Here is a 144,179-nt window from a genome sequence, read left to right on the forward strand (position 1 = left end):
TTTTTACCTACGTGACTTTACTGAAAAAACCTAAGAGTATGAATCGTTGCAGTCACGAAAGCTTCCAATCTAGATTCTGTAATGGCCTGTTTTTTTTACGTTGAGCTCGTTGGGGGGAAATCTGAAACCAGAGCGACAGCCACATCTTGACACGGTTGGTTCGGCAGACAGAGCGCGAGGTTGCAGAAGTTCACTTCAATCGCAAATTGGCAATTTCCACTGAGACCCTGGTCACGCCATGCAAGGGTAATTAGTAATTACGGCTAAGGGGGGAAAAAAGCTCGTTCTGTAAAAAAAAGAAAACCCAGTGCAATTTGGGTTAATGCGTTATAAATTGTGTCTGGTAAGTCTAGCAGACGTTGGAACCGATCTAAACTCTGGTTTTGAAAATAATTTGTTAATTGTGAGAGTTTAATGTCTGTGCTTCAAAATTTGCATTCTAATAATTGTACACTGTATAACTGTATTTCAAAATAAAATAAAACTCCGGAATTTAAATCGACTATTTTGACGATTTATTGCAATCTCCCAGAAATATGAAGCCTGTCTTTCAATCCATCCAGGGACACTTTAATTTTTTGTTATAATTGCAAATACCCTTTAACCAATTGCTACAAAAAGTATCACAAGACTTATCAATACCAGTGCTAACATCTGTATTTCTGTGATCAAGATTGGCAAACGAAATGCTTATTTTTTATAATAATTTTGTCCTGCGCAACAATGAATTAATTCGTGGCTTAATATCGACCCCTTTGCTCTGGACACATGCATCAAACCATGTGTTTAAGAAGCAATATATTGCTTTTTGTAGTCATACACATGTACCGTGGCCCATCAGCCATTAGAGGCGTTACCATTCAATGCAACATTAAACATTGATTAATTATTGAACAGAATCGTGACCTTCAGTTGCAACACCGTTTTCTATCGTTGGGGATGGAGTTGTACCGCTACTATTAACTCTTGTGCATTTCAGCCAGGGGTTGGAAAACCTTTTCTTTACTCAGGGCTGAATAGGGCTGTCAAATATATTTGGCAAGCAATCGCACATCAACGCACACACTTCACTTACTCGTGCCACCGCAAGGAAGCACACCTTCAGGTTAAAAAATATTCCACTCTCGTGCCAGATTAGTGCGTGACGGATAAAATCTCGTGTCGAAGTGGTAAGCTACACGTGGAAATTAAGTTGTGGCCCGTTTTTGGCCCACGTGGCTCTGTGGAGTAACTTCGCAGCTTACATAGTTTTTTTGCTCTTTGTTTTAACCAGTTGAAAAACAGCACGGTTGTCCCAATACCGGCTGGTAAATGCAACACACTACACGATACATGTCAACCCGCACGGACAAAAAAAAACTGTTCTGCACAATAACAGAGATGCTAATATTTGTCTGGCTGCTGTAAACAATGCCATTTGTGAGCGAGGTGCTTCATAATACGCGAGTAAACGACGCGATCGCTGCCACATCAACGCTCGCCAAACATGGTCACTCCGCGCAGTTTCGTGGCTCCAAACACTTGAAACAATAACAAGTTGTACATTTAAAAAAAAAATCTGCCACGTGGGACCATACGTGGTGACTGATTGGGTAGTCCTTCATCCAGCAGCGGAATGATCATGACTCATGACAATTATGACACGCACAAGTGTCGTGACCTAGTCAGAAAATTGGGCAGTTTGAATTGGAACCACAAACATGCCAGTGGGGGTTACGTGATGACCCGGGTTGTATGTTGTGCTGCCATCTGCTGCAACTGCCATGGTACTTGACAGCCGCAATCGAGCACGAAAAAAGTATGTTTTACAATATTGTAGAGTGCAATTGCCTTACGTAGTTGAATTGTGCACATCTTACATTTAAGAATAACTTTTTGAAATCCTCAACAATGGTTTTGTGCTGGAAATCTCAGAAGTTATTCTTAGCCCGTTGAGGTTGCCTATGAATGAGACCCGTGCAGGATTTGACACGACTCTAATTTTTTCAGCGGGCTCCTGCCACGTTTTCGCAGTTGGAGTGATGATTGCTGCGCAGGTTCCAATCGGATAATTTGTGGATAATTTTTCAAATTTAGATCTTGACGCCAGCACACAATGGCTTACTCTTGTGAATGACGCCACGGGATCTTGAACGTCCACTTTGCAGCAGACTGCGAGTAGTATTAAGGTTAATTCACCAGTAGTATTAACCAGGGTTGCCGCTAGGTTCGAACCGTCAACCTCTAGCAATAAGCGGCGAATGCGCTACCGCTGGGCCACGTCACCGGCTTGACGAGGTGTGTGCTCGTTACCTGTTGAGAAATAACCAAACTTGGCGTCTGCATCACCAGCAACCCTGCATAATGCGTGTAAGCACGAATTCATCATCATCAGCGCCACTCAACACAAAGTTTTCCGGACTGTTTGACATTAATAACGGTGACCACCGGGTAGACATGCAATATTGAACGAACGTTGGCATGTGGTTATAATGGTTGCTCCAACGTTCCAAGTGTACTGGGCAGTGGCTTTCACCTTTCCCCACTCTACATCACTAGCCGTGATCTATCAACTGCTGCATGAAGGTCTTTTCAAGCCGTAGCCATCTTTCGTGGTCTCTCGCACCTCCGAATAGCACGGTTGGATGTGTACAGTGCGAAAGAAGTTCAACATAGCTACCATATAATAATCGATTGCTCCATCTCTGTAGCGAAAGACAGAGAGAGAGGCAAAGGGTGGCACATCTGCAGCAATGGAGTGAAAGCTTTGGAAGAAGCTCACATCGGCAACATGCAAGGGAAGAGGCGTCGACACGAAGGCTGTAGCCATGGAGTCAACATTGGGGGGGACGAAATCTTCCAGGGGGTCTGGGGGTCCCCCCCCATAAAAAAATCTAAATTTGAAAACGAATTTCCCGCCTAAAATATACAAAAAATTCACTAACACAAAGGATGGACTTTTTATGTATGTTTTACAATAATGTCTAATAATGTATTACATTGCTGCTTTTTTCTTTTTTGTTCTTTTCTTGTTTCATTGTATGTAATGGCAGAGATTAGGGATTAATAAAGTACAACCATAACCACAATCATATTAACAGAAATCTATTTTATAGCAATATATTGGGGGTGGGGGGGGGGGGGACATTTTGAGCATATTTGAATATTACAACTACGGCCTTGGTCGACACAAAGTAGCAGAGGCTACACAACCCCGTGGCAGTGAGTTCACTGGCAGTACCCGTGGATGTACCTGCGCGTCCAGCGATTCTCCCACTCGCGCATCCATCGCTCACCGACCCTTCGACCCTTCGTTGGTGACTGTTGCCGAACGTTTTCGTCGCGTTGGCGCAAGACTCCTTATTCCCTCTGTGACACAATGCCTGAAAAAGGCTTTTGCTCGAAACTTCCTCTTTAGTTTTCCTTTCTGGGCAGTGCGATTGACGAGTTTGTAGAGTTTGTTATTTGTGCACCACTGCCAATGGAGTCTCACAAGTTATGTTTCTACAAAGAATGCGTACGATTACATTTAATGCAGATGTAACTCTGCACCTGGTAATGTGACGGACGTGTGAGGACAGTCACAGTGGACACACAAGTATACGGAAGGTTTTGATGTTCAGTGCAACTGTGCGCAGCTAACAGGACCCTGCGGGGTGGGCTGGTAGGAATAATACTAATACCGGTACAGGGATATCGACCGGGTATAGAGGAGTTAAAAAGAAAATGATTTGTGCATGGGGGGTGAGCGATGACGTCCACACCCCCCTCCCCACTGACTCGCGCGCCCACAGAGCAAGGATTGCAACAGGCGATGTCATTGGCTGCGCCGGATGTGACGGCCATCTTGTTTAGTTAATTTAGTTCACGGATCGCAGGGGGAGCGGGCGGCCATCTTGTCGGACAGACGGACAGTTGGACGGACACATTAATCTATTGGTGGTCTGGTCCACTTCGTTCCTACCAGTATTATCATCTTCTTGGTTTTTTCGGTAAAGTTTTTACTTCCCTTCTACGTGACTTTACCGAAAAAACCAAGAAGATGAATCCCTGCAGTCACGAAAGCTTTAAATCAGTATTATCATATCTATGAAATGACGATCTATGTTTTCGCGGTAACCAACGTAGCGTGTGTGCAATCGCCCTGACTTCCGTATTGGAAAAAAAACATGAACGTGAATATAAATTGTATCAACAATACAACATTGAAAATGAAGAGATGAAGATATACCGTCACGCTTAATTTGGGGTTACATTTTTTTATTTCACAAAAATAGAAGCAAAATTTGGATAGAGCCATAACACATTTTAAAACAAAAAAAGACTTCCAGTTATCATAATGGTGGAGCCCGAATTTGTTTGCAAAATAAGTCTATACTATGTACAGTAGACCTTTATCAAGTTGTTAACATTTCCAGCAAATTTCCAGAAAATCCCTCATAGCACACCTGGCTTAAAATCGCTATAAATCAATGTTTGCAAAAGCATTATAGGAACATACACCTCTTCCTGATATTCGCTGCACACTTTTCAGCCTCTGTTCCCAAAACCTTTATGAATTTCCACGTTTCTGACCCCATTTCATGGCAGGTAATAATGTACATGAATTATAAACCATCCTCTTCAGACACTAAAATATAGTATTTTAATTTCCTCCCCCACCACCCCTCCCACCAATGATTTATTGCCTCTAATTTGACCTCTTTTTCACTGGCACGTGAGAGCCGATCCAGTGTGGTGGGGGGGGGGGGTACAGGTGGTTTTCCATCGGCTATTTACCGTACCTAGCTGTAACCAAAATCGAAATACCTCACATCTGGATCTGGATTGCAGCCAGATCCAGATGTGATGTCAGTCAACACACCGTGAAGGCAGCACACCGGTGCCACGGTGGTGACATGTTTACTGCCTCGCCAGGCGGTCGTGGGTTCAATCCCGACCCTGACGCCTGTATATTTGGAGCTTGCGTGTCTCTCTCCCCGTGCTCGTGTAGATTTTTCTCCGGATCCTCCGGTTTTTCCCTCCACATTTAGAACACATGCGTTCTAGAGTATTTGGCTGCTATAAATGTCCACGTGATAAGCCACGTTGTTGGGCTATCATTTGTTGCCAGGTCGCTTCTGAAAAAAAAAGAGCTACATAGCTCAGTGGGCCTTACCTGGTGAAATAATAAGAGTTTCGTTTAGTTTTAGTTTAGCGTCACGGCGTCATCTAGATGGCTCGGGCTCTGAACCGTGCCAGGCTGGCTCAGGTGTGGCGAGTGGAAAAGAGGATGACATCGCCCCCCGGGAATCACTGCCGCAGCTCAACGTAGTTCGCCGGGAAGATCCCGACTTGACCGTTGCACTCGCCACGCCACCAGCCCTCATCCAGACACTCGATGTTGGTGATGATGTCGTCCGGTTCGAAGGAGAGCTCATCGTCGCCGGCTTTGTACGAAAGACAGAATTGGTAGGGTATTAAAAGCATATTCATTAATGATGATGATGATACTTGCTAATACAGGAGAGCCTCGCTGAGGTTCAAAACTTATTTTCAGGAGGGATCTTACACATTGGTACGATGGGGCCAATTCTTTCTAAGCTGTATTTTGCATGTGGGAGCAAAACGGAGTAGATGGAAAAAAACTCAAGCAAGCAAGGAGATAGCACTAAATGGTGTGCATAAAATGGGTTCGTGAGCCAATTTGCTGCATTGGCATCTCTTAACCACTTTTCACGAGCAAACACTTCAAGACGCGGCAGAGAAAACATGATGTGGGAAAAAGCCGGCCAGCTGACGTTTTTCTAGTGCAGGGGCATCTTGCAGTGCTACTTTCATCGACCACTCTGCATCACAGCAGGCTTTAAGAGTTTTACACAATCGCGCGATCGATCCACCAACGCTCGCTTCTATTGTGCTGGATGACATGCCCATCTCGTTGGCAAGCGAGGTTAATAATAATAATAAATAAAATTTCTTCACCGCACATTTGCATATAATTTATTCTCCAATAAAATTCTGAATTTGAACAGAAAAAAAAACTGGAAAAGTATAGCAGAAGCGTAGTTCTTGCGTGTCGCGTCCGTCTCACCTGCTTGGTAGTCGTAGATGGCAACAGCTGTCGCACCTGCGGAGGACGAGGGGAAAGTCTCATTTTGTAGTCTGGCAAAACAACCATAAGAGGCTCCCGCATAATTGGTGTGAACAGGCAATGTGCAGCATCCCGCACGGACACGGAACACAGATTCCAAGTGCAACTTTCACGTGACAACAACAACAACAAAAATCAACACGTTCGTAAATAAAACACCGTGGCCTTAAGAAGGAAAAATATATAATAGGCGACATCTCGGGCAATGGCCACTTCATCGTAGCACACGAGGGGGAGTTATACACTTCTACAATGTGCTATGAATTGTACCATGGTACCATTTTTTTACCATGTGCTCAGAAGTTGGAACCACTGTCCAAAACGTTGCCTCATATCATTTTTTTTCCACTTAAAGTCACAGTGTTGACGAGACGTGTGTAGACGTGTTTGTGTGTGTGTGTTATTTGTGCTTGCGCACTGACATTGGAGTGCCACCAAATAAACGGTTCGTGCGGCTGTGGTTATCCACGGACTGGAGCGGTGGATCAGTGGTTAGTGCCCCTCACTCCGAAAACGGAGACCTGAATTTGATTCCCTGCCACGGCTAGCCATCAAGCAGCGTGCGACATCTGAACTGGTCCTAAACCAGCGCCCACCTTCACCAACACGCACTGAACAATGTGGTCAAGTATTACCAAACAACCCTCATGATCAACGTGGGTGGCCTGGGCAAGCCTTCCTTCATCCATCAGCGCTGGTATGGTGAAGGTGTTGTGGGCAGCAGGGCCCACGATCAGCAGACATCCCTCGCTACTTGGTGTTAGCCACTGCCAGAATAATCGAGCTGAGGTGAGTGGGTTTGTAGAACAGTGGCCTAACTGCTGCGCCACCGCTCCCCCTTCATGAGGTGTTAGGCCCAATGGTGCATCTGCACGTACCTTCCTCCTGCTGCTGCAGCTGGATCTCCCCCACGGTGTTGTAGGCAGGATCCTGCTCGTATGCAGGATCTGTCTTGTACTCAGATACAATCTCGTAAGCTGGATCTAGCTCGTAAGCCGCTTCTGGCTCATAAGCAGGATCTGGCTCGTAAGCCGGTTCTGGCTCGTAAGCAGGATCTGGCTCGTAAGCCGCTTCTGGCTCATAAGTAGGTTCTATCTCATAAGTAGGTTCTGGCTCGTAAGCCGGTTCTGGCTCGTAAGCAGGATCTGGCTCGTAAGCCGCTTCTGGCTCGTAAGCAGGATCTGGCTGGTCGCTGGATTCCGACCCGGGTTCTATCTCGTACAAGGTTTCCGTTTGCTGAGGAGGTTCCGGATCGTAGCTGTCACGCATCTCGTTCACGATGCCGTGAGGCGCACGGAAACGCGCAGCCTCGCTCGCCTCCGCAGGAACCGCCGGCTCTTCGTCCGTTTTAGCAGCCTGTCGGGCATCAACAACAACGGTGCTCATGATAATGTTTACTAGGGTACCAAATCACTTTCGTTGTCAAAAAAGTGCAGTTTGTTTGATTACAGTTGATTGGAAATCTTCTTCTTTCGTATGGCTGGTCAAGCCAGATAACCGCGTCTGGGTCAGCAGAGTGTATCGCTGTGATTGGCAATAACAATAGGATAGATACATGATAAATGTGTCTTTCCTAAAACACCTTCGCCCCCACCCACCGTCCCCGTTTGCAGCCATGGCGCTAAGGCCCCTGCGGCCCGTGGGGCCCCGGGGCAGTTTCACCGCCTGCGCACTCGACAGCTGCTACCACTCTTGTCCTACGTACGGCGAGCGAAACAAGTTCAACGTAGGTACATACACGCATACTGCTCTGACCTGCTGCTGCCGGGTGGCTTGCTCCCTCTCCTCGCGATCCCGGGCCCGGCGTCTCTCCCGTTCCTCCTGCGCTCGCTTCTGCTCCTCCTCCTCCTTGGCCTTGCCGAGGTTCTCAAACTTGGCACGGATGTTCCGGGCACCGGAGCTCGCTTGGAGGTGACACGTCAAAGGATGCACATTTAAGAACCGAACGACAAGCCGCCAAGTTGTATTCCCGAGGTATTTGAGCGGTAGAGGGCAGCGCGTCAAAACCCAAGGCTGTACTTTGTTTCTGTGCTCCCACATCCATTATCACCGACCTTCACTCATTTTTTGAGAACTGATTTTCGTGTTTAATTTGTTTGACCTTCCCCTGCACCTCCGATTAGCACGACTGGCTACGTACTGTGCGCAAAAAAAGTTCAAAATACATGCCAGTGTCGTGAGGTATCGCCAGATAACTCCTATGACCCACACAATGTGGGAAAGTCCTCATCCAGCAGTGGGCTGACAAAAGGGCGGTGCATGCACATGTAACGATTCACCCCCCTGCAGATTTGATTAATTCTCATGATTTGGAGTCATAATTGGGTTCAAGATAGGGTTATTTTGACCATCTCATTTGCATTGCGTGTTGCGATTGTTTTTTGTCTCCTTAATGTAGTTATGTTTTCTCCACGAGGCTAAACGTAAGATTGTGTCAAAAGTTGCATATAATTAGCATACGTTGTAAGAGCTGCTTCTTGCACACACCATTTTTATACTCATATTTACATGAGAATCAAGTTTAATCGATGGTGGAATTGAAGCCAAAGGAGGGATTATGCCCAAGTTATGAATCACCTAGGAGATTGAGCATTGAGTTCGATCATGTGCAGAAGCAAGATTGATTGTGGCATTGTGGGACCATGAGATACGGTGATGACTTGGGGAGGTCTTCATCCAGCAGTAGATCAATCATGGCTGAAGATGATGGTGATACATTGATCCGTTACAGGCCTTAAATCCACGGTCGTTGATTAAATACAACAATTGGAGAATATTTCAGTTCTTGAAACTTATATTTGGTCAAATAGGGACTCTGTTGGCTAAGAGCTGACTCACATGTAGCAGAAGTTCGCAGCTGGTTGTTCAGTGGTACAGTAAGAGCAGGCATTGTGCATGTCTTAATGCACAATGGCAAGCGCTCATACAACGACCAGGGCTCATTTAGATGTGGCATGCAGAAGCAGATACAAAACTTGAATCAATAACAATTAAAACGAGGAGAATGCACTCCCTAACAGCTAATGAACCGTGTGAGATAAGATGGGAAGTTAATCAGCAGCGAGCAGCACTCCAAGCCAAGCATACGACTTGTGCAGTACAAAGCATACGAAACACCCAAACTACATGATAAGGCTGCCGATGAGGCACTAAGTCGAAGCCGGTTCAGCGTTTGCTTGCAATGAACCAGTGCTGCTGAAATTATTCACTCACAAGTGTGGTTGACGGCAAGTGGCAAAAATACTTTTAGTTTTTACGTGGAGGCAGAGATCAATGGAGGAGCCAAATTGCTCTGCTTATTAAATTTGTTACTCACATTCTCCACAACGACGCCAATGATTACGTTGATCATAAATTGATAATAAGATGTTCAGCATCGGCGAGTAGCGGGTGCTAACGCTCAGTTTGCTCATGGGGCCGAATTATAAACACCACTGAACGGCAAACGCCGACGTGAAAACGTGGCCAACAATCGGCTTTACAGAAGACGGCTTGCAATGGTCCCGCACACACGTTACCTGCTTCCACGGGCCTGGTCTTCTGGTAGTTGGTCTTTGGTCCCTCCATGTCCTGGAAAGAGGCCGCTGACTGAAATGAGAAAGATGCCACCAGTTCTTCGGCGTGGAACGATTCACCGATTGATGCCGATTCGTCAGCTTAAGTGATGCGTTCACCCAATCCCATGTGCAAAAAGATCATTTGACAAAATGCTGCATGCGTTGCATGAGATTAGTTCATGTGACAGCTGCTATCACTGGAGGCGCTACCATTCACCGCAAAAAAAAAAAATTGAACAAATTGCAACGCTGGATTGTGACAATTCGCACCTCTGATTAGCACGGCTGACTACGTATGGTGCGAAAGAAGTTAAACATAAATACAATTCACCTGATTTCTGGGGGGTAAATTGTGCCACCCCTAGCCATTATTGAATGATTGATTTAATGAAAGCCCCTTGAACTTCACAAACTTACAGAAGCCACAAAAATTGCCCAGTTGAAAGTAAGATTAAAGTTGCACAAAAGTGCGCTCACTTCTACAGCTTACTTAACCATATGTGTTGTCGATTTGTACCGACGTGCAACATAGAACACTTCTGCGGTTGAACATCTACAATGTTCTGCTTGGAAAAAATAACATCGAGCTCGGGTCCGATCTGTACGGTGCACAATGCTGCTTACCGTATCCACCCTGTCAGTCTGGACTCCAAACTTTCCTCCAAATCCCTTGGCATGGTCTGCACACGACAATTCATCACAATATCAAAATCAGGTTTGAGATAGTCAAACCTATGCAATAAAGTTCTTACCGTTAACATTCTCATATAACCAATGGTCCAGTGCTCATTTCCACTGGAGGTCATGAAACAGTGATGGTAATTCCACATTCTTTAGTCGATGGTCAATTCACCCTGAATGTACCCAATCTTGTCATATCTTGGAAGATAATCTGGATTTGAGCCTGGTTAGTGCTAAGATGGGGGCTAACTGGAAATACCAGATTTTTTATACAGGCTAAGAGGTGGCCATGATATGGCAGTACAGCAATGGACTGAATTCATCTGTGAAGATCTGTGAGTGTCATCACCTCTTATGCACAGTTGCCTTTTCTCCAGGTATTCCACTTTTCTTCCACATGAAGCCAAACACCCATTAAAGGAATTGGCCAAACATCCCAACTTAGGACCATCCTGAAAAAAGGAGTCTGGAGACCCATCGGAGCCTTCCAGGATGAAGGGCGTTGTTATTATTTCTGGCAAGGACGAGACTCTCCACAGGGCACCCACGCGTGACTTCCCACCAGGTGGTTACCGGTCTGGGACTCGTGCGTGGACGCAGCCTCCTTGTGGTCCCAGCCCAGGGCCGCGGTGTCCATGCGGTCTCGCTGCACACCGAACTTGCCACCGAAACCATGGGCGCAGTCTGTGTGTATAGGGGCACGACAGCACACGGTGCACATTACGCACCATGCGAGTGCATTCAGCGTTTGTCTCACAGCCAAACATCGGACGGGATGGAAGCTATCTTAGTTGAAGGATGCAGCGATAGAAAGAAATGGAAAGATCACTGCAAAGAGGTATTTGTGAAGGAAGTGGTCATGCCTTAATGGCCCAAAAATGCCAAGGCACTAGAAAAAGAAACAGCAGCCAGCTGCTTAAATATACGCTGCCAAGCTTGGTGGTGTTCATTCAGACGCTGTCTTTCCGACAGACCTGTTCTTCACCTGAGGACGGCTGCTTGCGCTGTGGCCGAAACGTCTTGAGAATTGTATTTTATTATGTTTTATTTTTATTATTTTATTACTTCCCTTCTACGTGACTTTACCGAAAGAACCAAGAAGATGAATCCCTGCAGTCACGAAAGCTTTAAATCGAAATTTAGCAGCCAGCTGGTCAAATCCGTAACGACGTACGGCTATGATACTAGGACATTAGCCACACAGGACAAATGGATCATGGCATTCGAGATGAAAGCTTTTAGAAGGGATTTTCAGCATTTTGTACAAAGACGCTGTTACAAACAAGGAAGTTCTGGCCAGTGTGCCTGTAAACATGAAAGTAGAACCTTAGAAATAATCAAGGGTCAAAAACCGTGATATCATAAACATGAAAAATGCTGTGACCGGTGGAAGGCTCACTGCAAGGTGCTGGAAGGATGAGAAGAAGACTAAGAACTGCGCATCAGCTGGGCAAACGACATCGAAGAGGAGTGGGGGGACAGATTGGAGACGCAAAAGAGGTGCAGTAATAGAGCTCGCGAGCAGCTACGGAATGAGGAAGCAAGGGCAGCGGAAGTCGTGCCCCGATAGTCACGAACACCGCGGAATTGAAGAAAAGAAGAACTGATGCAAAGATACAACGCGCCCACCATTTCCCGTCACGCCGCACCTGCTTTGTGTTTAAAACACATTTGCATTGTGAACTCTTGCGGCAAGAAGTGTAACCACCTGGTGTCAGGGAACAGCTCCTAGACACGACTTCGATTGTTTGTTATCCTAGCAGCGAATTGGCTTTAGTGCAGTGTGTCTCATGGCGTATGGTTTGTATGCAGTTTCGTCGGATTTGAATGGAATGTATTTGACTTAAGGCGTTAGTCTGGTTACAAAGCCCAAATTTTTCGCCGCTTTCTCGATGCAGCTGCTTTCTTGAGGCAGCTCATCACACATGTGAGATGCAGTACAGTCTTTTGCCGAAATCCCACAATAACCAGCCCTCAGATGTGTTTCATGTAGGCATTAAAAATAACGATTTCAAGTTATATTGCGTCAAAATGCGATCGCACCTCAAGATGCTCTACAGAAATTTGAAACCACATTTGGGTTCAAGGGTGGTGGTGGGTGGGGGTGTTGCTCAGGACAGGGGAAATGTGAGAGAGGAGAGACAGAGCAACACCGCGGCACGGCGCTGGACAAAGCAACCATGGCCCAGCAACGACCACAACAAGCCCCAGAGACAGCCAAGACAGCTACAGCAGACACCCTTTGACGAGTTCCAGAACACAAGCTTTATCGAGCAATATTAACCTTTTTGCGAAGAGTGCGCCGCTGCTGCTGCTTTATAATCAAACCGCTCGGCGGACTGCAAAACAAACCATCATTATTCACGTCGGTCAGAGAGTGTTTCTCATTTCACGGTGCACTTCAGTGCAACTGAGATAATCAAGTCACAGTGTCTATATGCTATAACGAGCAGTGGATGGTTGCTATCTCTGTTCTGGGGGTCCTCACCGATGGAACGAAATTCCATGTTCCTATGACCGGCAGCAAGAGATCTTGAGGACAACTATTATTGACGTTTAGCTGGGATGGTGCTAGTGGTGATGGTCATGACAGATGATGGTGATGATGATGGCTTCAGTTCAAGCAGTAGATACATGTGCGCACATTTTTTACATTCACAAATGTTTTTTTGTGAACAGCCAGAGAGCGTAGTGGTTAGCGTGCTTGCAAAAAGGTGGTATAGTGGCCATGATACATAAACGCAATTTTGGGGAGTTTGTTGCTGACAAGTCACCGATAAATGGTTGCCGCACCGCTTGCTCATACAAAAACTGTCGTCCAAATATGGACAAATCTCATTACTCAAGGTCTAACTGGGATGGCAACTTCCAAACAGTTTACAGAGGTCACATAACTAATCAAGGTTGTGTGCTCCGTAAGGCAAAATCACTCTTCACCGAACAGGCGCGACGTAATCCCATAGCGCTAACCGGCCCCTGTAGTTGTGTGAGTGGCCTCACCTTGTCGATACGATCCGTCTGGACGCCGAACTTGCCTCCGAACCCCTTGGCGCCGTCGGTCTGGGAGGTATGCTTCGTGGTTTCAGCCACGTAGGTGTGGTCCACGGCCGACTGTGGGTTACACAGGTACACACACTACCTCGAACCAAAGTTGAACACCCTCTGTAAATGATGATACGCTCATCAGACAGTGAGGCAGTGGCGGCTCCTGCAAAATCTCTCAGGGGGGGCAAATGTCTGGATGATTGATAAGGATAAGGTCCACCCATGCAATGGATAAATTAACAGCTTAAGCATGTAAAGGCAACTTCACTTCTTTAATATTAATGAAAAATAAAGTGACTCTTACAATACATCTTGTTTGTTTCTATACTCACTATTAATATACAATCCACTCAAGTTTATTTTATTAAAGATTCCACTAGGTGGCGACAAATTATATTGTTGGATGAAACGTGCTTACGTATGATGATGTAAGCACGTTAGGGCGAGCCCTCCCGGAAGCCATAGAGAATGCATTGCAGCGCCCCCGTTCGAAAAAAAACATCTTTGAATGTAAGTCTATGGGGCCACTCGGAGCGATTCTCAGCCGGAGTGAAATCGCCCAAAAAGAGGCAGTACTCCACAGAACGTGACATGACGCTGATTGGACTATATCCAGAGGCACAGTGACGGCTAGCGTGACTCTGTGGTTGAATGCCATTGGTGGTGCGTCGCCCAATCGCCCTAATGAAGAAACCGCCCCTGCAGTGAGGGGACTACTTCTGCCTGCCATTAATACCCAATTTCCACTGGCATGTCCAAACTGAGCAAACGCAAGGCCCTCATAGTACGAATGGTCTTCAACTGGCTATTTATGCTAGAACCAACCTTTTAGAATCAACCTTTGCCACACTGTTTCTCACAAGGCATCTGAATTTGGCTCAGGATTAGACAAGTCAGTCTGGTAGACTGAGTCCAACACGGGTATTGAAATCAATCAATGAAATGTATGGGAATAGTAACCATGGTAGTAGCTTGATTATACCTATGTGACTTTACCGAAAGAACCAAAGAGTATGGATTCCTGCAGTCACGAAAGCTTCAAATCAAGATTTAACGAGTGGTGGATCATCAATCAACCTGGCGGCTTAACAATCAATTCTTTCCAGTGCAGCGGGGTATGAACTGCATGACAACAGGACTCCAAATTTGACCGAATTTGTATAAGTAGGAACAACTGTTTTGGGTCAAAGAAGGCTTTGGGAACAGAAAAGAAAGCCAAGCTTCATGCGACGATTCCATAGCCAGATTAGTAATACAGTCACCACATCCGTGGCAGGTGAGATGAGACTGTTGTGAGATTTGCAGCATGGACCGCTCATTTACTGTGGTGGACCGTCACCGTACCTTGTCCATGCGGTCACGCTCCACACCGAACTTTCCACCGTAGCCGTGCGACGCCTTGGGTCCGGACTTCAGCTCGCTCACTTTGATGGCCTGGTGATCCTTGGACACATTCTCACGGAGCTTGTCCAAGCTGCGGCAATGAAGATTGCAGCAACAGTTCATGCACATGTACATCACCCTTTTGCCAAACCACTGAAGGAATGAGGGCCTGCCCATGCTGCGCAATTCATAGGCAGGGTTGCTACCTGTCTTCTAAGTTTTCCAGGATCATCCTCTTTTTGAGGCAAAAATCTGTAGGTTTTCACTGAACACTAAAAGTTCAGTTTTTTGTCAGTCTACACCACCCAATACAATGCATTTACGTGTAGTTCTCCTATTTTCCAGTATTGGGATATTCTTCTTCCAATGATATGTCCTGGTATTATGTGCCTCAGAGGTGGCAACCCTAGTCGTAAGGTTAGTTTTTGTGGGTTTTGTGTCGTGTATGACGTTTCAATGTCTCATATATATACACACAATTTCTATTTTGGATGCCTCAGGTTGGTTCTTTGGGCCTGAGGCACTTCTACTGGATCCTGATAATCCTGAGAAAAACATAATTTGGGTTGGCGAAAGCAGACAGCTAGAAATGGGAATTAAGTAGTATGGTACAGCATACAGTACAAGCCCTCTGCTGATTACCATGAAGCAGAGCCACCGATGACAACCTGGTCAATAATCCAAGTACAATCCAGGCTCTTTCCTGCTTGGCTCTGACAAGACTGGGTGGATTCCGGGTTATTTTGTCAAAGGCTGCCAATTCCTCTGTCACCTCACATCCCTCATAAAATACGAATGCGTTACAAATCCTTCTGGCTCACAGCCACAATGCACATCCTTGACTTCTATCCTCTGGGCGATACCAATTACTCCCGCAAGGAAATCGTATTTGTCGTGAGTGGTACACAAATTTGCACATGGAGCAAACCTTTCACAACAGGAAGAGACTGACCGTCACATGGTGCCGGCATCCTGTCACAGGAAACAGTTGGCAGAGACCTCATGTGCAAGCTTCCTCGAAGTGGTTCCATGTTTCGCCGTTTTATAAAAAAAAATAACTTTTTCATAACTTGAAGAACCACATGTAATGTACGTAGACTTCTGTATGGGGTGTTGTGATCAGCATACTCTATTGATACTTATGGGATTTGTATTACTTGTTAAGAGCTGTTATCCATCATAGAGTTAACAGGTCAAGTTTACACACATAACAGAACACAATTGAAGATGATAATATTTTGAACTGCATATCTCTGCAGTATGTTTTTTGGGTTATACCATGAAAACACCGTGGAGAGCAAGACAAACAACTACAGAAGCTTATGCAATAGTAATTTTACCTTTTGTCTGTGCTTTGTCTCATGTACGATGTTATGATGTTATAGGTTTCATTGAGATGCTTTTGGGCCTCAGAAACTTCCACTGGAGTCTAATAATCAAGAGAAAACAATATTTATGTGTGCATTTTAAACAATAATAAGCTAATTTTTTTCAACTAAATATGGAACGGGATTAATCCACTCCTGGGGTCTTTTCAAACTTCTGGATACATTTGGGGTTATACAAGCAGCTATCTCATGACGTGGGAAACACAAGGTGTTGTAATGTTTGGTCTTCAATCACCTGATGTGTCCTTGACGTCCAGATCCTTCCACGGTCTTAGCTCCCCAGCGCTGTTCCTTTTCTGTAACATCGTTCTACGCCCCCATCGTCACATTCATCAGCATCATCATCATCATCCTCCTCTCCATAGTACTCCCATAACGTAAAAAATAATACGTCGACGCACGGATCATGTCACATTTTCCAGCACGGATTTGTCTTTGGAAGTATTTTATGAGCGATAATAGCTTCACGTTCCAAGTGGCAAAACAAATTGGTGTCATACGTAATTATGTAATTTCGCCAAAGTTTTGGGCAACCCCTTTGAATAATTTGGCTGTTTTCCTATTAAGTCCCAAATCGCAACACAGCTGAATACAAAAACTCATCTATACAGGGTTATTGTGAGTCCCCTATTACAGAACGAGCTAATTCACACTTTTGACGTTAGTTGTGCAAGGAATAAAACGACACAATGATACTTAAATATGAACTTGAAAGTCTCTTGCAAAAAAGAACAATGATGCGTGCAAGGAGCTGTCATTTGAACAATATTTTTTAAATAGAATAGATTGGGAAAGCTGGAAGTATTAATTTATAAGGTTGGAAGTGGTTCTATACGTTTAAAATCAACAATGGGTTGTTATCATTATCGACTAGGTACAGCAGGCTCCGTGCATACATGTTAACAGTGGGAGGTTATGATTCATCATGAAAGGCCATGTTATTAAATTAGTGGTAAGTATGCATGTATGTATAGGACCACAAGTTGCTTTGCTGTAGAGTGTAGACTACTGTATATATTTGCATATACAGTATGGGAACTACGTTCAACTTCTCGTTTTTCGCATTGTGAAGGCTGCTATCCATAAATATAACTCATTCATGCAGTCGCCTGTGAAAACACATGAAAAAGGCTCAATTTGCACTTTGAATGGAAGAGTTGTGGATCAGGTAGATGCGTGAAACTCCCAAGTTGGTCAGATGCCAGAAGAGCAAATTCGTGCGGAGCTTGAAGTGTGAAGTCCACAAATGTGTGGTGGGTACTCTGCGTTTCTTTCCACATGTGAAATGCAGAAACCTGAAAATTAGTAATGAGGCTAGGTCTCGGCAAGGTAAGGTAAAAGGTGAAAACAACGAGCCTACCTTTACCCTACCTTTTACCTTACCACAATACAATCACTCTACCCTACCTTTTACCCTTTAGCAGGTAAGGTAAAAGGTAAAAAGCAACGAGCCTATCTTTACCCTATCTTTTACCCTTACAACATACAAATTTCCCGATTACAGGGTAATTACTGGGGTACTACACATGAAAAAGGTTTATAACGGAAAATGCTAGGTAGAGCGCTTTACTCATATAGAATACTCTCGATGATTCCAATTTTACACGATTGTCGTTGTTGTCATTGTTGTCGTTGTTGTATCCTCAAATCTTGTAACTCAATTTTAACCCACTTCCCAACGTGGTATCGACTGCAAACTTGGTATACTTATGTCATACTGATGACATTCTTTTTTATTTGTTATGTTTCGGCTTGGGTCTAATTGTCCACGGTCAACTGACGTTGGCTGTAATTGGCCACGGTCCTTTATGTTATGGCAAGCTTCGAGGACACTTCCTGGTGTCGTGGAGTTCTGCCATTACTCGTACATTTCATAAAAGCGTGTTTAAATTTTTTTTTTTAATATTACTTATTAAATGGAGGCCACGGACTGCGCCACGGAGCTTTTAGCGGTAAATAAGGTACCGTATTTACCGGGTAATACTTCGCGCTACCTTTACCCTACCGGGTAATTCTTCCGAGCTACCTTTACCCTACCCTTTACCTTACCCCTTGGCATGTCGACACATTTACCATTTACCTTTACTCTTTTACCCGGTAAAAAGGGTAAATTACCTTACCTTGCCAATGCTAAATGAGGCTCAGCGAGGTTAAATAAAGTGCATCATTATTTTATGTAATTCATTTAGGTAATGGGCAAATGAGAGATTGGGTGCAGAGGGTAATTTTGTCCAAGGCAGGGCATCAAATCTCAGACACTACTACGCAGGTTTGAGCCTGGATCGTGCTTAGATAGGTGAGCTCCACACATAAAACAAGTGTTATAGGCTGCTGCAGGGAGGGTTACATTGTCAACAAAATTGCTGGGAAGCAAAGAAAAACCACGATTGTAATGCAGTTTATGCTCCGTCTACACTACCCATTTTCACATCCGATTAGCCCAGCTGGCTACGTACGGCGCGAAAGCAGTTCAACATACACACACCAATCCGCAATGACCAGCGTGGTGAAGTATGCTCAAATAACCCCCCACGGGACCCTTCGTACAGCAGCGAATTGACGGACAAAGGGGCTTGATGTACATGCACACAATGAGATGTCAGAGGCCGATCTAACCTCAAAGTCAGGGTCAGTCTCCCAGTCATCCGCCCCTGCCTCTTCCACCTTGGCTGTGGACACCTTGTGTCCTGTGGCCGATTTCCACATGCTTGCTCCTCCTGCTGATGCGTGTCACATGTCCACCATAAGCATAGAGACACACACATTGCCTCTGCGTAATAAACCATTTCGGATCTTAACTGATTGCAGTTCACGTTTACGGTGACTTTCAGACCACAGTCCACTCACTGGCATTGACTGTGTATCTTGTGTTCTCCACAGGGAATGCATTATTTGCTCCGCTGCGGGTCTCCTGCTTCTAGATACTATTAACATTCCCTCCCTTTGTTAATGCTACCCCCTACCCCCTCCCTTTGATGCTGCTAATCCTGCATAATGCATGGGTATAATATAACTTTGAAACCCCCCAGCCCACCTCCTACGCATTTCCCATAAATATGCTAAATTCCTCTTGATATGCAAATTATTTTGTCAAGGCGCTCTTTCCCCCTCCAACCCAGCTTAAAAAGACGCTCCAAGCCTGGGGTTGTCATTCAGACTCTGTCTTCTCGACAGACCTGTTCTTCACCTGAGGACGGCTGCTTGCGTTGTGGCCGAAACGTCGTGAGAATTATTTTATTATGTTTTATTTTTATTACTTTATTACTTCCCTTCTACGTGACTTTACCGAAAGAACCAAGAAGATGAATCCCTGCAGTCACGAAAGCTCTGCTGTGAGAGTCCAAATACATCTCAAACCCCCAACGTGGGCATAGATATTCAGCGCCCGTTATATTTCATCACATGTTGTACACGAATAATAGAATTCGTTAATATTGTAACGTGAGCTCCCAAGGCACACGTCATTACTGGCTTTAGAAGATAGATACACTATCAGAGATAACCACATGCCTGTCCCCACTCACACTGACCAGCACATGGTGAGGAATGGTCAATCATGACCAACACATGGTGGGGATGCCTTCATCCAGCAGTGGATCGATAAAGGGGTTCCATCATCCATCAATTTTGAGTAATGTATCCGTGTATAAATATGCGTGTGTGCTGTATGAATGTACAAGTATCGACATTATTATAATACACGGGTATCCCTTGATCAATCCACTGCTGGATGAAGGCCTCTCCCGTGCCTTTTGGTCACACGAGTCGTTTAACCATACTTCACCACCACGGTGAGGGCTGGTTGGAGAAGGGCGAGGGGGCCTTGAGAACCGGTTTAGAGACACAGGTTAGCCGTGGCAGGGAATCGAACTCGGGTCGCAAGACTGACACCCAACCAATGCAATGCAGTGGACAATATCAGAATATTCGCCACTGAAATAATTGCCGCTATATATTTCAATTATTTTTTTTTACAAGTGTTAGGCAGTGGCTGCCAACAAGTTCCAACTTATCTCATTCGAACGTACAGTAATAAGGAAGTGTAATGTTAATCTAAAGTATGCTCTGGAACTCGTTAACATTCTACAATGTATCAGTCAGTTTAGGATTATCATTATCAGCTTACTGCAAATTAGCACACACGCACACACACACGCTCGCACTCACATTGCAACTTACCTTAAAGGTTACTTTGCCTCGACTATCTTAGCCCTGGCTTTATTTCCTCCCCCTCTATGTGTGTGTGTGTTTATTTAAATATTTTGTGCCGAATTCTTTGTGCGAATACCGGCACGGGCTGCCCACGCCCTCTGCCCGCAGCGCCCCCCAGCAGATGAGCAGTTCGGATAATATCACCCTTTAGATTACGTACAACGCTTAAACACGCCCGCCCAACCTGTATTAGATTTCATAGAGCGCTTGAGTAAAGTCACTTAGGTAAAATAATAAAAAATAACAATACTTTTATTATTTTACTTTATTATTATTATTTTTAAAATAAAAATACTAATATTATTATTTTATTATTATTTTACCTACGTGACTTTACCGAAAAAACCTAAGAGTATGAATCCTTGCAGTCACGAAAGCTTCAAATCTAGAATTAACAGCACAAAGTTCCCTTTAGATTACGTACATCGCTTAAGCACGCCCGACAAACCGTTATTATATTTCCTAAAGCGCTTGAGTCATAACTCGTGGTTCCCTTTAGATTACGTGCAACGCTTAAGCACGCCCGCCCAACCCTTATTAGATTTCCTAAAGCGCTTGAGTCATAACTCGGAGTTCCCTTTAGATTACGTGCAACGCTTAAGCGCGCCTGCCCAACCTGTATCAGATTTCCTAGAGCGCTTGGGCGACACCTCCAAGTGCTCTTGAAGCTTTAAGCGCGACAACGCAGCCGTGATTAGATTTCACAGAGCATTTCAGCTGAACGCCCACGTTCCTCATAGAATTCGTAGAGCGTATTAGCAAAGCAATGCAGTTGCTTTTGGGTGTCATACATCACTTGAGGTGGACCTGTCAGTTCCTTTAAAATGTAATAGCTTCAGCGTGGGTGTATGCAGCTCATCAGATGTAGTATCGCGGTTAATAAGTCCTTGCAACACCATCTATGGGGCCGTCCATAAATGACGTCACGCGATTTTGGACGATTTTTGACCCCCCCCCTCCCCCTTCGTCACACGGCGTCACAAAAATTCAGACCCCCCTCAGATATGACGTCACAAAGCTCTGCCCCCCCCCAAAAAATAAAACATGCTTCAAATCGCTTTAAACTATTGTCATTGTAGTGCGTATTTAATGTGGCGCTGCACTCGGATGTTGTAGGAGAAAACGTTTTTTTTTAAAGTCTATTTAATTAAGTAGAACGTGTTGTCTATATTTATTTAAAGTTGCGCATTTTGATGTTACGTCACATTTCTCACCCCCCCCCCTCGTCACACATCGTCACAAATGTCTGACCCCCCCACCCCCTATGTGCGTGACGTCATTTATGGACGGCCCCTATGCTTTCGTGAAAAAGTAAGTTCTCTATTTGGCGTTTAAAAAATCCATACCTGTCAACCCCTGATCAGTGCCTACCTTATTGGTCAACTCCGTGCCCTTATAAATCTCAACGTTCATCCTACAAAGTTCTATCACAAGGGAGAAACACAAGCAGACAATACGAAACAATGTTGCTGCCCGTGTTGAAACGGCTGTACGCCGTATGGACCTGAAAACTCAGTTTCCCTGCACAAGACCACGGGGTATGAACCGTGTGGGTTGACACGGTATGACAATCTTAACTGTTTTATTGCCAGCAAAAGTTAAAATAGCCAATTAAAATATCATTGAATTGCGGGGGAGGTGGGGGTGGTAGGGATTGTGGGTGCGGGTGGGGGTTGTAGGGGTGGTGAGGTGGGGGTTGTAGGGGTGGTGAGGTAGGGGTGGTGAGGTGGGGGTGGGAGGGGTGGTGGGGTGCGGGTGGGGGTAGTAGGGGTGGTGAGGTGGGGGTTGTAGGGGTGGTGAGGTGGGGGTGGTAGGGGTGGTGAGGTGGGGGTGGTAGGGGTGGTGGGGTGCGGGTGGGGGTTGTGGGGGTGGTGAGGTGGGGGTGGTAGGGGTGGTGAGGTGGGGGTGGTAGGGGTGGTGAGGTGGGGGTGGTAGGGGTGGTGAGGTGGGGGTGGTAGGGGTGGTGAGGTGGGGGTGGTAGGGGTGGTGAGGTGGGGGTGGTAGGGGTGGTGAGGTGGGGGTGGTAGGGGTGGTGAGGTGGGGGTGGTAGGGGTGGTGAGGTGGGGGTGGTAGGGGTGGTAGGGGTGGTGGTGGTAGGGGTGGTGAGGTGGGGGTGGTAGGGGTGGTGGGGTGCGGGTGGGGGTTTTGGGGGTGGTGAGGTGGGGGTGGGGGTTGTGGGTGCGGTTGGGGGTTGTGGGTGGGGGTTGTGGGGTGGGGGGTGATTAGAGCCGCGCATGCGCAGTGAGTCGCGGGCCGTGACATCTTGAGCCGCGGCACGAGGGTGAGGGGAGACGCGGTGAGAATATCGATCGCGATTATCAACATTATTATTATGATCAGTTATGTTATTATCGTATATTATTCACATTATCAACACGCTGTTACCGTTGTAGACGGATTAGTGCGATCTCCTGCGTGCGCCGTCAGTGTTGTCATGCACTGTACAGCACTGTATTGGTATTCCAAAAACGCCGCCTTGTTTACAACTGCAGGGTCCCGTGCAATGTGCAGATTGTTTGTGAATTCACTGCTGGATAGGGTGGGGGGGGGATGTGTGTGGAGGGTTCGCATGCCGGTGTGGGTCGTTGGGGAGGGGTGGAGCCGTTTTGACCATACTTCACCGCGCTGGTCAATGCTGGTTTGTGAAGATGGGGAGACGTATCGATACGGTATTTCTGTTACCCATGTGTGGAGCACTGTGTGTGTTATCGTGTACACCTTATTAGATGTACACGTGTATCCAGTGCATGTATGTAGACAGACTTCTATACGGTCAGCGGCGCTGCGCTACGAACCCGGCCACCCGAGTTCGATTCACGGTGGTGATTATCTGAAACGGTCCTGGGCCTCCTCCCCTAGGTCGACTCAGCCTCAAATGAGTACCTGGTGCGGTGTGTAAACATCGCCACTGGGGAGACAAAGGCGGCCGAGCGTGGTGCTGGCCATCCACCCCCTCGTGTTGCCCGTGCCCACGTTCATAGATGATCGCTAACAGCATGTCACAGTCTGTTAAGGCTATACGGGGGATCTTTGTCTTTGTTATATTGTCATCATCAGCCATGGTCAATCCACTGCTGGATGAAGCCCCCCCCCCAAGTCGTCTCCATCTCGCACGTCTCCATCCAGTTATTACATCCTGCGACGTAAAATTACTTCTCCAAATGACCCCAATTCGGTTCCAACGTAAAACGTCAGCTGACTGCTGGAGGAAGGCCTCGCCACGGTGTTTGACCATACTTCACCACGCTGGTCGACCATACTTCACCACGCTGGTCAATGCCGGGTGGTGAAGTATGAGCCGGTCCTGGGACTCCCAGGACCGGGTCAGATTGTTAATTTTATAAATCACCCTTAGCCCACCATTGGCCCACACGTGCAAAAGATGTGGATTCTCACATTATTGTACACTGGCATTATACACTGCGCCAATGCTTCTACCACTGTTGGGCGAAGGTCCCTCCACACCTTTGGGCGATGTGGGTTGTTTAACCACGCTTCACGCTGGCAAGCAAGTTGATGAGATTACTCAGGCTCGGTTTAGATGTCACTTTCCACTGGTGTTGACTGCGGCTGGAGATGGAACTCAGGTCGCCAAATTGGTAGGGCAAGGCGCCTCCGCTACACTCCCACGAACGCATCGGCACTTATCTATACATTTGAAAAACTACCACAACGATCCCCTATATACTGTACCCTTGTCGACTCCGGGGCAGGGGTAAAGGAACCCCACAGCCCTTGGTCCGAATACGACTTTATTTCACACTGTGGCCTAGAAATGCAAAACAGGCCAAGAAACGATATTTCTCACTGGAAGGATCTGAGCCGTACTAATCGGGAACTGGAGAGGAATATTTTACACCTGGCAATACTGTTTATAATCTTAGCCACGTCCGTCCTTCAGCGGATCTCATCCAATGACATAAGTGACTGAGGCGTGTGTTTGATGTGTTTTAGTATAGTATTTCCAGGTCCTATTCAGCCCTCGATAAGGACAAGGTTCTCCACTCTTGCTCTAGGGGAGGAAAGTGATGTGAGAGCACCTAACAAGGCTAACACGGCACCATCGGAGTTGGTGTGGCTGTACGCCCCTGCATTGTTGTGTTAACACTGCAATGTTTGCTGTGTTTAGTTGTATACATTTAAGTCCAGTTCCCGCATGAAAAATAAACGGCTGATTTTAATGGACTCTTCATCTTAATCGTGCCCAGCCGCTTCTGTCTCCCCTGGTGCCAATGTTCACCCACCAGAGGTGGGACAAAGTCATTGTTATGCAAGTCCAAGTCGAGTCGCAAGTCATCAAATTCATGACTCGAGTCTGACTCGAGTCCAAGTCACATGACTCGAGTCCACACCTCTGTCACCCACCACACCAGGTACTACTCACTGCACCTGAACCACTCACCCATGCTAATGCTGCACACCCCTGCTCTTGTCTTAGCAGGAAAGAAGTCGGACAAGACTGCGGCTGTGCATCAGCGATGGAGGGAGACGACTGGGAGACAGAGTGCAAGGACATGCGCGCAGAGGCCGACGCCATCATCAACGATGTGGTGTTCGCTGTGCGCGCCATGGCGCTGTCACGAACGCTGCCCAGTTCCGAGTACCTCGCCTACATCAACGTAGAGACCAAGGAGGGGCAACGCTACTGTGTGGAGCTGTCGGACATGGGCCTCAAGGTCTGCCTGCACTCCCCTAATACTTTAATTCATGTTTCTTTCCACCGTACAACCAAGAGTTATGCCCGGGCAGTGCTGAGTCAGCCTGGTGCAGGTCAGGCGGAGTCAAGTTGTTATTCCACTGCAGAAGCCAGGCTTCTTCACGGGAATAAAAAAAGTGCTATAACCCTAACCCTGCGTGTCAGACTGATTGGCCGAGAGCCAGATTAAGATGTCTTCTTAGGTCAGTGTATCATACCAGCTCGGTATGAAAAATAGGCAGTGAGGGCCTGGCGCTGGTTTGGATATGTGAGTGGATATGTGGTATACATATCCTTAATTATGACCAGATGAGAGTCTATATTGCCTTTTGAACAAATCCCCATTAACACGGCTGATACTGTCATATCTTAGAAGCTAAGCAGGTTTGAGCCGAGATAATGCATCAATGGGAGCCACCATGCAGGACATGCTGCGAGGTAGTGGTACGAGGTTATAGGACAGTGCTGCTAATTCTTTTGTACTGAACTTCTATACTCCTACATCTCCTCTGCACCAATTCTAGACTGACCAGAGTGGAGAACAGTGGTCCGTTAATCTCTATGATCCGCATGGCAGAGGTAGGCCTTCATCCACCAGTGGCTTGACAAAGAGTTCTAAATAAGTGCAGGTGGGTCACAGCACGAGTAAAACACAACAGGGTGTGTGCTGTTTTTCGAGTTCTCTTGCTGCCCACGAATGTACAGGTAGTCCCCGACTTACAATGGAGATGCGTTACGACGACCCCATCGTAAGTCTAAAATATCGTAAGTCGAAAATGGCCTAGCCTACCCAGGAGTCTTAAAGAATGATGATAATTTAGCAAAACAGAGCAATTTACAGTACCGTACTGTATAAACTATATGCGTACAGTACATCCCGGCAGCGTCCCAACGTACAGTATCGTACCTCGTACGCTGCTGCGTTTGCCTGCCGCGCGAAATGTGAAATATTTTACAATTTTGTCATATCGCTATCGCCATCGTAAGATCGAAATATCGTAAGTCGGACCATCGTAAGTCGGGGACTACCTGTACTGACATTCCCCATTTCTCCCCGGGTTACCCCTCGGTGCCACCAGATCGTGTCTCACGCCTTTGACCTGGTGGACGACAGCTTTGATGGGCAGCCCCACGAGACAATCTACTCCCTGCTCGACACGGTGAGCCCAGCGTACCGGCAGGCGTTCAGCGCCGCCCTGTTTCACCGCCTCGAAGCCCTGCAGCAGGAGCAGCAGGCACAGCAGGCGGACCTATAAGGGTGTACATGCATGTGTCGAATGCGTAGATTTGTGGGGGATGATCTTTAGAAAATGCACGGGGTGCTGAGCCAAGTTGACACTGAGAGAGATGTTTAACCAAACACACAGAAGGCTAGAGCCGCCGTAGTGTTTTTACGACGGAGATCCATTTGTAAACTCGTATTACTTAAGGCCGATGCTGTAATAAAAAATGCTAGTGTAGTGTTTAAACAAATCCGAAATGTTTACCATCGTGAAAGTAAACACGGTTATTTAATGCAGAATCACACAGTGCAGTTTACTTATGGGTTATTTAATGAAAAGCACACTTACAAATGCAGTATAAGCACATGAAAACCATCAGTACACATTCAACATTCTGTCATACAGTATAAGTTTGAAGTATACTTTTAACATGTAATGTTTTATACCGCTATAAACGTTTTGCATAAGCCGTACATAACTTTGCAGTGAAGATTTCTTCTGTGGCTTCGCATATTAAAAAGAATGTGGAAAAATGTGTATGCAATCAGGTTTGGAATAATGCAGTATATGTATCAATTGAACCATGGCATGAGTACATTTTCATGATTCTGCTTTGGAAATGCCCAAAGAGCCTTCATTGATTGCCATTTAGCCACCCTTTGCATGCTAACAGTAGTTTCTTAAGAGTTAATCCACACACCTTGTAAGCGTGCATGCATTCGTCACGCCCACATACCTTTCGGTGAGGGTCAGCTTTGCAAATGTGCATCGGACTTGCTCAGCCTGTTTGTGTACTACAGACGAAGCATGGCTTTGCACTTCACACTGACATGAATGAAATGACACTGTGCTGGACATGCACTTGCAATTGCATTTGCATGGTTTACATATGCGAGGGTACGTACGTGTGTCGCTACTCGCCTTAACCGAGTAAAATTGTTTGCACGATCCGTTTGGCTGCAGGGTTCTGTGGTCTACTCATGCGTACAAGCAGTGAAATAATACTTATTATAAGTTACAGCTATTTGCCAAGCCACTACGTGTCATGTAAGTCATGACGGTTGTTGGATAGTACTTCCCCACACTGGTCACTGCGGATTGGAGGATGGCCAGGAACCAGTTCGGATATCATTCACCAAGGATGTTAACCGTGGCCAGGAATTGACATCGGGTTGTTCGATTCTTAGCACGACGTGCTAACTACTGCACCACCACTATCTCCCACCTCCGCTCCTGAATATGTATCTTAATGTTAATAACCGAAGTCTTTTCACACCACTTCTGGTGTGCAACATAATTGATGTGGCCTCAATCACAGCAGCCAACTGGTAAGGAACGCAGGAACTCGTTGTTCAAGGGATCCGTTGTCATTATTTACAGCGGCAATATCCCACTTTCTCAAACTCATCAGCTAATCTAACAAAATTACTCGTGATGATTAAAACTACCTCGAGTATTGCTTCGAGAGTGCTTTTAAGGTCGGGATTTTTTTCGAAACGTCGGTCTTCCCAACCAACCACGGCCACCTTTGCACGTTTACCAATCCTCTTCGTTCAATAACAAAAATAATTACACGTTGCATGCGCATGATGGTAAAGAAACATGTTCCACCACATTGTTGAGAATGCTGATTAAACCAAGACCATGCTTGTCCCATACTATTCAAATTAAGCGAGAGGTCTTGTGTGTGCACCCCATGTAATGTAGAGGGTAAGTGAAAGAGATCTGATGATTGACATTCACCTGATGGTTGGTGTTATCAACGATTGGTACCACCAATTATCAACCACGTGGAGTTCATATCGACTTGTTCTTGAATGGAGACGACTGGCAAGCATGTGAAGGTGGATTGTGGTGGGGTTGCAAGTACCGGAATCGGAAACACCCCAATAGATCATGCAATTTGACCCCAGTGCTATGAAGGAAAACTATTGAATGTGCTTGCTCAGTAAACTTTAGGATTTAAATACTGACCTACGTTTTGGACGTGGGGCATACCTTGTGGAGCATTGCTTCAAGGACATAGACGTTAACATAGCATGGAGGCCTTGCTTGCAATGTCAGAGCACTCCACTGGGAGTGAAACGTACGCCTTGCATCATCACTGTCGTGTTTCGAAAGATGTCCAGCTTTTTTAAGGTGCTGTATTTTCATATGGTTGTTATTTTGAATGTACTGTATTTTTGTAAACATAACAATCTTCATCTTTATTAAAGCAGTTATCGAAATTTTATTTAACGGGATGGGGATGGGAGATAAAACATGTAACATCCAAATTTGTGACAAGTTTAATGTAAAAAATTTAAGGATTATGCTGGACAGTAATTACAAAGGGTACTGAATTTTTCATGATTCGTTTATGTAAAATAAATATTTCCAGTACACTTCTGAGTTCGCGAATGTAATTGCTTTGATTAAAATCAGAAATAAGGATGTGTACTTGTTAATTTAGTTCTGAGGGAATAACTGAAAAAATAAAAAAACTGAACTTGCTGGTGGTACGTACTTCATTTATGTATGTTTTCAAGTGCCTCAATTACTGCAGATTACCACATTTGAACAAAATTGTGCTGCTGTAAGTTAAACAAATTCGTCTGGGTGGCTCATTTTACAAATTCAAACCTCAATGGGCAGCCAATTTTTCGTAATATCCTTTTCGCTTTTAATTCCCAGAGATTTGGAGAATGCATGGCGAGGTTGAAATGCATCTAAGGTAGTTATACAGCCACTTCATTTGGCTCATACAGTAAAATAGCTAACATGCTTCATATTGAAGTATTTGCATGTCACTATAAATGTGTCCGTTTGTAATTTTTTCCACACGCATACAAAGATTCCACATTTTAGCGAGTCAATGAATTATCATTTGTACAGTTTCGTTTGTCCAATTCTGAAATGTGAGCAAATAGTTTGCATATCATAATCAGCCATGATTTATTTATCCAATGCAGGCTAAATGCCTTCCCCCAATCATTGCCATCTCTCAGCCTTTCAATGGCAACAATCCATCTCGGGTCTGTACAAGATCCGATTTCAACGTTTCGTCTCCATGGTGAAGGTCCTCGGGAATGTTTTCCCACTCCATCGTCAGCCTCGACTACTGGGTCATAACCCATGTCTTCTAGCGACATCTTGTAAATTGCACACATTTTGCATTGCAAATAATCGATTCTTATAGGACAATGTATTGCGACGGCTAATTTATTTGAATTGATGCAAAGGTACACGCCTGCCACGCGCTATTAAGAGTATGGTTGCAGTAATGAAAAACACGGCCATTGTCCCATTATAAAGCAGCTTTATTGTGTTTGAAAGGGCATAAGGAGAAAAAAATAACCCACACTGTAACAGCTATATAATTGTAGTGAGATAACAGGGCATTTTAAATCCACCTGCACCAAAAGATAATCAGTGTCAAATCTGATAGCATTTTAAATAATAAACTAAAGATATAAACAAATACTCCAAGAGAATTGCACTTCAGGTTTTCAATTGTTTCAACCTCCTTTATACAGCGACGTTAAGACTTGCCCCATTTAAAACCGCACTTTTTTTTACACACCATTTGATAAACTCTAGCAGGGTAAAGCCTTGCAATTCGCTGGGAGGACTGTACATCTACTCTATCACATGATGCAACTCCCACAAAGGTCCACAAATATCTACACCTGTCATAAACCGGGAAAAACATTTTACAACTGGACTTGTGGTGGTGCATACCTGTCAACCCCTTATCAGCGCCCCACCTTATTACAGACCATTTCAGACCTTATTAGGCACCCCGTGCCCTTATAAATCTCAACGTTCATCCTACAAAGTCCCATCACAAGGGAGAAACACAGACGTTTTTTTTTGCCCGGATTGATACGGCTGTACGCCGTATGGACCTGAAAACTCGGTTTCCCTGTACAAGAATACAGGTAAAGCGTATGGGTTGACAGCTATGGGTGTCAGCACAAACAACCAAAGTTTTTTTTTAACAGAGCACACTCATTCGTCCTGTTTGTCAAAACTAAGTGTTTTACTTTCCCCACCCACAATGATCTTTCAAAACTGGTTGCAAGAGTATAAAATAAAAATACTAACAAGATGTAACTGCCCGTAACATTACCATATGATGTACAGTACTCATATCTTATTTGTGATCTAAGTGTCCTCTGGGTTTCAGAGTGGACTTATTTTTTATCTTAAGAGGACTGCTATTAACATAGACAATTCAGACTTGATTCACCAAAATGTTACATGGATGCATCTCTTGATAGGGCAGAAGCAAATACCACAATTTTAGTATTAATTGTTGCCATAGCATATAATATAATTATATTATGGAAATGTTCGGTAATATTAAATTAATACTACCTCATGCATTTGCCAGTCAGGATGAAACAGATACCTTTCCAATGAATGCAGAATATTAGTCTGACAATGACATGCTCTGCTGTAGCTCATTTTGGTACATTCTTATTTCACTTTGCATTGAGAGCTTTATTCAGGTCTCTGACAAAACATGACGGCAGTGTTTGTGGCCTCTCACTTTCGTTATGTCAAGGTGAAGAGGTCATCATGGCCAAAGCCGTTGATGCCACCACACTCGCCAATGCTTCCTTTGGCAGGATCCTGTTGCAAAGTCGACACCTGACCTTTGAGGTCTGTTCCTACCGCACCTCACCCTGTGGCTTTACGTTTTCCCCTTGGTGTACCGCAAACACCTGTCTCAGTAACATGCTCTCCTACGAAAGTGTCCCACCTATCCTAACTTCCTTTTCGTGATTAAATCTACAACACTTTAGTGCTATTATCCATTATACACAGCAATACAAAAAGATTGGCCAATCTTCCCAACCAAAACCAAAGCAACTCTTGGGTGAGTCAAGGGACTCAATGTTATAAATACAGTTTTCATCGACTGAATCGTACCCTGCCTAATTCACGCCCATTGTGAAACGACTGCCTGTAATCCAAACCCGGGCTGTCGCGTTCTGGTAGGCAGTCATTGCAGGCTGGCAGCGGGGCCTGCGGGGAAAACGGCCCACTGCTCACAGGAGGCCGAAGTAACACATGAGCACGGCGGCGTGCAGCACGAGCAGGTAGCAGAGGAGCGCGACACGCGCCAGGGGCCGTGAGCGGAGCAGCCGCGAGCAATATGCGGCACGGCCTCCCAGCCAACGACGGCACCACCATCCTCCGCCGCGCATCTGCGGAGACGAAACACGCGATCGTATGTTACGTGGCACAAAGCCACGGTGCACAAGCCGTTGCCACGCATCTGCCAAGATGAAACACGGCGTGGTGCGTGATGCGACACAAAGTCACAGTACACAAGTCATTGCTGTGCATCTGCTGAGACGGGGGGGGGGGGGGGAAATGCACGCTTAATGTTTCAAGTGCCACTCTGCCAGCTATCTCACATCTGCCAAGACGAAAGACGAAACAGGCTTCCGTTACGTGCCAAGGGCATGACTGTGCCCCAACACAATGTATTTCTCCAGGATAAATAAAGATAAATATAGATTTTGATTCTGATGTATCTTGAACATGAAATGGGGGAAAAAAACTAGTCACTTTTGAAATAGATGATACATATGAGGTCGAAAATTATTTGATAAAAAAAGAGAACAAACACTTGAAATACATCGTGAAAATGGTTCGTGACAGATCATGGAAACGCGTGGGAGGCGAGTCATAACCATTTGCTGTTTTTTTGCCTGGGAAACGAAAAGTCTTGGGAAAATAATCCACAAAATGGTAATCTTGAGTTTCTTTCATGGGAGTGGTAAAACGTGCAGTGATCTCACAGCGGGAGTGGATGTTGGCACGCAGTTATGTGTTATTGTCGAAAGGTATATATTTTTTTACTTAAGAATAGCACGACAATAATATTTTCAGATGAATTATGTGAATATGTTAAATTCGCATCGTGTTTGAACCAGCTCAAGTGAATGGTCACCCAAATGTATTTACTTTTCATCTGTGTTGTGTAAATACACAGGGCTGTCATTGGTGATAACCTTTCCATCAATGGAATCAGGGAAAACCGAGGAATGAAGTTCGGTGTTCAATTTCCACTTTGGCTAAAGTACACTGAATGACCGAACGAGAACATTTAGTTCCAAAATAAATAAGCGACTGCATTGTCAGTGGTACAGAAACAAATCAAATAAACTCACCGCCTTCACCATAAAGTTTGCATATAACATGCGTATAAACGAGAGGCTAATATTCTGACCAATGGCTCGTCTTCAGTAAAGAATTGTATGATATATATAGGTGGCTAATATTTAAGGCAGTTGGCATTCTTGTCTGAAAACATTAATATACTATTTAGGGCTTCCCAAATTCCAGACCTTGTGGCTCAATATTTTTCATTCGAATATACAAGTCCCTGATGATTGGTAAACACATCCCCACATGACTTAGAGAGTGGCAATTAAAATAAAAATGAGAGCTTATGTGTGTGTTATGCATGTACGCGCGTGTCACATGTGCATGCTGTTTAAAAGTTATGTTACAGTGCGGTGTTTAACGCTACCTTGCGCACAATGTGATGCTCTCGGGGGTTGATGATGAGAGCTTCCCTCTCGTCGTCCGAATCCATGATGATGCTGTGCTCGTGGAGAGCAGGTGCGGCCACTGCAGGCCTGGGAGCGGCCTCCAGCCTGGAAAAACGAAGCACGCAAAACAAAACGAAGAGGCACACACGGAAGGCGACGATTGTTACTGCTCAAATAAAAATACCGCTTGACAACTTCAAGTAATGGGGTCCCCCCACATAGAGGGAAATAAAGAATAGAGTGGAGCGAGATTGAGTGAAAGACCTTCCCCATTTGGCAGAGGCATCGTGGATGCTAAGCAGGCTCGAATCTGCTTAGCTTCTAAAATCTGAGCTGGTGCATTCTGGGTTATTTGGTCGGAGACAACCAAGGAAATGAAGTGGGGCATTCACCGAACGTCACTCGTACCGGTTCATCTTCTCCTCCAGCTCAACCAGGGCTTCCTCCGCTGCCACACGCCTCTCACGCTCCTCATTCAGGGTCTCCTCCAATCGAGAGCGCTCTTGATGCGACGTATCGTGGAGCTGTTCCGTCTCGGTCAGTCTGGAGTCGCAAAGAAGAATAAATGCCCAGACTCGTGTGAACAGCATGGAAAGTAGGGTCCTAAATTTAGCATACATATAAGTGCACACTTTAAAATAATGCTTGTCACCCCTTGTCACCGCATCACTTTGTGTCAAAGCTAATGGTCATGAAAAATGATTTAGCGACGATGCAAATGACATTCAAACTAGATGCTGACATTGTATTTAGGCTCAATGAGTACATGACAGAGAACAAAATGAGATAAATATATAAAAAACACACAACTGCCAGCAAGACACGAAACACAATTTATACTTCAAATCGAAGTGAAGACCTCTTAAATGACAACAAATCATTGAATCTTTTCAGGGAGCGGTGAATAAACGATGCCATTAGGGTACGGGCGCCCGCTGGGCGCCAGCGCGTGACCAAGAGTGGTGTGTAAACCGGCGCCGTCGCGCTCACCGGCGCTGGAGCTCCGCCACCTCCGCTGGGTCGACCTCGAGACGAGCGCTCGCTCGCTCCTGCGGCGCTCCCGGTGGGACCTCCTCCTCCCCTCCTTCCTTGCCCTGCGTACGCGCAATCACCGTCAGCACAGACTCCAAGCAGGGTTCAGAGCATTGAGGGCATTAGCTCTGTCGGCTTTGCCAGTCTGGAATTCAAGGTGACGTATTGAGAATTCTTGCAGGTAGAATTCTCAATAAGTTCCATTAGTTGCTCTGCAGAGTTGCCAAGTTGGCCTGCACAGTTGATTTGTTTTGTAAAAATAACGCAATGATCTGTTCCCCATAAATAATTTAAAGACTGTGCTGGCCGCAATGTACAAGCACAAATATAATGTAAAAATAAATCACTAAATTTGTCTTCATCCTGCCTTATGAACAATATATTGTATGGAATCTTTTAAGAAAATGGATGTTGATACACAGTGAAGGACCACTGTTTACTGACATTATCCCACTATATTTTAATATTATAATCCAGTATTAATACAACCGTCATAAACCAAATCCAACATCTTCTGTAAATGATGAGAACTCATCAGGCAGATAAGTGAGCCCCAGGCTAGTAACAAGACAAGAGGACGCAGACACACGAAAGGTGTTCATGGACAACAACAAAGCTGCGAAGATTGTGACCACATGGTTTGGTCCTCATATCATGGGTTGGTCCTCATATCATGGGTTGCATGTCACGTGGCATCTAAGTGAAAAAGAACCAAGTAAACCCATAAAAACAAAGTTTTTCACTCTAAATCCTTTATATGCGTGGCGGTTAGAGTCCTCTCGTCCTCTGGCTTGAGATGGCTGCCACCTATGGGTCAGATGATTGTCTGCCAGTATTAAGCAATTGGTAATTAAATATTTAATTTGTTTTCCCTAAACAGTGTAAAATTTTGGAAATTATTTTTCACGAAAATTAATTGTCACACACAACGAGTCTGTGTGGAAAATGTCAGCTCGATTGGATCACGGGAAGTAGGTTAAAAAACGAGCGAAAGATTTGCACGGTCCTAAGCAAGCAAGAGAACTTAATATAAAGGATCTAAAAATATATTCGCCTGTGGAGGACGCGGGGATCGATCCCGCGACCTTTGGCATGCGAAGCGAGGGCGCTACCAACTGCGCTACTCCGCCACGGCCTGTGGAGGGGTTACGCTCTGGGCTCCTACACTGTGATGTTCAGCCAAAGCCATGAATGAGTTCTATTTGAATAAATGTAAAATAAAACATTTTTGCCTAAAAAGTGTAACATTTTTGAAAAAAAATTTCACGAACATTAATTGTCTCGCACAACAAGTCTGTGTGCAAAATGTCAGCTCGATTGGATCACGGGAAGTGGGTTAAAAAACGACCGAAAGATTTGCACGGTCGTAAGCAAGCAAGCAAGCAAGCGAACTTAATATAAACGATTTCAAAAGTGATAGAGAAATATGGCACACACAAACAGCATTAGCCATTATGTCCTCTGGACCTCGTCCAATGTGAACAATGACAATGGAGAAGTTTTATAATTCTTTCAGTTCCAGATTTTCTTGCGTAGAACAGTTGAAAGGCAACCAGTGGCTTTCACACACACACGGAGACTTTGCTACGAAAAAAGTGGCTATGGACACAAAACAAAAATAAACGGGGTACTGGGAAGCCTCACGTTGTCGCCGTGATGCAGCGAGTGGCGCAGGGCTTGGCACTCGCTCTCCAGGCCGCGGTAGCGACCCTGCACTTCGCTGAGCCGCTGCTGAGCGTCGCGCAGTGACAGCGACCGCGACTTGAGCTGCCCGGCCAGGACGTTGCGCTCCTCCACCGCCACCAGCAGCTGCAGTGAGAATTGGCGAGGATTTAACTCGGACGGTGGGGGGGGTAGCGTTGGGCAATGCAGTAAAATCCATTGTTTTATCACGATTGTGTGGGTTCCTCAGTCAGAAAAGCAAAAACTAGATTATTTTTTATTTAACCAGGTAAAGCCGACTCGGCTATATCGCCTTTTTACAGAAGCGTCCTGGCCACAAATTATAGCTCAACGAAGTGGCTTGCATAGAAATGTAATGCAGCCAAATACTCTTTAAAGGCATGTTTCTAAAATGTGGAGGGAAAAACTGGAGGACCCGCAGTAAAATTAACACGACCACGGGGAGAACTTGCATACTCCAAATATACAGGCATCAGGATCAGGATCGATTCCCACGACCTGGAAAACAGGCGAGGGAATTAACATCTTGCCACCAATCATACTGCTTGTCTTCATCAATCAGCACGAAGCAGCATTGTGAAGTACGTTCAAATAAACCCCAAAGTCCACACAATGTCTGGAAACCCTCATCCAGAAGTGAATTTGGAGAATGGGGGCAGCATAGGGCAGTGCAGCAAAATTAATTGCTATACTCTACTTGTGTGCACCCACAGCTGGCTACACTTGCGAAACCCAGTTCATCATAATCACGAGCGGCAGATTAGTGCTCCAATCCCTATGCCAAGAGGCCACCTACATTCACAAAACCTTGATCAATGTTTATTTTTTTCCTATTTTTGGCGAGAATTTGCATTTGTCTTCATTAGCAATGTGGCCCAACTTGCGATGCGTCTCAGCCCCTGGTGCGGCATCGCAGACTTAACTCTCGTTTACGAAGAAATAAACCAAATGCCTTCTCCTTTTAACTGTATGCCAGAATCCGCTTCACCCATGGCTTTATATAGTTTCATAGCTCTGGTGGATTAAACAGCCAAAAGTAATTCGGAAATTTGTGCCAATGTCAAAAGGGCTTGCGTGGGACTTACTGCACCCCGCTGTTTCCAGAATAGCTAGCTATCAGTCGCCGCTTCAGCGGCCTGAACTGGCAGTTGCAGCAATTAACCAGGGCTTCCACAAATACCCGACTTAAATTCTGCGCATCAGCAGGGGAAAGTCCTGATAATATGTCGCGCGTGCACGGAGACCCGGCTTGCGGAAGCACGCACTTTGTTGTTGAGCTGCTGCAAGCGCAGCTCCTTCTGGTGCAGCTCCTGCAGACACCGCTGCAGCTCCGACTGCAGCCGCAGGACCTCCGCTGGGGTGGAGCCGTCTCCTCCGTCAGCCGCCTGTAGGGAGGGGCGAGACCAAGCGAGCGGCAGGTGAGCTCCACTGCTACCGCGTGCGCAACTCTCTACCTTCAAGACGAAAGAATGCGCTGGAAAAAAAAGTTAATTATGGCCATGACAACAAATCTACTGTTGGATGAGGGCTTCCCCACGATTTGCAGGTCATGGATGTTATTCTACAATGTTTCACCGGTGTGGGTTGTAATGTCGGAAGCATAGACGTGGGATCATAGAAGTACAGTATGATAATGGATTTTTCTGCATTGCCCCCTGCTGCCCACCACGCAGCCTGGCCCAGTCTATAACAACCTGGTGTGCACAGTAGTCATCCTTCAAAGTACTCTCCAGGCTCAGGCCTGCTTAGCTTCCGAAATGTGACGAGATCTATCGTCATTTGGGTGGTGTGGCTATAGGCAGACTATAGTACATACGATGAAAAGTGTAAAATATATTTGACTTCAAAGTTCATATAAAAAAATTCACATGTATTTGATTTATGAAAATCGATAAAAAATGTAATGTGCTTTATCAAGCCAGTTGAGACTATCTGTAATTGCTATCTATATTGTATATTAAAAGTTACACTAGGTATTGCATTTTATATTAACAGTAAAGTACTAATTAAAGTACATTTTAAGATGAACACAAAAGTTGTAAACTATCGGTACATAGAAATAAACAAAAACAAGGTTAAATTGTTGATATAACGCACACACTGTATAATTGAGATGTTAACTAATAATGAGGCTCCCATTGGATCCACAAGCATGATTTGGTTGTCAGGGCAACACCTTTCCCGTGGTGAGATGCTGGTCCAATCCGCCACTTTGAGACCTCAGCTCTTGGCAAAACCTCTGCAGCTCGGCGATGCGCGAGTCTCTGTCTCCAAGTGTTGCCAAAAATTGCTCCTTCATCGCCTGCTTTTCCGCCAGCAATGCTTCGTTGTCGGACCTGAAATAACGGACACGTTGAGCTTAGGAAATATCTTTGCATTCGGCCACAGCGCCGTTCTTCAGAAAAATCTGATTAATTTTCATGATCGTTTGTAATGTCTAATTTTTTCCACATTTTTCCATTAGAATGAATGCAATGTTTGCATACAATTTGCATACAATTTGCCAAAATCATATACCATTCCTACGCATGCGATTGCTCATATCGTAAGCGTGATAATTGATTTTAATGAACTATCATTATAGGCTTATTAGAAACTCTCCACAATATATCTTTAGTTCTAGATTTGTGTTGCCCACCCCCACAGTATTGTCTTAATACAACAGCCATCCAATCCAGTCGTAGCAAAGCGTAGTCGGCATGAGCCCTGGTGCAAGGCATTAACTCGGGCCCTCTGTCTAACTTCCCTCCCCCCCCACCTCTTCTTCATTGCCCGGTTCCTGGCCACCAACGGCCCCGTAGCCTCTGGTGCATTAGCACTGCCTGCAAACTCGGTAGCTATGCCACTGACCCGATTTTGTGCCTTATGAAGACCAGAAGTGGGGGAAAAATCGGACTCACGAATCCAACAAGGAAGCCATAAAGCGTTGAGAACCCTCGTACAACACAAACAAAGCTAAATACCACTGAGCTACATATATCTTTTTCAGAAGATACCTGGCCACAAATGATTATGCAACGAAGTGGCTTATCACCACGTGGAAATTAATTTCAACCAAATACTCTGAACGCATCTTTCTAAATGTGGAGGGGAAAAAAACGGAGGACCCAGAGAAAATTTCACGCAAACACGGGGGGAACATGCAAACTTCGTGTACACAGGCGTCAAGTGTCGGGCTTGAATCGGCAACCTCCAGCAGAGGTAGTTAACATTTCGCCACCATGGCGCCCCTTTGCCCAAACTTTCCCCGGGCTCGTGCCCGGTGGCTCACCGCATATGTGACACCTGCACCTGCAGGATGGACACTTCCTCTCGGTGTGCGCCCTGCAGTGCCTGCTGCGCCATCGCCTGCTGCTTGAGGTCGTGCATCTCGGCCCTTAGGTGGGGGATGTCGCCACTCTCCTCACCGATGCGCACGTACTGCTCACGCAGCCCACGCAGCTCCCACAGCTGGGGTCAAACGCCGACGGGGAGCCGGGGGACAGAGCACCCAGTGGCAAAGGGATGAGAGCAGCAGGAGTGGATTTGTTAGCGAAGGCTTGCCAGTGTTAAAAGTAGAATATTAATCATTTGTTCCTTCCTCGGTTGCATGAATTGTCAACAGTTATGATTAGTGTTGTCTAAACATTTTTTTTGTCATTGGGTTAGGAGTAAAAGCTAGTGGTATAAATCTATACCGTTTATAGCGGTACAGAAACAAATCATCAGGAATTTGCCCGAACTCATCCGAGCTTAGGAGTGAAGCAGGGTTGCACTTGGATGAGTAACCACCATGCACAATACACAGGGTGTTTAGAGGGCTGCAGGACTACTTGATGGGCAACAGTGGGGGTGGCGCCACAAAATCCATTGTTAAATCCATTGTTATACTTTCATTGTTATGCTACCATGTCTTCTTGGTTCTTTCGGTAAAGTCACGTAGAAGGGAAATAATAAAATAATGAACAGAACAAGGCTGTCTTTCCGACAGCCCTGTTCTTCACCTGAGGACGGCTGCTTGCGTTGTGGCCGAAACGTGAGAATTTTATTTTATTCTGTTTAATTTTTATTATTTTATTATTTCCCTTCTACATGACTTTACCAAAAGAACCAAGAAGATGAATCCCTGCAGTCACGAAAGCTTGAAATCGAAATTTATGCTGCCACGTGTATGCTCGCCTGCACTCATCCAGCAACGGATTGATAAAAGGGCTGTACGTGCACATTTCAAGCTCGTTCACCGTACCAGTCGGTCGCGGTCGTCCTGCAGTGCGGCCAGCGAGCTCCGCAAGCTCTGCACCTCGGCCTGGCTCTGCTCCGTAGCCGGCACCGCCGTCTCCGCCGCCGCCCCCAGTCTCCTCTCCTCCATCCTGCGTGGCTCCCTCGGTGGCGCGTGAGCCTCCGTGCGCAACGCCACTGCCCGCACCGCTTCTGCCTCCTCCTCCTCCCGCGCCGTCCCTCCCGGGGCACCGGTGCGCGAGGACGACGCAGCCGGCAGACGCGCGATCTCGGCGTCGCGCCGCGCCAGCTGCTCCGTGAGCTCGTCGACGCGCGACTCCAGATGGAGGACGGACTCGTCGGACCGGAGGGCGGCAAGCTCGCCGGCAAGGCCCTCATTGTCATCAAGCGCCTGCGGGGGCAACCATTCACAAACAACGATTGCACAACGCTACTAGGAACTGGTAGGGGGTGGGCTTCTGCCACTGTCAGTCAGCTTGGGTGTCACACGCCATGGGAAAAGAGCGACTTCACTGATGGGGACCGTATATGAATGAGTGTTTGGCACAAGAGTTAAAGCAATGTAGAACTCTTAGGTGACCCTACCCTATGCGTGAAACCCAGTTTGTACTGGCTATAATATCCAAAGTTGTGATGTACTTCTTTTCGCCCACATCTATGAATCCCATCATCACATACATGTAAAGATCAGCCCTGAGGTAACAAAACCCTCACAAGCCACACAGGGCTTGAGGTCAGAATCCAGCAGTGGGTTGACAAAATGGCTGTACGTGCACATGGTTGGCTATGTACGGTGCGAAAGAAGTTCAACATACATGTACAAGCACAGACTCACTGTATATTTGTGCCAAATTTTTGCTTTCTGGCCTATTCATAACATCATAAGCATATACACGGTCACAGCCATAACCATCTATGCGTATTAGCTATTCCTTGTAAAATGAGTTAGGAGGACATCATTCATCTCCCGTCTACAGCCCTGAGCCGATGGGGGATGTTCCGTTCCAGCTTGTTACAAACGGACAGCCCGACGGAGAGCAGAGCTCAGGCCTAAATGTGGGCTTCAAAAGCGTTTAAAAGCCGTCACCTTCGCCAAGTCCTCCCGCATCCGTGCCAGTTCCGTCCTCAGCGACGGCAGCTCCTCGTCGCCCCCTGGCGTCCCACGGCTTCCCGAGCCGGCTCCGGTCTCCAGCTGGTCGCGTTCGGCCTGCAGGGAAGCGAGGGCCCCCCGGAGGGCGCGGGACTGCTCCCCCTGCTGCCGGGCCTCGTGCGTGGCCTGCGCCGCGGCCAGCTCGGCGGCCTGCAGCTCGTGCACAAGCTCGGCGACGCGCTCATCGCTCGTCTCCGACTGCACCCGCAGAACGCCGCTCTCGTGACGCAGCGACTCAAGGTCCTGCGTGCAGAGGCAGGCGCTTAGGGTCGCGGGGGGTCTTCCGTGATGGGAAACGGTTGGTTCAAATTAAAGTAAACGATAAACTATTTTTATTTTGCCAGGTAAGGCCCACTGAGTTTTGTAGCTCTTTTTTAGAAGTGACCTGGCTATCACAAATGATAGCTCAATAAAAAGTGGCTCATCACGTGGAAATGTATCGCGGCCAAATACTCTTAATTGCATGTTGATTCTAAATGTGGAGGAGAAAAGCGGAACACCCGGAGAAAAATCCACATGGCCACAGGGAGAACATGCAAACTCCAAATATATAAGCGTCAGGGTCGAAACACAACCTCCTGAATACCAGGCAATGTAGTTAACATCTCGCCACTGTGCAATGGGATAATACAAGTTAATTATGTCTGAAACGGAAGGTTATTTATAAATAGCTGTCTTGTCAACATGTAATGTACTTGGTGCCATATTACGTACATGTTTCCATTAAACACGTATCAAATATTAGTCATTAACATTATAAAGCAAACGTTTCACTAATGTACTGTAAACCATGCCATATTATACAAAACACTGAATGTCGAGTTATATTCCACCTAATCACACTGGTTTACATTTAAGTGAAACATCGACCTTTTTTCATTATTTAACTGCATCTATTTTTGTATCCAGACTCATCTTATTCTCATTAACCATGTCTGTATACTTAAGCCATGATTGACTGACCTAAAATATTAGCTTTATATTTATAAGTAATCCTCGTCAGCTTCAGCCCACATGTGTCCATCACAAAGAATACAGCATAGCCTGCGAATAATTTATACATTTTTTTTAAACATCACTTTGAACACTCGTATCTCACCTTGTTGTAGCTGGCCTCGACTTCCTTCAGCTTTCTGTCGGCCTCCTGTTGGGCTTCAACGAGCTTGCCTTCGGTTCGTTGTACCTTGCCTTCACTAGCAGCGAGCTCCTCCCCCAGCCGCCGGCACTCTGCTGTTACAGAATCCAACTTCTGCTGCAACTCACCAAGTCGGTCGTCTCTCAAGAGCTGTTCTTTCTCACCGATCAGGCCGGCGACCTCCGTCTCAAGGTCCTCCACCTTTGCCGACAGCTGCTCGCCATCACCCCGAAGCGATGCGATCGTTTCCTCCCTCTCGCCCATGACCTTGTGCAGCCGGGACACTTCCCTCTCCACATCAGCCTTTTCGTTCTCAAGTGCGCGGATCTTGTCCAGCTGCTTCTTAAGCAGCTGCTTGCGCTGGGAGTCCTTCAGGGTCAGTACCTGGTCCAGGTCTTCGCGGTAGCGGGCAAGCTGCGCGCTTAGACGCGCATTCTCCGCATTGAGATCGTCGGCCTGCGCCAGAAGGTCCCTGATCTCTTGCTGCAGGCTGTTGGCCTCGGAGGCCGCCTCCTGGATTAGCTGGTCCTTCTCGCTCATCTTGGTCAGGTGGAGCGCCTCCAGGGACTTGTACTCGGAGACCACGTTGTCGCGGTCGGCCTGCAGCGAAGCCATCGATTTTGTAAATGCTTCAAGCTTTTTCTGAAAGCTGTCCTTGTCTTCGTAGGCCTTTTTCACTTTAGCCTCCATGCTCGTCAGACGGTCTGCCATCTTTTGCAGCTCTCTCTCGGCCTTCAGATTTTGTTCATTAGCGGCTTCCAATTTCTCCGCTTGATGCCGCAATTCCTGCTCGTGACCCTGCCGGGCGTCGGACAGAATTTCAGACACCTCGCTCTCCTTCGTCACCAAGAGCCTTGAGATCGCCTCCTCTTTGCTCGCGATGACTCCTTCCAGCTGCTCCGTGAGTTGCCTTTGGTTCTGCACGTCCGTCTGTAATTCATCGCAGGCGAGCATCAGCCTCTGCAGCTCCTTTTCCTTCCGATGAACATCCTCTTGCAGCAGTTCCTGTGATGCCCTCAGTTCGTCCATGGTTTTCTCCGCATTTTCACTTATTTCGGCAAGATTGTCGTTCCTGTCCTTAAGCTGCTTCAGTTCATCTTCGGCCTGTGCGAACAGCTTGGTCACTTCATTGAGCCTTTCGGTCAGGGCGTTATTGGACGAGGTCCAATCGTCCTTCTCCTGTTCGTGCTCTGCCATGACCTTCTGGTAGCTAGATTCGACCTCGCTGTTCATTTGCTCGAGCCTTGATGATCTTATGCCAAGCTCCTCCACCTGGATGCGGAGATTCTTTGCCTCATCTTGGAGCGTCTGACACAGGTCTTCCTTGAGCAGCACCTCCTTCTCCTTCTGCTCGATGGACTCCTGGAAGCGGTTCTCCCACTTCTTGGTCTCTTCGAGCACGCGGTCTCGGTCGTCCTGCAGCGACGTCATGCTGCGTGTGAATGCCGCGAGGCGCGCCAGGCTCTCGTTCACGCTGCTCTGCAGCTGCCTGTTCTCCAGGTCCTTGATGTTCACCGTCGCCTGCAGGTCAAGCGTGTCTGCCTCAAACCGGAGCTTCTCCCGTCTTACCATTTCCATCTGCTCGTGCAAGTTCTGGAGATCCTTTCGCTGCTTCTCCCTTTCGGCTGCGAGCTTGCGTTCGACTTCTTCTTCTCTCCGTTTGAGCTGGGTTTTGAGCTGTTCCTCCTGCTTTTGCATCTCTTCCTTGACTCTGTCGTTCTCCGCCAGGACCCGGGCGACCTCGCTCTGCGTGTCGTCAATATTAATTTTGCACTCCGAGAGCTCGGCTTCAAGCCTAGCCTTCTCTTCTGCCGCGCCGCTCAGTCTGAATCTCGCCGCACTGAGCTCATTCTGAACGTCGTTGCGTACAACTTCCAGAGCTTTCACCGTTTTCTCTAGGCCAGTGATCCTCTGCTGGTACTTGATGCAGTCTCGCTGGAACTGGCTCAGTTCCTGCTGCTTCTCCCGGAGCAGCTCTTGCAGCTCCTTGGCCCGTCCCCGTGTACCCTCACTCCCGCGCTCCACCGTACGCAACCGCTCTTCAAATTCCCGCGCGACTCGCGTCTGCGTCTGCTGCCGCTCGCGAACCACCTGCTCCTTTTCCTCCTCTGCCTCACGCAACATCGCCTGGAAGCCCTGCGCCTCGTTCTCCAGCTCCGTTATTCTTTCGTTGTACGAATCAATGTCCTCTTGGTAGTTTGCGATCGTCCCATTGAGCTCTGCCATCTGGTTCATTAAGCTTTCCTCCAGGTCTCCTTTCTCCTGTTCAAGCTCCTCATTTTTACGTACCATTTCAGCCAAATCAGCTTCGCGTTTCTCGAATTCACTTTGCAGTCTCTGCAGTGTCTCTGACACTTCGTGGATCCTCCGATTGCTGTTAACAAGTTCCATTTCCAATGCCTCTTTCTCATTTTTTATTTTACCAAACGCCTCCTGCACCCCTTCTAGTTCTTCTTCCAAGATCTTTTTATCATCCTCAAGGATTTGCACCTTCTCGGCAAGAATGACTGGCTCTTTCTCCCCTTCCTTGCTGTAGTCATCCTGTAGCAAGTCGGCGAAGGACACATGCCTGCTCTCTTCTACTCTGGGTCCTGAGACTTCCTCCACCTTCTGAATCAGTGCAGCCTTCTCAGTCAGCACAGCCTGAAGCTGACCATCCTTTTGTGCCAGCTCTGTGCTTAGGTCCTGCACACACAAATTAAGTCCTTCAATTTCTGCTTGCAGAGTCTCGACATCCACGCGTCTCTCTAACGACACATGCTCCCTTCCCCGTTCTCCACTGAGCTCGTCCATTTTCTGCTTGAGCTCACACAACTCCCGTTTCAATGACTCCGTCTCTTGTTCCTTTTCACCGACTTCAAGTCGCAATTTTTCTTGAGCTTCTGACAGGGCACGATTTTCATCATCAAACCGACCGTGCAGCCCATCTTTCTCCGTGACCTTGGCTTCGATACTGAATTTATAGGCATTCTTGTCTCTATCGGTAAGAATGCCTTGGAGCTCCAAAGCCAGCCTCTCCACCTCTTCCTCCAGCTCATGAATCTTCTGCTGCTTCGTCTTGGCAAACTTGCGCATCTTCTCCTTCAGCTTCTCACCCTCCCCCTGGGCCTCCTCAACCTGCTTCAGCAGGCCCTGCTTTTCGGTCTCAGATGCGCTCAGCCGGGACAGGACCTCCTGCTTCTCCTGCCGGACGCTCTCCACAAGGTGCTTCATCCGCTCCATCTGCCCGCTCACATTCTCGTATGACTGCAGCAGGGTCTCGTATTCCTCGCGCAGCTCTTGGTGTTTTGCCTGCCATTCAGAATCCTCGGTCACCTGAGTTTGTTTCACGTCCTCCAACACTTTCCCCAGTTCTTCTTTCTCCCTCACCACACCGTCCTTCTCTCGTGTTACAGCGTCCATCATCATTTTTAGGCTTTCACAGGAGGACTCCAGGTTCTGGTTTTCCTCAAGGATGCGATCCACTTCCGCTATCAACTTTTGCTTATCTCCCTGGAGAACGCCAACCTTTGTAACGAGACCCTCATTGGCTTTCGTAAGTTCGGCGAGCTTGCGCTCCAAATTTAGCATGTTGCCCTTTTCCTCTTTAGCTTTGTCATCTTGCGCCGACACGAGTTTCACAGACAGAGTCTCAAGCTCCTGTTTCATGTCAACCAATCTTCCCTCGAGGGACAAAACCTTGTTGAGCAAGTCGGATTTTTCCTCGGAAAGTGTCGCGTTGCTTGTTTTCAGGACGCTGTTTTCCCGTATGACTTCTTTTCTCGAGATAAGGGCAGCCTGGAGTTTCCGATTGAGCATATCTTTGCCCTTGGCGTCCCCATCGGGGTTTTCCTCTGATACCGTTTTTTGCTGCACCTCCTGGGCCTCCACTCGTAGCCTCGACACGACCTCCTCGTGCTGCTGCTGCTCTTTCCTGAGCTGGATCTCCAGGGCATCCAGAGCCGAGTCTCTTTCCAGCAGCGTAGCCATGAGCGTGTCAACATGTTGGCTCTGCTCCACAATCTGTTGGGAAAGGTGCTCGATTTCTGTGACTTTTTCAGCCATCGTGACCCTCAGAATTTCCATTTCAGATTTCAAAAGTGAAAGCTCCTGCAAGTCATATTCTACGGATGTTCCGTCAGTTCTTGGTTTTCCATCTTCGACTTCTGACGGCATTGGTGCACTTGTCATGAGCTTCTGCTCACTTTCTACATTAATGCTTTCCACCTGATGATCTTGAATAGGCCTTTCTGCCTGGGGAGGCTCCCCCATATCATGAGGTCCATCACTCCTCTCTGGCTCTTCCACAGTCTTCTCTTTACTGACCTGCTCGAGTGCTAGCTTGAGGCTTTCGTTCTCGGCTGCAGCACATTGCCACTGCTCGCGAAGTCCTTCTGCCTCTTGTTGGCGCCTTGACTCCAGATCTCGCAGGGCTTCTTCCAAAGCCATTTTCACCTCTTCCTTCAATCTAAGCTCTTCCTGAGCTTCATGCAATTCGGCCAAAAGTTTGGCCTTTTCACTATTAAATTGGTCAAGGTCATTCTCTAACCTTTCCAAATGGCTCCTCAATTCGGCAACCAGATTTTCTTTACTCTGCAGGCTGCTCTGAAATTCCTCGACGACAGCCTGCTTCTCATCCAGCTGCCTTTGGAAGAATGTTATCTGAGCTTGACGTTCATCCTCTAACCTGCGAAAAGCGTCCTCCGTGTCAGAATCTTTGTTTCTCAACTTATTCTCCAGTCTCTGCATGTCATTCTGATTGTCCGCCACCAGAGCTTGCAGTTCGAGCACTTCGGCTTGGTGATTCTCGTTGGAGCGTTCCACGGAGGCTTGCAACTCCGCAAACCGAGCATCGTGTCCCTGCAGCTCGCAGCGCAGCCTCCAGATAGTCTCCTGCTTCTCTTCTAGCTGGGTCTCAAACTCTAAAATCTTCACGTTCTGCTCGTCCAGCTCCTGGGCCTGAGCGATGGCCCTCTGCGACAGCTCGACGTGTTCCTCCTTCTGCTGCCTCAGCTGCTCGCGGTGGTGCTTGTCTTTCTCTTGACCTTTGCGAATGGTCTCCTTGCGCGACAGCAGAGCCTCGTCAAGCTTTCGCTGCAGTTGCTTCTTCTCCTGTTGTGCCCCCAGCAGGACTGCCAGAAGCTCAGAGAGTGACGTGGCATTAGCGAGCGTGACGGCACCGGGCAGCTCCTCAACTTCCTCCATCTGCACATCGATCACTGCAGCCTTCATGCTGCTGTTGCTCAAAGCACGGATCTCATCCAGCTCCAGCTGCAGTTGGCATTTTTCTTGCTTAAAGGATATTTCACCGGACTCGGGGACAGACATCAATTCTGAAAATTCCGATTCCTTCTCCACTAAGGCTTGGGTTACGTCCGAAACATTTGTTTCCAAGACCACGTCCGCCTTGGGTATGCCCTCATCATCAGGCTGCTGCACTCTTACTTGCAGTTCTTCAATCAACAAGTCCTTGGCTGCGAGTGTTTCTTTGAGCGAGTTTACATTGGACTCCTTGTTTTCGAGTTGCAATCTGAGGTCCTCAAGCTGGTGCTCCCTCTCACCGAGAAGCTGCTGCGCTTCGGCAAGCTGGGCTGCCAGCTTGGATGTTTCCTCTTGAAGCTGTATGTTTTGCCCCTCTTTGTGACCCTCCTCCTTTGCACGGGAACCTGCTTTTTCTAGCTCTGCAACCTTCTTCATCAGGTCTTTCCTAATCACAAGTGCAGCTTGGAGCTTCTTTTTCATTTGCTCTTTGTCTTTGGACAGTGACTCAATTTTAGACAGCAGGCCCTGTTTATCGGCCATCAAGCTTTCCACTTGGTCGTGCAAATGCTCTTTGTCTTCTTCTGCGTGTCCAGTCGGTCTGGGTTCCACCTCACTGCCTGGTGGCTGTATGGATTTTGCCATGGCATTTGGATTCAACAGGAGGTCTTCTTTCTCCTTTAGTAACAGACTAATCTGACCTTGCAGTTCTTGGCAAAGAATCTCTTTCTCCTGCGCAAGTATCTCCAGTCTTGTGCTTAATTCCTTGTTTTCCTTGGCAAGACTCTGCACCTGAGATGTTAGCTCACTCCCGTCCTGTTGCAGAGCAGATTTCGCACTTTGTGGTATTTCCACTGCATCTTCTTGCTGCTCTTGCTTTTGCGTGGCTGGCAGTTGGCTGCTCACGTGAGATCCATCTTCCTCTACAATAGGAAGGATATCAGTAATATGTCCAGCATCTACATCTACTTTGGGAATTCTTTCACCAGCGTTGAGTTGTTCAGTGAGATGCTTTATTATCTGCTCTTTTTTTAACAATTCTGCATTAAAATTATCCCTCTCTTGAGCAGTAAAATTTATTTCATTTGTCTTCTGTTGGAGCTCCTGCGGCTCTGTCGAGAAATGTTCTCTGCCTGGTGAAGGCGGGGCAGCCTGGCTGGCTTCCAGCTTCTCCTGCTGCACCCCACTCAGGGCCTCATCCAGCTGTTTGACGCGATTAGTCAAAACGAACTTCTCCTCTTCCAGCGCCACAAGCTTGTCCGATAGACTCTGCGTAATTTCATTCAACTCTCCCGACTTGTCAGAAAGCGACTTTTCAAGCAGCCCCCTCTCGACCACCTTATCATCCAGATTACTTTGCAAATGGCTCAGCTGCTCGCCTTGCTCCCTCAGTGCCAGCGTGAGCTCCTCTGCCTTGCCCTGCTTCTCAGTCACCAGCAGCTCCTGGCTGCGGATCATTTCTTCGCTCCTCTTGAACTGCTCCTGAGCCTCAGCGAGCCTCTGCTGGAGGCCCTCCATCTCCCGCTGGATCTCTTGCACTTTGCCGTCCTTTGCGCGCAGCTCGTTTTCCAAGCTGCTCAGACGCTCCGTGAGCAGATCGCCGGTCTGAGCTGCTAGCACCAACCTCTGCAGCTCGTCCTCCTTCTGCTGCAGGGCTTGCTGGTAGTGGGCTTCGCGAGACTGTCTGTCTTGGACCTCTTGCTCGACCCACTTCCTCAGGCCCTCCAGCTCTGAACACCGTCCGTCGTAAAGCTGCTGCAAGCTCTGCAGGGCCAGCTGGTGTTTTTGCACATCTTCACTGCCACTCTTGAGAGCTTCCATCTCCTGGCTTTGAGCAATGATTTGTGTCTGCAAGCCTTGGAGGACCTCATCCTTCAACTTCACGTTTTCCGTGAGTTCTTCACAGCGCTGCCCGATGTGCTTCAACTGTGATTTCATAGCGTCCAGGTGCTCGCCCTGACTGTCGTACCTCATTTGCAGATCAGACAAATCCTTGTCCTTTTGCTGAAGATAGGACGTTTGCTCTTTGATGTGCTCTCCCCTTTCTTGCAGTTCCATTTGCAGAAGGTCAACCTCTTTACCCAACGCCTCGACGTTGTCTTGCAAAGACTGTACATCAGCGCACTCTGCTTCCTTGGCTCTTACTGCCTCCTTCAAAGCCTCCATTCCATCAGCCTGCGACGCAAACTTGTCCTGCAGCGACAGAAATGCCTGTTCCTTTTCCTGGAGCGAATGTTGAAATGTTTGCATCTCGCCTGCTTCGCGAGACCTCAGGTCATTGAGCTCACCCTCTGTACGGGTCAGGGACTCGAGGTACTCAGCCATCTGGGCCTTCAACAGCTGATTCTCTTCTGCAGAGAGCGTCGCCTGTGCCATCAACTGACCCCGAGCAACTCCCAGCTCACCGCTCGTTTCCTCCAGCTTCTTCTCCAGGTCGGCCACCAGCCGCACTTTCTCCGCTACCTCCTTTTGTCCCTCCTCAACAAGGTGACGGTACTCATTGACCTGCAGGGAAAGGTCGTTGTAAGCTTTTGCACCATCGGTGTTCTGACCCAAAAGGCCGTTGTACTTGTCCTTCCAATCATTCACTTCGGCCTCATACAGAGACTCCTTCTCTTTGAGGAGGACATCGAGGTTTTCATTTTCTGCAATCCTCTCCTTCAACTGCACCTGTACTGCGTCGACCTGCTGCAGGTGCAGCGATGCATCCTCTTGCAGTTTCAGCACGGCATTGGACAGCTGCTCTTTGAGGGCGGCAATCTGCATCTCCTGCTCTTCCAGGCGGTTCCTGTGCACGGCACTCTGCCTCTCCATTTCCACACGCAGGCTCTCGAGCGCATCGTCCTTCTGGCCCACCTCGGACGCCATGCTGTTTGACAATGCAGCGACTTGTTTCTCTTTGGTTTCAACGATCTCCTTGAGGTACCTGTTTTCACGTTCCTGCTCAGACAGCTTGCCCCTCTCTTCAGAAACGCTTGTTTGCAGAGAACGGATCTCTTGCTCCGCTTTTGTGGTGGCTTCCGTCAACAAACTGCTCTGCGTTTGTGCTTCCGAGAGACTCTCTCCGAGAAGAAGAATGTCTCTCTCTTTATCCGATAAAGACTGCTGCAGGGTGCTATATTCGCTGTCCTTCAGTTTAATTGTTTCAGTTAATTCAATAAGTTGTGCCTCTTTCTCTGTTATGTTCTCACTAAGCAATTTAATCTCTTCGTCTTTCTTCACAAGCGCCTCCTTTAGAGAAGATAGGTCACGCTCTCTTTCTGCAAGAGTTTGGTTGAGCAATTCGATTTCTTTCTCCCGGATGTCAGCAGTCTCTTGTAGGTGGTTATTGATCTCAGCCTTCTTTGCACACTCAGAGCTCAGTGATTCGATGGTGTGATCCAGCAACTGCTTTAGTGATACCAAACTCTGCTCCTTCTCAACCAAATGCTCTCTCACAGTTGACAGCTGCTTCTGTGTCTCTCCACAACTTTCATGGAGCAAAAAAACTGCCTGCTCTTTGCCTGCAAGGGTTTCTCTGAGAGAACAGATTTCCTGCTCCTTCGAAGCAACACTTTCCTTTAGCAGGCTGTTTTCCCTGCACTTCTCCTCCTTGCTTCCTTCCACAGAGGCCTTCTCAGCCTCGGCCTCGGCAACCCTTCCTCGTAAATCCCGCAAGTCCTGATCCCTGGCAGCGATGAGCCGCTCTGTTTCGGTCACGCTCTCACGGAGGGCTGTGATCTGCTTTTCCTTTTCTTCGACGGATTCCCTCAGAGAAATTATCTGACGCTCCTTTTCTGCTGTCGATTCCTGTAGCTGGCCAACCGTGGCGGTTCTGTGTGATAATTCTGCAGTCAGAGCCTCTACCCTGTGTGTGCTCTCCTGCACGGCTTCCTTTAGTAACCGCCCCTCTTGCTCTCTCTCAGCCAAGTGTTCCTTTGCCGATTCAATTTCTTTGTCGCTTCCCTTTAGTGCTTCACCGAGAGAGAGAATTTCTTCGTCTTTTTGCGAATCGCTGTCCCTCAGTAGTGCAACCTCCTTTTCTCTTTCGGATAAAGTCTCTCTCAACAGGTTGTTTTCCTTTTCCTTGCTTGCCTTGCTCTCCTTCAGTGAATGAGCCTCCCTCTTGGCTTTCCCAAAACTCTTTTTCACCGATTGGAGCTCCTTTTCTTGCTTCGCTAAACTTTCCTTCAGCGATGTTATCTCGGTCTCTCTTTCCGCGACGCTGGCACTAAGCAAGTCGCTCTGCCTCGCCCTTTCCTCGAGCGCTGTCGTAAGAGCCTCTAGCCCACGCTCTTTTTCCGAGATGCACTCCTGCAGAGAGTAAATCTGCTGCTCCTGCTCGGCAAAATGGGTCCGCACGGTCTCGTTGCTCTGCTCGAGAGTCTGGGTGATGGTGCTCAATTGGTGCTCTTTCTCCACAAAGTTTTTCTTCAGCTGTTCTAGCTCCTGTGTCCTCTCGAGAAAATTTTGTTCCAGGGATGTGAGCTGATGTTCTTTGCTTCTCAAGCTCTCTTCAAGAGAGCCAATAAAACTGGATTTGGCAGCTAAAGTATCTTGCAGTTCAGCGTTTTCTTTATCTTTCTTTGACTTGCTCTTTCTGAGCTCAGCGATCTTTTCATCAGCTTCTGCAAACCTATCCTTTAGTGACTGTGCTTCTCTCTCCACAGCAGCGCACTTGTCCGTCAGCAAACTGATTTCTCGATCTCTTTTCGAGGCGATTTCTTCAAGGGAGACACGCTTTTGCTCTTCGTCCGCAAGCGACCGTGTCAGCTGTTTGACGCTGTCGTCTTTGTCGGTGACGTCTTCCTTCAATGCCCGAATATCCTGATCTCTCTCGTCACCTTGCTCCGTCAGCGAGGCGATGAGGCTCTGCTTCTCCTCGAGGGTCTGCCTAATTAGCTTCAGTTCCTTGTTTTTTTCTGCAAAGTGCCCTCTCAACTCGTCGGTCTCCTGCAGCTGCAGCTGTAAGCTCTCGTTTGACGAAAGCAGCTCTTGCTCCCTCTGCCTCAGCGTCTCCTGCACGGAGTTTAGCTCCGCTTCTTTTGCAGCAAAATTCTGCTTGATCAGGGCGTTCTCCTGCTCCTTTTGAGCTTTGCCGTCTCTGAGTGAAGACGTTTCTCTCTCAGCCTCGCTAAACCTCTCCTGCAGCTGACGCAGCTCCTGGTCTGTGTGAAGCGCTGCCTCGTTTAACAGGTTAATCTCCTTCACCTTTTCCGAGAGAGATGCTTCTACCCTTTCTTTCTCTTCCCGAAGACAGTTTATTTGCCGGTCTTTGTCAGTGATGTCATGCCTCAGAGTGCTTAACTCCCCGTCCTTATTTGCTAATTCTGCTGTCAGCGACTCAGCCCTCTGCAATGTCGCCTCTATGGATCCTCTCAGCACTCGCTCCACTTGCTCCTTCTCGGTGAAGTGTCCTCTGAGAGCTTCAAGCTCTTGTTCCCTTTCCCTCAAAGTCTCTGAAATCAAGAGTGCCTCCTGCTCCTTGGAGGCGAGACTTTTCTTCAGCAGGCCGTTTTCCCTGCACTTCTCCTCCTTGCTTCCTTCCACTGAGGCCTTCTCAGCCTCTCCCTCTGCAAACCTTCCTTCGAAATCCCGCAAGTCCTGATCCCTGGCAGCGACGAGCCGCTCGATTTTGGTCACGTTCTCACGGAGAGCTACGATCTGCTTTTCCTTCTCTTCGACGGATTCACTCAGATCATTTATTCGATGCTCCTTTTCTGCCGTCGACTCCTGCAGCTGGCCAACCTCGCTGGTTCTGTTTGATAATTCTGCAGTCAGTTCCTCTGTCCTTTGTGTGCTGTCCTGCACGGCTTCTTTTAGTAAGCTCGCCTCTTGCTCTCTCTCGGCCAAGTGTTCCTTTACCGATTCAAGTTCTTTTTCCCTGCCCTTCACAGCTTCGTGAAGTTGAGAAATTTCTTGAGCCTTTTGTGAATTACTGTCCGCTAATGAAACTGTTTCCTGTTGTTTTTCAAACAACGCCTCCGTGAGTTTGGTGTTTTCTATGTCTTTAACCCTATTGCTTTCTTGGAGAGCAGCGATTTGTTGTTCAGCCTCTAGAACTTGCGACTTTAACAAGCCTGTTTCACGCTCAAAACTTTCTCTAGCGGTACCTATAAATGCTTCTTTATCTGCGAGGCTTTGTTGCAGGCAATCCACTTGTTTGAGAATATCAGTTAGCCTTTCATTAACAGATGCACTCTCCTGCTCTCTGTCAGAGAAAGCCTTATGTAGAGAATTCAATTCTTCCTCCTTTTCTGCCGCAACACTTTTCAGAAACACTAAATCCTCCTTTGAATGCTTAAGGCTGTCGGTAATGGAGTTTAACTCTGCTGTTTTCTCTTCCAAGTTCTTTATCAGCAGCTTGTTTTCTCTTTCTTTATCCGCAACAGCTTCCCTGAGTAGGTGAAACTCTTCTTGCGTGCCTGTGATATTCCCCTTCAAGCCTTTGATCAACTCGTCCTTCTGCGCTACGGTCTCAGCGAGCGAGCGATTTTTGTCCTCGGTCTGTCCGACGACCTCTCTCAGGGTCCTCAGCTCTTGCTCCCCCGCGCTGCAATCGCTGCGGAGCTGCTGGGCCTCCTCCTCCTTCTGCGCTAGGGCGGCCCGCAGACCCCCGAGGTTGGCGTTGAGCCCGGCAACGCTCTCGCGAGCCGACAGTGCAATCCGCTCGTGCTCCACGAGGCTGTCCCTCGTCGCGGCCGCCTCCCTGTCGAGAGTGACCAGGGCCTCCTTGAGGGCGTCGACCTCGCGTTCCCGCAACGCGAAATCCCCGCGCAGGCCCTCGATCTCGCGCTCGCGCTCGGCGAGGCTGTCCCGCGTGCGGACCCCTTCCAGCTGCTGCTCAGAGAGGCTCTCCTGCAGCGTGTCAAGCTGCCGCTCGCGCTCCTGCAGGCCGGCAATGAGCCGCCCGCGCTCCTCCGCGTGACTGCACTGCAGTCGCTCCACGTCCTCCGCGGCCTGGTCCAGCTCCTGCCGCAGTGACGCGGCGGTGGCCTCGTGCTGCCGTGCCTACAAGAAAAGACAAAGGTGTCCTCTGTTAAGGTCGACACAGACTGCTGGGGCAAGTGCTGTGGGCAAGCACCGGTGAAGGTCGGTGCGGCGCCGCACGGGTTGATCGGCGCCACACCAGGTACTCATTCGTGGTTGAGCGAACCTAGAGAAGGCTCAGATATAGTTAAATTAATAGCCACTGATGTCAGCCATAGCTAAATCTAACTCAGGTAAGCTGGGTTTGTAGCACACTGCACTACCCATGACGCCACACATGACAAACATCCACGCACTTGCCATGTCCTATATTTAATAGCACTTGTAACAGTCACACTTTCAATGTAAAAAAAGTGGGATGGAGCAAGACACACCAAGAGGAATGAGAGTGGCAGCCATAGATGAGACACATTGGAGAAAATGTTGACAGAATGTTAGGTAAAGGAGATAAGCCATCTGAGAGGATGTCCACTGCAGAGATGAAGCGATTTAATAATCTTGTGGGCAGGTTCGAGGCCGATGATTTCATCACAGGATGACGACAGATGACAATCACTTGTAAAGGCCTTCATCCAGCAGTGGATTGATCAAGGCTCATAATATCTTGAAAATCTATATCTAATACTATTTTTACATTGCTCAATAACAACATGAAGCTAGTAAAACCAGTTGAATGAGTGAGCCTTTATATTCTCTCAAAGTAAATACTGTCGTGTAAAGTAAATGTCACCAAATCCACCGTGCTTTCAAAACAACCCGATTACACTGTCATGGTAAAACCAAGGCCATAATGGTTTACCCACTGAGGTTACACATTTTTTCAAATGGTATGAATGGAAATAAAACTTAAGGTAATGGTTCAAGATTTCTCTAAGGTGTCCGACCAAAGCTGCACCATTTCTCGTGGCAATAATATTAATTCTTTGCCCACTAAAGCCACAATGAGTGTCTTTTTCAGGAGGGTCCTGCATTGGGATGTGTTTAGTCACAGCACCTATTACATTTAATGATGTTAACTACAGGAAGAAAGTGGAGAACCCCGAGGACACCCATGAAAAACAGGGGGGGGGGGGGGGGGGAAATACAAAATCCACAAAGGCGCCCGAGCCAGGAATTGAACCCAGGTGATTGCTTGTCACGAGGCACGAGTGTTGCCACTGCACCACCCTGATGCGCTAATGCGTTGTCATGATGATGAAAAAGAAATATGCTTTACCCTTTACGGCAATAACACAGGTGTTAAAAAAGGGTCCCATAGATATTATCTCATTAATTCATGCGTAGCCTAATATCCTCTATACATTATTGATAATTATTCATGACAGACTGTGTTCGGTCCTAAGAAAATTTAAATAAATGTTCCTTGAGCAGCAATGCAATCAAATATGACGTCACGTTTGTGGATGGGTGACTCAGGAGGCTAATGCTATGTCAGAGCACTGAGCAATTGACACTAAGGTTTCAGAAATATTCACGTCACCTGCTGCACAAAAACTCGTGTTTTAGCCAGCTTGTTACATAAAAGAGGTTAATGGGTTTATCTCTGACACCAGTAGATAAAACACATGCCATACTTGAAAAACTAGAATATAAAATTTTGGTATCTTACTTAAATCGAGTCTTTCCAGTTATGAAATTTTTTTAATCCTGATTTGATTTTGAACACTCATTACAGGGAATATAAAGGTTGTGCTCCAGGTACTAATATTTAAAAAAGCACTTCAGAAGTAGCTCTGCGAGATCATCCAAGGATCATTATAACACAAGGCGGGGTTACAGTGCTAGCTGCGAGCAAAGCAAATGGAAATTTCTCCATCCCTCAACATGACCACAACAATACAATAGAAACCCATTTTTTGGAAACGAACGCATCCGAGAAGACATCCACACAAAAGAAGATTGAGCTCCTGTGCAGGTGCTGGGTGTATCGTTACATTGTGGGATATTGGGAGATGGTGGCAGCTTCGGGGAGAACTGCAGTGGATTGACCATGGCCGATGATTGCGATACTGAAAACACAATACCTTGTCCTTGGTGGCTTCTAGTGTCTTGTTGAGGATGTCGACCGCGTTCTGCAATTCACTAAACTCCACATCGCGGGCTTCATGTTTCACTGTCAATTCATCAAGCTTCAGAAAACAAGAGACAACCCCACAGTCAGTCAGGTGGTCCATGTAAAAAAGAAAAAAACTCTGAACGTCCATATCCGTGATGGATTAAAATAAAATATCTGCTGTAACATTTCACACTTATGCACTGACACGTAATTATCAGTGTTATCATAAGGGATTTAAAAGTCGAACAATTTATTTATAAAAATCTATTCTTACACTCACAATGCACGCATGTGAGAAGTGAAATTTTTAACACGATTTACACAAACCATATGCAAATGACATGCCAATGTTGCTATTGAACAATTTAAGCTAACAAACCTGCACAAACGAGATTTAAAAAAAAATACTACAAATAAAATGGTAAAAACAAAACGGAATCCATTTGTTGAACTGAATTATCACCCTTGAATCGTGATAATTCACCACATCATTGGGAGGGAAGGGAGGGGAATAATTACGTGCCCAGCTATCATTAACCAGGGCCAGACTTTTATTTTAATGCGGAAGACATGCACAAAAAGGTCGACAGGAACGCCTACGCAGTGTGTAATATTAGGCAATGCCAGAGCTCACAATGTTTGCGCGGCACTCAAGTTTTGTGGCATACACCCGGACCACTGTTGGTGGTAGCGCGTAAGATACCACGCAGACACTGTGGATGAACTGGATTGAGGTCAAAACTGGTGTCACAGGAAACCCTATGCAACTCCAGTTCTACTAATCCCACACCGCCCTTCCACTGTAGCAATGTATTAACAGATTTTACTGGGACAGAAGAAGAGGGTCAAGGTCCCACCCAGACAACCAAAACAAACAAAACTTTATGGGTCCGCTTTGATGACAAGCAATCACTAACAGTGCACAATCACAAACCGTTTGACATTAAACAATGTGGCTACAGTAAACCCTACCGTACACGTACAGCCATAATGTCAATCTCTACTGCTTGATCAGGGCCTTCCCATGCCGTGTGACTCCATGACGGTTATTTGACCATACTTCACCATGCCGGTCAAGCCGGCGAAGGTGAGAAGCATAAACGTAGGAGCAAAAAAAGTTACACTAAAGTACAATAACAACGCATATCTCTACAATTCCATCTGCTGCACACCATGTAGCTCTGCACCCCATGACATGGTCACTGTTCCAGGCACTATCCAGGATGAATCCTGCTTAGCGTCCGAGGATCTGACACGATGATTCGGTCGTAGGCACATGTGTAAATAAAAGGCGCAGCACTGAATTCTCTTGCTCGTGTCAATGCTGCCCGATTGTCACACTGGCCAGAGGTGTTTGAAAGAGCTGTGAGTATGAGGTCTCCTGTATGGTAGTCTTAAGAAAAGCCAAATCTCTAAAAAGGGTTCACTGCATTTAAACAAACCCTTGCTGCATTCATAACAAATGGACAGGCAAATGTAACACGCTTGCCTTGCCTCATTATATTAACCTGGCGGCAAAGGCAACGCTGCCACACAGCTGGAAACGATTACAAAGCTCTCATTGCCCCATCTACATTCGACTGGAGGCATCGTTGCCGTCAGTGAATGGGATCTACAGAGAAGATGGGAGGGCGCAGGGGAGCCACACACCACACGAAATAACTACGATCCTGACACTGCTAAAACAAACCACAAACGCAAAGCTGAATCACATGTGGAATAAGTTCATACTATCCGTAACAAACTACATCGAATACATTATTATTCTCCTCCTCCTCCACGATGGCAACCCAGGGCCCAAGTCGTTCTGTGCAGTGTGCACGCTTCACTGTAACTGTACTTCCTGGATATTCAATCGCAAAGGAACACACACACACAATTCCACTTCAAAGTGGTAGCCACCCTCGGGACAAATGAATGACACCGGAGCGGCTCAGCTTTAGGAGCGAGGATGACAACGCGAGTCAATTTACCTTTCCCTACCCGTCCGCGTGGCGACGTTTCAGGGCTGCAGGCCAAGCAAGCTCGCTCACTGCGAGGGAACTCAACGTCTCAGCGGCCAGCGGGTCGCATCTGCCACGTTTACAGCCTGTACCAACGCTGGCAAGAACCGCGGGGGTGTTTATGCGGGAAGCCACAACCCGCGTGAAAGTTTAAACGCCGTAACAAAGATTAACACCCTCCCACCCCCGCCAAATAAGTAAAAGCCCTCACCACTTAAATCGAGTGTATTTGTTTTTTCGACGAGGTGCAAGTTCGAGCAATGTAGAAGGAGCAGAGTGGGGCTCCCACCCTCCCCTCTAAATGACTCTTTAAAGGCCGATTAGACCCAACCTCGCTAACACCCCCACCCCTATCTCTACTGTCGACTCGTCCAAGTGAGCTAATATAAACATTCCACGATTTCAATGGCACAGGATGCTCAAACTCAATGTGTACTTAATATATCAAGAGACTTGGCGTGTCGTTTACATCTGGAATGGTATATAGTGAATACTATTATTATCATCACTATCTGGAAATAGATACAATGCTGCATCCTTCATTTTGTAAAATGGAATGTCCTTGAGTTGAAATACATTAAATGCAATGTTATTTATACCCGTGAGAATTTTCAGTATCCATAACTTAAAAATAATATTTTTTACCAAAAGTGGAATAGTACAACATAAAATACTGTCTAACCCAAAAAAGTTTATTATTATGAATAAAATACTGTACATGTACTGTATATCCTTTTTGCCAATGTTCATCTGGATGAGTGCCTCCCAACACCATGCGGATTACTGGACCATACTTCACCATACCGATCAGTGGAGGTTGATGGTGGGCAACAACAGACACGAACACATAGAAAGTACAGTACAACAACATTTTGCTGCACAGCCTATAACATGGCGATCGCCCATCCAAGAACTATCCAGGCTCCTAGCTGCTTAGCATCAAATCTCTTATGAGAATAGGTGCATTCCGGATCACTTAGTCACATTAACACCGAGTGTCAGTGGTGTACACGCGCATTCGAGTATGCACACATGAACAATGAGCATTCATGCGGCCAAAGCGGTTGAATTATTACGTAAAATAGCTGCAAGTCAGCAGCGGCAATAGTTGATCTTTGCAACCATTTAAGACTCCACTGAGACCAGGAGTTTCTTTTGGAAGCGGGAACACCTGAATAAGCACTGTACACTTCCAAGAAGCTGAAAAACCGCCACGTGTATAAAAAAAAAATAGCGTGTAAAATATTATAAGCCGATCCGGTCAGGTGGTGCAGTGGTTAGAGTGCATGACCCACAATTGGAAGGTTGTGAGTTCACATCCTGCTTGGGGTCGTCTCCCCCCTTTAGTCATCTGGGGTCAATAAAAACGACTACAAGTTTTTGTGTTTCATCGGTTAATGTGGTTGAGAAATGAGGTCATAACCAGGGTAGGTGACATTTATACCGAATTCTCAGAACGAACCAGGAGATAAGCATCGGCCCATGCTGGTTTCAGAGGGAAACCACTTTAGATGTTTACGACCGGGCATTATCGATTCACGAATAATAAATAAATGGTTCTCACGCACACACGACACACGCATCGAACCGTGCACGCGATTTCAACTGTGGCTGGGAATCGAACAAGGGTATCCAGCTTTGTAATACTGCGTGGAAGGTGGGGGGGGTGTGTAACGGAGTGGGGGGGGGGGGGCAGGATGGCTTCGCGCGCGGCTCCTTACGCTGCGCCTGGCGCTCTGCAGCTGTGCGGCCGTCTCGGCTGCGCGAGCCTCCCACGCTTGCAGGTGCGACACCGACGCCTGCGCCTGGCCCAGCTGCACCTCCGCTTGGGACGTCCTCTCGCCGGCCTGGGCCAGCGAGCGCTCCGCCTTGGCGAGCGAACCCGACAGCAGCTCCCCATGCTCCGTCAGCCTAGAGGAGGGAGAGAGTCAATTGAGAGGGGGCAGGCGAACAGCTGGAAGTCATAACGTTACATACGCGTGGTGGAATCGTAATCATCATAATAATGGTGATGTTTATTGATTCAGGAAAGCCTCGCTGGGGCTTATTTATATAGGGTTATAATGATTCACGATTCACCACACCCGCTGGCGATTCCAGCAGGTGGTGATGATTCAGGATCGTGATGAATTTTAAGGATCGATCATATTTCTAAGTTTGTGAATGTAGCAGCCTCTAAGAGTCACGTAAGCCAATGACGTACAATATATACGAATATAAAAACAAATATTATTGGAGGCAAGAAATGATGAATGCATCGCGAGCCTCAATATTAGTCGATGAGCCAATATATCGTTATAACTCTAGTCTTAAGGCTCCTGAGTGTGTAAATCAATATTTTAATTGTGTATTAATATGCATGTACACTGCGCATGCTATGTTATTTTATCACTCCAAAACACGTATCAAAAAGGACTTTAATCTCAGTTTTATTCCTGGATGAAAAAACACACGACGCTGGCACATTACTCTATCATTTACACATTTGTGATTGCGAGTGAACTGGTTGAACTAGCACGCGCAGACTCACTCTTTAATTTTGTCGTTCAAGGTAGAGACGAGCGAGGCTTTGCTGTCGATATCAGCCATGCTCGCAGACAGGCGGATTTGCAGAGCTCCGTTTTCGCGCTGCAACGTGAGGCACGCAACAATTGAAAGTTACGACGACGCTTGGATGTTCACCTATCTGCCCGCGAAAAAAAATGCTTTGCCAAAAGCAGCAATTAAACACAAATCCTCATCGGCTAAGTTATATCTACTGCTGGATGATGGCTTCCCTAAACTGTTGCCATCACTCAGTCGTACGATTAAACAACCCAACTAGTTCGTGCACATGAGCTTATTTCATCACTCCATCTCCACTGAGTTATCATATTTCTGGACATTCCCTACTCTGGCTGCCACTCCACCATTTCTCTCAAACACTAGAAGAGCTATCATTCCGTCCAGAAAATGGTCATGTCCAAGCCCATTTACTTTTCTTCATGGTCGGTATGAGTCTCCAACTTTTGTTTGCTCACGGAAACCATGCGTTCCTCATTCTGTCGATCAGTGTAATCCTAAGCATAGATTGAATACTCGTTCTCAATTGAAAACGAATTTCTTTAGAACTGCTTTTTGTGTTTAGTTTGTTATCCTCCCCCCCACACCTCGATTTAGCACGGTTGGCTACGTACAGGCCCCAAAGAAGTTCAACATACATACATAAGCATGCAACATCTCTACGCTTCTTATCGCACGTTTCAACTGAATCGGTCATGCACCCTCGCCCCCTTCACAAACCCGCACTGACCAGCAAGGTTGGTCAAACAACTTTCACGAGTGAGACAGCAAGGGAAGGCCTTCGTACTGCCGTGAACTGACAGAGACGCGTACATTGTTATGTTTCATGTAGCACAAGACGGCAACAGGTATTAAATTAATGTTTGTAACTTTAAAAATAACGTTGCCGATGCTGTTGTTTGCCTGCAGCCATTTCTTGAATTGTATAAAAGGCCAAGTATGAACAAGAATAATATTACTGTACAATTATCATATGAAGACAAAGATTCCCCGTGGAGCCATCCAGGCTATTTTATTTTTAAGCAAGCAACTATTCTGAATAAAATGGATCACAAAGTGGTGGTGTAGACAGTCACTTTCCCCGGCCACCTTTGTCTCCCTAAGTTTTAACATTTACACACCACTCCAGGTAGTCGTGCGGGGCTGAGTCGACCACTTTAAGGCCCAGGTTCCATTCAGATATTTATTACATGCCATCGCTGGGCATCGAACCCAGGCCACCAGGTTCATAGCACAGTGCGCCATACAATAATTATGCACACACACACACACAGTCATACGAATGGAAGTATCTATCTTTCTACACCACAAACAATACTGCATACTGTGAATCAGTGTAGCCGAAGTGGTTGTCACAGCAGGGCGTTGCGTGCAGTGTGGGTATAATTGGAGCCAGCTGTGTTGCCGTCACTAACAAAGGGGCTTCTCTGTGTTTTCCCTTTCTGCGGACCAAACCGTAAAGTGTGGCGCACGCACTCGGCCGAGCAAGTAACCGTCGGCACACAGCGGTCGCGCAGTGTGCACCAACCGCTCGTGCTCATCATGCGTTCAGAGTATTTGGCTGCTGTAGATTTCCGCATGATAAGCCACTTCCTTGAGCTATCAATTGTGGCCAGGTCGCTTTTGAATAATAACAAATAGTTTTGTGGGCTCTACCTGATAAAATAAAAATAATAGTTAAGTTTATTTTAAGTAATTTGCTTATGTGTTCCTATACTTTGCACTTCTATGAGTTTTTTTCTATTGTTTGTTGCTGTAACTTTTGAACTTGCACCTTCTGGACATCTTTGAAAAAGAGCTTCATAGCTCTTCAGATTTCTCGAAGATAAATAAAGGTTCTGATTGTGAAATGCAAACAAGGCCGGGTGGATGATAGAATCTCAAAAAGGCACTGGAACCAGGTCCAAGTTTCAAAGGAAAATACAATCCTTCTAACTCAATATACACGCGGTGTTTAACTTTGATAGATTATTAAATATATGTGAAATATTACTCAAGTACACGTACAGCCATTTGTCAATCAATGGTGCGTTGGTTCTGGAGTAGGGCCATTTCACAATCAGCCCAACTTAAATTGAAACTTTAATCAGCTGTCAAGTGATTTTATTTTCTCCGAGTGACAGTTCCAACTCCAGGAGATCTGTGTGAGGAAGCAAATTTCTGGCTGTCGGGTAGAACGATCCCCATCCCAGCAGCGTCATCCAGCGTCCAACATTTTTACATGGGGGGCCATGTGAGGTTGTGGGGCCGTGCGGGGCCGTTGCGGGGCCGTGCGGGGTTGTGTGAGGCCGTGCGGGGTTGTGTGGGGCCGTGTGGGGCCGTGCGGGGTTGTGTGAGGCCGTGTGGGGCCCATGTGGGGCCCCTGTGGAGCCTGTGTGGGACCATGTCATCTCACCTGCAGCTCAGAGATGCGGTCCCTCAGCTGTTCGTCCTCCTCCAGGTCGTGTGCCCGCTCCTCCAACTCTGCCACGCGACGCTGCAGCTGCTGCCGCTCCGTCTCCAGCGCCTCCACCAAACCGCGCATGCCAGGCTCGCCTGGAGCAGATACCACACACGGAGCAGAAACGGGCACAACTGCCAGAGCCGTCTTAACAGAACTGGTTCACTGCACACATAAAGGAGGTGGCAATGGCAGCTCGTGTCTCCAGGTTGAAAGAGGTAACCAAATTAGTCTTGGGTTTTCCAGTTCTAGGAGATAACGTGTGGAGATGGATTCATTGAATATCGCAGATGTATATTCAAGTTTCAAGTTCAAGTTCATTTATTAGGTATAGCCATATGAGCCATTCGGCTCTTGAATCGGGTGCAACCGCAACAAACAAAAACATGAACAAAAAAACATCTTAAAGTGAATATGTGACCGAGTGCAAACGGAAAATCCAAGAAAAGACAGCAAAATATTGCAGAAAAAACACCATACACCAACGCTGTGTGCAAAAATCCCAGTGGGATACAAGTCAAACAACAACAATAAGACAACTTAGATTCAGGCCATCAGTCTAACTCTGTACTACAACAAACAAACATGGCTAAACCAATACACTTTTCGAAATCACCAAAATAATGCCATGAAAAGCAATATTAACAGTGAGCACAATTCTAATTTGCGTTGCATCTAAATACAACTGCATCTCCAGATGCTTTACAAATATAAGTGAAATCTATGTCAGGATTTACATTTGCATGTGTCAGGGCAGCAGAGCAGGGAGAGAGGGCAGTGGCACAGCACAAGGAAAAAGTAACTGGGACCCTGCACCATGAGCCACGTATACAACCGGGGCAGCCAGGGCAGCACCTGGGACTCATTGATAGCTTAATCGGTGCTCTTTCTAACAATGTATTATTAGTCACTTACCTTTCTGGGTGTGGCGCTTCGGTAAGAGCAACTGACTCAGGATGGGAAGGCCGCAGCTTCAAATCCCGGTCATAAGTCGACAAAGCACATGACCCCCTACACGTATACAAAAATGAGTAGCACTCTGTGTCAAGTCTACAGTGGGGGAATAAGTCGTGGCACAAACCTGTCGCGCTGTCGCCATCCTCTGACGAGCTGTGGACGCGAGAGGCAGGGATGGGGGCTTCTACCAGGTCAGCAGGGACGTCATCAATGTACTCGGGTTCCTGTAACAAAACCGCGTGCGACTCATAGCTAGTCATCCACTCATTCATTCAAGGTGATAACTTATCTGCAATGATACGTGCGTGTGCTTTTCAAAATGATCGAATATGCTTCTGCATTGTCCTTTTCTTAATCATTGGAGCCTATTTTGAATTAACTATAATGGCCATAAAAATTAGTAAATGCGGAAAAAAAGTTATTGTTATTTCCCCACTTGTGTGAGATACGAATGGCATTCGTATTTTCTTTGAGAAAAATCCCCTGATTGACATGATCAGAAAAGCACAGGGCGATAATTAACACAAACGGGCATGGCTACAATGAAGACAAAAGGGGCACACAGATGGAGGGCAACGCTCACATGGGTTCCGGGTAAACTGCTCCCCACGGCGGCAACTTGCTTCTGTTCCAGTTCAGCCAGCCTTGACGAGAGCAACTCTGCAAAGCACGGGCACAGCATTACACAGGATACGATGTGAGCTCTCCAGTGTCCGCGCACACAGCATCACCCCCTCTGTCCACACCCTATGCTCTTCAGAAGCAGCTAATGGTAAGAGGGTAAGTGGTATCCCGAGATAAGCCACTACTCACTCTGACCAACTGAATTTGGGGGGGCAAAATTCCATTACGCTCAGTTAAGTTTTACCCAATGAATCAGTGCAGCTAAGGATGCATGTAGTAGTAGATTTTTTAAAAAATTGCGGCCCGTTTCAGTGTTAAGTATCATGTGGCCATAGGCTGTGTGAGATGAAGTCATGGACCATATTCAGCCCTCAGACTGTAAGGTTCCCCAACTCTGCCCTATAGCTTTAGAAATCCTCATGCTAATCTATTTTAACCGAAGCTATATTAAAGGAGCACTTGATCATTTAGCTCAGGAAGTGTGCAACTGCAATCGGCTGGTTCCGTTCACGTGGCCGTGCGGTCCGACGCACCGTTCTGCGCCTTCAGCTCGTCGAAGGAGGCGATCCTCAGCCGCAGGCTGCACCTCTCCTCCTCCTCCTCTTCCATCTCCGTGAGACGATCCGTCACCGCCTCCCCTCCACCACCGCCATTCTCCATCACCGCGGGTGGGTAGGCCCCGGATTCGCCCGCTGGCCGAGCTGCTTCCGAGAGGACGTCTACCGCCGCCACCACCACCGTCGCCGCCGCGGACGGCTGAGCTTGTGCGTGCGGTTTGGGTCGGTTCTGCCGCAGGTCCCGGAGCTGCGCCTTGAAGACGTGGCGCTCCGCATCAAGACGACCCTGCAGGTTCGAGTGCTCCGACTGCAGTCGCGACAGCGTCTCCGTCAGACTCTGGACGGGGGGGGGGGGGGGGGGCAAGAAATGACATTGATTTGGTATTTATCAGTTTTCTTCTCTTCTCCCATTCAGGAGGAGGCCATTGGGTCCAAAAACTGTGGGCAGAAGTTCTCCACTGTTGGTGATTATATAACATCCATTGCTGATGTTTCTACATCATCCTCTCCATTGGTTTCAATTCAGTTTTTTTTTGCCCCAATTGCTTTACACGCATCCCATCGGTATCATGTCATGAATTGGGGATGGTCCGCCACTCACTCAAACCAACTGAAATCATTTAAGAACCGAGTGCAACTGAGATTAAAGTTGAGCTGTTTAAGGAGAGCCCTCCTCCAGAACCAACTTACCAGGCATATGTCAGTGACCCAGTCTAATCCTGTGGGTGCTTTTACTTTCTTTGCTTTTTTTACCCAATTAAATGCTAATTGTGTCACGACATTGAGTACATTTTCATTTGGAAACTCTGCAGCGAGCAGTGCATCACATTGTGCCACTGAACGACACCATAGGAGGCTGTCAGAACGATTTCTACGGTCCCTTCACTGGGCCTCTTTTTCTTGTTTTTGGTTGTCTTACACAATCAGACAACAAAACAGATCTCCATGGAAATTTGGCCAAATGTTGGAAATGGAAAGATGTTCGTATAACTCCTCAACAGAACAAAGTATAGAACATTCACCCACGTGTGAATGGGCTTTAAGCACTGCTCTATGGAGCCTTGTGGTAAGATACATTGACTAGAGTCTGAGCGGGTTATTTTTCATACAATTACAAATTCAAATAGGATGAGTCATTCAAAGTGAAAACTTTATTTGAACCTGAAGGTGTAACCAACCACCAGTGGCGATACCATTAAATACTAATAATTTTGAATGTACACAAATGATATGCAACTGAGATTGCAAAAGATTGTTTCAGCTAAAATGCAAATGGATAACTGCACCAACGATATTTAATATATGTATAAACAAAACAAGCAATATGGTTAAAAAAATCGATTCGTGAATATAATTCCGGCTTCAAATTCAATGGATCGCTTAGATGATGAGTCATCTCATGTCTGCAATCTATTGCATAAACCTATCACTACACTGACCTTGATCTTGTGGTCCCGGCTGTCGACTTCCCTCTGCAGCATTCCGACCACCTGAGTCCTTCCAGCCAGAACCTCTTCCTTCTCCTGCAACTTCTGCTTCAGTGACTTGAGAAGCTGTCGGTGAAGAAGGAGAGGGGAGGTAGCGCGAGCAGTCACATGACGTTGCACGTCAGACAAAGTTTGTTGTCCTTCCCTCGCACCTCCGATTAGCATGGTTGGCTATGTACAGTGCAAAATAAGTTCAACATACAAACCGGTGCAATCTTTTACAATTTGATTCAAGTTGTGCTAATCCGCGTCACGATATGAGAAAACAACTCTTGCAGTGAGTTTATGCACCACCCTCTGTCCCATAGCTAAACAAAAAAAAAACACAATATAGCTGGTACTGGCCAAACATCCCAATGCTGAAAAATTATCCGACTGGGATTACACAAAGCACAATCGGACCTACTGTGTAAATTTAGCAGAACCCTCCTTAAATCTTATTGAAAACCTGTGAAAATCTGCTTTCTTGAGCCAAGAATCTTAATACTAAAAATAAATAACTGCTCCAGAAGACAATGTGCCATGTGTATGAATTTGCTTAACGCCTCAAGAGTCACGGTCATTTATGTCCGTGAAAGTGTGCATCAGACATTGCATTATTGTTATTACTACTATGTGTATGGATATGCATTTGGCAGTCTGGGCATGCACCCATGGCGCCTGTGCTCTGTCCCGTGACCTGCTGTCAGCGAGCTTTCGACACTTCACGTGGCCTCGGAGTGCGGCTGGCTGAGGGCGCAAGCGCAGTGGTGACGTGTCCGCCACTTACTGGCATATGGCGGAGTCGTTGTTGTTGCTGTTGCACCCACATGCAAGCACAAAGCATGGGCGGTGTTTTTAAAGCGACGGATGCGAGGTCACACCTGCTGGAGGTCAGCACTGGCGTCCGACTTGGCTTCGATGAGGAAGAGTTCCTGCTCATGCCGCCGCGACTGCTCCTGAAGATGTCCATCCTTCTCGAGCACCATCTGCTTCAGCATGCGTGCCTGCGTTTTATAAATGCAAGTGAAAAAATACGACAAGGAATAACAGTGTCACTTTTTTAGTCTGTTCTAATACTACCACTAACAACAAAGCAAGGCAGAGCTTCGTGTGGTTCTAGCCATGGTGGAATAGCGGTTGAAATTCATTACCTAGGGGCACTAAATGTTAATTGCAGGGGGGGGATGGCCCCTGCGTGGCATTGGGAGGGAGGGTAGCGCTTCTGGAAATGCCACACAGGACACGAGTAAAACTAGTAAACCTGCCCTGGTTGGTGCTAATGATTGCAATTGTCCTAACCTTAACTTGCTTGCATGCTGGTTTATTCTTGCGTACGTATGTAGAACTTATTTCGTACCGTACATAGCCATCCGTGCCAATCGGAGGTGCGACATATATGTATTGATGCTTAGCAACTTATAAGCCGGTGTCCAGATTAGCTAGCCTGGAAATAGCCCAGTTAATGTATGGCGGATTGCTTAAATTCCTCAATTTAGCTTACGGAGTTCACAGTGGTTATAAGAAAGGTCCCATGATGTTCACAGTGGTTTACTGCGTGGGCGATGGTCTACTCATTTCTTCGACTATCGCACTCTGGGCATCATTTGAAATTTAACTCGTGAAAAGGTGGATCGCGCAGGGACATGTACGCATGCAATTTAACGTGGACCACTGCTTTCGAGGAACATTAAATCAAAGAGACTCTTTAGTTGGCTCGGTGATCAGGTGCTAACATGATAATGGTGTTTGCCCAAATTTGTTTCCATTTCTCTGAGACACTGATTCCTAAATTTACAAGAGCTCTGGCTGCACGTACTTTCTGGTGCTAATGCTGTAATTAGCTACGGGGGCTGCCCCCTTCAGAAGATATAAATCCTAACACATAAAACCATATTTATAGTTAACTTAGTTATGCTGTCTGCAATAAGAGAAGTCGGCGTGGCCAATATATTAAAAAAAACTAAAATAACTTAAACTTTTTATTTTACCAGATGAGGCCCATTGAACGAAATGGCTCTTTTTCAGAAGTGACCTGTCCACAAAGCGGCTTATGATGTGGAAATCCAACAAATCTACTCACATGTTTCTGAATGTGGAGGGGAAACACAGGAGGACCCGGACAAAAATCAACACGACCACAGGGGATCGAACCCACGACCTCCTGCATACCCGGGCGAGGGAGTTGACATCTCGCCACTGCAGCGCCCCTAAATGACGAAGATGATGACGAAGCGTGACTCACGTTCTCTTCGTAAATGCTCTCCCTCTGTTGGAAATCGTCTCGCATCCTCTGTGCGCCCTCTTGCGCGAGAGCGAGTTTCTCGTCTCCGCCCTCCACTTTGCGCGTGAGAGACGCGATGAGGGTGGCCTGGTCGCGAGCCACGCCCTCGCTCGCACTGAGTCGAGCCTGCAGATCCTGCCGAGAGACGGGGACCGAGGGAGGAAGGGCAGGCACAGCGAGAGGACGTTATCGGCAAAGCGGAGTGGGCGTTGGTGTGGGAGGCTGGGAAAAAAATCTGCTCACTTTCCATAATGAAATATCTGTATCTGTCAACGCGAGTGCACTTCAAAAAGTATTATGGTTTGTGTGTTTTGTATTTTTCTTTGCTGTGTTGATTCATGTGGACCGAGTTTGGAAACAGGGTTCTGTGGTGGGGAACAATAGCATAAAAAATATGGTTACGTTATCACAAAGACTGTTTGTTTTTCTGCTAGAAAATTTTGGTTTGATTGGCAGTGAAGTAAGCAAACATTGCCAGTGACGTAATCAGTGACAGATAAACGTGAGGCAACGTTATTTAGGAGAATTGATGACTACCGCGTGAAACATATAACTAAAAAGTTTGGTAAATCATGCTTTAGGTATGCAAAGTATGAATATATTTTTCTAAAGCATGCAAATGTATTCCTTTAAAATTTGTATTAAAATAATGAAAAAAAAAGAAATATAAAATGCACAACAGATTAAGAAAAACTGAACTTACGCATTAAATTTACATAATAATAAAGTGTAAAAACTCTTTTACCAAACATAATACATGGAACCCAGGAGGTCAAATCCTGTCCAGAGTTTGTTTGCTTGAAGAGATGCTGCTGGATAACAACTGTCCAAATGCCCACCAGGCTGATGGACGTTAATGTGACGACACAGATGGATAATAATGAGTCTTTTATTAGCCTAATTGATGCGAGTGCATCACACAACGCTGCGCAATCCGCAAACGTGGAAGCGCATACATTAAGCTGTTTCCAGTGTTTATGAACATGGGTGCAGTTGGAGGTGCGGTAGTTTAATTTTAAGGTCTGCCTGACAGTCGTTCCTTTAGTATGGCAGCGAGCTGAGCAAATGTTTATATGTTCAAGTCGAAGTTAGTGAGCCATCGTTGGAAATTAGTGAGCGTGGCCGTGATGTATGCTATTGTTACTTCACGACCGGGGTAGTAAAAAGACGAAATCTACCGTGCGGCATTGATACAGTTCAGCAATGGGGTTATTTTTTTACACACAATTACTGAGCACAGGCCAGTGCGTGTGTGCGCATGTGTGTGTGTGCGCGCGTGTGTGCGCATCTTCGCCGGTTAGAACCTGCCTGGGTTTAACTAGGCTGGATTGTGTGAGGAGCTCACAAATCCTTGAAAGATCTGGGCAAAGTCCCATCGGTGAGCTCCTCCGGCAGGCAAGGCTGCGTTGGCTGGGTCATGTAGCCCCCATGCCCAGCCACCGCATGCCTAAACAGCTTTTGTTCGGCCGGATAGAGGGGGCTAAACGGGCGCGGGCTAGAGAAGAGATGATGGACGTGGAGCTGAGTGGATTTGCCGATGACTGGTACCAGCGGTGTCAAGATCGGCCTCAGTGGAGGAGGCTCGTGAAGGATGCTACTGGGCAGTTGGAGGCAGTCGCCCTCCAACAACAATGGAGGGCGGAGGAGCGACGCTCACAACAACAAGCGGAGCGCCGGGTGGCTAAAGCACAGCAAGTTGGCACAGTAGGGGGCACAGGTGGTGCATCAGTCGACCTGTGGCACCTGGGTCTGCCCCGTGACCTCCTGCCAGCGGGCATTCGACACTTCACGTGGCCTCAAGGTGCACATGGCCTGGCACATGCATCGTGGTGACGTTACCGCCACTTAGTGGCGAATGGCGGTTGTTGTTGTGCGCGCGTGTGCGCGTGTGTGCACGTGCGTGCGTAAAGCCAGTGTCTCACCTGGAGCTCCTTGGCGCTGGCGGTGACAGGGGGCGGCGAGTGGCTGTCGGATCCGGCCGACACCTGGAGGTGAACGATCAGCGCCTCCTTCTCCTCCAGCCTGCGCCGCATGTCGGCCAGCATGGCGTCCACCTCCTCACCCCGTCGCCGCTGGGCCTCCAGCTCGGCGGACTGCCGCCAGGAATAAGCGACGCGCGCGTGAGCGCGGGTACACTTGATGGCCAATGGCGATTCTTAGCTCCGCTTTGGAGGGTTTGACTACAAACGCCACCTTGGGATTTGCGGTCTCAGGTAACACGTATAGGTGAAGTAAACGTACAACCCGGAAAGCGATGGCAGTGGCTTCATCGGCGCACTCTCCACCAGACGGACTGATTTGGTGGGTGGCCAATACTGGTGATAACACATTGCCTTTAACTTGAAATGATCAATGAAACAACACATTGCACCCAATATCTGCCCCCCTGTGACAAAATGATATTGAATATGCCCGACCTTTGTAGATTTCTGAATCTAAGCAAAGTTGAGCCTGCATAGAAATTGGCTCGTTGACCAACATGATTAAAACATATGTTAAAAGGCTTCTGTAGGGTTATGTTGCGTGCAGCAGAGGGCAGAACAAGTACATTTATTGTTGTACTCCAGCTATGCTCCTGGCCTTCACAAACCCGGAGACACAAGCTGCCACTGTTGCGAGAATACGATCGTGTTGCCGAGGCAGATGAAGAACAGTGCTTCTGCCTGCCAGGCTTACCTTCTCATCCAGTTGCTGATGCTTCTGAGCAAGAGTGCTCTCCAGCTCATCCACCTTCTTCTTCATGAGCAGCATCTTCCCACGACTCTTGGCATTCTGCTGATGCTGCTCGGGCTCTCCATCGGCAACCTACAGCCGTCGCAAGGCACAAGCGATAACGGCAACACATTCGAGCTGCTCAGTGACAGGAGGCCGAATCGTAGATCATAAAATAAATAATCAATTCTCTTTTGTATCGTTGCAGCATGCGGTTGCACCACTAGTGGCTGCAGGGATGATGTGAACCCTTTAAAATAACATGTATCATAACCCATGGTCTATTCACTACAAAACGTAAGGACTTCTCGAAGGCGTAACCACCCCCCCCCCCCCCCCATCATGCAATTCAAGAGTGCATCTACTTCCTGCCAACGAGCTGTATTCATCGCTCAATCTGCCCAGTGAACATCCTCTCACGTGTGTTCTCTCCTTTGGCTACCACTCCGTCATTAGTCTCGACCAATAGGCATCAATCCTTCGAGTGATATATGATGTCTCGAACTTGCCTTTGCTAGCTTAGAGGTACATGCTTGAAATCACACTGTGCATGCATACATACATCCTGAGCTGAATTATTGGTATTCATTTATGTATTGATGTAGATCATTCCACTCCAAATTAACGCTACATCTATGTTGAGGAGCCTCCAGCTACATTTAGGTGGCCCAAAATTATAGTGAAAGCTTCAATTGTTGCTAATTATTTAAATGTGCATCACAGGGGTGAGATTTGCTAATTACATTTCCGCTGTGACAAAATTATGACATTATACATTTAATCTAATTTAAGAAATCTAATCATCTCTCATAAGTTTTCGAGACCTCTTAACAAATTGTCTTGAATTTCCTATTCACGTTTTCAATTGGTAATAACAGCAAATTATTTCCTAACATGCTACACATCTGTCTTCGCTATCAAGTGAATTAAGCTCGCTGTGCTCTTTTTTAGTGTTGCTTTCTCAAAGTGCGTCCCATCTGCGCGATGCGTAACAACGTAAGCGGGAGGCTAATTGAAATGTCTAAAAGCGCATTAGCCACCAACGAGCATTCTCTAGGCACGCCGAGGTCCCACTTGTGCCACTGTCCACACCCACCTTCCCCCGCTCATCCCCGCCACGTGTGGTGTCGGGGCCAGGCACGGGTCCTCCGGGTGCTGCCGGCGACCCCTTGGTGTGGGCGGCGGCGGTGGCGGCGGCAGCAGGAGAGGCCTGCTGGATCTGTCGGCGCAGCTCCTCGCACTGGGCTGTCTTTGCCTTCGATTGCAGCCTCAGCTTGGACAGCTTCCCTTCCGCAGCCTGCCGGTCATCCTGGAAAAAAAAAAACGATTGCTGTTGAAAATGCATCGTGGATGTTGGCATCCACCGCTCATTAAGTCATTGCGCACGTGTATGTGCATAGCTGATTTTTGGCGCCGGCATTTAGGGGTCACATCACAGTGATGGACACACTTATACGATTATACACGTACAGCTCTTTGGTCAATCCCCTGCTGGTTGAGAGGCTTATCGTGCCGCACTGATCATGGGGGTAGTTGAATGCTGGGAGCACAGACTTGGGAACATAGAAGTACTGTATAGCAATAGATTATACTGGTAGGAACCTCCTGGTTACACCAGCCCACAGGGGATTATTGTGTCCATCCGTCGTGCAGGGAGGGGCTGGGTGGGGAGGGGGGGGGTGGGGAGGGGCTGGGTGGGGAGGGTGGGGCTGGGTGGGGAGGGGAGGGTGGGAATAGGCTGGTTGGGGAGGGTGGGGAGAGGCTGGGTGGGGAGGGTGGGCAGGGGCTGGGTGGGGGGTGGGAGAGGTGGGGCTGGTCACCCCGTGGTGCCCTTATAAAACTCAACGTTTAACCTACTTACGCCGGCCTGTGCCCGCCCTCAGTCGGGCATATTTGCGGAATACAGCACGCCGCCGCTGACCCTGGCCATTGACCGAGCAACCCAACGTTCCTACCAGCTCCCTCCGCAGGAATGTGTTGCTGCACTGCCCTCTGCTAACATTGGTTTTGTAACCTACTGTGGGGGGCATACACCTTTCTTGCTACTGAAATTGTACTATCTTTTGGCATCCATCCCGAAAGAACAAATTCATTGAATTATATTAAACTTCTCCGGAGTTTTTAGGTTTTACCACGCATTGTTCGGCATGCTGTCTGACGTTTCTCTCCACACGCTTGGAGCTTCTGCCGCGTGTGGAGTGAAAATTTAGGAACCAGGCCTAGAACATTCGGCACAAAACCGAAAAAAACGATCTAAAGTTCTACAGCAAAACTGCAAAAATCTGCGCAGTAGCTTTGTAGAACTTTACTGCCCTTGGAGGTTGGTGGGCAGCTCAGGGGACTAATAGTGTGTAAGAGCACTCAGCAGACACTGCTTACATTCAGGATTCGAGTTTCAGCCAACATGATTAATTCTAGATTTGAAGCTTTCGTGACTGCAAGGAATCATATTCTTAGGTTTTTTCGGTAAAGTCACGTAGGTAAAACATCAAAATTAATGAAAATAAAATAAAAATCACGACGTTTTGGAGGCAACACAAGTCTCCGTCATCAGGTGGGACCGTCACAGCAGCTAATTCGGCTGTGACGGTCCCACCTGATGACGGAGACTTGTGTTGCCTCCGAAACGTCGTGATTTTTGTTTTATTTTATTTTCATTAATTTTGATGTTTTACCTACGTGACTTTACCGAAAAAACCTAAGAACATGATTAATTTAGATTTAGACTTAAGACTATTTATTTCAGCAAGAAGGGTCCAATGAGCTGTTAGGCTCTATTTCCAGGGGCGTCCTGCAATGGTGCAGATGTTATACAGTGCAGATCTTGGTTAAACCGGGCTCCCAAGGGTAGTGAATTGATAGTTTCATGCCGGTCTCCAATGACTGTAGCAAAACAGCCATAAGCTTATTTTTGTGTTATTAATTCTGAATATTTAGACTTGTAGAAATAAATATGAATTTTCTAATAGAGTGGAATAAAAAAGTGTGGGCGACCTAGTATGCATAAACGCTTAAATGAATAGACTCTAAAAATTCTGATAAGTCATCTTCCAGGGCAGTTCTTCGCACTGCTAGTTGTCTGTAGGGATATTCTTGAGCGCCATAAAAAAAACGGTGTGAGCAAACGCAGAAAATAACCAGGGGAAAAATTATCCACACGGTCAGATGATGGCTTATTGTCACGACAAACAATTCCAGCCAAAGGAGAGAAAAACGCCCGTGAGACTTCCACCACGGAGATGGAGCAATGAATTTGGCTCGAGCTCAGGAGTCAGATTGGACTGTTGCCCTGCGAGACAGTGAGAGATGGCGGCGACTGTGCGGGGGGGATTTAATAATGACCGACGAGATTGTTGGAACTCACCTTCAGCTGCTGATCCAATGCTCTGAGCTGCCCATCCTTCTCGCGAATCAGCTCCTTGAGCTGCGTCACGAGCCCCTCCATCTGCGCCAGCCGTTCCGCCGCGTCCTCCCCGGCTGGCGCGATTTCCCCTCTTTCCGAGCCGCCCGCATTCCTCTGGGGCTGCTCACCAAGACAAAGATCCCCCGTATAGCCTTAAAAGATTCGTGGAGCATGTGCTGTTATAGCAAGCACCTATGAAGGCCGACATGGCACACGATGGGGTGGGTGGCTAGCACCACACCCGGCCACCTTTGTCTCCCTAGTGGCGATGCTTTACACACTGGACCAGGTACTCATTTGTGGCCGAGTCGACCTAGGGGAGGCCCAAGACCGGTACAGATAATCGTCACTGGTGTTGGACGTGAGCGGGAATCGAATTCTGGTCGCCGGGTTTGGAGTGCAAGGTGCTAACCGCTACACTACCGCTCCTCATCAACAAACACGCACACACACTTGCAAGGGTCGTTTACACGCAAGCGTCTCGTTTAAAGTCCACAGCAATCACCGTCAGCACCGTCACGCCACTGTGAGCTATTATCTGGACGTAGGATCCCCACAATGGCAATATATTTTTTGTCATGCTTACATATTTTGTTATGCTTTCAGCAATTACCTGATTACAACTTTGGGAGTTCCTCGGCATGTACCGATGCATTCAATTCATAGATTAAAATGTATACTTAGGCTGACAAACCGTCGATCGAATTGTGCAGATGTGAATCAATAAATTATACTTCATGCAAAATTAGGTGAATTATACACTTGGATTTAGTTGAATGGAGCTAAAAGATAAAATAAACGAGAAACAAACAAGATGGTAAATAACAGGGGAAAAAAGAACTTGCATAAAATCATGAAAATTCATCGAATCATTGGTGGGAGGATGAACTGTTAAATACATACCATGTGCAATTTGTTTGATGTAGGCCTCCCCACAATATGTGTCCACACACATTTTGCCACACACCTATCTGAGCCCCAATTTCATATTCCAACTGCACATAAAGCAACAGCTGGCCAACTAAACCCTTCCTGGCTCTAGATCCCTATTTGTGCACGCCTACTAGACTGGATATGGCCTGGCTAACCACTACACAAACTGGGTCACTGAACAATTATGGGCTTGGAATGTCCTCAGGAGCACTTAGTAATAATCGTGTGCTACTACTGTATTGTTGGTAGGACATTTTGATTTAAAAATATATATATTTGTATTTGAGACGACAATTTAGCTCAAATAAGCAGTATACACACGAGTAAAATGTAGGGGCCCCGTCAAGGGAGAAAGCCTATAACTTTGGCTGGTTGTACAAGGGTCTCTGTGTCACACAGTCGCTTCTGTGAAGAACTCGTGAAAAACAAGCTTCATAAAAACGCGACGTAAACTTGTTACAAGCAGGAAGTTGAATGTTGATTTATGTGCACGACATAACCAATGGCTGCTCGACCACTCAATAAATCTGGGAGTGAAGAATGATCACTAACTGATCACAGTGAAACGCCCCTTACATGCATTCCTGTTGTCTGCGGCTCTTAATTATCTGCGAACCCCAATCAATCCACTTATGTTTTCTTATCAGTGTCTGTTCACGGATAAGAAAAATCCAATGGTAAAATCACCCTACTATCCACATTCATCCACTGTTAACAAGAATACTGCGGGTGTTAAGGTCTTCATATTAGCTGCACATTTTTGTGCATGAGAGTTTCCCATAAAAGCAAGCAAATTCAGCCTACTATCTACATTTATCATGTGACCCAGAATAAGAGGAGTTATTTTTACCACTAAATAGAGTCACCAATAATGTCACCCACATCACAGCAAATGAGAAAGACTTCCACTGCACGAACATTATTTTTGGTTTACAACACATCTTGTTATTGCATGGTCAGCATGACATAATAAATCCTTAAACTAATAAAACGGAATCACTCTGTAAAATACGTGTGTGCGCGTCTCGGCCGTTAGTACACGCGCGTTGGATTTGGCACGCGGTTTGAGTTATTCAATCGGCGCAGGGTGCACCCCGTGACATGCGTGCGCCGCCTTCACCGAGTCGAGCCGGCCGACGGGTGGCACCTCCTCCACGGCGCCGGCGCCGCTCACTCCCTGGGCGATGCTCGACAGACGGTTCCACATCGCTGCACCCGCGCGCCAAGCCGCTGCCGGAGTCCGTCGGCTCGGTCCGTTTCGCCGGGCGAAGGCGGCGTCGATGCCGTCACCTGCTCGGGACGGTGCAACGACGAAGGCAGCGGCCTAGATCGGCTGCGAAAAAAAAACATGGCTCAATTCGGAGATTTGGCGAACCGCTCTCTGCCCGCGGTACTGACACAGTCTAAAAATTCTTTACGATCATGGTTATTAACAAACACTGCCTTGTGACTGCTCTGTGGGAGGGCTATTAACAAAAACATTGCAAAAAGAAAAAACATTCAAGCGTCACCATTAAGACCGCCTTGTAAAAGAAAATATATATAGTAGGCTGTGTTTCGGGAAATGGTCCTTCGCTGTTGATAGACGGTTCACAGATGTATTGTACTGAATATACTGTCGGAGATCACACTTGGCACTGTACTGTGGTGACCTGAACAAACTGGAAAAGTCAAAGCAAGTTCCGATGTGAACAATTTTATATTGACATACGAACAACATTTATTGCCAAACATCAAACAATAAATATACCCTTTAACATACCTGTCAACCCCTTATGAGTGCCTACCTTATTACAGACCAGTTCAGACCTTATTGGTCACCCCGTGCCCTTATAAATCTCAACGTTCATCCTACAAAGTCCCATCACAAGGGAGACACACAAACAAAGACATTTTTTTTGTTTTGCCCGTATTAAAACGGCTGTACACCGTATGGACCTGAAAATATAATTTCTCTGAACAAGAATATGGGTAAACCGTATGGGTTCACAGGTATGCTTTTGGATAATGAAATATTTATACATACATGCTTCAAAACACTGACTATATACTGTACAGTATTTGTTTTTCCCATCAAGGCAGTGTTAATAACGGTGGTGCGGTTTGTACGTGTGCTTGTAAAATACATGACCGTATGTAAAGTAGACTCTTAATTTGAAAGTTAGCCTAAAGCATTGCATTTTTAGCAATGAGTAACCGTTTCTTAATGACAAAAGTAGAACATTCACACAACAATTAATATCAAAGCAACGCGCGTCACGAGATGCAGCTGCATTTAGCTGCTATGGACAAGTACAGCCATTTCATGCATCCACTGCTGGATGAGAATCTCCCCACGCCATGCAAGTCGTGGGCATTATATGGCTATACTTCGCTAAGCTGGTCAGTATGGGCTGCTGAAGGTGGGGAGAATAGACACAGGATCAGAGGCACATTGCAACAATGGATTAAGGCGGAATGTGCTTTAATGCCCACCAAGCAGCCATGCAGCCCTATGATAACCTGTTTGTGCATGGTTATCATCCATCCAAGCACTTTCCATGCTAATACCTGCTTAGCTTCCAGACCTGAAAGGGTCGGGTGTATACCAGGTGATTTGGTCACAGGCTTAGATGCTACAAAAATAAAAATGATATTAAATGATATTGCCTAGCATCTTCTTTGTACTTTTTTACGATTGCTTTCACAAAGTGCATTTTTAGGGCTTTCCATGTTCAGGGACAAGCCTCATTTTATGCAGGACACAACCATCTCTTTTAAACGACTAATATTGAGCCTAAAGCATTTTGTGTTATCATGGTTGCCAAGCACAACGCCAAAAGCCCAAAACACCAAGCGCCCAGCAACTCCGATTAGCACGATTGGCTCCGTCAGGTGCACTCCGTCAGGTGCGAAACAAGTTCAACGTACATACGTACAAACAGCACTATTATTGTCGGTCTTATATATTGGGGTTAACACATTCCATGAAATGAATACAGTTATTCAAACTGGAGAGACAATGGGAGAGAATTCCAACCTCGAGCAGTGGCAAGGAGGGAAGACAAATGGGATATCCGGCTGTAGAAATAAGAATTTCTCCCCATTTGTATTTACAATTTCGGTCGCCAGATAATGGATGTAGCGTGAGAATTTAAGCAATAGGCGTTTGCCATGAAAGGCGTGCGTGTGGTTCGGATGCTGAGCAGACATGCCACAGATCAGACCGGCATGAACACAGCTGTCTCACATGCTGGGTCCACTGGGACTCATGCCCTGGAATTTTAATGTAGCAAAGGCAAAGCCGAGTCTGGGTTGAAACTGAGATTCTGTCTCAATTGATGCCAACGTGGTTATACATTACATGTTCTCAATTAGCGACCACATGTGTACATGTACGGCCTGTTGTCAATCCACTGCTGGATGAGATACTTCATCACGCTGGTAAATGCAGGTTAGTGAAGGCAGGGAGCATAGATGCAGGATGCATAGAAGTGCATTACAATAATGTACAGTACAAAAACAATGTTATCTGTATTTTTGCACTGTTCTTTGCTGTATATAACATGGTCAAAATGGCCCACACGTTTGTAAATACTGCAATTTTTTGTATTCATTCATCATCAGCCATGTTCAATCCACTGCTGGATGATTGCCTCCCCAAAAGCCACCGCCGTCTCTCGCGATGTTGAGCTTTAATCGTCCACCTAGCACGGGCACACACATTTATTTCAGAGTTTTGCGTGTAACAAATAAACACTGATTGACTCTTAGTAAATATGTGAATCATTCACTTCCGGAGGCGCATACATATCCAAGTACGTAGTGGCACCTCCTATAAAACCAATTAAGACCGCATTACTGTTCGTGTCTTGGCGAGACGCGGAATGGGTATCGATGAATTGACTGGCATAAAAAAAAGGCGCCTTGGATTAAAGCGAGCGACCGGCGGGGCGATGCGGCAGTGGCGATCTGCCCTTCTCAAGTCAAGAACCTGAGTTCAATCACCCGAAGCGAGTAGAGTTAAACAATGCAGGCCCCGTTCTAATGAGTCGCAGCCTTGGGTCTTGCGGACGTTTAACAACATAAAATAAAACCCCACAAGGTGGGCGGTAGGTGACTGTGGTGGAGTGGAAGCGCAGTGGTTCGCAAACTATGAACACGGGCATCTGGGAGCCATTCGAGGCCACGGCTAACATCAGTGGGCGAAACACATCAGAAGCAAGTAGTACTAATCACATACCTGCATTTCCCATAAATATGCTAAATTCATCTTGATATGCAAATTATTTTGTCAAGGCGCACCTTCCCACCTTCCAACCCAGCTTAAATATACGCTCCAAGCGTGGTGTTGTTTCATTCAGACGCTGTCTCCCCGACAGACCTGGTCTTCACCCGAGGACGGCTGCTTGCGTTGTGGCCGAAACGTCGTGAGAATTATTTTATTATGTTTTATTTTTATCATTTTATTATTTCCATTCTACGTGACTTTACCGAAAGAACCAAGAAGATGATATCAGAAGCAGTTCTGTATTGGGCCTGTCCCTTTCACCGGTCAGCATGGAACCCGCCATGTGAAGTGTGGTCAAATGACCACCATAACCAACACGGCGTGGAGAGGCCATTACACAGCCGCGGAATGGCAAAAAGGCTGTAGACACAACAGCGTACTATTATTATCCTCAATTATTTACCGACAGGGGGGAAATCCCTTTCTAGAGAATGCGCCGATCCTTATAAGCCAAACTTCATGGGTCGGCTTAACTTCCGAGTTCGTGAATAATATTGTAGTTGACCAACACATGTGAATCGCACGTCGCTTCACGTGTACGTGTTGTGCTCTAAGTGTGCACGTACACGTACAGCCCCTTTGCCAATTCCACTTCTGGGTGAGGTGCAAAAAGTTAAATTTGCTGCACTGCCCTCGACGCCTATAATACAAGCACCAGCCAGGCTCCAATGCCTGCTTCGCCTTCCAATATACACTGAAATCGGGCTAAGTCTATCTAGTTCAGGGTCGGGGAACCTTTTTTCTGCCAAGGGCCATTTGGATTTTTATAACATAATTCGCGGGCCATACAAAATTATCAACTTAAAAAAGTTATCCTGTTATATTTGGTCAAACATTGAACTAACTCACCCCTAATGTGATGGCTGGAACTGCTTCTCTTTGGTGAGGCGTGTGATGGTAGCTGGTATTGATGATGTTGCTACTCGCAACTGCTTTTCCAGGTTTGCTCCGAGATTTATTAAATTTCGAGTCCCGCCTGCGGTTGCCTTGGCAGGGCCAGACCCAAATAATATCGCGGGCCGGGCGTTCCCCACCCAGATCTGCAGTGTAGTCTAAGGTGTGTTTAAATGCCCCATGGTTTTACTCCAAACACGTTATTTGAGCGCCACCTACAGCCGCTTCGCATCTTTAAACCATTAACCAGCACAGGGATTAAAACACAACACACCTAGAACAAACTTATAAAAAAAAACACGCAATTTCAACGCGACAACTTTATAAAACACACCACCCCAAAGAAAGCTCTTGTCTGTGCTCACTCGCCTCTCGCCTGGGATTCCAAATGCGTTTTAAAACGCCGCTTTGTTTAGCAGAAGCCCCCCGACCTCGGGGTGTCACCGCACCTCTGCTAGATTCCCAACCGGGGATGTCGCACCGCGTCCGGTAGGACTCACCAACGGACCGCCGTAGGCCCGTTCGCACCTGTCGTCTCCCGCCTCTGGTCTCTTGCGTACCCGATGTGGCGGGCGGCTCCCGCTTGCCTCTCGCAGTTCCCTCTCGTGCTGCTAATGGTGTCGTCTAAAAACCACCGGGGCCGATTACAATGATGACGGCGAGAGTTGGGAGGGGGAGGATAGACATTGTACTGAAGAGACCTGGGCACCGAAACTCTCCACCACTGGTCGCCTCACGTAGGAAGAGACCTGGCGGGTGACGTCACCACGCAAATGAATGACGACATGATGTCATCGTGTTTAACGCGTTACATGATGACGTCATGACTGTCATGTTGGATTGCGTCATGAGCCTGGCTGGGATCCGCGTCCCTCGCCAGCCTGGGTAACGCTGACGCAATCCCGACCAGGCAATTGTGACGTCATTGAGTAGTGATGTTGGCCATGGGACAACGTCATCTGATATGTGAAAAAGACGTCATCTTAGTCATTGTCCAGGTGAGGGTCACGTCATGGGCATCTGTGACAAAGAGCTTTACAGCTCATCGGATTTCCTCCAACATAAATACATATTCTAATGCTGGACATGTATGACGTCATATAACAGTGGTATATGTGAGCGTGACGTCATATGATATTGGTACAGGTAAAAGGATGAATTTAAATTTCATCACCGCCTCCTCTGGGGTCGATCGAATTAAATGCCGAGTCTCGCGAGCGATCTTGGTTGTCCGTCTCTGGTTATGGGGCCGTCCATAAATGACGTCACGCGATTTTTGACGATTTTTGACCCCCCCCCCCTCGTCACACGGCGTGACAAGAAGTCAGACCCCCCCTCAAATATGACGTCACAAAGCTCTGCCCCGCCCCCCACGAAAAAATAAAACTTGCTTCAAATCGCTTTAAACTATTGTCATTGTAGTGCGTATTTAATGTGACCGGCAATCGTGAGGTATGGTCAAACGGCACCTACGACCGACCCGGCATGTGGAGGCCTTCATCCAGCGATGGAACGACTCGACAGCAGCCGTGAATTTGCTTATTTCATTATCACAAACTCACACGCACATCTCAACATTGGCCGCCGGCTAAAAATGCATGACTGCAGGGCACGGGGATACAAACATCTCAACACGTATGTACGTTGAACTTCCTTCGCTGCACCGATCGTAGCCGACCGTGATAATCGGTACACGGGGGGGGAAGGACAACAAACTAAACACAAAACAAATTAACCCGTAAAAACAAAGTTTTTCACTCTAAATCCTTTATATGCGTGGCGGCTAGAGTCCTCTCGTCATCTGGCTTGAGATGGCTGCCACCTATGGGTTAGATGATTGTCTGCCATAATTAAGCAATTGGTAATTAAATATTTTAAAATAATTCCCTAAACAATGTAAAATTTTGGAAAAAAAATTCACGAAAATTAATTGTCACGCACAACGAGTCTGTGTGGAAAATGTCAGCTCGATTGGATCACGGGAAGTGTGTTAAAAAACGACCGAAAGATGTGCACGGTCGTAAGCAAGCACGCAAGGAAGCAAGCAAGCGAACTTAATATAAAGGATTTAAAAAGCTGTTCTAAAGAGATGCGTTTTCAATCTCAAACGTGTCACACTACCGCCAGTAATCCAAATTCAAACCGTGACCAAGAAGCACATGATGTTACGGAACCACTGAGGCGCTTTTCCACATATCTGCTGTCCCGCTTTCAGCGCAAGGGCCTTATCGCCCAACCATGACAGTTTTTTTGTATAACTACTAATGCGCTTTGACGAAGCGCTACTCTCATGTAGAGGTCGCGTGGCAGGAGCCTGGAGAGAACCCGGTGACCTGGATTATCTATCACATTAGGGTCTCGGTGGCCTAGAGCCCAGCTCTCAAGAGGAGACGTGACAGGCACGCGATAGCCTCAAGGATTTACTGCCGCTAATGCTGACGATTACCCAGACTGAGAACCCAGACAAGCTAGGCAAGTTCATATTGCCCGTCTGTTTTGTTATTCGTATTATCCACAATTACGACAATGATTATATTGTGCTGTGTATTATATGTTAACTAGGACGCATATCTCAAAGAGAGAGTTCTTGCCTATAACATTTGGCAGTTCACCAAAATTGTTTCATGGACGCAAGACCACTGACGAGACATTATATATCTCAACCGGCCCAGAGTAAAATTTTGACTGAAAACTTTCGTGACTGCAGGAATTCCTATTCTTTGGTTCTTTCGGTAAAGTCACTCCAGGAAGCTTTCGTGACTGCTTGTGTGTCTGTATGTGTGTCTCCGTGTCTGTGTTTTGTCCCTCTATCAAATTTATTTCTACCTGATGACGGTGGCTTGTGTTGCAATCGAAATGTCGTACTCTTATTTAATTTATTTTCTTTCTACCGAAACAACCAAAGAGTTAACTCCAGGAAAGTAACCCATACTGACGCCTACCTAAAACCCGATTCCCACCACCATCCATCCCAGAAGAATTCCCTCATCAAAACGGTACACCATAGAGCTCAATGTATATCCGACCATGAACACCTAACCAGTCAACTCAAACTCGTACACCAGGCTCTCAAGGCGAATGGATATTCTGACGACACAATCCGCAAAGCCATCACCCCAACCATGAGGAAGGAGCCATCTGAGGATCCAATCAAAACCATCGCCCTGCCATACATAGCACGGGTAACCAAAAATATTTCCAAAATCATGAACAAACACAAGATCCAGGTCCGATTTAACACGGTACATACAATTCGTGATCTGATTCCATCTGTGAAGGACAAGATTCCTGACATGCAATATCCCGGCGTCTACAAACTAAGCTGTATCTGCGGCAGCAATTACATTGGGAAAACTAATCGACATGTCTCGGACCGTATTCGTGAGCAGAAGGCAGATTTGAAACACGGTAGGACCAATACGTCTGCCGTGGCTGATCATTATTTTAATGCGGCTGGCTCACGCGAAATTGATTTCTCTAAGACGATGGTACTTTGCAAGCCTCCTGGCTATCAACAAAGATTCGTTAATGAAGCCATCCATATTTACAAACACAGACACAATTTCAACCGAGAGGAAGGTTATAGACTCGGCAATCATTTGCAAGATGTCATCAACCACTTTGGGTCATGACTTGACTTGTGTTTTCTTGTCAATCAACCTCCACCGTCAGCAGGGTGGTGTGTGGAGCGGGGTGCAGTGATTTCCTGGTGGCCCTTTGCTGCATTGGCATTGCTGCTGCATTGGCATTGCTGCTGCATTGGCATTGCTGCTGCATTGGCATTGCTGCTGCATTGGTATTGCTGCTGCATTGGCATTGCTGCTGCATTGGCATTGCTGCTGCATTGGCATTGCTGCTGCATTGGCATTGCTGCTGCATTGGCATTGCTGCTGCATTGGTATTGCTGCTGCATTGGCATTGCTGCTGCATTGGCATTGCTGCTGCATTGGCATTGCTGCTGCATCGGCATTGTTGCTGCATTGGCATTGCTGCTGCATTGGCATTGCTGCTGCATTGGCAGTGCTGCTGCATTGGCATTGCTGCTGCATTGACATTACTGCCCCAGCCATGTTGCTGGTGCTGCTGATATACTTGGGCTACGCCCATCTCCAAGCCTTCATGAACAGTTTGCCTTTAGAGGATAACCCCTTTTCCTGATGACGACTGCTTATGTTGCGATCGAAACGTCGTGATATTTTTATTCACTTTATTTTTATTATATATTTTTTAATATCTACGTGACTTAAACTGAAAGAACCAAAGAATACGGCCCAGAGTTTTATTGTACTCAGATTGTAATTGTTGTGGCTTTGTACTGTACTAGTAACGAATTGGCATGTTCTGTTTACGTGACAAACCTTACGAATTGGCTGTGTCGGGTGGTGGCGGGTTTAACGACACAATTATATATTTACGCGATCTAACCCAAAGGCCTTTATTATGGATGATATTGGTTGCGAAAGCCTACGTGTTAAACTGTACTTAATCAATGCTGCTGAAATTATGCACTTCCAGAAGGCCGTGGGAACAATGGGTTGTATTGAAATGTTTTATTTTGATCGTGAAGAGACATATTGTCTGTTTATCTATTTTGACAGTTAGAGGTTGAAAGCCAAGAATATAAAATAGGCTGTTGCTCATGGGCTATGAATTATATTCCACAATACCGTAGTGGGAAAAATGACCACAATTTGTATATTTATACATGAAAATCTCTCAGAATCTCAAGACCGTTTAAAAAAAAAAATCACGGGTTTGGATCTTTGCTGTTTTTACAAGTCACACAATGAGATGCCTGGCCATTTATGAGCATGGAAGAACCCACCCCTTGTTCAATGTGATGAAATGTCATGATTTGGAATTGCTGTTCGATTCAAGAATGGATTTTATTTCGTCTCATCTGTCTGTCTGTCCCGTACATTCTTGTTTCATGCGTGTTGTTTTGCTCATCCCATTCGTCTACATTTAACATGAGCATGCATTTTTTAACATAGTAAAGAGCAATCGTTACACGCACGATGAAATGGATGAATCGCGAGCATGAGCATACATTTGAATAATCTGATAACTAATTATATGCCTGTAGCCAGCAATTATATTCGAGAGTAATATTGGTTCAAATAGTAATAATCTCTCTAAAATGTTTGTGCATCTTCTTGCCTGTCTAATAAACAACCCTGGTCATTAGCACTGTCTTATAGCAGACAAATTTTATATACTGTAGTAGGGTAAAATTTCAGTCAATATCACGTGCATTACTTCTAAAGAAGGCTCATTGTTATAAATGTTAGCCCTTTTATATATTCATGTTAGAGAGCAGACAAGGGCATAATGGGAGCGGAGAGGGCAGGGAAGGAGAGGGCAGAGAAGGGCATGGTGGGAGAGTAGTGGGCAAGAAAGGGCATGATGAGAGAGGAGAGGGTAGGGAGGAGAGGTCAGAGAAGGGCATGGTGGGAGAGGAGAGGGCAGGGAAGGAGAGGGCAGAGAAGGGCATGTTGGGAGAGTAGTGGGCAAGAAAGGGCATGATGAGAGAGGATAGGGTAGGGAAGGAGAGGGCAGGGCAGGGAAGGGCAAGGCAGTTTCACTGCTTCAGCATGGTGTTCTTCTGTCGATTCTCGCTGAACCAGATGCTGGGGTCGATTTCGAGCTGAAGCATCCGCAGCACCCACGCGTCCTTCCGCGCACCCTCCAGGAACTCCTCGAGTGACAGCTCGCCTGCGAAACCCCGCGCCATGAGCACCGGAATGAACATTTGTAAATACTGCATGAATTCATGTAAGTTTCTCCTGCATAAATCACCCAGAATGCACCTAATCGAATCCAAGTTTTGAAGCAAAGCAGCAGGGTTGAGCCAGAAAAAGTGCTCGAGTGGGTAACCACCACACACAAACAAACTACAACTGTTTACTATTGTTATTTTACCTATTAAGGCCAACTGAGCTATATAGCTCTTTTTCAGCAGTGACCTGGTCACAAATGATAGCCAAACGAAGTGGCTTATCGTGTGGAAATGTACAGCAGCCACATACTCTCATCTAAACGCATGTTTCTAAATATGGAGGGAAAAACCGGAGTACCCGGAGAAAATTCCACACGACCACGGAGAAAACATGCAAACTCCAAATATACAGACGTCAGCGGCGGGATTGAACCCACGACCTCCTGCATACCAAGCGAGGTAGTTAACATCTCGCCACGGCCTAGGCGCCGGGATATGAAGAAGGGGGTAAATTGGTCATGTTTCATGCACCAGAGCCCATGGTAACCGCGCTATGCCACTGAGTCACACGGTTGTTTTTGGTTGTAGTTATGTCGCCTTACCATCATCGTTGTCATCCATGAGCCTAAATATGCGGGTGCAGACTTCGTCCGGAGAGAGAAGGGGACCCTCATCCTGCTGATTGATGGCTTTCTTCATGTTGTAGATGGACTGAAAGGCATCGCGCTCAGAAGGGTTATTCACGAAAGGATTTGCTGCTGAAATGGACATTGATGCGTTGCTCATCTCCTTCCCATAGCCCCGAGCCAGTGGCGGAAATTCCACATTCCTATGGCAGAGGCTCTCACTGCCCCACAAAGTGGCACTCAATTTATGGACCCTGGAGGAGTGATGGTCTGAGTCAAATCCCCGACCTAGAATTTGAACTCGCAACCTTACGAATTGCGAGCCGTTTCCCGTTTCCCAAACCCGCAGCGACCGGCGTGGGGAAGTATGGTCAACCAACTCCCACGACCCACGTGGCATCGGGTGACCCTCATCCAGGGCAGTGGATTGACAAAGGGGCTCCACGTGTACGCACAGGTACACGAGAGTGGCGATCGTATTGAGTATTGACGCCTAGTGGATACGTGCAGCTGCTGCTGCTGCGTCTTGGGTTCGGGTTTGGGGTCGACGCGACTGTTTGCGGCACCTCTCGCCCCCGAAAGCGAAGCTCCCCAACTCCACGCGCTCGGGGACGGTGGCAGGGCGCCGTTGGCACGGGGCAGGGTCGGATTAACGCGAGGGGCTTTAGTAGGGGGGCCTCGTCGCTGAGCGCATTGCGACCAGCGATGCGCCGAACGAGGAGAAGTTTCGTTCGATTTATCTTCGGATCAGTTTTACAAGTCGTACATAATATTTAAAATTAAATTGAAAAAAATATATATGACAGAACGTATTAAATAACAACGGTGAATAGCTGTGGAGTGTACGACATCGGGTATCGGTGGTGATCAACAGCAAATGGAAGGAATCGAATATACAAACGATACCAACCCCAGATTTACCTGAAACTAAATCTTTTGCTGGGGATGGACCCTCCGAGGAATTAATTGGGGCCTCCTGTCCAATCTCCTTATGCCCTCCAATCACAGCCTCCCCGCCCGACGGTATAAATAGATACATGTTCTGAGGATTGACGAGCGCTCCGAGACAGACTGAGATTTATTTAGATAATCTTTGCCGCTTTAAATTTCCGCATGATAAGCCACTGCGTTGGGCTATCATTTGTGGCCAGGTCGCTTCTGAAAAAACAATCTAATAAGTCAGTGGGCTTTACCTGGTAAGATACAAAAAAAAAGTTTATAGTTTCATTTGTCACATTGCGACTCCGTGTCCCTGTTGGGCATCTGTGAGAAAGCGCTTTACAGCTCAATGGATTCCTTCTACAGTATAAATCCAGATATTTGATTCTGAAACGCTCACTTGATACAGCTATCGTGTTGTGACGGTTCCACCTGAAGACGGAAGCTCGTGTTGCCTCCGAAACGTCGTGATTTTTATTTTATTTTTAATTTTTTTTATTTTACTTTTATTAATTTTAATTTTTTACCTACGTGACTTTACCGAAAAAACCTAAGAATATGATTCTGAAACGCTCGTCGCAATGGGACTCCTCTGACGGAGTCCGATGCTCGCACCTCGATAATCTCGCGCAGCTCCTGGCGGTCGATGCAGCCGCTGCCGTCTTTGTCGTATATCTTGAAGGTCCACTTGAGCTTGTGCTCCAGCTTGCCCCGCAGCACCAGGTTCAGCACGGCGACGTACTCGAGGAAGTCGATCGTGTTGTCCTGCGTGCAGGACCCGACGGGAGGGGGCGGCGGACACAGCCACCGTGTCAGCGATCGGGTTACATCGCGTTCGTATGAATGTGTGTCGTTAAACTCTCCACCACTATTCTTAGGTTTTTCCGGTAAAGTCACGTAGGTAAAACATGAAAATTAATAAAAGTAAAATAAAATAAAAGTAAATTTTACTAAGTAAATTTACTTGATACAGCTGTCGTGGCTGTGACGGTTCCACCTGAAGACGGAGGCTTGTGTTGCCTCCGAAACGTCGTGATTTTTATTTTATTTTACTTTTATTAATTTTAATGTTTTACCTACGTGACTTTACCAAAAAAAACCTAAGAATATGAACCCTCCACCACTCCCGACACAGCCAATTGGTAAGGTTTGTCTTCTTGGTTCTTTCGGTAAAGTCACGTGGAAGGGACAGACCTGTTCTTCACCTGAGGACGGCTGCTTGCGTTGTGGCCGAAACGTCGTGAGAATTATTTTATTATGTTTTATTTTAATTATTTTATTATTTCCCTTCTACGTGACTTTGCCGAAAGAACCAAGAAGATGAATCCCTGCAGTCACGAAAGCTTTAAATCGAAAAATGGTAAGGTTTGGTTGTGGTTGAAGTACTCAGTCCGTAAATGTTGTGGATTTGCTCATCAACACACCGGTGTGCTGTACTGGTAACGCATTGGCATGTTCCGTTTACGTGACAAACCTTACTAGTTGGCTATGTAGGGTGGTGGCGGGTTTAACGACACGTTTATATATTTATTACGCGATTTAACCACGAAAAAACTGTATTATGGATAATATTGGTCACGAAAGCGTACGTGTTAAAGTGTCACTAATGTATGTATTTTGAACTTTTTTCGCATGATACGTAGCCAACCATGCTAATCGGAGATGCGGGAAAATATGCATAACTTTGGTTAATAAGCTGGCTTACAGGAATGTTGACTGTAAAATACAAATCTTTACAACTATCTTTCAAAATGCCAGGGATATTACTGCGTGGTGATTGAACAATAAGTGAATTAAAAACCGTTCATACTGAAACTCAAAAATGTGAATTCGCCAACTTTCTTGTGTTTTATTTGATACTCAATGTCTACGAATAGACGATTGATCTTGTCAATTCAGACCTGTTAATCTGTCAACATTCTTAAAATGTCCCAGCTCTTTCGAGGCCTCCACGGTGTAAAGTGGTGACCTCCAACTACAAATCAGTCTCTCTGCCGTTACTGTCTCTCTCTGCACTGAAGAAGGGTCGTCATCTGAAACATCAGTCTATTATATGTGTTATGTCTGTTATAGGGCAGTGCTAGTGATAAATGTTGCGAGTTGTTTCCATTTATGCGCGTGTATTGGAAGAATACTTCAAGGTATTTTCCCGTAAAAGAGGATATTTGTCTTCTTGGTTCTTTCGGTAAAGTCACATAGAAGGGAAATAATAAAATAATAAAAATAAAACTATCAAATATTTTATTATTTCCCTTCTACGTGACTTTACCGAAAGAACCAATAATATGAATCCCTGCAGTCACGAAAGCTTTAAATCGAAAGGATATTTGTCGTTCAAGAAATATAATTGGTACTCAATCCCATCTTTAAAAAAAAACGGATCGGTTGTTCTCACAAAAATGTTTAAGCAGTCTCTGTGTGAAAACAATAAGATTGTCTTAGATGTAAAACAATACATATGTCACACTGCAGTTACTCAACACGATTCTGGTATTCGTGCCACCAAACGAAGGGCTGTTGATGCTCATTACCCCCTTGCTAGGAACGCGTGAGCCACCACTTCCAGCCAAAACATTATCGTGGAGAAAACTCCTTTAATGTTTGGTGACGTGGGAGTTGGTAACCAATATCGCAGATCACATTATCTGTCAATTTACTCTACTTATCTCGCGGGGAAAAATAATCTCAGATAACAGTGGATAATTTTACGAATTCAGGGGCTGCTTATAATCGGAGTTGTCATGGAACCAACGTCACCTCTGGATAAATGAGTCACGAGGCATTGGGTGGAGTACTTGCGGTATGCATCGTTCCTAAATTGCCCAGTACGTGTGGATTAAAAATAAACACCAGCACCTTTTGCCAGTGTGCGCTACTGCGCTGTTAAAGTCGCCACGATCGGAATTCGACAAAACGTGGAAAGAGATCACACGCAAAGGTATGTACCGGCACAACAGCATCGGATCACGACAGCTTTTAAAATAGTCAAAGTAGACGCGTTGGCACTATGGACATTGCATCTTTACGTACATATTTGGCTTCTCTTCTAAGCCAAGAGTTCTCCCGTTCTATGTGTGGGGTGGGCTGCTCTCGCTAGACGAATGCGTGCTGTCGCTGCCAACCACGTAAGGTTGGAGACCAGGGTTCAATTTCAGCTGGGTCTGTCCAGGTCAAGGACCGTGGGAAATATTTGCATACGCAGCACACCACGTCCAGTATACCTTATCACTATGACTGCGACGCCTGGTTCTGTGTCTCCCAGCGACCCAGAAATTATTCCGTGAGAAATTAAACCCCCTGCTAGCAAAGTCAGTAATTATTTGCGACCACACAAAGCACTAATATTGACCAAAGTAGGAATACCGTTGTCTTTGCCTGGGGTGCAGGCAAGACAACACCTCACTGCGCACTTGATAGACGTAAAGCGGTCACGCGCTCTTCTTATCACTCTCTAATCACTACGAATTTCGCGGTTCGCGTTCCCCTTAACCTCACGTATTAAATTCTCCACCCATGTGGAGGGATCGTTCTGCAGGATCGATCCACCCCACCACACACACCGCCTGCCCCGACCCTCACACCGCTCCGCTTTGTATTTCCCTCCCGCGGTCTCTTTTTTCTTTATTTCTTTTCCCGAACTCGTACAACCTTGCTCATCTCACGAAACCCACTAACTTTATAGAGCATAAAACCTTGATTTGCAGCGGGGTTATTTTAGTTGTTGTTATTGTTCGATGGCCGACCACCACTGTTCGGTGCCCTTGGACACGCTCCGAAACGCAACACGATGGGGGGCCCAGGTGGCGTGCGGGTACAGACCCCGTTCTTGTCGAACGCGCGGAACATGTTCTCCAGATATTCGGCCGCCTCGTCGTTGTCCTGGACGCCGAAGAAGCGCTTGAACTCGTGCATGAAGAGCGTCCCGCTTGGGCACTCCACCACGAACTTTTTGTACCACTCCTGAAGCTCCGCAACTCCCATCTCCTGCTCGCCCGGGATCCTCTCCCCTCCGCCCATCTGTTGTTGGCCCATGGTTGCTGCTGCTGCTGTTGTTGTTGTTGTCGCTGCTGTTGTTGTTTTGGAGGGGGTTGCGGCGGAAACTCCTCGGTCACGGCAACCAAACCTGAGCTGCACCGTCGATGGCGATACAACGCGAGCAAGATGTGACGATCTGGAGGCTGTGAGGATGGGCGGGTGGGGGAGAAGATTGGCCGATGCCCTCTCTGTCTCTCTCTCTCTTTATTTCTCTCTCTGTGTTCAGCGTAAACCCGCGGTGGGTTTGTTCGTCCCGCGAAATGTAGCAGGCGTCCTGATTTTGTTGATGCTGTTTTTGTTTAAACTGCAAGGGAACAGCGATGGTATAATTGCGACGAGGTTAGATTTAGAGAATCGCCAATGCAATTTCAAATATAATTTCAAATATATTTCAATTTCGCGCTGACAGCATTAAAGGAGTGTGAGTTTAGGATTGCACCGCGGCAAAGCAATGAGAATAAACAAAAATTCGAACGAACAAAACCCAACGTGTTAATAAATTACTGCAATCAAGCGTGTGGCTAACGGCACTACACTAAAGTTATTTAACATTAAAAAAGGCCGCGTATGAATCTCTCCGTCCCAAACTCTCTCTCTCTCTGTGCCCACCGGAGCTCCTCTGCTGCTCCTGGTGGGGTGATTCTGAACGCGATGTCCCTGGACTGCTCTCTCGTTCCGTGCCGTACCTATGCTTGAGGATTTAAACTCGTTGGAGTTTGGTGGGGGGGGGAAGCAGAGGAGGCGGTGGTGGGTGGTGGTCAGCAGTTCAAGAGTGGGTAAGCGTGGGATAACAGACGCAAAGTGGATGCATGCGTCGATAAGTCTCGTGGCGAAGTCACGCAAGTGCCGAAGGATATCATCACGCTTCTTAGCCGCGTCAAGGCAGTTGCCCCGTGCCATGGGAGATATCGTCAAATCGAATCGTTCGCACATTTGGCATTCGTACCATTTTATTACAAAGGAGCTGTCTTTTACACCCACAGTCTGCAGTAATTTCGCAGTCGTGGGGGGGGGGGGGGGGGGACCATGTAGTTTGTATTTTCCTTATTAAGTAATTTCCAAGCGGTTTTTGAAATTTGCATGATGACACCAGCACACATGGCCTACTTATCACTGAATCTTTGATGTCCACTGTGGAGCAGGCGGCCCGTTATTTTCGGTCGATACGCCTGCAGTATTCACCAGGGCGGCTGCTGGGCTCGAACTGCGAACCTCTATAACAAAACGTGCTCCTGTTCAGCCATGTCAGTGAATGGTGTAAAAAACATATACATGGGTAATTGTCGATACACCTATTCATCCAGGAAATTAAAATGTTGAGCTATATACAACGTCGTTCGTGAAAACTACATCTCACAATCGTTGAGGAACCATACACAAGCTTTAAGGCAACAACCAGGCGGTGATCCGGTACCAACAATTGCTAAAGGTCTGCAGTCCTCTATATATTAAGATGTTTTCAGCCAATTAATGAATTTCTGTTTATAGACGTGGGAGGAAATCGGAGCACCCGGTGAAAATCCACACGTGCAGGAAGACAACACCTTATCCCACAAACAAGGGGCACTTTGCTGTATCGTCTTCTCCTGGCAAGCCAGGGTATGGCACCAGACGTGTACGGGAAGGGAGTTTCGTGAACGTTTGTGTGATCCACCAACCATCGCTGCCTCCACAGCCCCGGATTACAGGCCACGTGCACAGCCAGCACAGCTCGGATAAAATCCGGTTGAGCGTATCAGGCAACATGCTGGACATACAGATCGGGGTCTTAAAACGAACGTTACAAGATACACGCTGATCGCTCCAGAGAACTGTGAACCCGTCAGGTCAGCCTTCATGTCAACTCATCTAAGTCTTGTGGTACAGATTCATCACACGAAGTGCAACGGCTTTATAAAGAAAAATGCATCAACACTGGCAAAGAGATGTAGGAGATGAGCATTATGAGAGTATTTAAGCGAAATACAATATTGAGCGGGATATTGGATTAACTCAAAATAGGACAATTCCAAATTACATTGTATAAGTGTATACTTTCGCCTGGTTACGTATGCGGTCAAAATGAAATGAAATGAGAATGCTTAATCCAATCTCAGCTGCTTAGGATGGAACATTTTATAGCAACCAGCTGCCACTAGCACCTAAGATTTCTGTATTTATTCCACCATGCCAATAGGACAGGGAGAAGGGGTTTCAAAATGTAATGTGAGCACTTTGGTATTGGCATGCCACGGTGGCGAGATGTTAACTACCTCGCCTGGTATGCGGGAGGTCGTGGGTTCGATCCCGACCCTGACGCCTGCTGTAAATTTGGAGTTTGCATGTTCACCCCGTGGTTCGCGTAGATTTTTCTCCGGGTCCTCTGATTTTTTCCCTTCACATTTATAACCAACATGCATTTAGATTATTTGGCTGCTATACATTTCCACATGATGAAATACTTCGTTGACCTATCATTTGTGGCCACGTCGCTTCTAAAAAAAACAGATATATAACCCAGTTGCCTTTGCCTGGTAAAATATAACATTGTTAAGTTTCGTTCAATTTTTTTTTCATCATGTTCTAAAACTTCTGCTCTCCTATTAAACATAAACACAAACCTAGCTGCAGCCTGAACTGGTGGCGCAGTGTTCCCCGCATTGTGCCACAATCCCACACACCTGGGCTCGATGCCTGGTCGTGGACAACGTCAACGATAAGGAATATCTGAATTGATTCTTGTCCTCCCCGAGATTGATTCAGCATTAAATGAGCATCTGGTGCACTAAGAGACATCAGACAAACCCTCTAACAGCACTGCGCTATGAACCCGGCAACCCGAGTTTGATATCCGGCCATGGATTTCAACATTAGTGCCGGGAGAGAGCTAAACCGGTTCTGCCCCTAATTCTTAACAACCCACACAAACTAATTTGGTGAAGTATGGTCAAACATCCTCCATGACTGACACGGTATGATGAGGCATGCATCCAGCAGCGGATTGGCAATGGACCTGTAATTTTGATTTAAAGCTTTCGTGACTGTAGGGATTCATATTCTTGGTTCTTTCGGTAAAATCACGTAGAAGGGAAATAATAAAATAATAAAAATATAAAACAATAAAATTTCTCACGACGTTTCGACTGCAACACAAGAAATCATCATCAGATTGTCTTGCAGTGGATTTCGCACCTGATGATGATTGCTTGTGTTGCAGTCGAAACGTCGTGATAATTTTATAGTTTAATATTTTTATTATTTTATTATTTCCCTTCTACGTGACTTTACCGAAAGAACCAAAAATATGGACCTGTAATTATTTATAAAGTTTATTATTACATGGTACCAGTAATGACGTTGGTGGAGGGGTGCTCCAGTGGTTTACTACGCGGTGCTATGACCATCAGCAAACCTCAGTTTGATTCCTGGCGACGGGTAACGCCAGTGGAGAGCGATATCAGAACCGGTCTTGAGCCTTCCAACTTCCCCAACGTGCGCTTCGATGCAGCAAGGCAAAGAAGGATGCTCAAACGACCCCCCGTGATTGACGCGGAGCGAACGTGGGGCGAGGCATTCATCTAGCGGTGGATTGGCACAGGCCTGACATGTATTATTTATTATTATTAATATACGATAGTGTGTGCGAATTAGATGGAAATCCCTCGGGCAGATATGTCTCATCCTGTTACTGAAGTGCATGTCCTAATCCAGGATTTGTCTACCGCAGTCAGGGCCCCGTTAGAAACTTGCGGAAGCCTTAGGTGGTGTCCCAATCCGTTGTTAAGATCCTTTGCAGGGCCCTGGTGTTTGAAGCCTGCAACGCTTTTAAGTTGGAGATGTATCTGAATTCCTGCAGGTCGATGGATTGCGTTGTTGTTGTTGTTGCTGCTGTTGTTATTATGGTAAACACAAACCTCGTATTGCGATGTCTGAACAAGTGTGGGTTTCTGAGTCTCACTATTGCCGTGTGTCTGTGTAAGTTATATTTTACAACGCTAAAATTAAATCTTGACTCAAAGCTTTATATTGTTTTCGTATTTTGTCAATCCACTACCGGGTCGGTCGTGGAAGTTGTTTCACCATACTTGACCACGCTGGTCAGTGCGGGGTTGGTGAAGGGCAGGGTTCAGACATTGCTCGCCACTTGTGGTTCACGAATCAAGGCCGTGATTGGGAATCAAACGTCGGTCACTCAGTTCGTGACACAATGTGATAACCACTGCGCCACCATTACCCCTTTAATTTAAATTTCGAGACATCAGAAGGGCAAAATAAAATAGAAATCGGATCTCAGAAAAATACAAACGTACATTTTCGGCAAATTGTAAATGTTTTTAACATATTGCCGCAAGTTTCTAAGGATGACCGCTAAACACTAAAACGGTGCATTGATTTATCGACTTGATTAATCGATAACAAACAATCACAAAAACCCACTAACCATGCATCGCATTTCGCTTCGTACGAACCAGATCCCGGCCTCTCACTTCACCAAACTACGCTGACAATCGCGGTGAAGTATGGCCAAACAAACCGCCATGACTGACACGCCATGGGGAAGGAGGCCTTCACCCAGCAGTAGGTTGACAACGGGCTGTAACAACATAATTATCATCATCATCATCATCCACACTGTAATCGTGGATAATTCCTTTGAACGTCGGGTTCGCAATCTCGTAGTTTGTCAGAGTATGATAGCAGGAGATCAAGAGTATTAATTTCCATCTCAGAATCAGAAAGGGGTTTTATTCGCCATGAAAGTTCGCACAGACAAGGAATTTACTTTGGCCGGAAGGTGCATACATTCAACATATAGGAATCTTAAATAAGTGGTTTACAAGTCTAACTATACTAAAGGTACAAGTCTAACTAATACTAAGGAGCTAAAGTATGTAAAAATTGAATAAAATAAAATCTAAAATATACAATAGCTATAATATACAATATAAAATTACAGGGATTGAGAGTTACCCCCCCCACCCCCGGCTATTACTCTGATTTCCTCCCATTTGTATGAGCACTCACGAATGGAATTGGACAAACAGAATCAGAATATAGATTTATGCTGGAGGGAATCCGATGAGCTATAAAGCTCTTTCCCACAGCAGTCCAGTCGTTTGGAAGATCAAACATCCCCCGCTGCGGGCCGAAGAGTTTGGAAAATTGTTGACGCCGGTCCTGGCTACCTTCCCGTTTCTCGGTGGTTTCTCCCCATGCACCTGTGAATATAACATCAATGAGTGCTACAGGTTTGTGTATTGTATTTATTAAAAAGGTCCGTACGGCATTTTGATGTGTGCTCGTACACCACTGCCAATGCAAAGTCCTTGACAAATACAGGCAGGTGCTGCGTGTTGAACGAAACTGATTCGCTACACTCCTGCAGCCACTAGAGGCCGCTATCTTCCCCACAACGAGAGGTGAAAGCGATGTCGATGTTGCTCTTCATGGCAAGTCACGTGCGTGTGCTGCCACCTGCTGGCGAATTCCGAATCCCACAGCCTCGTTCGCGAGGCTCTTGGCATTCGAGTATTTGGCGTATGGCAGGGATAATGATGATAAGCAACGTCTATGCATATGAAGAGAACCAAAAATACAGCAACAAATACCACCCCATACAATAGACATTTAACGCACGGTTGTTCACAAGATACTCAACTCACTCGCATCCCAACCGCATTATCGTATTTTAATGTTCCACTGTGTACAGAGCCACCTGGTCCTCCAGGTGTACAACACATCACCTGCAGTACAGGAGACAACTCGAGTAGCACACCTCCAGGCGTATAGGCCACACGTAACAACATAGCGCGTGTATGTTACAGGCGCTTACTTAATCCTGAGTAGAGGGAGTTTAGGTGCGCAGACCACCCAGGTGAGATGACTCGCCGACCCGGACCACCCCAAGTATTTGACCGTCCGCGCGCGGTACCCTACGGGCTTGCTTCGTGACGCAATGCGTGCTACGTATTCACCACAATGCATTGCGGCTCTTGAAACATATCTATATGGTTTTTTTTGGGGGGGGGTATGGAATTCGAATTTAAAAAAAGTCTCTACGTGTTCATCTTCTTGGTTCGTTCGGTAAAGTCACGTAGAAGGGAAATAATAAAATAATAAAAATTAAACATAATAAAATAGTCTCCGCAGGGAATGGATTCTTTGCTCCGCTGCAAGTTTCCCCCCCCCACGACTCACCCATTGACACGACGGTCAATGGTACAGTGTATAATAACAAATAGTATAACATTTATATGCTTAATACAATGTACAAAGTAATATATAGTATCGTAATTGTATAGTAAACATATAGCAGTGTGATACACATTAGGGTGGGTAGAATAATACATTGTATTATATTAAAATGTATAAGGTGGTTTATAGCAATACAGTATATAATTTAATGTTGGGTTTATCTATGGCAGTATATAGTACGGTGTATGCTCGTGTGATGTAAGAGAATAAAGTTTAGATGGAAGCTTATTATATAATTTTTACGACGTAGAATTGTAATGTATTACTTGCTGTTAGTAACTTAGCTTATTGTAGAGTATAGTAAGTATACTGATGGTGCTATGCAGTTTATACTTTAGTTTTTTATGTAGTTTATACTTTAGTTTTCTACATGGTTGTTTAGTAACTGCAGCTACATACTATTAACATTCCTTTCCTTTGTTAATGCTACTCCCTGCACCCTCCCTTGGTGCTGCTGATCCTGCATAAAGCATGGGCATAATATGACTTTGAAACCGCCCCGCCCACCTCCTACGCATTTCCAATGAATATGCTAAATTCCTCTTGATATGCACATTCTTTTTGTTAAGGCGCTCTTCCACCTCCAACCCAGCTTATTATATAAGCTCCTAGCTTGGCAGTGTCTCATTCTTCACCTGAAGACGGCTGCTTGCGTTGTAGCCGAAACGTCGTGAGAATTATTTTATTTTATTATGTTTTATTTTTATTATTTTATTACTTCCCTTCTACGTGACTTTACCGAAAGAACCAAGAAGATAATAAAATAATTCTCACGACGTTTCGGCTACAACGCAAGCAGCCGTCCTCAGGTGAAGAACAGGTCTGTCGGGAAGACAGCGTCTGAATGGGCACCACCAGGCTTGGCAGCCTGTTCTTCACCTGAGGACGGCTGCTTGCGTTGTAGCCGAAACGTCGTGAGAATTATTTTATTATGTTTATTTTTATTATTTTATTATTTCCCTTTTACGTGACTTTACCGAAAGAACCAAGAAGATGAATCTCTGCAGTCACGAAAGCTTTAATCGAAATCTCTACGTGTTGTTTTGTTTGCCCACCCCCTGATCTAGAAAATACACGTATCCATAAAGCGGCAGCAGTCAATAGTCGAGTGTTATTATCATTCTTGATTTGAAGCTTTCGTGACTGCAGCAAGAAAAAAACGGCAGCAGTGTTTCATGTCGCACTATAAAAAAAAAACTGCAGCAGCTTTTTCTTGCTGCAGTTTTTACTTGCTGTGGTTGTCCCACCTGATGACGATTGCTTGCGTTGCAATCGAAACGTCGCGATCTATTATTTTTCTACCTACGAGGCTTTACCGAAAGAACCAAAGAGGATGGTTATCATCATCATCAGCCGTCATCTATCTACTGCTGGATGAAATCCCTCCGCAAAATTAGCACGTGGAGGACATTTCACGGACGCACATTTGTTTTTAACAATTCCACAGGAGTCATAGGAGACAAGGTGACGACCATGGCTGTCTGGATACACCGGTATACTGTACTGTATAGTACACATCAAAGATCAAATATCCCCCCACCTCCCCATAATACATTCCACACGCTGTTGGGGCCAGTGATGTTAGCGAGCGCCTATTAAGGCGAGCACCGCGCCTAGTGCGCTAACCCGTGTGCCACCGCTCCACGCACATCGTACAGGCGCACGCACGCACGCCTGCAACACCGGGACACGAGTGAGGCCCGCGGGACGTTAGCAGGACTGCACGTTCCTGTGGCGTGAGACATTATAGAGGGGCATGGCCCTCTAGTGTGCCCATGGAACAGTCGTGTGGCGTGAAACATTATAGCGGCGTGGCACGGAACATTAGTGTGGCATGGCCCTTTAGTGTGTCATGGGACGTTATAGTGGCATGGGACGTGAGAGTGTGGCATGAAACATTATAGTGGCGATAGTGTGGCATGAGACATTATAGTGGCATGAGACGTTATAGTGGCATGATACGTTATAGTGGCATAGAACATTATAGTGGCATGAAACATTATAGTGGCATGAAACATTATAGTGGCATGAAACATTATAGTGGCATGAAACATTCTAGTGGCATGAGACGTTATAGTGGCATGATACATTATAGTGGCACGGAACGTCAGCGCGGCACACGGTTACGGCAGCGTGCGACGCAGGGCGTACGAGACGCGGGGAGGTGGTGGCCTCGCGTGTACCTGGAGCTCGCGCACTCCAGGGGCCACGAGGAGCCCTCGAGAAGAGCGGCATGAGAAAAACAAACAAAACGGACGAGGAGAGGCAGCCTTCCCATGAGGCCCCCTTCCGTTGTGACCCCACACCGCCACTACATCACCACACCCGGGCCCCGCGTTTGATCTTCGGCGCGAGCACTTTTTCCCAAGCCAGCCGCCGAGTTTTTTTTTTCATTTTGAGCCGCTCATAGGATACAAGACATGCACACACGCACACAAGCGTGTGCTGCACACAAGCGCACTCTAATCTTTTTTTTTTACGCGCGCGCTTTCTCTTTAACTTTTTTTTGTCTTACTTATTCCATACTTGAGTTTGTCGAAAGCTGGCCATTTAAATGAAAAGTCCCAGTTTGGGATGGGGAGGTGGAGGAGGGGGAGAGAGGCGTCCGCTGGCCCTTAGCGTGCTGCCACTGTGGTATAATGGTCAGCACACTGGACTTGCAATCTAGAGGTCGCATCTGTTTTTCCAGCAGTATACGTTTTGTTAATCGAGCGGCAGAGAAACATAATCTTTAGTTATACCGGAGAATTCTAGATTTGAAGCTTTCGTGACTGCAAGGATTCATACTCTTAGGTTTTTTTCGGTAAAGTCACGTAGGTAAAAAGAAAAAAGAAATAATAAAATAACAGAAATAATAGAAATAAAATAATAAATCACGACGTTTCGGAGGCAACACAAGTCTCCGTCATCAGGTGGGACCGTCATAGCTGAATTTACTGTATTACTGTATTGTGTTGCCTCCGAAACGTCGTGATTTTTTTTATTTTATTTCTATTATTATTCCCATTATTTTATTATTTATTACTTATTTTTACCTACGCGACTTTACCGAAAAAACCTAAGAGTATGTACTGGAGACATCCCATGAGCTATGACGTTCCTTTTCCCAGATGTCCAGTAGGGCAGGACGTGTGTGGTGGGGTGAAGTGTGGGTTCTCCCACCACCTTCAAAGACGTCCGGGTGCATGGAAGAATAGGCCAAATACCCTTCCAGTGGCCTCTCTAGAACTCCCTCGCGTGGAAGCTCTTCTGCCAGCAGTGGCGTGAGCAAGCAAATCTACTCGTGACATCTGTGGGGAAAACAAAGAGCTTGATAGCCCATCTGATTTCTCCGGTATAAATAAATAAATCTATTTCCACATTCTGATTCTGAATTGCAGGGCAGCGCATTCGCCACCTTTGCTTGCGCCACCGAAACCGTGCGACGTTTTTACTGAAAAGAAAACAACGATGGTGGTGACCCGATTTGGCATCATCGCACAACTTGAGATTCTTGCCTTTGCGACGATGGGAAACCCGCTCAGAGGCAGCGGCGGCGCATCGCTTCTTAAAAATCCGATCTACCGCTCACTCAAGTAAACACGAGGGCGGCTCGTCAAACCGCTAGAGTGCAAGTCTCGCGGCGCGAGTTTCTCCTTCAGCGCGTTTATCCGTCAATCTCATTCTCTCTGTAGCTCTATCTCAGTCTCCACGCCAGCCACCACCCCCCCCCCCGCTACTCCTCCTTCTCGTCGTGGTCGTCGCCACCACTACTACCCCAACCTCTCTCAGCGCACATCTCTCTTTGATACTCGCCGTGTGGGTAGAGAATAGCTCCCGAGCCACGTGAAAATGTTACACGAGATATGCGACCGAGAAGCGAGATTCGTTTTGGGTGGTCCGAGACCAGCCGTGGTCTTCGCAACTTCCAAAGAGAGCGGTTGTTGCTTGAATTAGCCAACCCTGACTGGAGTGATCACGATGATAATAAGAATGCACTGCATGTGATCATGATGATGATGGTGATAATAAAGCACTGCATGTGATCATGATGATAGTGGTGATAATAAAGCAGTGCATGTGATGATGATGGTGGTGATAATGAAGCACTGCATGTGATCATGATGATGATGGTGATAATAAAGCACTGCATGTGATGAGCATGATGATGGTGATAAGAATAATGCACTGCGTGTGCCCAGGAAAGCCTCGATTAATCTCAACTCTTTTTTGTTATCAGGAGAGTGCTGCTACTACGTTGGGATCTTTGAAAAGTTTTATTTCATCACGCAGGTATGCTGGACTTCTTTTGCACCGTACGCAACCAACCGTGCTATCCAGAGGTGCGGGCTAATCGGAGGTGCGATTAGCTATCGCCTGCTATGCCATGCGGATTAAATCGACGGGACCTCTTTTTTTTTGCCAGTGTCAAGAACATCGTCACACCTTTATTTTTGTTATTTCCAAGAAGAGTAAAGCCTATTCTTTTTTTTCATCATCACCTATTTCATAATCACCATCGCCATGGATTACTCGACGCAATTCCCTTCACAAGTAGAGCACAAGTCCCAAAAGCACCGACAGATTTTGGAAGCACACTTGAACCGAGCCCTGCACATAGTAAGCAGCGCACGTGAACTTCGCAACAAACGTCCAAGATAACCGAAAACATTGCCTTCAGCGGAGTGTGTGTATGCGATATGCTAATGTGCCCTCCCGCACGGCAACATACTTAAAAAAGAATTCCAAACATCCCAACGCAGGACCCTCTTGAAGATAAGTCTTAATACTCAATGAAATGTTCGTGATCGATGTAAAGAAGTAACTATTATTAACTGTACATCAGCCCTCTGACATTATACACAGTGGCGAGATGTTAATTACCTCGCCTGGTCTACAGAAGTTCGTGGGTTCGACCCCGAGCATGACGCCTGTATATTTGGAGTTTGCATGTCTTTCTCCCTGTGGACACGTGGATTTTTCCTTCCGATGTTTCTCTCCGCATTTAGAAACATGCGTTTAGAGTATTTGGCTGCTAAACATTGCCACATGATAAGCCACTTCGTTGGCCTATCATTTGTGGCCAGGTCGCTTCTGAATAAAGAACTACAGCGCTCAGTGGGCCTTACCTGGTAAAATAAATAGTTTAGTAGTTTTACTTTACATAACTGCTTGTTCTTGAAAAAACATGTTTAAAGTGTTCATCCCCTACACTACGTGGTGTTTTCTCGGGGTATTCCAGGTTCCTCCCATATGAAGCCAACCACTCATTAATACAATTGAACAAATATCCAGTCGTTAGACTCAAATGAGGCTTTGCACGGTAAAAAGACAACATCATTATTATCTCTTTCGAAGTCAGTGTCTATCGCCGACTATGCCATGTTGAGCAGAAACAATGACAAAAAAGACGGAACAGAATTCGGAAAAGCGTGCCAAGAAGCATGGAGAGGAGCATGCTTGGAACTACACCGGAAAACAGGAAGAGGGACACATGCAAGTTAAAGCCATTGTGTTCAAGGCGTCGTGTTCAAGGCGTCGTGTTAGAGACGTCGTGTTCAAGTAACTATGTTCAAGGCGTCGTGTTCAAGTCACTATGTTCAAGTCACTATGTTTAAGTCACTATGTTCAAGTCACTATATTCAAGGCGTCGTGTTCAAGTCACTATGTTCAAGTCACTATGTTCAAGTCACTATGTTCAAGTCACTATGTTCAAGTCACTATGTTCAAGGCGTCGTGTTCAAGACGTCGTGTTCGAGGCGTCACGACGCATCCCCCGCACAGGAGCTCGACAGATATTTTCATCGCAGACTTGACAATGGCTCAGGCAGTCTCTTATCCAGCAGTGGATAGATCATTGGTGACGAGGGCGATGATCAAACTGACTCAGAGTTCAGTGCCAAACCTTGACGAGGAGGCGTCGGGACTGCGCGCCACGCGGTTGCGCGTTAAGCGAGCACCGACTCCGACCCAACATCTCCGATTACAAGCCGCCTCTCGTCGCTATCTCTCCAGATTATCGTGGGACAGCGAAGAGGGAGGTTGGAGAAGGAGCGAGCGAGGGAGAGAAGGGGACGGAACGTAGTGTGGCGGGGCGGGTGGCAAGATAAGGGTGGAGGACGTGAAAACAAGTAGAGAGAGGCGCGGAATTATCGCATGCTCAGAACGGCACGACGCTCGCTCGCTCGCTCGTTCGCTCTGGCGCGTAATCGTGCCACATCTGATGTGGGCAAGAATTCCGCGCGCGCGCGTGTGGGTGCGATGGGGATAAGACGGCTATAATTCACAACTCGGGGTTGGTTAGGCGCGGTGGGGGTGGTTGACCGCGCACAATGGCAGAGGAACGCGCTGCTTGGGTCGCGACTCGCGAGTCAACGTGATCGGCTTTAAGAGGCAAAAAAGAAGACAGAGAGAGAGAGAAGAAAACAAAATTCAACCAGACAGCAGAACGCGGGACCTCCCCAGTGAAGGGTTTTTTTTTTGCTTTGCTAGACACGCGGCACGGGCGAGTGACATAGTGTGCGTGCGATGCGTGCCACTGCTTTGTGCACGCATATTTACGCGTGTATGGAAGAAGAAGAACAATGAAAAAAATCGCACCCAATGTCTGAAGGACGACTTGAAAAATATAAAAATTACGTGTTTTTTTTGGGTGTAATTTGTACCGGTTTGTAGATTTTATTCGGGTAAGACGATGACTTGTTCCGTGACAAAACCGTGAGAGATGAAAACAGATTATGGAGAACTTGCATCCAGCAATGGAATGATCACGGCTGATGATGAATCCAAAAACATTCCATTCATTCTGTGATATTATTATTGTGTTAAATCACCCGTCCGGTTCATAATGATATTGTTGAAAACGATATAATTATCCGTGTGTTTTAATATATATTTCCAAAAACACCAAAGCTGCAGAGACTTGGCATAACTCAGCACAATTGGGCACAAACGCATAGCAGGAAAAGTAAAACGACTTGCTGTCCTGCATTTATATCGGCATCACATTTGCATTCTCAGCAGTGTCTTACAAACACCACGACTCCGTCTATTTGTGATCCACCAAGCCCACTTGCAAGTCGCTGAATTACTCCAGGCATGCACCACTATACATTTCTGACAACCAAATAACCTTCAAAGGTGCCCGATCTCGTCAGATATTAGAAGCTAAGCAGAGTTAAGCCTGGTTTGTATCTTGAATGCGTGACCATCAGGGCTTGCCACGTGTTGAAGGTGTGGGACTGCGAGGTGTGACCACGAGACGACTCCCCCCCCTCCCCCCTCGTACACGTGATGGGCTTTCTCCGGGTTCTCCCCTTTCTTTCCACGCGAAAGCCAAACTCTCACGAATGAAACTGGCCACACATGTCAATGAAATAGGACCCTCCTGAGAAAGAGTCTTAAGATCCAGCTGTTTTTTTTTATCCAGGATGAATAATCCTTCAATAGGCCATAACATTTTCCAGGATGAATAATCCTTCAATCGGCCATCAAATTATCCCAGATGAATAATCCTTCAATAGGCCATCAAATTATCCCAGATGAATAATCCTTCAATAGGCCATCAAATTTTCCCAGGTGAATAATCCTTCAATAGGCCATCAACTATTCCCAGATGAATAATCCTTCAATAGGCCATCAAATTTTCCCAGATGAATAATCCTTCAATAGGCCATCAAATTGTCCCAGATTAATAATCCTTCCATAGGCGATCAAGTTTTCTCAGATGAATAATCCTTCCGTAGGCCAACAAATTTTCCCAGGTGAATAATCCTTCCATAGGCCATCAAATTTTCCCAGATGAATAATCCTTTAATAGGCCATCACATTTTTCAGGATGAATAATCCTTCAATCGGCCATCAAATTTTCCCAGATGAATAATCCTTCAATAGGCCATCACATTTTCCCAGATGAATAATCCTTCTATTGGCCATCACATTTTCCCAGATAAACAACCCTTCGCAAAACAACTCCTCGACAGACCTGGTTTTCACCTGAGGACGGCTGCTTGCGTTGTGGCCGAAACGTCGTGAGAATTGTTTTATTATGTTTTATTTTTATTATTTTATTACTTCCCTTCTACGTGACTTTACCGAAAGAACCAAGAAGATGAACTCCTCTGTGGATCAGCCACAACTACCCAAACACCAACGTGTGGCAACACCGCAGTGGATTGTTGTTGTTTTGTTTGCGATGTTGATCTTTACAAAAAAGGTTATCTCGTAAAAAAATAGTGCGAGCGCTAAGAGTGTCGGGTCGTGCTAGCGGGGAGATGCAAGGTGTTACCTTTTATAGTTTTTCATTTTTATTTTATCGTAGCATGCGGTGCCGGCGTGTGCGATACGGACAGAGACACACGGCTAGCACGCATGCCCTTGCGCTCTGGCGATCCTATCGCAGTTATCTCGTTGAGCAAAGGTAGAATCTCAGCAAGTTCACATTCGAAGCAAGCTATAATAATTGTGATAAAAAATAATGATGGGATAACGATGCGTTGTTGCAACCGTCTGGATGTTTAGTCTGTATCTGCGTGCGGTGATTTTTATCCGTTCATATGAATTATAATTTTGGTCAATATTCATGATTTGGGAGCGGCGGTTGTAGCGGTTCGTGCAGCGCGCTATGCACCTGGCCCACCTGAGTTTGATTCCCCACCGCGACTTGCACCAGTCGCGTGAGTAATATCCGCAAATGTATTGCCCCCCCCCTCCAACGTCTCCAACCCGCGCTGATGGAAGTGGTGAAGTATGGTCAAACAACCACCGTGACCGACGCGACACGGGGTAGACTTTCATCCAGCAGTGGCTTGACAAATGGCAGTCAACTGCTGATGTATTATTGTTCGTGATGTAGATTGATTGATAAGTGTAGATGTTTGGTTACTGCCTAGATGTTGTTTGTTTCTAAGTGCAGTGATTTGACCCATTAAGATTAATGATAGTGATGATAATTATTATTCTCTGTTCAATGTTGTAGTATCATCGTCTATATTATTCACACCGTCGCTGAATGACGATCTCCCCAAGCCGTGGAGTCATCCTTCACAAACTTGCTATGCAAAAATCCACTTGGTGTAATCGCTCCATCTCCACGGGGCCTTATCCTCTCCTCCTTTGGCGGTATGTATGTTGAATTTCCTTTGCACCGTACATAACCAACGTGCAAATCGGAGGCGCTCCTGCCACTGCATCTTCAGTCTCAGACTCCGGCCTTCATCTATCCGAGCCACGCGTTCAACTGTTTATCGAGCTTCTTGACTTTTGTTTTACTCGTATCGATCTGGAACCCAACTCTGCTCCGCTTACACATAAGCTTGTCGCGACAAATATTACTTGCAATAACGTGTTTTTTTTTTTGGTGAGTTAGAGACCGCGTAAATGTAAATGTGTCGTAAACCTATCTCCACCCCACGCAGCTAACCACGACTTTCTCCAATCATTTCCGATCGCTCGTTTCTATACGTCACGTGTTTTGTTGTTGATCGTATAGAGCAGAAATCTCGTGAGTGAACGAGTTCACTTGCATCTCACGTGATTAAATCACGATCAGTGACGGAGCAACACAACCCAACCACCTTGTCACTGCGTGAGATCTCGCGGGTGTGCCGGCGTGGTCGTCTGATAAGGCGATAATCAGTTCCTGAAGAAGCTCCCAGCATGCGGAGCGAAACGTCGGACATCGTGCCGAAGCAACACGCGGAAAAACCGAAAAAATATCGGTCGGAAAGAGACCAACCCACCTTTAAATAAACCGCTTCGCGCGTAAACGCGACGGAATCTCTCGGTCAGTGGTCGACTTGAGACCACCGAAATGTAATTCCATCTGAGGCGCCATCCATCTTCATTGACGCATTTTTCACGTGAAGCCGTTGAACGCACGCACGCCCCGCACTGCCACCAACGCCCTCGCAGACCGAACCGCGGCGCTTTAGGGGTTGTCAAACAGGCACGCAAGTCGCGTCACGCAACATTCGGCGACCGCAAAGAAACGGGGTTATTCATCATTAACCGTTGGTGGACAATGTAAAATGGATCATCGTCCCACCGCTCCCTTCGTATGTATATATATACATCCTTCCCAAAAACAGAATCAGAATATGGATTTATACGAGAGGATTTCGATGAGCTATGAAGATATTTTTGCACAGATGTCCAGTAGGATATCTGTGAACCACCACCACCCATCATCATCATCATTACCATCCTCTTCCCATCTTTCTCAAGACATCGTCTCTCTAACCTCAGATGCCGTGGCTTGTCAGCCATACCCTCCTCGTCTACAAGACACTACATGGGGGTTGCGTAACCAAAATGACATATTTTCCTTCTTATCGACGCTCCATCTATCACCACCAGGATACATGCCCGTAACACAAAAGCCTTAGATGGGGGTGAGGGTTTCTGCGACAGAAATAATAATATTATATATGTCTGAGAAGTGGTCAGATGATTCGTAAATGTGATACCAAAAGTACATGCACACAATGACACTTACTCTGGTACTTTATAAAACTTGTTTTGTTTTTACTCGTACTCTCGATAAAAGAATCGCGTGTAATAAACAGTTACGTCGATTTAATGGAGATGGCTTGAATTGATGTGATACCTAAATTAACATATTGTAATGAACATATTCACATTTCGATTTAAAGCTTTCGTGACTGCAGGGATTCATCTTCTTGGTTCTTTCGGTAAAGTCACGTAGAATGGAAATAATAAAATAATAAAAATAAAACATAATAAAAAAATTCTCACGACATTTCGGCCACAACGCAAGCAGCCGTCCTTATATATACAAATACAAAGGTCATTCAGACTCTGTCTTCTCGACAGACCTGTTCTCCACCTGAGGACGGCTGCTTGCGTTATGGCCGAAACGTCGTGAGAAATATTTTATTATGTTTTATTATTATTTTATTATTTCCATTCTACGTGACTTCACCGAAATAACCAAGAAGAACATATTCACATGTAATGATATACAGAATCTGAATGTTTACTTTGACTGGCGGAATATACAATACATATATGAACATGCAGTATTCATATGTAGACATTGTAATCCGCCTATGATTAAACCATCCTCAAGGCACCCAATCTCATCAGAACTTCGTAGCTAAGCTTGAGTTGTGTGGATGGGAGGCAGCATGACGATACGAGGTGTGATACAGGCTTCGTCTGCAAGGTGACCAGCAGATGGTGGTACAGCAGTGGATTCTTGAATCTACCTGTGCAGAGCTTGAGTGTTCATCCCCTGTAAGCGTGGTGGGGTTTTCTCTGGGTAATCCAGTTGCTTCCCGCACGAAGACACGCGCTCATTTAATGGCATTGGCCAAATAGCCTCATGCAAGATCCTACTGAAAATTATATTTTTTGTTATGTAAAAATGATAATATAATGCATCTGCATACCTAACAATTTGATAACGTTAAGACTAAGTTGGTATGCGTTTTTTTCTGGATCTTATTTTATAACAAACAAAAATTCCTTCCCCCTCTCATGCATATCTCTGTGTGTGTGTGCGCATGTGTGTGTAAACCTGGTGCGGTGTATAAGCATCGCTACCAGGGGAGACTAAAACGGTCGAACGTGGTGCTCTTCCACCCACCCACTCGTGTACCGTTCCGGCCTTCATAGGCGCTATTCGCCAGCAGCACTTGCCTCTCCAGTCTGCTAGAGGCTATACGGGGGACCTTTGTATTTGTATACATAAAAAAATAACTTTCCAAACCATTACAGACTTTCAAAAGCATAACTTCACGCATCTCTGTTAGTTAATTGTCAACATAGATTGTTGTCAAAATACAAACCGTGTAAAGATAAGAGGAGTGGGCAGGGGAGGAGGGGCGAGGGGTGGGAGACGAAATACATTTTGTGGATATCTCTGTTGTATTTTGGTTTAAAAAAAAACGTGAATTAAGAACACGCGCGTTCCTAAAACATCCGCGAAGATAAATGATAAAACTTGGGACTCACCACGACTGTTATATATATGAAAAAAGGTGTCACCTTGTGTTGCACAATCATGTGAGAGATGTTAATGTTTTCATGCTGGATGTTTTGGCCTTAAAAAACTAAGATTACTCTTAACGCGCGCATAATCGGGCAAATTTGTAACAGATACACGGACGCAAACTTATATGGTTAGGACAAGGAGATTATTCCATTATTTTGGTGCTATAAATGTCCACATGATAAGCCACTTTGTTGAGCGATTAATTTGTGGCCATGTCGCTTCTGAAAAACAAAATAACTAATGGCTCAGTAGGCTCTATCTGGAAAGATGAAAACAAAGTTTAGTTTCGATTTAAAGCTTTCGTGACTGCAGGGATTCATCTTCTTGGTTCTTTCGGCAAAGTCACGTAGAATGGAAATAATAAAATAATAAAAATTAAACATAATAAAATAATTCTCACGACGTATCGGCCACAACGCAAGCAGCCGTCCTCAGGTGGAGAACAGGTCTGTGCCTTTACCGAAAGAACCAAGAAGACAAAGTTAAGTGTTAGCTGTATATATTTTTTAAGTGATTTGTTCATCTTTCCTATACTCCGATCGTGTTGTTTGTATTGTTTGTATTGTTTGTTGTTGTTGTAACGTTTATACTGAGAAAAAAAGAGCTTTTCAAGCTCATCGGAGGCCAAAATGTGACAATCGGAGGCCTCGTGATGCCATGCCTAAGGAGCAAGACGTATCGGCCGCCCACCCAAGAGACGGGACTGACGGTGTGAGGCAGGAGGGCTTAGCGGAGAGACGCGTCTGGGGTCTAGACCAGGGGTCCGGCATACAAAGAAAACAAGAAGATGTCATTTTTGTTAGAATTCGATTTTTAAAAAATCCTCAATATATCAAGGTCCGCAAATGCAGGATCATAATCTTTATGTAGACTGGAGGAATCCGATGAGCTCTGAAGCTATTTTTCACAGATGTCCAGTATGGATGTATTTTTAAGTTATTGTTGCGCCGTACGTAGCCAACCGTGCCAATTGGTACGGGTGGGTCAATGTTGGTCCTTCGTGGACCAACGAAGCCGTTCGCATGCGGCTCCAGATCCGGGGTTGCCAACTCCTCTCCATGATAAATCGGCCTTCCATGGTAAACTTGATTTCCATGGTAAACTGGACTCCCACGGAAAATCGGACTTCCCTAAAAAACTGGACTTCCTTGGTAAACTGGACTCCCATGGTAAATCGGACTTTCATGGTAAACTGAACTCCCATGGTAAAACGGACTTCCATGGTAAACTGGACTTCCACGGTAAACTGGACTCCCATGGTAAATCGGACTTCCATGGTAAACTGGACTTCCATGGTAAACTGGACTTCCACAGGAAACTGGACTTCCATGGTAAACTGGACTCCCATGGTAAATCGGACTTCCACGGTGAACTGGACTTCCACGGTAAACTCGACTCCCATGGTAAACTGGACTCCCATGATAAGCTGGACTTTCATGGTAAACTGGACTTCCATGGTCAGTGGGTCGGCAACCAAAATAACAAGAATAATTATTTTTTTCGAATTCGGTAAAAACAACTCCCTCAATATTTCAAGGGCCGCAATGCAGTCCTTGAAGAGCGCATGCACTCCGGAGCCGCAGCTTGCCGACCCCTGGTCTGGAGCAATCGACTGCCGAGAGCAGAGAGAGGATACGGATTCGCGTTTAGAGTGCCGCTTGTTTTATTCCATCGACAACCTGCACAACCTTGCATCACGGCTCATACTCTTAGTTCTTTCGGTAAAGTCACGTAGGTAAAAAACTAAATTAAAATTAATAAAAAATAAAAACAATAAAATCACGACGTTTCGGAGGCAACACAAGCTTCCGTCTTCAGGTGAAACTGTCACAGCAAAATATCTGTATAAAGTGGAGAGAAGTCCCAAGAGGTACGACCTTATATACTAGTTAAGGGGGGGGGGGGAACCAGTATATAATGACCTCTTGGGACTTCTCTTAACTTGATACAGATATTTTGCTGTGACAGTTTCACCTGAAGACGGAAGCTTGTGTTGCCTCCGAAACGTCGTGATTTTATTGTTTTTATTTTTTATTAATTTTCATTTCATTTTTTACCTACGTGACTTTACCGAAAGAACTAAGAGTATGAATCCTTGCAGTCACTAAAGCTTCAAATCTAGAATCACGTCTCATCTCAACTATTCCAATGCCCTGCTGCGTGTTTTTTTTTTAGTGTGTTCGTATCGCGTACAACACGGCCCCTTTAACCACTGCATTCACCACAATGTTGACATCATTACTTTTGCCGTGAATGGAATTGCGACCCCCGAATCGCAGCGGCACGCTGTGGTGAAACGCTACACCCCCTGATGATTAGCAGCCGACGGACACATGGCTGGGAATTGAACCCATGACGATGGGATTGCGTGCAGTCTGCCGGCCACTATGCCACCACACAAACACAAGACACAGATCCCACTCATAGCCTCAACAAGCGATTGGGGCAAGTGCTGTTAGCGAGCACACGATGTTTAAACACCGCACTAGGTACGCATTCGAGGCTGAGTCGACCTAGGGGAGGCCCAGGACCGGTTCAGATAATCGTCACTAGTCTTGACCGTGAGCGGGAATCGATCTCGGGTCGCCGGGTTCGTAACAGCTGAGTCGATTTATTGAGGCCCATCACGTTAGCCGTGACCGATAATAATCAAACTCTGGTGACCAGGCCAGTGGTCAAGTGCTCGAACCACTGCACCACCACTCCCCCTACCTTACAGCGCTTGTGCCAGGCTAGGTGCACTTTTAGGCCACGCAAAGTGTTGCAAGCTCTCTGGCAGGAGGTCACAGGACAGACCCAGGTATATTCTGGGATAACAGACAGATGAGGGGCAGATGCACCCAACTGGTTCACAGACTGTTACACACACACACTAGCACGCTCACACTCGTCTACATTATCCGTGTGCTGTGACACACATCGCGTTCCTTCACAAGGGTCTGTGTCCGGGTCATTCGGTTGTGACACGGCTGAGGCTGGCACACGCCACGCACTAACAACACATAATTTAAAAAAGGCATTCATCCTGGAGGAATCTGATGAGCTATAATGCAAATTTTCATAGATGTCAAGTATAACTACGGCCACCCGCGGTGATCGATGCGAACGCGACATCGCCATCCTACTCCACGTACAAAGGGCGAGCGGACCGGCAGGCGGAGCCGTCCCGAGGGTACGGCGAATCGGGGGCGACTGCCTCGGGCCCCGCGGCGTGGGGGGGGGGGGGGTCGCGTTTCCACGTCACGGTGTCAGAAGTAATAACTTATTGTTTAGTTTCACGGCGTCGGGAAGGACTCACGCAGTGGGGTTCACCCCGGGCCTCCGCACCCACCTATGAACAGGCCCTGCCGGCAGGACACACAATACCGAGGTTGTCCGGACAACACGGCACAAACGGAGACTTTATCATGTGCCGAGGTGAGCTTGTGGTTTTGGCCCTTGCGCGCAACGACAATAAAACAAAAACCCACACGCACACGCTCGCGACGAGAGTACCATCTGAAAAGAGCCGAGCGATAAGCATCTTCAACCCTGACCCTAATCTCGCACCATCCTGAATGTCGCGTGATTGCCGGTTGCCACGTGCTACTGAACAAACTCCCCGCTCGCAACGCAGTCCCCAAGTCCACCCCTGAATTGAGGCTACAATGAAAACAACAACAACAACAACAACGACGACGACGACGACAACAAAAATACCTCCTCAAGATCACGGCGTTAGGGCCAAACAAAATATGCGGCAAGGGATCAAAGAAGCCACTTTAATGGACGAGAGTAAAAAAAATATTCGGATCCCATGAAATATTAATCATTCAAACAAATAACCAGAGATGGGTGGCGTAATTTGGTTTGTTGGCCTTGAATCTCACGATGGATTTAATTTTCTGTTTCTCGTGACAATTATTTAAGGTGCTCCCACCTCTTCCAAAACGTCTGACCGCAGTGGAAGAGTAGGCCAATGCCTGGCATATTATAAAGGAGCTCTGTGTGGCCTCCCTCTCGTCTAATGGGAGGCCCTCCTGCCAGCAGCCGTATGAGCAAGCAATTGCTGGGTTGCGCCTTTACATGTTCCAGAGTCATTGCGGCATCGGTGGAGCGGTGGTGCAGTGGTCAGCGTGCCGCGCTATGAACCAACTATAGTGGAGTTCGATTCCTGACTACAGCTGATATCAGTGGCAAATGAGATCAGAACTGGTCCTTGTTTCTCATAACCCTTCACCAACCCGCATTGACGAGCGTGGTGAAGTATGGCTACAACAATAACAATGACAAATCTCCAGTGAACGACAGGGCATTGTTGTTGTGAAGGACCTTCAACCGTTGATGAATTGACAATGGCTGGTGTGTGTATATATATATATTTACATTTTTTTCCGTAAACGTTATTATGGCTGTATTTCGACTATTATTTATTTTTCTTCCAAGATAACAAAAAAAGGTTTGACGAGAAGAGATTGCCTCGTGTAAACGTCGGGTCTTAGCCGACAGCCGCCGTTGTTGATGCTCCACGTCAACAGGCACCGCGCCCCCCACATGAAAGGCAGAGATCGTGAGCCTCAACAAACAGCGCGGCCCGCCAAATCACGTTACAGAAACTCGTGGAGGGCTTATCATAAATACTGTAGGCGACCCACAGCCCCCAGCCCCCCCCCAGAAAACGCTGAACCCTTAGATGTGCCAGAGGATAAATTCCGACTGCAACTCCAGGACCAGTCGAACGTCACTCTGAAAGCAGCAGCAGCAGCAGTAATAATAATAATACCGTATTCTCTGGATTATAAGAAACTCCGGAAAGTAAGACGCACCCAAAAACGTACCTTTTCCCCGGCGTCAAGAAAGTTATACACATTTGGTTCCACTAGATTATACGACTTTGTTTTACGATACAAGGGGGAGCGGTAGGGTTCAGTGCGTCCTGTAGTCCTGAGAATACGATAGACCCGCGATGTTGACGCTTCAGATCTCGTGGTTTAAAACTAAGGCCGCGTGCATTGCACACGCGGTGTGCGGTAATGGTCAGGTGACATGCAATGCATTGATGGGAGGGCTGATCTCACGGTCACAATCACTCATTGAGCCGTCTAGAAGTCACCGTTGGGTACGTAGAGCATTGCCACTCTCCAGCGCTGGGTTTGCTCCCACGTGGATAGTTTACTCCGATTGTGCTGTCAGCATCAGGTCGCGAGACACTATTTGACACCTCGCGTCTCACAGACAGAGAGAGAGAGACTTTGACTTTTAAACAACTTTTATTGCCACCAGCAGCAGCCGCACTGGAGGCGATTCTGATATAAAATACACCGTCACCAGCAAACAAAGAACCGCTATAAATCCACGCGCTGTGGCGCTAAAAGCACCGCGCACAACACGAAAGAAAAGCCACGTGGTGGTGGTGGTGGTGGTTATCGCGCACGCCACAGTGACGAGCGAGCGCTTCAGAAGGTGAACATGAGGGTGCCGTACACGCTGCCCGTGGAAGGAGATATCAGAGAACTGCTTCCGAACTCATCTTCTTGGTTCTTTCGGTAAATTCACGTAGAATGGAAATAATAAAATAATAAAAATAAAAATAATAAAATAATTCTCACGACGTTTCGGCCACAACGCAAGCAGCCGTCCTCAGGTGAAGAACAGGTCTGTCGAAAGCTTTAAATCGAAATGTTTCCGAAGTCTCAAGTGACCTTGTACGTAAACTCACATCTAACGTGACCCCAATTTCATTTAATTATGGGCGGCTGGAGCCTGGAATGGAACTCTGGGCGCCCCCCAGCGGAGCCGGCTCAGCGCGTCTGACCTCTAAACTCCGCAGTCGCCTCCACGCGGTCATCAAAGAACCGAACGAGTCGGCGCCAATCCAATGGAGGTGCGCAAATAATTCAATCAGCAGCGCACAGGCTGATGGGGCCATTGTCATGTCACGCACCGGTTCGTCTCTGTCAGTTTTGGGGCAACGCTTTGATCGATTTGGCCGACTTTCAAGGAGGGGGGTAAGTCCCTAATAGCACAGCAACTTGCATTGCTTTTATGGCTTTATTTTGGTGATTTTTGAAACGTTTTTCGGTTTGGCCATGTTTGTTTGTTGTAGTACAGAGTTAGACTGATGGCCTTAATCTAAGTTGTCTTGTGGTTGTTGTTTTTTGACTTGCATCCCACTGGGATTTTTGCACACAGTGTTGGTGTACGGTGCTTTATCTGCAATATTTTGCTGTCTTTTCTTGGATTTTCTGTTTGCACTTAGTCACTTTAAGATGTTTTCTTGTTCATGTTTTTGTTTTTTTGTTTGTTGCGGTTGCACCCGATTCAAGAGCCGAATGGCTCATAGGGCTATACCTAATAAATGAAACTTGAACTTTAAACTTCTGTTGTTGTTGTTGTTGCTAAAAGTTATATTCGCTCGTCGTGACGAGACGTATGGCTTGGGACAGATGCGCTGGACAGAGTTCGCGCAGAGAATCGCTCTCGAGCTGCGAACGCGCAGAGCGACGGCGCAGACGGCAGGCGAGGAGGCGTGGCGAGGAGCAGAGTTGCGGTTCGACACCATCTCCTCCACTCGTTCATTTGGTGACCCCCCTCCCAACCACCGCTCCCACCGCTCCCACTCTGCACCTCTTCATCCCACCCTCATCCCCGATGAGACATCCTTCCCAGCCCAAGGCAGACACATTGCCTGTCTCCTCCTCCTCCTCCTCCACCCCATGAGACCCACACCGGCTCTAAGTGTGTGTTGCCAGACTCTAAATCCCTGAAGCATCAACACTGCGGGGACGAATGCGATGGATGTTGCTAAGAGCTGGTTACGCCTCCTCGGAACTGGCCCTGTCCGTTTACAAAAAAACAATTGAATCAGTCGCCATTATTGTATTCTTATTCACCGCTCAACCGAGTCGCTCAAGATGATAAGATGATACGACATTGTCCTTCTATTTTAAAGCAACAGTTGAGGTTGCGTTGTAATCCCGTAAGTGTGTGTGTGTAAGAGACAAAGAATTGTAAAACTTTATTGATACAGGGCGCATGTTATATAGATATTTTTGAGAGGGGGGGAGGTGGTGTTGGGAGGGGTGGTGTGGGGGTTGGTATGGGGGGTGGTGTGGGGGGGGTGATGTTGGGGGTGGTGGGGTGGGGGTGGTGTGGGGGGGTGGTGCGGAGGTTGTGGTGTGGGGGGGGGGGTGTGGGGGGGGTGTGGAGGGGGTGGGGGTGGTGTTGGGGGGGTGATGTTGGGGGGTGGTGTGGGGGGTGGTGTTGTGGGGGTGTTGTGGGGGGGTGGTGTTGGGAGGGTGGTGGGGGGGGGGGGTGTTGGGGGGTGTGGTGTTGGGTGGTGTTGTGGGGGGGTGTTGTGGGGGGGTGGTATGTGGGGGTGGTGTGGGGGGGGTGGTGTTGGGGGGGGGTGTTGGGGGGGTAGGGTGTTGTGGGGGTGTGGTGTTGGGGGGTGGTGTGGGGGGATGGTGTTGGGGTGGTGTTGTGGGGGGGGTGGTGTGGGGGGGGGTGGTGTGTGGGGGTGATGTTGGGGGGGGTGGTGTGGGGGGGTGGTGTGGGGGGGGGGGCTGCGTCTTACTTTCCAGGGCGTCTTATAATCCGGAGTAAACGGTGAACTGTGAAACGTGACGTGTTTCGAGTGGCGGGCCTCACTCTGCGATGCTATGGCCCACTCGCTCTCCGTTGCACTCACGCTCGAGTGGTTTTGTGCAAATGAATGGGAGCTCACGAGAGGGCTCCAGATACACATTGTGGCGTCGCATCACAACCACAGGGCCGGCGCATCTAATGCTAAGACAAAGATACCCCGTGTAGCCTTAAAATACTGTTGGGGCAAGTGCTGTTAGCGAGCACCTATGAAGGCCGGCACGGCACACGAGGGGGTGGGTGGCCAGCACGACCCCCGGATGCCTTTGTCTCCCCAATGGCAATGTTTACACACCGCACCAGGACACTCATTTGAGGCTGAGTCGACCTAGGGGAGGCCAGGACCGGGTCAGATAATCGTCACCGGTATGCACACACACACATACACAAGAAAAACAAAGATCCCCCGTATAGCCTTTACAGACTGTTGGGGCAAGTGCTGTTAGTGAGAACCCATGAAAGCCGGCCAGAATAGCACGCAAGGGAGTGGATGGCAAACACCACGCCCGGCCGCCTTTGTCTCCGTTGTGGCGATGTATCGCACCAGCTACTCATTTGACGCTGAGTCTACCTAGGGGAGGCCCAGGACCGGTTCAGATAATCATCACTGGCGTTGACTGCGAGCGGGCAATCGAACCCGGGTCGCCAGGTTCATAGTGCAGCGTAGAGCTAACCGCTACACTACCGCTCCCCACACACACAAACATTACTACGTCTTTGTTGGGTTATGGTAGCGTGTGTATTGCTGTAAACCAATTGACCAATCTTCGACATTTATGTGTTCCAATGCTGCACGTGCCTCGTGACTATTGAGCACTTCTCACATGATAGATAGATAATTGCTGGTTCAAATTTAGATTAAAGATCTCGCGTGTCTATGTATTTGTGCGTCCAATGTGATATTTAAAGTTTGATGTGTTTAACCACGTGGCGAGAACCCAAGAGACCAGGATGAGTCTCATTTGCAAGATTGACCTGGGGCTTTAGTCTGCCAGCGGGGGGCTACGATTGCTCCGTGCAATTCCAATTAAGTAATTAGCGGTGTAATTAATCAAAAGAACAACGCTCGGGTCATAGACGTCACGAATACAACCAGGAAATAAGCACCTGGCCTTTGCGAGCTGGCTGAAGTGGATAATTCTAGGAGTTTCATGGAAGGATGTTGGGTGAGCAACTTGTCAGTTCTGAACATAACGTGGGAATTAGGTCGAGGAGATATTGCTGGGTGGGACACGTGGTGTGCAGGGCGAACATTTGTTCAAACTACTGGACATCAGTCAAGAAGAGTATTATAGCTCGTCGGAATCTTATAGGATAATTACATATTATGATTCTGAAGTGACCGAGACAGACATTGGAGTGGCATCCAGTTTGGTCGGCAACCACGTGGAATAAAATACCTAAAGTCAGACGGTGGTGGTGCTGATAGAGCAATAGTGGACTCTCTGACAAAGGGGACAATGGCCGAAATCCTGACGGTAGTGGTGACGATGAGACTGTAAGTTGAGACCTTGGAGCGCGTTTGGGGTGTTGACTTCGCAACGGCTGACGGACCTGGCCTGACGAAGCAACGGCGAGGTGTCGCCTTGGCCACGATGACCTCTTGACCTCGATCATGATCGTGGTAATACAGGTCACGCGCAACCGCAGTTTTCTAAATAGAAATTAAGATCGCAGCTCTAAGCACATTGCGTAACCTCATAGCCCAGCTTAGCGCCCCGTGTTGCACAGTCAGGCTCTGCCACGGAAAAGCGACGAGTGGATTAGTAATACAAAAAAAATGCTGACTCGTAGGTAGCTGAGGGGGCCGGAGGCGACTTAGCAAGCTCAAGTTGACCGTGAGCCTCCCCACCAACCAACCGCTCCCCACCTTTTGATTGTTGGGGAGCGGGGGGGGCGCGCTGGGGTCACAACGATCTCACCTGTGCTGTCCCAAGTTGAACCGTCTGCGCTATCAGACATGGCAGGGAAATCGAACTCAGCCCACAGGGGATCTATCCCCACAGTAAATATATAACCCAGTTCAGCAAATCTCGGCGGTTCCTTCCTTCCTGTCAGTTGATGACAGTTGATGAGAGTCTGCGGGGACGTCGCCAAACAAAGGGAAGAAAGGCCGCACAAGTGGCTAAGCCATCACGGCGATATCCGTGTGCCAGCCCCGAGCGATGCTGCCACTTCCCAGCTGCTCGGCTCTGATCTCAGCTCAGGTGCAACGGCGCACCGCAGACTCACCGGAGAAGGTCAGAGGTCAAGTGCTGCCACTCACCAATCTCAACATCCGGAGTTTTTCACTTTGGTGCCACTTTTCACACCGACATTTTGTTAGTGTTGATCAGTGGTGGATTCTGGTGGGAGGCGGTGGGGGGCAATTGTCTTACACCCCCCACGAATTAGGAAAATTTTGGATATTTTTTGAACGAAACAGGAGGAGGATTTATCCACAACTCTGACCGTGGCCTGATGAAGCTGGTCGTAATTACCGGCGAAATGTTACGCTACCCGAATTGTAAATGTTGTTACTCTCCAACACAACAGGTTAGTGCTGAACTAGTAACGAATCGTAACGTTTTGTTTACGTGACAAACCTTACTAATTGGCTGTGTTGGGTGGTGGAAGGTTTGACGACACATTTATATTTACGCAATCTAACCCAAAAAAATAACCTCTATTATGGATGATATTGGTCGCGATAGCTGACGTGTTAAACTGATAGTGACATTTACGATAGAAAGTACATTGACTTGTGTTATTATATTATTCGTATTGATGTACCACCTTATTGTCACGCCCTAGTTTTTTTTTTAAAGCTAATTTCGTTGGGAAGTCGATATATCTGCCTCTAAGTGTTGCTTTGTCGGTTTATAGATATATATATTACTCTCCTGTTTTGTTCATGACAGTGGAGGAGGAATTTTGTGGTAAACCGATTGTGCACTAAAAGCAGCAGAGGCCTTCAGCAAAAACCACAGCGGATCGGCAAATGCCGCTCGTGGCCGCTGAATGAGTCTCTCCGCTGTCTGGCCAGGGGTAGATCGTGGAACATAAACACATTGCGTGTTCGCGCTTGCATCTTATGAAGAGTGCACCTTTAGAAGCAGAATCGTTATTTATCCTGGAGAAATCCGATGAGCTACAAAGCAATTTTTCGTCACAAATTTCCATTCGTGGCGGGTCAGAAAATGACAACAACAAAGAATACAAAAAAACACCATAATAGTGCAAAGTATAGCAACGTTGAGAAAATCCCTAAACAATAAGAAAAGAGAAATAAAGGGTATGAGTTCAAATTGCATAAGTACATCAACTCCCAAGCTTGGGCAGGGCAAAAAAACCACAGCAAAAAACCAGTCCCAGACCACACCAAGACAACACAAAGCCCCTCAATCAAATCGCACTTTGACATCGGAAGTATGTTGAACGTCTTCTTGGTTCTTTCGGTAAAGTCACGTAGAAGGGAAATAATAAAATAATAAAAATAAAACATAATAAAATGATTCTCACGACGTTTCGGCCACAACGCAAGCAGCCGTCCTCAGGTGAAGAACAGGTCTGTCAGACGCTGTCTTCCCGAAAGACTTGTTCTTCACCTGAGGACGGCTGCTTGCGTTGTGGCCGAAACGTCGTGAGAATTATTTTATTGTTTTATTTTTATTATTTTATTATTTCCCTTCTACGTGACTTTACCGAAAGAACCAAGAAGATGAATCCCTGCAGTCACGAAAGCTTTAAATCGAAATATGTTGAACGTATTTCGCGCCGTACGTAGCTAACCGCGCTAATAAATTCCTTGTTGGACGAGGGCCTTTCCGCGCCGTGAGGATCGACGGGGGAGGGGGGGGGTTTATCCATACTTCACCACGCCGGTCAGTGTGGTTTGGCGAAGGCGGTGAGCATAGGCGATGTTGTACCGTACATCGATGAATTTCGCTGTGTTGCCGTCTATTGCACAGAGCGTAGCACAGCGCCGCAGCAGTCCACGCCAACCTGACATGCAATGGTGGGTCACCCATTCAAGTGCTATCCGGGCTCAAACTCTGCTGAACTCCTGTGCTCCGATGACATCGGGAGCATTCCGGACTATTTGGTCAGAGGCGCTTTTATACATAAAACAACATTCATTGCAGTAAATGAATGGTACTTGCACAATAAAGAGTCGAGCCCGGCGACAAACAAATGTGAATGTGTATAAATCGAGATACAAATGATGGCGATTATCCTCGAATATAAAACGAGTGATGTTTATTCCGAGCCACTAACCTGCAATATATCGTCAGATGACTCACATATTCCAGTTTGCATTCCTATGCGCAAACCACATCATTCGTTTTGGAGGAATGCGTTTTATACAGGAATATTAATTTTTTGTTCATACCAGCTTTAGATGTCCCAACATCAATTCTCAACCAGTCACCGTGAGTACTGTACAACTATACGAGAGTATATGTGTACCTACGTGCGGGGAGCGGTGGCACAGTGGTTAGCGCACTGCACAACGAACCCCGCCACCTGAAATCGAGTCCCGGCCACGAATGCCATCAGTGGCGAGTCAGTAAACCAGAGTAGGAAATCTGGCGTGCAAGCATCCATCACTGGGGAGATAAAGGTGGCCTTGGCATCGTTCCTTCCACACCGCTTATTTGCGTGCCAGGTCGAAATGCACGGGGTTAGGCCCTCGCTCTCGATACAGCTCGTCGGAGGCTACACGGGGTGGGTAACTCTTTGGTTCTTTCGGTGAAGTCACGTATGAAGAAATAAAATTAAATAATAATAGAATACGACGTTTCGATTGCAACACAAGCAACCATCATCAGGAACAAATGAATGAGAAAACAAACATAGTAAACTTGGAAATATAACACTGGTCAACAAAAAAAACATGGCCTGGACTTTTGCAGCTGTTTTAGACTAATTTCAGGGTGCTGATTCCAAATCTGATCTCAGATTTGCCCTATCACATCTCATTTTTATGCTATCGGCATACTCCATTTTCATTGATTTTACCCGAAATTAACTCTGTCACTTATGATTGCAAGTTGTTGCGAGTCAGTGACTGCTTTAGTGTTAAAATATGGTGCTGTATTTTTAGGATAGTGTGTTTATAATATCATTTTATGTAGATATCCACATTTATTTAATATTTTTCTGCTGCAGTTTTTATTGAAAATGCAATATTTGATATCTCAAACACCTGATGTGATAGACAAAAACTGATGCCAGATTTGGAATCAGCACCCCAAAATTACCTTAAAAACCGTTGGAATACCTTACGCCAGAAAAAGTGTGTTGACCAGTGTAATGCAATACAACACAGAGAGTCGGGGGTCTTTGTCTGCTCTGTATACGCGCACGAGTTCGCGTGTGCCTGCGTGGGCGAACGCAGAGAGCGAGCAGAGGGCACATTTGACCCGGGGCGAGACACACGCAGGTCGGATCCTGCGCACGAAGCGTGATTCACGTGTAATTGCCCCCTAATGGGATGAGACGGCCGGAGATTGAATGCCCATGGCCGAGTGGGTGTTTTTGGTGTTTCCGTGCTAAACATTGTTTCCTAAGTGGGGGGGGGGAGCTGGTATGTGTGTTTGGGGGGGTGGGGTAAAAGTCAGAATAGCGGACGTGGATTGATTCGTGGGGGTCACATTGATTGAAGGGGGGCTTAGTTTTCGGTGTAGGGGGGTAGAGGTCACGGTTACCGTGCGTGCGTGCGTGTGCTGTCTACGAATATAAGGGTGGGTAGTTTCGTGGTTATACTCTTAGGTTTTTTTCGGTAAAGTCACGTAGGTGAAAATAAATTAATAATAACACAAATTCTAGAAATAATAATAGAATCAAAATCGCGAAGCTTCGTGGTTATTACTCTGCGCCATGAACTCGGTGGGCCGATGTGAATTCCCAGCCACGTCTAAAACCACCGGTGGTTATCTGAACCGGCCCTCCCGTTGGTCGCGTTGCGTAAACTTCAGCGTTGGAGATGCAAAGGCGGCCGGGGGCGGTTCTAGCCAAACCACCCCCTCGTGCGCCGAGGCGGCCTTCAATCGGTGATCGGTGAACGGCACTTGCCCAGTCTACTCACCTACCCAGTCTACTCACCTACCCAGTCTACCCCACTACCGTCCCCTCCATAATCCCCCCCCCCCATCCAAGTCCCCCCCACCCCAAAGCCACCCCTTCCATCGCTTTAGATTCTTATCGGCCCTGTGTTTGTACTCCAGGTGAGTCTGCCATGCCCGGTTCACTGCCTTCAAAAGGTGGCCGCCTAATAATCTCATTTCTCCGCGGACGCGTGGAGGGAGCACGCACGCAGACGTTGTGTGTCCGCGACGCCTCGGGGCTTTGCCGCGCCCCACGTGTCTCGCGGCGACAGAGAGAGACGGCTGCCACGTCGCGCTCACGTGCTGTGCGCACTTGTACGGGGCCCGTTTTGACAATCCACTGCTGGATGATGGCCTCCCCTCCGCCGTGGGAGTGGTTGTAAAGCAAGGCTCTCGCACCTCGTTACAAATTACTAATATTTTTTTTGTCCCACCATTGGAACCTCATTTGCCAGTAAAAAATATGATAATTGGTTTTTTACCCTTCTATCTGGCAACAAAACTGATACCTTTTTTTACAAGGAGTCATGTTTGCATAGACCACAATACCTGCAGTCATAATGCAAACAAAAACATAACTCTGATAATGTATGCACTGTCCTTGATGTTGATTGGTCCACACCCGAGACAGCTTTCCTTAGAGCCTAGTCTCACATGGGTTAAACCAGATGATGCCAAAAGGCGCACAACTCAAAGACAATGCACCATCAGAGTATGAGAGCTCGGGGTATGCATTTACACCATTGGAACCTCATTTGCCAGTAAAAAAATCATTGTCTACCAATAGAACGCTTCTCAAATGTCAATTCCACACCGTTCATTTCTTAACTTCGACAATCCCAATGCTCTCGAGACCCCACAGTGTCACTGACAACGGTACATTATTCCCCTCTCTCTCTCTCACTCTACCCTGACGAAGGAACAAATCCCGTAAAAGCACCAGCCGACTAAATACGTGTGACTTGTAAGGCGACGCTGCGAATGATGAATGTGGTTTTGAGTGTTTGTCGATTGGTGCTTGTGCAACGCTAACAATGCAGCCCACGAAGTATGTTATGCGTATCTCAAAGTCGACGTGTCTGCTCGTCTATTAGTCTGTCCATGTATCTACCTGTGTGCTGTTGACCCATTTGTATGGCTGCACATGCGTCTCTCTATCTGCGTATCTTTCTGTCCATCTGTCTCGTCGTCTTTCTACTCGTTAAATGCACTGTATGTTCTACAAGTCGGGGCCCTGCATGACATTAGCCACGTGCAAAGTCACTTCGCTACCTCGATTTTTGTATGCGAATTGTATCTTCGCCACGGCGTTCGCCTCCGAGACAATGGCTCCACCGCACACTTACGGAGCTGTGAAACGTGACCCCCTCTTTCTCAGAAGGCCAACTTCTAACACACGCACACAAAACCGCAAAACCCGAACGAGCGCGTCTGATCTCAGCTCGCAGGTAAATGTTGTTCACGCGGCTCTCACCGATGACCGCACTCGAGAGCAATGCTGCCTTTGCCGCCGCATTAACACCGGGGTCGCTCCACCAAAGGGGACCCCCAAAAAGCGGAGTTGTCTTCAAACAAAATAAATAACTGTCACTCGCCATTTAGGAGGGGTGGGAATTCCGGGAGAGGTCGCGTGAAAGGGGCTGCGAAGCTTTTAACAAAAAAACTAATCCTCCGGCATCCCGCGGAAACTATTCCAAACTGGCTGAGACACCACTCAGATCTACCTGCCACGAGCACCAAAGTACAGCTACTTTATTTCATCAAACCCCATGTTTTTATTAACATTGTACATTTTTAACGATTGAGAACCAAAGGGATGCAAGGCTGCAGTAAATGTTAATAACCGCTGCTCAACGCCGTACCTATATATATAAGGCAAAGACAAAGATCCCCCGTGTAGCTTTAACAAAGTGTTGGGAAAGTGCTGTTAGCAAGCACCTATGAAGGCTGGCATGGCACACGAGGGGGTAGTTTGGCCAGCACCACGCCCGGCCGCATTTTGTATCCCTAGTGGCGATGTTTTACACACTGTATCAGGTACTCATTTGAGGCTGAGTAGACCTAGGTGAGGCCCAGGACCGATTCAGATAATCGTCACCGGTGTTGGCCGTGAGCGGGAAAATCAAACTCGAGTTGCCGGGTTCGTAGTGCAGCGTAGCGCTAACCGTTGCACCACCGTTCCCCAAGCAATCACTGCTCCCCCCCCCTATACACACACACACAGTAAGGCAATGTTCTGGGATTCGCCTGATGTCTTTTAAATTCGGCGTCAAACTCAACGGAATTACTTGCTGCAATGAGGATGAATACAATATAAGATTAAAGCAAAAAATTCCATCCATTCTCAATGCAACAGTGGGTAGAGGTCTCCTTCCCCACGCCGGATCAGTGTGGAGGCCTAGGGACTCAGGGTCGCTGGGTTCGTAGTGCAGCACGCACAGAGTTCATCAAATATTCGATATCATATTTGGCTTTGCCACTCTTGAAAGCATCCAGATATCACAATTTTGCAGGCCTCGGAAAAACCTAATTTCAAAAAGAGCCCAAAAGTATAAGTTACAATTTTTTAACGTTTTTGTTGTTGCTGCGACGATAAGCATTGGATATATACGTACCAAATGTCTTGCTCCTTCGATTAATTTCAATAAAATTTACATCATTCACTCACAACTGTCGATATGTGTGAGATATACAGTGTGAATACGTATACGTGTGCATGCATATTTGCGTAAAAAAAAGAGCAATGACCAGAAAGACTGGCTTTAGCCTTGCTAGGAAGTTGTCTGTCAGATTTGTAAAAAAATGAAGTTGAAGGGTAGGAGTTGGGGATGGAGTGGAGTGGGCAGGGCGTGGGTGGGGGGGTGAGTTGAAAAATGTTACTGTTGGGTAATTGCAGCCGTGGGCGTGTAAGGAGGAAGACAGACAGAGCCAGCCTCAACTTCGTGGCAATTAGCAAAGGCTCACTCAACTTAGAGCCAACACTGAGGGTGCGGAGAAAGAAAAAAAATGTGTTGGCTGTTGGACACTGACCGCTCTGTTTTTTGTTTTTGCAAAAGGTGTGTGCAATTTACGACGAAAAAATGTCTTGGTTGTCACACCCGCACGCACGCTCTGTTTCTGTTTTTGTACGAGCTGCGTGAGATTTCTAAATTAAAGGAAATGGCGAGCATGGGAAAGAATCTTCGTGTGTGTGTGCAGGTGCGTGTTTGTTGTTAATGTGTGTGTGTGAGAAGGGGAGCGGTGGCATAGCGGTTAGCGTGCTGCGTTATGAACCCAGCGAGCCGAGTTCGATTCCCGCTAACGGGCAACACCGGTGACGATTATCTGAACCCGTACTGGGCCTCCCTTAGGTCGACTCAGCCTTAACTGAGTATCTGGTGTTGTGCGTAATTATCGTCACTCGGGAGACAAAGGCGGCCGGGCGTGGTGCTGGCCACCCCCTTACGTCACGTGTCGGGTTTCAAAGGTGCTCGCAAAGAGCACTTGCCCCAACAGTCTGCTAAGGCTATACGGGGGATCTTTGTCTTGCTCTCTTGTTCGTCCTGCATCCAATTTGCTGATTATCTAATCGGAGGTCCCCTCTCAAGAAATGGCAAGGATTGATTGGTGGTCGATTATTTAATAAATCGTCTAATTTAAAATGTTAACAAAAATATTTAAATGAATAAAAATTCTCAATTCCATCTATTTTTCCCTTTTGATGTTTAAGCCATTGACATCATCGTCATCATCATCACCATCGCCACAAAGTTTCAATTAAAGCAGTGGGAATGGGATACACACCAACTAAACTTCCTGTCCATTGACAAACGAAACTTCACACGTTTTATTTTGCTCCAAGTTCAAAGTCAGGATGTCCACTCGAGTTGTTTTTTCTTTCTTCTGTTCTCGCGATGTTTCGTCGCAGCCACAGGAAGAGCTTGAGAAACTTCCATTTCATCGTCGTCATCATCACCACCATCAAGGCTATCGCTCAGAGAGTATCTACCATGGCTCGCCAGACTGCCACCCAGTCACGAAAAACCTCTCACCTCCGTCAACAACAAGTTCCATATGTACGTGCGTATGCGTGTGTGTGTGTGCGTTCGTGTGTGTGTGTGTGTGCGTTGGGGGAGCGGTAGTGCAGCAGTTGGCGCGCTGCGCTACGAACCCGGCGGAACGAGTTCGATTCCCGCTCACGGCCAAAACCATTGATGATTATCTGAACAGATCCTGTGCATCCCCTTGGTCGACTCAGCCTCAAATGAGTGCCTGGTGCAGTGTGTAAACACTTGGGACACAAGGGCGGCCGGGCGTGGTGCTGGCCACCCCCCCCCCCCTCGTGTGCCGTGCCGACCTTCATAGGTGCTCGCTAACACTTGCTCTTACAGTCTGTTAAGGCTATACGGGGCGTCTTTGTCTTGTGTGTGAGTATCTTAGCGGTAGTGCAGTGGCTTAGCGCAACTGCGCTACGAACACCGCGACTAGAGTCCGAATCGCGGCTCACGGCCAACACCAGTGACAATCATCTGAACCGGTCCTGGACGTCCCCTAGGTCGGCTCAGCATCGAATGAGTTATCTGGCCCAGTGTGTAATCATCGTCCCGAGGGAGACAAACGCGGCCGGGCGTGGTGTTGGCCACCCACCTCATCGTGTCCCGCGCCCGACAATCAATGGGTGATCGCTAACAGCACTTGCTCCTGCCGTCTGTAAAGGCTATATGGGCGGGGGGGGGGGTCTTTGTCTTTGCAGTGGAGCACAAACACAAATGAAAATAATGCAACACACTTGCGAATAACACGACGTAAATCGGAAAAAATTAGACGTAAAAACATATTTTAATGCTGATCATGAAATACAAAAAAACAATATCATAGTAAGAGACATGTTGGGAAATGGCTCTTATTCGTAGCAGAGAGCTGAAACGAATAAGGGCACTTGCCCTAAACCTAAACGATTAAATATATATTTAACTTTTAGTGGCGGCCACGGTGTTATTGACGAGTGTGTTGAGGTTTTTTTGTTAATTGTGGTTGGGAAAGAGCAGGGTGGGCTGTGGAGGGAGAGGAGGGCGTTGCGGGGGGGGGGAATGATTGCTAAGTGGGGGTGAGGGGGTGGGGGGCTCTATACTTTAGGCGAAATTTACAGTCAAAACAAAAATCGAGGAGGATACAAAAAAACACACTCACCCCGAAGCCTCCCGCGTGGCTCTGGCACGCCGCAGCATTGGGGGGAATTTCCTACAGAAGAAGACGATGACGAAAACAGTCGGCATTGGTTACGCACAATTAAGCGCGAGTTGTCTCACAAATGCCAATTCCACTGGGCTCCACTGCAGAGCAGTCAGGAATCGAATGTGTCACCCTAAACTAAAAGTCTATTTTCTTTTTATTTTACCCAGGTAAGGCTCACTTAGCTAGATCGCTATCTTTTTTTTCAGAAGCGACCTGGCTGCCACAAACGATAGCTCAGCAAAGTGGCTTATCACGCAGAAATGTATATAAATCAAATACTCGAAACGCGTGATGTTGATTTCCGATGTGGGGGCGGGGGGTAACCAGAGGATCCGGAGAAAAATCCTAGCGACCACGGGGAGAGACTTTGACTTTTAAACAACTTGTATTGCCGCCAGCAGCAAAAACACTGGAGGCGATTTCGATATGAAATACACAAAGTCACCAGCAAACAAATGAAAATCAACGCGACAAATCCACGCGCTGTGGCGCTAAAAGCACCGCGCACGACACGCAAACTCCAAATATACAGCAGCAGGCGTCAGGGTCGGGAGTCGAACCCACGACCTCCTGTGTATCAGGCGAGGGAGTTGACATCTCGCCACCGCGGTGCCAATCATCCAATCACAGCGGGTGCGTACGATGTGTGGCCACTCCTGACGTTTATAATTTTCTTTAGACGTTTGGTAAAACATTAACCGAGAGGGTGGAACGAGGTTACAAGTGAGGACTGGTGCGTTTTTGTTGCTGCCACTCCGCAAATTCGCCTCCACCATTGGGTCATCGTCGCCGAGACTCAACTTTCACGGGACGCGAATGCACGAGTAAATATTCCCCGCCTCCTCACCCATCCTCCGCTCCCGGAGGTCTTTATTTGCTTATTTTGTCTTTTGTTATTTTTTGATGAGACACACTTCCTCTGCCTCGGGCGTAGGTGACGTCAGCGCCGATGTGCAGAAGACACCTGCGGGCTCACGTGACGGGGCTCACGCGCTCGTCAATTCCGATGGTGGTTTGGCCAAAGCGAAGTGGCTGTCAAAGTGGGGAGGTAGCGGGGCGCGGGGGGCGGGGCAATATTGGAATGAGGGGGAGCGGGGCAGGAGAGGGGGAGGGAGGAGAGGGAGAGATAGGAGAGGGGGTTGGAAGAAGGAAGAGAAGGGAATTAGAGGGGGAGGGGTGATTGGAAGGAGGGGGAATGTGGGAACGAGGTAAAATACTCGCCATGGCAACTCTGAAATTAAATAATACGCGGACGTCACACCTAGGCTAACGGTGCGAACCAAACAGGAACATTTATGGGGGTATTAAAAAAACGATACGAACGAAACGCATCGAATCGTGACTCACGAGTTGTGACAATAACCAATGATTGAATCGCACGGCTTTGTGCGTGAGGGATCAGAATCAGAATCAAGATATTTATTTATATTGGAGGAATCCGATGAGCTATGAAGCTCTTTTTCATAGATATTCAGCGGGGTTCGTTGATTCAGCGCCCACTTAGGAGACCCAAGTAAATGCGGTCAATCCATTTTTTCAGCGTCTGTGAGGATCTCTCGTTGTTTTGACGACACCCGGAGAGGTGGAGGGGCGGGGAAGGTGGGGGGCGGGGGTGGAAGGGGGGTGAAGGGTGGGGGGCGGGGGTGGAGGGGGGGTGAAGGGTGGGGGGCTCCTTACATTCAAACCGCACTGATGCCAAGGGCCTTCCCCTGTCTTCATCGACCAGGCTCTTCGCACGTTTTTGTTTACATTTCGTCCCCATTCCTTCTCTTCGCATGGCTTTGTTTTTTTCTCTCTCTCTCTCTCGTTCTCTCTCCTCTCTCTCGAGAAGAGGGCAACGTAATCCCGAGCCAGGTAGCCTGGCCCCAACTTCATAATGAGGCCCGAACTCGCTCCGTCCGTCGCCAACGTCCGCCCTCGGTGCACAGCACCCTGCTGTGCTTCAACTCGTGTCCCTCCGACAGATGTCTCTGTGCGCACGAACTTTTGCGTTGCCCATCTCGATGCTGAGCCCAGCTTTTGCGGGCCTCTTTGTCCGGTTGTTTTTTGTTACGTTTCCCGCAGTTCATTTCCAACGGACCTCACAACGACGGTGTCGTCTTGGCGAATAAAATTGTCTCCATTAATATTCATTTTTTCTGAAAATAATCTTCGAACGTCGAAATTAATAAACGCTGGCGAGCGGTGACTCATGATTGATGGTGATGGGTGCTGTTGGTTGGAGGTGGGCAGTGAGGAGAGTAAGTGAGTGCGTGAAGGCAACAGATGAGTCGTGAGGCCCATGTGATATGAATTGTCATCGGCAAGTGCCACTGTTACAATAGCTATGACCCCCTTTCATTTGGCATGTAATTGTAAATAAAGACGCGTTCATTCTAAGGATCACTCATGACCATCCTCATGATATTAATGATTGATTGATGGATGTCTTGATTGATGATTATGTGGTGGATGATGTGGTGGTGGTGATGGTGGGTGGCTCACAGGTTAGAGCTGTGATCCTGGACTATAATCTTGGTTTCAGCCGCACACGGTTTAACAAGGTTCTCAAGTATAACGAGTTGATGGACTCGGCTCAGTGGCACACAAACCACTGTCAAATGAAATCTGTGTATTTAAATTCATTTGGTTGATTTTCGCCTCTGAGAATTACAATACTCATACGTACAGTATTGGGAAAGTGTGCTTTCTCATGCGTGCATTGAAAAAGGTCACTTGAAGGGATTTCAGAAGTTGTTCTGTGATATCTCCTTCTGCAGGCCACTCTCGCGTGCTTTGTGAGAATTCTGAATGAATTCATCATCTCAGTGACATGAAGTCGATAGCGCAAATTTTAAAATTAAAATGAACAAAAAAAAGAACAATTACGTATCAGTGACGATGATGATGACCGTCATGGTGGCGATGATGAAACGACACTTGGTAACCGGAGAGCAGAATAATCTGCCTAATGGGAGGGTTTCACCATCTCTGCCCTTAAAACACAGGGATTTTTCAGCTCAACACTTAAGGCTAATCCTCCACGAGCTTTCTAAAAATCCCCATCCCTTTCACGTTTGATGTCAAAAGGAACGTAAGCTGTTGCCTTCCTCTCTCGACATTTCTGTCTCTCCGTTTCATTTTCTCTGTTGCTCCGGAAAAAATATAATCGGACGCGGGTTTGCATGACTTGCTGCCGGAACCCGAGAGCCGGTTTTAGTGACTTTCTTACCTGATCCCGAGTTTGCAACTCCTATCTTTTTAAAATAAACATAATGTTTGTTGATGTAACTCGCTGACCCACCCCTACCAGACACATGTGACAAAGAGCTTCATAGCTCATCGGATTCCTCCTCCAGCATATTAAATAAATAAGTTCTGATTCGGTAAAGCCGCGTGGTCGGGAGATCCGTCTCACGCTGTCACGTGACGGCGCGAGCCCCCCCCACCCCCCCGGGGTGGCCACACGCGCTGGGTCACTCACCACCCACACTCCGCCACTCGCACGCACGACACCCTCTTGCGATAAGCGTCTCGCGTCAGCCGATCGCGCCAAGGAGCAATCAACCATTGCTCCTCGCAGCAGCAGCAGCAGCAGCGGCTTTTGGCCCAGCCATCGAACAAAGGGCGGTCACCGCATGGCGCGCTTTTCAGATGCGCTTCTGTGGCCGTCTGGAACGCTCTTCCTTCCGATATTAGGAGGCCATTGGAGTTGTGCACTATTAAATCGTTGATATTGAATACTCACTTCTTTACAACTGTTTTTTGTGTTTAGTTTGTTGTCCTTCCGCCAGCACCTCCTATTTGCACGGTTGGCTGCGTACTGTGCGAAACAAGTTCAACAAATGAAAAATAAGAATAGCTTTTCCCCTTTTTGGCAATGCAACAGGTGCTAAGATGTTCAAACACCAAGTAGATGCCTTTTGCAAGGAGTTAAGTCTGCATTACTCGCACGTACTTGCCGTGAACATCCATAACAAAAGATGCTCTGATATAATATAGGCATTGTCTATGTAACTGGCCTACACCAGAGACAGTCTTCTTTGTTACAGTCACAAAGGCAATGCATCTATCATTATCAGAGCACGTTAGGTTTGCATGTTGATCGGAAGTTCTCGTGGTTAATGCAGACTTTATCCCTTGCAAAAGGCATCTATTTGGTGGTTGAACATCTTAACACCAGTAAGGGTCAACCCTATTCTTGATGTTCACACTTTGATACTGGCAACAAAAGGTCCCATTATAAAGTTCAACATACATACATCGCGGCAGCGTTGTGTAATCTCTGTTCAATGGGCCAGATATTACGATTCGCAGTGGATGCTCGTTGTATGGACCCATCACTGTGAACTCTACGTCATGGCTGGGAAAATGTGATTGGTGGTGAGAAGACATTTGGACCGCAGGACTATTCTCTTGGACAAGGCTGCTGTCCGTAGACGTGCTCTTTATTTGTCTGACCTGTTGTTGTTATTATTATTCAGCAATCCATAACATCTGCGACCCACTGCACCAAAGTTTTCTAACCACCTCGTGTCGTCTCTTTGCATCTCTGTCCCTCTCTTAAAATCACTGACATTTAAGCGTGAATGTATATTTTCAACGATTGCCATTATTAATAAAACAGAATTTTAAGCTGTAATTGTGGAACGCTTTGAAGTTTTCTGTCGTCCGAATGGCCCTTGAAATCGAGCTTCTTAGCTCTATGGGATTCTTAGCTCTATGAGATTCTTAGCCCTATGGGTTTATTAGCTCTATGGGTTTATTAGCTGTATGGGTTTGTTAGCTCTATGGTCGTCTTAGCTATATGGGTGTATTAGCTATACGGGAAGTGGGAAACAAACTTTAGACTCTGACTTCAATTGAGTCGCCTCTCGGGCCGTCTCGTCATTTCGCATGGCCCGCGACTTCTTCACTTCATGCGGTAGTTTCTTTTATTCCATCTTTCTTTCTTCACGAGATTCCAGGATCTGGAATTTGTTTTGGCCAAATACCACTCCATCGGTGGTTGTGACGTTTGTAAGCGGAAATTGAAGGAACCCACCACGCGTTTGGCGAGGAGACAAACAATCAAAGCACCTATATTCTTGGTTCTTTCGGTAAAGTCACGTAGATGGGAAACAAAACATAAAAGTAATAAAATAAAATATTAAAATAATAAAAAAGTAAATAATGAATTGAAAATAATAAAATAATAAAATTCTAAATAATACTAAATGAAAATAATAATTTGAAAATGATAATATCAAAAAACCACGACAAAATTATTTTTTCAAAAATAGTAAAATTAAATTAAAATTAAAGCACCTGACGCGGATAAATGCAAGAGTCCAATTTTCTGCGACTGTCATCTTCGTGGCCTCCTCGCAAGGACACGAGAGGAATGAGACGGCAGACACCGTGAACGACGAGGTCCAGGTGCCCCCTTCGCCCTTCCCGACGTCGCGACGAGGATATTTTCGGCTGGACGCGTCACCGGCAGCAGGTGCCGGATACCTCGTGGCAACATGTTAACACTCAGGCAATGACAAAGATCCCCCGCATAGCCTGCAGCAGACTTTCGGAGCAAGTGCTGCTAGCGAGCACTTATTAAGGTGCACGAGGGGGTGGGTGGCCAGCACCACGCCCGACCGCCTTCGTCTCCCCAGTGGCGATGTTTACGCTTAGCATCAGGTACGCATTTGGGGCCGAGTCGACCTAGGGAAGACTCAGACAATCGTCACCGGTGTTGGCCGTGAGCGGGAATCAAACTCAGGTTGCCATGTTCGGAGTGCAGTGCACTAACCACTACGCCACCGCTCCCCCAATGGCACACACGAGCACGCACACAACAAAGACAAAGATCCCCCTTATAGCCTTAACATACTGTAGGGGCAAGTGCTGTTAACGAGCACCTATGAAGGCTGGAACGGCACACGAGCGGGTGGGTGGCCAAAACCACGCCCAGCCGCCTTTGTCTCCCCAGTGGCGATGTTTACTACACACCGCACTAGGTACTCATTTGAGGCTAGGGAAGACCCAGGAGCGGTGCTCAACACCGACACACACACACCTACGCAGATGCACAGAGCAAAGGGCAAACGAGGACACCGCCCCCCTCATTCAGTGAACTCTCCGTTATCTGATTGCGCATTCGCCGCCACTGTGCGACAAGAGCGAGAAGAGAGATTCGCGTTTTTCTTCGCCAATCCGCGGCTGCTTTCACGCACCACCACCTTGGTGTGTTACTCGCTGCCTGGTGGGTAGAGATGAGTCCTAATGAGGTTTTGGGGGGGGGGGGGGCTGCGGGAGTCTAGGGGTGGTACCTGAGATGTTCAGCTTTTTAAATAGGGCCCTACATTAATAATATTTTTTAAAATCTAGATATTTTCTCCGGTAGGTATGAATAAAATATCATTTTTGCGGTGTCAAGGAAGTGGGGGCTGGGTTGGTTAACCCCATCGCCCCCCCCCCCCAATATATATTATAATTACAGCCTTGGTGTCATCGGGGCCATTACCTTACCATTACCCCGGGGAGTCAAGAGTTGACTGTCGATTTCTCTGTTCGCGAGCACCTATTAGGGCTCGTATGGCACACGATGGGAAGCCTGCAACCTGCGTGTTCATGTTGTCGAGGTGCTCGCATTCACACATTATGCCGAGTCGTGATAAGGGAGACCAGGCAGAGGTTCATGTGTAGTCCACGTTGCTAATAATCGAACCTACTGTAGGTTGGTTCTTTACCCTTCTATCTGGCAACAGAACTGACACCTTTTTTACAAGGAGTCATGTTTGTATAGACCGCAATACCTGCAGTCATAATACAAACAAAAGAACATAACTCTGATAATGTGCACTGTCCTTAAAGTTGATTGATCCACACCCGAGACAGCTATCAACTTTAAGGACAGTGCACATTATCAGAGTTATGTTCTTTTGTTTGTATTATGACTGCAGGTATTGCGGTCTATACAAACATGACTCCTTGTAAAAAAGGTGTCAGTTTTGTTGCCAGATAGAAGGGTAAAGAACCAATTATCATCTTTTTACTGGCAAATGAGGTTCCCATAGTGTCTACTGTAGGTTGCCAGGATGATAGGGCAGTGCATGTACTGCTGCACAATGACACTCATGAAGACGTGGAAAAGATTCCACACACAGCCACATAACACGGACTGTTGTTAGAGGAAAATAATCTAAATTCCCTTCAATCGGACCAGAAAAATAAACTTTTTTTATTCTCAACACTTTTTTTCATGAGGATCTTGCACTGGATTGTTTGGCCAACACTATTCATTATTGTTTGGCATGTAACCAGAGTGGCAATCAGTCAAATCGACACACAGATGGATATAACAATCTATGGCAGTACTGCCAATGCCTGGTAATCTCGTCAACCAAGCAACCCTAAATGCTGTCACGTAACAACTATTACAGCTGGCATAGCCAAGAGAACGTTCACGGGGGAGATGGAGCGATGGAGTCAGCTCGCGTGAGAATCTTCGCCACTGTTGCTGGTCGTGAAGTCGGGTCGCCGGCTTTCGTAGCGCGGTGCGCTGACCGCCTACCACACCGCTCCGACAATATCTGACAAGGAGAATGTTTTCCCCACAATATTCGCGGTCACTTAGGGACCCCCGTATTCACTTACACCGCGGCGCAGATGCAAACCGCGCTCATGCGACAGCGATTCTCGCAGCAAAAGGCCAGCCGAGTGTCTCGGCCGTCCGAGTTTTCCAACTTTGATTGTGTTCACAACACAGGGGTAACGTGAGGTGAGAGCAGGCAGGAGACCTTCTCCCTACGTATGTCGGAGGGTATTTGCAATGTGCAGTGAAATGAATGCAATTTTGAAGAAGAAAACAAGTACCACAGACATCCCACGCCTAAAGAAGGAGGAAGAAGTAGATTCAGTGCGTAGGCCACCGTCTGCGAGGACATATGGATGAGGCGCACAGTCATTAACCCCAAAAATGTAACGGAACAAAAACTGCAGAGTGTGTAACACAGAAAGATGCATGCAGGGAATTATATTGAGATACAGAGAGAGAGAGAAATAGAGAGAGAGAGCAATAAATGGATGAAAGGACATAAACAGGTTAAGGTCATGCTGCTTTTTGTGTTTAGTTTGTTGTCCTTCACCCGCGCGGTCGGCTACGTACGGAGCGAAAGAAGTTCAACATAATTCAAACTACTGAGAAAATTTAAAATTGAGTTTGGACGAGATCCGTCACTGGAAATGGACGAGGACCGGGCCTGGAGCCTAACGAGGGAAGACGCAACCGTAGCACGTCCTCCGTGGAGATGGAGCGATACAATGAGGCTCTGGATCGATTGGTGCATCGAGAGAACGCTTTGGGAGGACTTCATCCAGCAGTGATGCTGCTGATGATGATGATGATCAGGGCGATACGAACGATGGATTGGCTGTCAAACGAGGGATCGCGTGCACGCTTCAGCTGCCGTATCCCTGAGCAGAAGATTGGCGCTGGATACAAATCACATTTGCCAATGTGATTTGTCACTTTGATTCTTACTCGGTGTATCGATAGTTACATTTTAATGTGCAAGATTATCGAGGGACTGCGTGTTGTCTTCGTGTGGTCTTGAACTGTTGTTGTTGTCGCTTTGCTGCCTTGCCCGAAATTGCATTTAGTGTTGAAATTTATGCACGAATGTATGCACTTATGCAATTGTTATTTGTATAGAGTACTTTATTTATTGTTATTTATTGATAGTGACTTGGTTACCTTAGCTCTATCGTTTGTTGCATTGTTTGTCGCTGTGTCGTGCTGACCCGCCCTTGCTGGACATCTGTGTAAAAAAGAGCTTCATAGCTCATCGGATTCCTCCTCCAGGATCAATACAGATCCCGAGCCAGTCGTTGATTTGTCTTCGTCAGTACCCACGTTATTGATCCGTATGGGGCGCATTGCAAGTGCAGGAGGAACGAAGGCTGCAACTACAATCGTGTCCACTGGTCACTCGCCGACGCACAGCGGCCACTCGCTCTTGGTGAGAAGGAGAGAGAGGGAGAGGGAACGACTCAAAGGCATCGGGAGGAACGACTCGAAGGCGCGAGGAGGAACGACTCAGATGCACCAGGAAGAGCCACGAACGAGCAGGGAGGCCGCAGCAGCCACGCGGTGAGCCGGCACGAACACCAGTCGCCCGAGCTCTAAGGCCCGCGACATGTGGAGGTGCTGTCGGGCAATGAATGCGAGTTTCCATGTGGGAGGAAAGCGAAGCACCCGGACCAAACCCACCCACGGGTGCGAGCGGGACATCGCTCTCTCTCTCTCACACAGACGGCACCGGTGGAGTCCACACTCGTCGCTGTTACTCAACTCTCCTGGCGAGCCAGGGGCTAGGGCGACTCGCCGTTCCCCCCACGGGAAGGGAGTTTCACAACATTCGTGCGGTGAGCCACCAGCCGTCGCCACTGCCCCCACAGCGCTGGATGACAGGCAGCCACGCGCATAGCCATCCAGCGCTCTGATATTGACGAGAATGTTTATCGTGGTCGAGGATGTGCGTGATACCCACACACGCGAGATCACGATCTCGACTGGAATTGGCGCCCGCTACGCCACCTTCACCACACACAACGTCTCGATCAATTCCACTCAGCGCTCTCTCTACGGCAAACGGACCAGAGACAAAGATGCCCCGTGTAACCTTAATAGACTCTTGGGGCAAGTGCTGTTAGCTAGCAACCTATGAAGGCCGGAACAGCACACGATGGGGGTGGGAGGCCAGCACAACGCTCCGGCCACCACTGTCTCCCCGGCTAAATAACTTTTGAAGAGTGATAAATCTTTTCTAAGAGTTTCATCTTTGGGGGGAACCAGCCCCCGTCAATGTTTCTCTGTCGGCCTTACAGAGGCGGTAAGTAATAATTACAGCCCCGGATAAAACACACAGCCTTGCCCTGAAGTTCTGGTCCGGCTCCCCCTCCTTTAGAAATAACAACACTCGAGTTCAGAAACATTTACGGATAAAAGGGGGGGGGTGGAGGGAGGGAGGGGGATCAAAGATAGATGTGACAGCGGCGCAGCAATGCGTGCGCTTGGTTTAGACGTTTACGCAAATAGTGGGTGCGTGTGCGGGGAGCGGTGGTGGTGTCGAGGTTCGTAGCAGCGCACTGCGCGGACGAAACCCGGCGACACGAGTTCGATTCCCACTCACGACAAACACCAGTGACGATTATTTGCACCGGTTCTGGGGCCGTTCGCTAGGTTGACTCAGCCTCAAGCGAGACTCACCTCGTGCGATGTGTAAATCATCGTTACTGTAGGGAGACAGTGGTGGCCGGGCGTGGTGCTGGCCACCCACCACCCCCCCCCCCCCCGTGTGCCGTTCCGGCCTTCGTAGGTGCTGGTTCGCAGCACTTGCCCCGAGAGTCTATTAAGGCTACACGGGGGATCTTTGGCTGTGCCTCGATTGACGTGAAGAGCGCTGCATGGAATTGATCGAGGCGTTGCGATTAGTGTTTATGGTGAAGGTAACACATAGGGGGCGCCAATTCCAGTGTTGACCGTGATCGAGCGTGTGTGTGGTTATCATGCGCATTACAAGCATCATACATATTATCATCAATATCAGAGCAATGTAATAATCATAATCAATATCAACACAATGCGATCATCATCAGTAAAATGCTTCTGTCCTTTTGTCCTTACCCCGCTCCTCCGAGTCGCGCGGGTGACTACGTACGGTGCGAAAGAAGTTGAATATACACACATACAAGACTGTTGTTATCAATATCAGCGCAATACAGTCATCGCCATTATCGACTTGGGCATAATCTACACGTCATCACTGCTATCATGCCCTGAACCCTCGCCTTTCATCGCATTCTAAATTAAATAACAGTAACAATAATCATCGCCATCAATCGTTGTCATCATGATGATCACTCTCATCACTACCAGTGCATTGTAGTCATCAGCAGGATGATCGATCGCTTATCATTAACTCAATAAAATAACCATTATTTTTTATTTCACCGAGTAAGTCCCACTGAGCTACTTAACTCTTTTTCGGAAGCGACCTGGCCACAAATGATAGCTTGACGAAGATGGCTTATCACGTGGACATTTATAGCAGACAAATACTCTAAACGCGTGACGTTCATTCTGAATGTGGAGAGAAAAACCGGAAGACCCGGACAGAACATAAAATCCACGCGACCACGGGGAGAACAAATATAATAAACACCCCGTCATCCTAATCAATTGTCATCATCAATCATCATCGTCGCTCATCAATCACTGTCACTACCGCGCTGTCCTTTTGCGTCATAAGCCACGTGCTGAGTGCACGATGACTCACGACGGAGCACGTGCAGAGACAATGGGAAGACAAATTGGGCGAGCGAGTGAATTCATGCCACGAAGAATCATTTTGACAGCCCCAGTAACATTTCGATCGCGAGTTTCAAATAATAGATTTCGCCGCGCGCCTCTCTGAGATGTGAATGTTTAAAATAGTGGCAAACCGGTTCCTCGATACTTTATATAGACGCGGAGATGTACACCAAAGATATTCGTGTTTTGAAAATGCGTATAAGTTGGCCTTTCACGCACCGGCGGAATGTAAGAATTTCAGTACTTTAACGCAAAAGAGACATTATTTTAATGCTTAAACAAACATAAGCTGAACCCGACTCTGTATCTTCAAGGCACACATTGACCCGGATGGTTGAAATATGGCCAAACAAACGCCAATGATCTGTACGGCATGGGAAAGTCTCCATCCAGCAGTGGATTGACAAAGGACGGGCAAATCGCGAGCAGCCCGCGCCTTTGCGTGGGATACACGGCCGCGGTGCAGGGCGGGAGATGGGGGTGACGTCGGCACGCACGCGTGGGATACACGGCCGCGGTGCAGGGCGGGAGAGGGGCGTGACGTCGGCACGCACGCGCCTGCCTCAACGCTGTGGGACGCGGTTGACGTCATCGCGCAGATGTTGCGCAATTACGTCACCAACGCGTGTGCCAGCCAGCCAGCCAGTCGGCAAAACTTTTGTTTCTTTCTAATAATACGTACAGCGTAACGTGATCCAGTGCCTCTTGGCACTAAAGTTTCCATTTGCAAGGGAAAGCCTTGCTTAGGAAAAAAAACAAGTTCACAGCATAGTAATAGTAATAGGTGTTTACCCTTTCAACTGGTACAAAAACTGACACCTTTATACAAGGCATCATGTCTGCAATAGCCACAACACAAGCAGTCAGAATGCAAACAAAAAGAAACAACTCTGATAATGATAACGATATGCACTGTCCTTGAAGTTGATTGGTCCACACCCGAGACAGCTTTTCTTCACAGCATAGAATCGTTCAGATATTACTCGTTACTGGCGTTAGCCGTGGCAGGAACCAGAACTCGGATCGCTGCGTTCGTTAGCGCGGTGCGCAAACCAGAATCACGACGCTGCTGCTGCTGCTGCTTCACCCCACGCTCACGAAACCTCGGCAAATAATTTAGGGGCAAATTTTGATTTAAAGCTTTCGTGACTGCAGGGATTCATCTTCTTGGTTCTTTCGGTAAAGTCACGTAGAAGGGAAGTAATAAAATAATAAAAATAAAACATAATAATTTTATTATGTTTTATTTTTATTTTATTACTTCCCTTCTACGTGACTTTACCGAAAGAATAATAAAATAAAAATAAAACATAATAAAATTATTATGTTTTATTTTTATTATTTTATTACTTCCATTCTACGTGACTTTACCGAAAGAACCAAGAAGATGAATTTCGTGGCAGTTCATCAAAAAGGTGGTGCGTGGCAAATTACGCAGCGTGATCGCGAGCGGCGGCGGCGGTGGCGGCTTTGGGAGGCATTCATCCAGCAGCGGAGTGACCATGGTTCGCTGACGATCGCAGCTCGTGGAGGAAACGGGGACGTGCAATAATAACCCCCAAGGGATTGGTGTCTGTTCTTCTGGGGTTTAGTTTCACTGTGCTAATGGGCTTCCTTGAACGTGTCACTCTTCCGACGTCACCGTTGTTGATTTATGACGCTCAGTTCAGTGAGTCGATCATCCGGACTTTTATTTAAAGCCACAATTACTCCGGGTTAAACAACAATGACAGAGCACACGCGGACATATGAATGAATTAACAAGTCGCATGACATGATGCACGACATAAATGCCGTGGGAAAAATAATCTGGATGTATGTGGATTATTATGATGATGATGATGATTTAATATATTGAGATGATGGGTGAGTGAGTGAGTGATGGACAAATGGATGATGATTCATGATAATGATGATTATGATGATTGACATAAATGTATGCACGATGATAATGAGAATTGATGATCATCGTCATGATGGTACTGCAGTTATGATGATGATGGAGGAGGATATGTTATGATGGATGACAGAAACATTGGACGGTGATGATCTGTCAACTCGTAACCACACAGACAGCTTTAAACACCAACTCGAATGGTCACGCAACTTCTTAGCACCCACAAGAACAAAATGAGCCGAGGACTTCCCGTCATAGCACATAGAAGACAGGACACACTCACTTGAAGCTTTTCTCCCTTAAAAACACAGCGACCGAACGGACCTCGACAGAGCCCCTAAACATGTCTCGCCGCCTTTGTGTCTCCGTCTGTGTAGCTGGATGGGGGGGGGAACTTTTTTCTTCCTGTTTTTTTCCCCCTTTTTTTTCGTGCTCTCCGCTTATCAGATCACACTCAGAAATGTCAACATTCATGCCAGGCCGCGTCACGCCACTCCGGCTGGTCGACCATTTGAAGTATCATCTTCCACTGTGGCGCTTAACCCACTGTTTACGGGGTTTGTGTTGGCGTTGGTGCTCGCATGTTTTCGCTGGAGGTATGGGCGAGGCGTCAGGCTCCTTCCGACAACAGTTTAAATTAACAACAACAAATATTCCTGCCTAAATTTCTTCGCCTGGGCAACAAATGCCAAGCTGCGTGCGATGGCTTCTGCAGTCATGAGATTTATTTATTGGTTTGATTCGTTGGCCCGGAGAAAACAACACTTTCGGCCTTAAGCTGTTTTTCAACTAAGTAAAGTTACGCCAGCGAATACATTTTTTTCTGCGGCCGTCTGGAACGTTCTTCTTTCCGATATTTGGAAGCCACTGGAACTATGCGCGTAGAAATCGTCTCGATTGAAAACTCATTCCTTCAAAACTGCTTTTTGTGTTTAGCTCGTTGTCCTTCCCCCACACCTCCGACTCGCGCGGTTGGCTACGTACGGTGAGAAAGAAGTTCAACATACGTGCATGCATAACATTGCGAACACTGAGTAGCAAACAC

The 144,179-nt window shown here is 46.8% G+C and overlaps 4 protein-coding genes and 1 long non-coding RNA gene across 10 annotated transcripts; 2 read left to right on the forward strand and 3 right to left on the reverse strand.

Moving 5' to 3' along the window:
* Positions 1-4,278: 4,278 nt before the first annotated feature.
* LOC144936412 (hematopoietic lineage cell-specific protein-like) lies at positions 4,279-20,477 on the reverse strand. Of its 2 annotated transcripts, none has more exons than XM_078863460.1 (13): positions 20,346-20,477; positions 18,783-18,886; positions 16,402-16,475; positions 14,740-14,869; positions 13,351-13,461; positions 12,635-12,689; positions 10,924-11,034; positions 10,294-10,349; positions 9,631-9,700; positions 7,868-8,016; positions 6,991-7,468; positions 6,053-6,088; positions 4,279-5,408 (listed from the first exon to the last, which is right to left on the reverse strand). In XM_078863460.1, exons 2-13 carry the CDS (start codon positions 18,870-18,872, stop codon positions 5,272-5,274), a joined length of 1,497 nt encoding a protein of 498 aa, XP_078719586.1. In that variant the 5' UTR covers positions 18,873-18,886; positions 20,346-20,477; the 3' UTR covers positions 4,279-5,271. The 2 variants fall into 2 exon arrangements, with proteins under 2 accessions (XP_078719586.1, XP_078719587.1); XM_078863461.1 differs by having other exon boundaries at positions 18,783-18,883; positions 20,346-20,363.
* A 2,130-nt stretch (positions 20,478-22,607) lies between these two features.
* GSKIP (GSK3B interacting protein) lies at positions 22,608-28,770 on the forward strand. 3 transcript variants are annotated; one of them, XM_078863719.1, is made up of 3 exons: positions 22,608-22,674; positions 24,820-25,054; positions 26,154-28,770. In XM_078863719.1, the coding sequence occupies exons 2-3, from the start codon at positions 24,857-24,859 to the stop codon at positions 26,328-26,330; spliced, it is 375 nt and encodes a 124-aa protein (XP_078719845.1). In that variant the 5' UTR covers positions 22,608-22,674; positions 24,820-24,856; the 3' UTR covers positions 26,331-28,770. The 3 variants fall into 3 exon arrangements, with proteins under 3 accessions (XP_078719845.1, XP_078719846.1, XP_078719847.1); XM_078863720.1 differs by having other exon boundaries at positions 22,627-22,674; positions 24,817-25,054; XM_078863721.1 differs by having other exon boundaries at positions 22,638-22,659.
* Positions 28,771-29,561: 791 nt separating this feature from the next.
* GOLGB1 (golgin B1) lies at positions 29,562-82,166 on the reverse strand. Of its 3 annotated transcripts, none has more exons than XM_078863732.1 (27): positions 81,963-82,166; positions 77,391-77,603; positions 75,299-75,457; positions 73,031-73,243; positions 71,899-72,027; positions 71,145-71,315; positions 69,184-69,357; positions 67,823-67,945; positions 66,912-67,025; positions 65,449-65,809; positions 64,875-64,951; positions 64,416-64,515; positions 63,290-63,429; positions 60,863-60,960; positions 60,054-60,243; positions 56,298-56,402; positions 42,031-54,294; positions 40,869-41,174; positions 39,789-40,172; positions 38,835-39,013; positions 37,740-37,899; positions 36,829-36,948; positions 35,525-35,689; positions 33,839-33,942; positions 33,257-33,391; positions 32,827-32,953; positions 29,562-31,492 (listed from the first exon to the last, which is right to left on the reverse strand). In XM_078863732.1, the coding sequence occupies exons 2-27, from the start codon at positions 77,475-77,477 to the stop codon at positions 31,334-31,336; spliced, it is 16,344 nt and encodes a 5,447-aa protein (XP_078719858.1). In that variant the 5' UTR covers positions 77,478-77,603; positions 81,963-82,166; the 3' UTR covers positions 29,562-31,333. The 3 variants fall into 3 exon arrangements, with proteins under 3 accessions (XP_078719858.1, XP_078719859.1, XP_078719857.1); XM_078863733.1 differs by having other exon boundaries at positions 32,836-32,953; positions 81,935-82,166; XM_078863731.1 differs by having other exon boundaries at positions 81,935-82,166.
* LOC144936543 (uncharacterized) lies at positions 65,565-67,036 on the forward strand. The gene is made up of 4 exons (XR_013637434.1): positions 65,565-65,583; positions 65,711-65,764; positions 65,888-65,936; positions 66,951-67,036. It is a non-coding gene; the product is annotated as an uncharacterized LOC144936543 (long non-coding RNA).
* A 4,771-nt stretch (positions 82,167-86,937) lies between the features above and the next one.
* On the reverse strand, positions 86,938-92,750 carry GUCA1B (guanylate cyclase activator 1B). The gene is made up of 4 exons (XM_078863462.1): positions 92,538-92,750; positions 89,334-89,483; positions 87,756-87,864; positions 86,938-87,149 (listed from the first exon to the last, which is right to left on the reverse strand). The coding sequence occupies exons 1-4, from the start codon at positions 92,748-92,750 to the stop codon at positions 87,016-87,018; spliced, it is 606 nt and encodes a 201-aa protein (XP_078719588.1). The 3' UTR covers positions 86,938-87,015.
* Between the last annotated feature and the right edge of the window lie 51,429 nt (positions 92,751-144,179).

The sequence above is a fragment of the Lampetra fluviatilis genome, chromosome 16 (assembly GCF_964198595.1).
Source record: "Lampetra fluviatilis chromosome 16, kcLamFluv1.1, whole genome shotgun sequence".
NCBI classification, from domain to species: Eukaryota; Metazoa; Chordata; class Hyperoartia; order Petromyzontiformes; family Petromyzontidae; genus Lampetra; species Lampetra fluviatilis.

What these genes read in the sequence shown, in the direction of transcription:
- LOC144936412 (XM_078863460.1), bottom strand. Translation starts at nt 18,872, where the DNA reads ATGTGGAAATCGGCCACAGGACACAAGGTGTCCACAGCCAAGGTGGAA. An exon ending in CACGCACGAGTCCCAGACCG is followed by an intron (nt 10,350 to 10,923) that starts GTAACCACCTGG and finishes TGTCGTGTGCAG; the next exon opens with ACCATGCCAAGGGATTTGGA. An exon ending in AAGCCACCCGGCAGCAGCAG is followed by an intron (nt 7,469 to 7,867) that starts GTCAGAGCAGTA and finishes GATGCCCGACAG; the next exon opens with GCTGCTAAAACGGACGAAGA.
- GSKIP (XM_078863719.1), top strand. Translation starts at nt 24,857, where the DNA reads ATGGAGGGAGACGACTGGGAGACAGAGTGCAAGGACATGCGCGCAGAG. An exon ending in TGTCGGACATGGGCCTCAAG is followed by an intron (nt 25,055 to 26,153) that starts GTCTGCCTGCAC and finishes CGGTGCCACCAG; the next exon opens with ATCGTGTCTCACGCCTTTGA.
- GOLGB1 (XM_078863732.1), bottom strand. Translation starts at nt 77,477, where the DNA reads ATGTGGAACCGTCTGTCGAGCATCGCCCAGGGAGTGAGCGGCGCCGGC. An exon ending in CCAGCGCCAAGGAGCTCCAG is followed by an intron (nt 69,358 to 71,144) that starts GTGAGACACTGG and finishes GTCTCTCGGCAG; the next exon opens with GATCTGCAGGCTCGACTCAG. An exon ending in CGAGCTGAAGGCGCAGAACG is followed by an intron (nt 64,952 to 65,448) that starts GTGCGTCGGACC and finishes CGTGCTTTGCAG; the next exon opens with AGTTGCTCTCGTCAAGGCTG.
- GUCA1B (XM_078863462.1), bottom strand. Translation starts at nt 92,750, where the DNA reads ATGGGCCAACAACAGATGGGCGGAGGGGAGAGGATCCCGGGCGAGCAG. An exon ending in GCGCGTTCGACAAGAACGGG is followed by an intron (nt 89,484 to 92,537) that starts GTCTGTACCCGC and finishes TCCTGCACGCAG; the next exon opens with GACAACACGATCGACTTCCT. An exon ending in CATGGATGACAACGATGATG is followed by an intron (nt 87,150 to 87,755) that starts GTAAGGCGACAT and finishes GGGGTTTCGCAG; the next exon opens with GCGAGCTGTCACTCGAGGAG.